Source organism: Erigeron canadensis, chromosome 7 (assembly GCF_010389155.1).
Source record: "Erigeron canadensis isolate Cc75 chromosome 7, C_canadensis_v1, whole genome shotgun sequence".
NCBI lineage: Eukaryota > Viridiplantae > Streptophyta > Magnoliopsida > Asterales > Asteraceae > Erigeron > Erigeron canadensis.
Window position 1 is genome coordinate 12,381,273 of NC_057767.1, and position 144,179 is coordinate 12,525,451.

At 34.6% G+C, this 144,179-nt stretch overlaps 9 protein-coding genes across 14 annotated transcripts in view; 7 read left to right on the forward strand and 2 right to left on the reverse strand.

Moving 5' to 3' along the window:
• Positions 1–7,678: 7,678 nt before the first annotated feature.
• LOC122607908 lies at positions 7,679–9,731 on the forward strand. The gene is made up of 2 exons (XM_043780981.1): positions 7,679–7,800; positions 8,868–9,731. The coding sequence occupies exon 2, from the start codon at positions 8,913–8,915 to the stop codon at positions 9,651–9,653; it is 741 nt and encodes a 246-aa protein (XP_043636916.1). The 5' UTR covers positions 7,679–7,800; positions 8,868–8,912; the 3' UTR covers positions 9,654–9,731.
• Positions 9,732–12,696: 2,965 nt separating this feature from the next.
• LOC122608972 lies at positions 12,697–13,506 on the forward strand. Its single transcript, XM_043782038.1, has one exon. The coding sequence runs from the start codon at positions 12,697–12,699 to the stop codon at positions 13,504–13,506; it is 810 nt and encodes a 269-aa protein (XP_043637973.1).
• A 548-nt stretch (positions 13,507–14,054) lies between these two features.
• Positions 14,055–22,870, reverse strand: LOC122606826. Of its 2 annotated transcripts, none has more exons than XM_043779697.1 (8): positions 22,630–22,842; positions 20,629–21,639; positions 18,381–20,036; positions 16,500–17,399; positions 15,329–15,433; positions 15,143–15,232; positions 14,931–15,041; positions 14,055–14,605 (listed from the first exon to the last, which is right to left on the reverse strand). In XM_043779697.1, exons 1-8 carry the CDS (start codon positions 22,681–22,683, stop codon positions 14,126–14,128), a joined length of 4,407 nt encoding a protein of 1,468 aa, XP_043635632.1. In that variant the 5' UTR covers positions 22,684–22,842; the 3' UTR covers positions 14,055–14,125. The 2 variants fall into 2 exon arrangements, with proteins under 2 accessions (XP_043635632.1, XP_043635633.1); XM_043779698.1 differs by having other exon boundaries at positions 14,485–14,576; positions 22,630–22,870.
• A 7,658-nt stretch (positions 22,871–30,528) lies between these two features.
• LOC122606856 (heparanase-like protein 1) lies at positions 30,529–38,995 on the forward strand. Of its 2 annotated transcripts, none has more exons than XM_043779736.1 (10): positions 30,529–30,758; positions 31,493–31,713; positions 31,805–31,841; positions 31,924–32,107; positions 32,436–32,584; positions 32,679–32,912; positions 33,397–33,586; positions 33,667–33,792; positions 33,880–33,982; positions 38,428–38,995. In XM_043779736.1, the coding sequence occupies exons 2-10, from the start codon at positions 31,504–31,506 to the stop codon at positions 38,809–38,811; spliced, it is 1,617 nt and encodes a 538-aa protein (XP_043635671.1). In that variant the 5' UTR covers positions 30,529–30,758; positions 31,493–31,503; the 3' UTR covers positions 38,812–38,995. The 2 variants fall into 2 exon arrangements, with proteins under 2 accessions (XP_043635671.1, XP_043635670.1); XM_043779735.1 differs by having other exon boundaries at positions 31,496–31,713.
• Positions 38,996–57,833: 18,838 nt separating this feature from the next.
• On the forward strand, positions 57,834–58,892 carry LOC122608974 (wall-associated receptor kinase-like 1). Its single transcript, XM_043782039.1, has one exon. It carries the CDS (start codon positions 57,834–57,836, stop codon positions 58,890–58,892), a length of 1,059 nt encoding a protein of 352 aa, XP_043637974.1.
• Positions 58,893–72,806: 13,914 nt separating this feature from the next.
• Positions 72,807–73,865, forward strand: LOC122608975 (wall-associated receptor kinase-like 5). The gene has a single exon (XM_043782040.1). It carries the CDS (start codon positions 72,807–72,809, stop codon positions 73,863–73,865), a length of 1,059 nt encoding a protein of 352 aa, XP_043637975.1.
• Positions 73,866–110,001: 36,136 nt separating this feature from the next.
• Positions 110,002–116,731, forward strand: LOC122608976 (wall-associated receptor kinase 1-like). Its single transcript, XM_043782042.1, has 2 exons — positions 110,002–110,437; positions 115,608–116,731. The coding sequence occupies exons 1-2, from the start codon at positions 110,002–110,004 to the stop codon at positions 116,729–116,731; spliced, it is 1,560 nt and encodes a 519-aa protein (XP_043637977.1).
• Positions 116,732–125,081: 8,350 nt separating this feature from the next.
• LOC122608329 (taxadiene 5-alpha hydroxylase-like) lies at positions 125,082–127,169 on the forward strand. Its single transcript, XM_043781425.1, has 4 exons — positions 125,082–125,586; positions 125,660–126,107; positions 126,414–126,601; positions 126,710–127,169. The coding sequence occupies exons 1-4, from the start codon at positions 125,083–125,085 to the stop codon at positions 127,007–127,009; spliced, it is 1,440 nt and encodes a 479-aa protein (XP_043637360.1). The 5' UTR covers position 125,082; the 3' UTR covers positions 127,010–127,169.
• A 4,158-nt stretch (positions 127,170–131,327) lies between these two features.
• LOC122606550 (lupeol synthase-like) overlaps positions 131,328–144,179 on the reverse strand; it is an 18,967-nt gene continuing 6,115 nt past the window's right edge. For 2 of the 4 annotated variants that reach the window (XM_043779396.1, XM_043779397.1), the window contains 17 exons: positions 135,526–135,711; positions 135,342–135,431; positions 135,048–135,248; positions 134,870–134,954; positions 134,505–134,671; positions 134,230–134,418; positions 134,039–134,152; positions 133,825–133,944; positions 133,576–133,698; positions 133,353–133,451; positions 133,185–133,241; positions 133,052–133,098; positions 132,819–132,962; positions 131,988–132,165; positions 131,827–131,907; positions 131,576–131,659; positions 131,328–131,460 (listed from right to left, as the gene is read on the reverse strand). In XM_043779396.1, coding sequence (XP_043635331.1) covers positions 131,350–131,460; positions 131,576–131,659; positions 131,827–131,907; positions 131,988–132,165; positions 132,819–132,962; positions 133,052–133,098; positions 133,185–133,241; positions 133,353–133,451; positions 133,576–133,698; positions 133,825–133,944; positions 134,039–134,152; positions 134,230–134,418; positions 134,505–134,671; positions 134,870–134,954; positions 135,048–135,248; positions 135,342–135,431; positions 135,526–135,711 — 2,076 coding nt within the window. In that variant the 3' untranslated portion in view covers positions 131,328–131,349. The remainder of the gene's footprint in view (positions 131,461–131,575; positions 131,660–131,826; positions 131,908–131,987; positions 132,166–132,818; positions 132,963–133,051; positions 133,099–133,184; positions 133,242–133,352; positions 133,452–133,575; positions 133,699–133,824; positions 133,945–134,038; positions 134,153–134,229; positions 134,419–134,504; positions 134,672–134,869; positions 134,955–135,047; positions 135,249–135,341; positions 135,432–135,525; positions 135,712–144,179) is intronic. The other 2 variants (XM_043779398.1, XM_043779399.1) reach the window with 2 other exon arrangements.

A 144,179-nucleotide genomic window follows, 5' to 3' on the forward strand; every position in this document is an offset into this window, starting at 1 on the left:
GATTAATCATTTTTCTTATTTAATTAGTATCCATAATATCTATACTTCTATGAAAATTTGTGTTTCTGATGGGCTCAACTCTCAAGAATGAATGACGTTTGGCTGAGTTTAAAGGGGGTGATAGTAGTTGCCTAGTTGGTCTATGGTTCTTTTGCATTTAGGAAGGACTTGGATCTATGGGCTGAAACCCAAATGGAAAAAGTAGTGATTTTGGGCTCAAATTTGGGCCTCTATGTTTGGGAAACCAAATTAGATAATATTTGGGTTGTAGACTTGTAGTTGATGCTCGTGTTAGGATGTGTCATAAACAAATTAGTCATTTTATAATTTTTTTATTTTTTTTTCTAATTAACACAAATTATGAGAAAGTATTCAAATGATTAAGAGTTTATATAAACAACTACATACCATAAACGTTTCTCTCTCTTTCTCTCTTTTATTTTGGGTAAAATAGCCGAAATGTTTCTCAGATCCCATATATATATGAGACCAAAGTACCGCGGTCTTGAGTTCTTTCAGATCGAGCTCAAATACGAATTTCTTTTCATGATTAAACCATGCCAACGAATTTTGTTTATATGACTTGAAGACCGCAAATTTCTAGATTAAATGTTATTGCTATTGTTATTATGTTAGAAAAAACAACAGTAAAAAAGAAACAATTAAAAAGACGAACACCAAAGGGATGAGAAGTTGAGGTAAAAATGCATATAAATGTAAGTCACCGGAAAAATGGAGGTTTAAAAAACATATAAATATAAGTCATCGAGTGGGAATATATGAATCTCCCATTTCTATTTTGGGTACAGATTGAATTGTGTCAGTATAACCTTTTGAAAGGTGCCGATAAAGTACTATATCACATTAAGAGTTAACCGATGAGGTTTGATCTTTGAGATTGTGCCTATCAAGATTCGAACTTGATATCTCTTATAAAGATGATTAGGTAATGAGTTTTTAATTTTATTTTTACCATTTTTTCGTTTTGCATGACATTCTTTACACAAGATCATGCTAATCAATTTTATATTGCTTTAATTTTAACTGATTAATTAGTTGTGTCATATTGGTGCACTAATATTATTTGACCATTTTATTATAATTTTGTTGAAAATTAGCTTACTCAAGGTTGCAGAAGTCGTTAATCGTTTCTAGGTCGATCGACAAGCGAGTTGAGAGTACTCGGTTGTATGCGGTGAGTACTCGGGGGTCAAAGTAACCAAGTCGGAGAGTACTCGGAGTAATCAGTCGACTCGGCACCCTAGCTTGTAGCGAGAACTCGGAGAATTACTCGAATCTACTTGGTGAATTTTACAACAGTGAGCTTACTTATATTAAAATGTAACAAAAGATTATATGTATAGTAGTGAACAAAATCATTTTATAGTTAGCTTAAGTAGGTTAAATGGCAATGTAATTAAACTGATTGAGAGTTTTGAGTTTATATAACAATAACTATCAGCTTAGTTTTTAGGTCACGAGCATGGTTAGGGGTGTTCATGGGCTCAACCAGGCCCGACCCGTAACCCGAAAAATACAAAATATGTGGACCGAGGACCGGCCACATGGGGGCTCAGGTTTTTGCTAGCCAACCAGTTACCTGAAGAACAACAATATATTTCATGCTTTTTTAGATTTTTCTTTAATGGTTTTTGTAATCATGGTTTAACTATAAGACAATATCTCATAATGGTTCATATTTTTTGGCTGTGCTTTAACTATCAACAACAACATTAACAAATTATGTGGCAATTCCTAATTACATAATCAACGTGATTTTAAATAAATAAAAAAAAGTTTGTTAGGTGGAATTGGAAAGCAAATCAAATATTGAAATACATATATAATACTTCTTTCGTCCCACTAAAAGTGTCATCTTTTGAATTTTTAAAGTCTAACTTTTGCAACTTTGACTTTAAATAATTTTCTTTGTGAAAGTTATATGATTTGATTATGTTTTAGAAGTGTTTCTAATGATATAATTTTCATCAAGTTCTATATAACACAAAAATATATATTTAAGATCAAAGTTTAAAACCAAAGACTTTGAATTTTCAAAGTAGTTCAAAGTATTATACTTTTAATATGACGGAGTGAGTATATAAAAATACTAGTAAAAATAATTTTATAATATAAAATATATATTTACGTGTGTCTACATGAGTCCTGTAACAATTTAACGTCAATGTTGGCCACCTTGTTGGGTTCTCGGGTTTTTTCCTAGGTTAGCCCGGCCCGGCCTCTAACCCGAGATTTCATAAAATATAGTCCCGTGGACCGGACCATATACTTAACCGGTTGGGTCGGGCTTGATGTTTTTCACGCTGGTTAAAAGGGTTTGACCGATTGGCCTGTATTTTGATCATTCTTATGCGTGGTACCCGCACAATGCGGCGGCGATGGTGGGGAAGGCAGTCTAGTGGTGTCGGTGATGGTACTATTGATGGTGGTGGCAGTGTCAAGTAGTGTAAGTTGATATAATTGTGATAGTGAAATTTTTTAAAAGATGAGAGCTTAAAGTGTTAATTATTAAAATAAAGATTTAAAGTGTAAATTAATTCATTAAGGGCAAATTAGTATTTTATAAAATCTCTTTCCATAATGGGTGTTTATTAAGGGTAATTTAGTAATTTCGTATATAACTATTGTGTAATTGTTTCTAAAAATGGATGGTGTGATAATTTTTTGAAAGGAGTACGAGCATGATACCCGCGGAATGCGGCAGCGATGGTGAGGAAGGCGGTTTAATAGTGTCGGTGATGGTAATATTGTAGGTTGATGTAATTGTGATAATGGAAATTTTTAAAAGATAAGATCTTAAGTTATTAATTATTAAAATAAATGTTTAGAGCGTAATTTTATTTATTAAGGGCAAGTTTGGTATTTTATAAAAACTATTTCCATAGTAAGTGTATATTAAGGGTAATTTAGTAATTCCGTATGAAACTTTTGTGTAACTATTTCTAAAAATGAAGGGTGTTATAATTTTTGTAAAGGAGTATAGATAGATATACAGGGGTTGGGTATTGTAAAATAAGTATTAAAGTAAAACAAATAAGGCAAAATCTTGACCTTTAGATCATGGTTAAATTGATGCATGAAGATTCACGAAGCAATTGATGCACGATGATTTTCATGATGCATGGTGATTTTCAGTGAAAGAAAACTTATTATTTTATTTGTTTTATTTTAATACTTGTTTTATTTTACTTAAAACTTAGATATAGATATAGATAAAAACATGCATGAGATTTATACATCCGTCTTTTTCTTTAGAAATAAAATAGATGTTCTAGTGTGCTTGTTAGACATATTATAGTTACGATGATTTTCATTATGCACGGTGATTTTCAGTGAAAAAAAACTTATTGCTTTATTTATTTTACTTTAATACTTGTTTTATTTTACCTAAAACTTAGATATAGATATAGATAAAATTTACCTAAAACTTAGATATAGCTATTGATAAAAACATGCATGAGATTTATACGTCCGTCTTTTTCTTTAGAAATAAAATAGATGTTCTAGTGTGCATATTAGACATCTTAATCTTAATCTTAATATATACTATAAGACAGTTGAACTAATGACTAATTAACCAATCACATCGTTCAATTTCATCAAATTGACTTTTGATGATGTCATAATTTAGATAAACTACAAATTAAAAATCCTAATAATCATTATCCAAATATATTATTATATTAATATTTATATTAATTTGTAGAAAAAGTCTCATTAATTTACACTTTTTGTTTTTTCATCAATAATTTACACTTTTTAGCTCTGAATACTTCATTTATATTTAATATCACATTGTCAAGTTCGGGATCACAAATATGTTTATATTTTAATTCTTAATTAGTTTTCCTAATAATATCACATTGTGAGTACATCTGTTTCAAAATATATTATAATGGAGAAATTATTATATATAGCATGTGTCTTTTGGAGTGACCACGACAAACAATTCCATCATGTCTAGGCTAATAATGACAGTGATGACCTATGATTATTGTACTACAACTTGCAAAATATAATACTTAAAACCATGTTTTTTTAAAATTGTAAGCTTTTATGACTTAAATGTATGAAGATATAATATTGTTAATATCGTAAATCCCGTGTCCAGTGTTGGACACGGGTCTAAAATCTAGTATTATAGTAAAATAAAGTGTGGTATTATGATTTATGAGTATTGGTTAATGGTTCTACAATCTCCCTACTGAGACGGAGCCGAGAATTTTTTTACGAGAGGGCAATTTTCAAAGTTGTTTGTCATACTTAGAGTCGTATCCGAGAATGTAAAAAAAATGGGTCCTAGCTCGAGAATAGAAAACAGATCCTTAAAAGAATTTGTTCTCCACACCAGGTGTAACACGCATAATAAAAAAAAATACCGGTTCTTTCTAATAAATAAAGACCACAAGTGTCGAACAAGTTCTTATTTAATGACAACGTATTCAATCATGATGCAAGAAACCCCACAAATATAAATTTTAGGAAATATTTAGCTTGTATATATACCTTTCCTACATAACTATTATGATTATCATAATTAGTTGTTTGTAATATATATATATATATATCATAATTTGAAACAAAATAATGTTTTCACAAACAGCTACACTATTAACGTATTACACATTTACATACCCAAACAGAAAAAGCTTTTTCTTAAACCTTTCTTCATTTTTTCTATTAAAATCGAAACAACTCAAGTTTTTTATTCTCCCAATGAAGAAATCTATCTCAATATTAATGATTCGATGACCAATTACTTCTAAAGAATATACTTATAATAACGTAGGTAACATTTGTATTTATTTCCTACTTATCTTTTATTACTTTTTGTTGAGTCTTGGATTCGCTGACCAGACTTGCTCGCTGACGTGTGTCATCAGCGAGTGTTCAGCGAGTCCAGTGACTCTTTAGCGGGTTGGATGCTGCCAAAATTGTTGGTCAAGGCGGGAAGCTTTCAAACCAGATGAAGACAAGAGTCATATGGTGGTGCTTTCAACTGTAAAATACCTTATATGGCAAAGATACAAGTTGGGACCAAAACAAGGGTTTTCTCTCTCATACCTGTTTTGGTAAAGAAGACAAGGGCTCTTGCATGGAAGTACAAGGAACCAATGGGACGTCGACAACCACCATCTATCACCATCAAAGGAAGGCTGTGTTGCCCTAATTCCTCCTCTATATAAAGCAACACAGCCGCACTGTATCAAGTGTGTTTTGTCACCATAAAAAGTGTGTGTCACTTATCTTGTAATTGTTTAAGTTAGTAGTGTGTCTAGACTTAGCAATTACTTAGTTCATTTGTATTCTTGTAAGTCAAGTTTGTAATATCGACCATGTATTCATCGTTTAATTAATGATACATATGATTATACTTGCATAGATTTATTACATTTGAACTTGTCATTGTTCTTGTTGATTATCTTCTTATCTACTTTCTTGTCTAGCTTAATTGTAACATAAGTTGTGCATTCGTGGACTGTTACTTTTAGAAAAAAATTACAATATACCATTTAAGTTGTAAAAAATTAAATTATACTAAAATTGGAGTGGAGGTAGCTGACCCCGCTACCCCATGCTACCTCCGTCCTTGCGGATCTGTACACGACTACGAGTTGGTTATAGATCACCATCCTGATTTTGCTAATTTTTAGAGTCAGTGATGTAGTGTCTAAGTTAACGAAACCACTCTGCTACAAGGATAAAGGGGATGCGAGTATGCGATTATCTTCGACCAACCTATTTGGACACATAATATTATTTAATATGTTTCCATTCTGTACTATTCATTCCTAATAGAGGTGGGGAAAAAAAGTAGAAAAGGGTTTTTGGAAAAACGATTTCTTAATCGGTTTGACCAAAACCGGTTGGGATTTTAGAAAACCCGGTGGTTTGGATCAGGTTTGGGAACTATTTTCGCATCAGGTAGAGACCGGGTATTAAAAAAAATAAAAAACCGAAAAAACATGGTAAAAACCCGTCCACCTTGACAAAAAAACCTATTGGAAACCAATTCGGCTATGGTCAAACTCGATTTGGTCTCGTTGACCAATAACCTGTTCGAGTCGGATTCAGTTTTGACAAAACCTAGCTTTATAGCATGACTAATTTCCAAGTTCAACACATATCTAGAATATTAATAAAAATTTACTCAATGGAAAAACCTTAAATAAAACTAATGATATATAAATGAATTCTACAAACGGAGTTTTTATAACACATTTAGGTGGTGTTTGTTTGGGACTTTATAAATTCAGTCATGACTTAATCAAAGATATTCGATCCATTAAGTCATTAAAAGTGTGTTTTTTGACTTAATAAACAAAAATACAACTGTATTGACTAAATCCATAAAGACGTTATTTATCCATTCAGTCACTTGTCAATTCAGTCACTTAATAATTAAAAAAACTAACATATTCTTAGTTGGTTATATTTGGCAATGTGTTTTTTTGAAGTTTCTAGCGACTTCTAGTTTAAAAAAAAAAGCACATTAAAATTAAAAAAAAAAAAAAAAACCAGTTTGGTATTAAGAACTTAAAGTGTTTAGTTTTAAAAAAATAATTAAAAGAGTAAATTACACTTTTCATCCCTGAAGTTGGCACGTTTTTCACTTTTCGTCCCTTAAGTGAAAAAATTACAATTTTGACCTTAAAGTTGGCAGATTTTTCCAATCATCGTCCCTCGCCAAACGTCGTTAAGTTTCAGCCGTTAAGCCGGACACGTGCAACACACGTGAGGGACTGAAACTGCAAAAAATGACAAGTTTAGGGATGAAAACTGAAATTTACTTTTCTGTTGTCATCATCTATCTTCTTCTCCGGCTGACTTTCGTCGGAAAATTCGCCGGAAAACTTAATATACCGATATCTCACTCGTTTCTTCGAATTAGACCACGAAACCACCACCAAACTTTTCAAAGTTAATTTCCGCACGAATATTAACCAAAAGATTTCAGATTCAACACTTGCCGAAAAACTCAAAATACCCATAACATGAATTTTGAGCAATATTTCTGTACGATTTAACTTATTCCAAGAATGCAATATTTCTGTTTTCGCAAATAAGTCCATGTTGGTGTGCCTCATTTATTATTCCATAAGCTCTGTACCAAAAAGAAAAGTACAAAGTGGGGAGAGACCTTCATGTGGGTTCGGGTTTTGTCAATGAGGCAAAGACATAAGATTGAAAAATTAGAAATATATATAAAGAGGAAGCAAAGAGGAACGAAAGGACCAGGAGGCTTGACAAGCCCCTGCAACTCAAATATTTCAGATCAAAAATTCCGATCATTGTCACCTGATTCTTAGTTTATGTAATAGAAGTTCAAAGCAATTTACAGTTCGTCATTTGGTTGATTATAGCTCTTGTTCTATATTTTGTATAGAAATTTTAAATCCGTTGTTCGTGAAATTCTTACGTGGAAATCTCATTATAGTGTTTAACACTGGAAAAATGTTCAAAAGTCAAATATACTTATAACCATTCAAATTTCAAAGAGGTCTAAGGATTGGGCTTTTAAACGGACTAAGACCAAACAAATTGCAAGCCCAGGACATAGATAGACTGTTATTGACTAATTGCTGGGTGGCTTGCTGCTAGCGTATATAGACTTTGGTCATTGTCGGTCTCCATTGTTTTCTAGTTTCATACTTGTTTTGTATCGAAACCTTTTTCAACATTTAAAAAGTAAAAAAGAAAAAGAACATATTTGTACTAGTCCGGTATCTGCTTCTGGCGGTCTAATCAATGTTAATCTAATTACTGTCTAATCATTAGGTATAATTCTATTTTCATCATCTCTTAATTATTTATTTGTTCTTTATTGTATATATATGTTTCATTTTAAGGCTCATCTGATATAAATTGATGTGGGTTCTGTTTCTGTTGTGTATAATTATATTCTCTGATTGGTGTTTTATTGGTTTTATTTAACCTAGGGGATTATATTTTTGTACATAGAATTCGAAATTGGGGTTTCAAGTTATTTTCACCCTTACATATGAAGATTTTATTGGTTATGTTCATATATAGCTATTAGCACACTACATGAAGAAAATTATTCCACAGTTAATAAATAGAAGTGTATTCAGCTACTTATTGTCATTAGATGTGCATGAAGCGTTTAGTGTTTATGCCGAAACCATATAAGTTGACACGTCATCAGATATTGTCGATGTGTTGTGTATCCGGTTTAAAATTTGTTACATTAGAAGGTAATAGTATTCAGATACGTACAATAGCAAAACGTGGATAGTTGGACATAGTTTTATCTAATTTTGCCACATGGTTTCCAAGGTGGTGTTTGGAAAATGAGTATTTGATCATAAGTGTTTTTCAATTCAGGAACTACTTATGACTATTTGTAGGTCAAATAACATTTTGGATAATTAGTTTACAATTGGTTATGACAGAACTATTTACGGGTCATTTCATTTGTAATTCTTTGAATAATATTAAAACGACTAGCGGTATGAAGCTACCAGTTTGGGGTTTAAGTCTTATGTGTGTTTGTCCAAGTATTTGCTATATACAAAGAAAAATCTTCGCATAGAATTTGAAAAAATTTCCTTTTTTGACACATTTGTTTAGATGGGTCTTTAACCATCAATTACATAATTGAGGAACGGGGGGTACGTTGGATACCCCTTAGCCTATCGGTAATTTTAGTTATCTTTTTATCACAACTGCAAAATAGCAGTAAATAGTAATAATAATAGTATATAGTATAGTAAAATATAGTAAAAGCCTCATAAAGTTGATCTTTTGAAGCAAATCCGAGCACTTAGTTTTGTTAGTTCTAATAGTTATATGTCCTGCAATGCTAACTCCATTTATTTATATAGCTTATCAGCCAGTGAATAAAGCAGATACCGGAATTTGAAGCATACATGTGGGGTTTTGCATCAAAACCGATTGCTGGTACTTCTGGTCTAAACAATGACTCTGAAACAACTAATCAAGTTTCTTCAGAAAGCTCTGATGATGATATGACCTTAAATGACTGCAGAAGAGAAGAAGGTTTGGAGTGCCCAATTTGCTTTGAATCTTTCAATATTGTTGAAAATGTGCCCTATGTATTATGGTGTGGTCACACACTCTGTAAAAACTGTGTTCTTGGCCTACCTTGGGCTGTTTACAAACTTCCAAATCTTCCAATCCAACTTCCTTTTTTCATTTCCTGCCCATGGTGCAATCTGTTATCGTGTCGTCTAGTTTATAAAGGAGAACTTAAGTTTCCCCACAAGAATTATTTTCTTCTTTGGATGGTTGAAAATTTAAACGGTGATAGATTCAAATCGTGTTCCTCTTCTTGTGACCATCTAGCCATTGATGAAGTTAGCCAATGTGTGGGTCAAAGTCAAAGTACTAATGGTTCTTGTGCTCCACATTTCAATGCAGAAAGACTACAATCATCTCTATGTAAGTCGTTATTTTTTTTAGTGAATTTGATGACTAAGTTCCCCTTGGTCTTTCTGTTTCTTTTTATTGTTGTATATGCTATACCAGCTAGTATCGCAATCTTGGTTGTGTACATCCTCATCACAATTCTGTTTGCTATCCCGTCTTTTCTTATTCTATATTTTTCATACCCTGGTCTTGATTGGATTGTAAATCAAATTGTCACATAGTGTTGCAATTGCATTACAGTTGCATACAAGGATGATGTTGTAAACTTTAGTGAATCTTTTGTAAATATAGAATATAATTTGAAGATGTTTATTGGTTATGTAATCATTAGTTTTATGTGCAGCTACTCTTGTTTATCCTTTTGGCTGAGTTTGTAATCTTGAAATGTGGATATAGCTATTTGTGAAAGTAGAGGTGTTAAAGTGGGTGGGTCAAATGGGTTGGATAACAGATCAAAACATTTTATATATGTATCAATGTATGTATAAGATCACAAAAAGTATGAATTCATAACAATAATTAATAGACTTATTTGAAAAGGTAACTGCCATATAGCGGTTATTGATTGATTCGGCTCGTCATGAAATAGGTAAATCATATAATTCTTTTATATATTCGAGGCATTCTAAGTATAGGAAAAAGTTAAGTTAAATGTTTGGTGACTTGGTGTTACTGTCGAAAGTGTCAAAAGGTGGACACTTAAGGGGAGGGTTAAGGGAATGTCCCTCCTCCACTCTTTGCATGACAAGTGTCGACTATTAATGATAAGAGGCATTCCCCTCAATCCTTTAAAGTGGAAGAATGCTTCAAGGCATTCCTTTTTTGAAAGAATAAATATGTATATTATATATATATAGTTGGTTTTAAAAATAATAAATAAAAAATTTTTTGTTTTGCTTGTTCACGAGGCAGTCAACAAGGCTTACCCCACAAAAATGAAGAGATGCGCAGGCTAAATGACAAAAACGAACGGATGAAGCCTAGCGTTTGAAATGCAAAGGGGCACCAATATTAAGAAGGTGGAATGCCCCTCGGGACTGAGATTGGGCGTTCCGGGGGAGTTTCCGGGCATTTCGCATGAAAAAAGAGGGTGTGAATAGGCTACTCCGTTTAGTCTTAGTGGTTCTTGTGAGTTTCTTGTCAAAAGTGCCAGGAACAAAATTCTGCCCCCGATGAACATTTCAATCGGGTCCCTATGAAGTTTGGGTTGCATCTAGATAGACTCCCAAGTCCCAACCCTTGAAACTCGTTAGATTCAATTACAAACAACTTTATGCCCTATATGTGGCAATCTTGATGAGACAGTGGAGCATATTTTTGTGTCTTGTGAGTTTATCTCGGTTTGGATTCTTTAGCTTAATGATACAGGATACTATCTTTTTTCATATTTGGGGTAGCAGATTTAATCGAGATGCATAAGTGTATAAAGGATTCAAGGAAGGAGAAAAAGCTCATCGACTTCAAAATTCAAACAACTATATGGTGTACCTGGAAAATAAGAAATGATTGGGTGTTCAACCAGGTGCCGGTCTCTAAGCTTCGGGTACTTGAGGAAATCAAAATACTTGGCTATTTGTGGCTTAGAAACCGAACACGTGTCATTCGCATTGGAACAATGGCTGAGTTTTAATATTTTGTAACTGGAGTTGTGATGGTGTGTTTTGTACTTTCGCATGTATGTTTGTTGTAACTTTTTGTTAATAAATTTTCATTAGCCGTTAAGATAAAATAAAATTTGGTGTTACTTAAAATAGGAAGACAAAATATGTGTGTTATAATTGTTGGACTGCCATAGGGAAACAAGAATGACCATTTCCAACCTATTTCCTTAAGAAGAAACCTTTTTTTCTACCGAGTGTTTGGTTTGATCTACATTCTTGGCCATCTTCATCATCGCCAATTCTTCAAGGTTTTAAATAGAAGGTATGTCTTTATTTCTTACATCTTGATTCTTTCCAATAATGTTGAATTGAGTCTCTATGATTCATTAAAACGTTTTTTGGTTTAAACACGCCGTAGCTCTAACAAACAGCCTTGCCCTGAGAACCGAACTTTCTTGAATTTGCGAACCAATGTGTTGACCATATGTTCTTATTTGTTTCTGGAATTATTGCATAAAACACGAATAAAATGCCAAATTTATAAATGAAACATTAAGAATATAAACTATCTTTTAAGCAAAAATCAATTACATGAATCTACGTAGGCTAATTCCTCATTTTGGGTAATAATGCAACTTTTTCTTGTTCAATATACATAGCATAGCATTTAAAATCTCTAAATTAATTAGAAGCCCCTATGATAGCGTATGATCGAGGGTTGCTTGCAAGAGGTGGCGATCGGCAAAGAAGAATGGATGGAATGAAGAAAAAAGAGAGGAAATTGGTTCAAGAATCAAATTGGGGTTCTTATACTTACATTTCCAAGCCATATTCTTTTCAATCAGTTTGTGTGGAGCCACACTAAGCAGAAAGACAGCTTGCGAACGTACTTCCCAGGGGAGATACTTATTGCGTTAGCTACAACGCTGCCACGATTACAAAGGCTTAAAATAATCCAAGTTTGTACATAACCGGATAGAGCCTAAGGATTAACTGAAATTAACATCCTAAGCCCAATAAACTACATATCAATAAGGTTGTCATAATGCATATCAAAATAAAATTAAAAAATATGTCGTTATTACACCCATATGACCCAAAAATGTTCTTTTATACAGTGTTCATGTAGGATTTGCTTTGTATTGGCATGGAAAAACATGTGTCCATGACCACGAGGCACTCAAGAAGACACTCAACAGGAAACTTCTACCTTGAAGTCACTGGCTATGAAGACGTTCTGAGTCGATATCTCAGCGGTCCATTTCCCTCCTGCCACGATAACTGTAAACAATCTGGGTCTGAACACCTACCTGAACCAAAATCTGCAAGTCCTATTAGAAGATCCAGTAAAACTTCTGTGCGAGGAATCAAAAAATACTCGACGCCCATTCCAAAATCACCAACAAAACATACTACTATCACCAACACTTTACTTCCTAGACGACAAGACAAACCACAACAGAATGAATCCAAGAGTAAGTCAAAGCCTGAACAAACCGATCCATTTTACATCCCTCCTTCAAGAGTAACAAGAAGATTCAGTGACATAGGTATAACTGCCCATGGTTTAGGAGATGATACACCTGAAGGTGGTTTGTCCAGAAGCAGTAAGAAGAATGACAAGAAAATAGAATCAAGAAAAGATTTGAGACCAGTCAAGAGCATGGTGAAAACACCTGGAAATGACGCATTTTCTAAGAAGATTCAAACTCTAAACACCCATAATGGTTCAACTAAGCCCAGGTTAGACCATGGGTCGAAAAAGTCAATGCTTGTGAATCCAGTAAGTGCAGTCATTCAAGAAAAAACAGATAAAAGTCGCAGAGTGATAGACAATGTTCGAAGTTTAAAAACAGGTAATGTTTCAACAAAGACCGGAGTTCACCATGGTTCTACAAAGTCAGAGCCTACGAGTCCCAAAGGTCAAGTTGTTCAAGAAAAACATAAAAAAAGTAATACTGTGTTCAAAAATGGTCAAAGTAAAGAGCAGATGTTTCCCAAGTCAAAGAAAGACGAAACTCATGGAAGTACAAGTCAAAACAATGGTAGAGTAGCAGCTTCAGAATCCAAGGAAACAGAAAACCTAAAACGGTTAGGGAAGTTAGCAAAAGAAAATGATGATGTTTCGCCTAAAAAGCTCAAATTTAAGCAAGGAAAGATTATCGACCCGCAAGATGAGAGTAATGGTTCAAGAAAACTAGAGTTTGAGGAAGGAAAACGATTAGATGAAAACCCAGTTTGTCAAGAAGATGGTATAAGTTTAAGGAGATTGTCTTCAGATGGTGAGTTATATACCGCAGAAGATAACTCGGTAACTGTTTCTCTAAAACCATGTGATTTGGAAGCAAAGAAACGTCATATTCGTGCAAATAATGTTATTAAAGAGACTGCTAGCAAGCTTATACAAACTAGGAAAAGCAAAGTCAAAGCTCTTGTTGGTGCTTTTGAAATGATCTCAGGAAACAATTTATGAAGCATGTTTGGAATGAAATAACATTGGAACGTTAGTTTGTAGAAAGGTACACTGTCATCCTGCTATCTCTTAATTCATGGAGATTTGACGAGATGCCGTTGACCCACGGTTTAACTTTAGGGAAGAACAGAGATTCTTAAATGCTATTGATTGTTTACAAACTAACATTAAAGCATAATCTTTGGTAGAATTTTGTTTATCTTAATTCCTTGGAGCTGATCCATTTGTTCAACTGTAGTAGAGCCTTGGAATTTTATGATTATAATCAAACTAATTATCTAGGTTAGAAAGAGAAATGTTCACATATACTTGCAGATATATTAGTTTGGACAGTAAGAGTTTCAAGACTGACTCGATGTGGTAGAACCCACACAAAGTTTACCACGATTAGAAAGAGAAGTTTCATATTCAACATGATCCCCGACACTACTGAAACTGCTTTTAGGCCAATTAGGGTGCTCCTGTTTGCCACCCTGTCGCAATATAATTTGTCGTTTGATATAGATAGCATAAACAACGGGCTCGTATACTAAACCAAAAATGAGAAGGAGATCAAAAGCTTATGTTGCCTCTATTATTTAACTTGGGAAATTGTGTTTACAAGAAAATTCATTTACACTTAAACTGGTGTTTCTGATGAGAAGAACGACTCTGCTCTGTCAATAAAACTTGCAGGAAATCTTGAATAGAGCATCATATTGGAGCAACTTTCTGAATTCGCTTCACTACCCCTCGTTGATTTGCTTCCATCTTTCTGATTCCGAATCTTTACACTTCTATTGCTGTTCCCAAGTGCACCACTTTTTACTGACTGAACACGTGTGATTCTCCTATTTGATCGTTGAGAGGAGTCACCGTGAAGTTTTTTTGAATCGGTGCCTGACTGAGTTGGGTCGGTAGACTCATCTATTGGGGCAGGTTGGGATTTTGGCAAGCCATTTTTGCATGATTTAAGCAAAGAAAGGAGCATCTCTATGCTAAGTTCTTGCTGGACCACTCCTTTATTCTGCTCACTCCCGAAGCAGGCTGCTACTAGCGTTCCAGCCAAGACTGGCATTAACTCGGGGTCACTGAAGAAAACAAATGGCAAATCGCATACCTGTGAAACCCTATATTAGAGGTGGCAGAGTGGGCAGGTTGGGTAGAATGTCAATTTTAGGGGGGTGTTTGGGTTGACCAGAAACACCTTTGTCCATCTTGTTAAATTATTAATCTAGTAAATAAGCAGCAAGTCAACGATAATGAAAAAAAACACCTAATATCTGATATTTAGAAATACACTGAGCTACATTGGAAGCTAATTTTTCAGTTTTACCCCATTGACCCATTAGAGATGGACTTAACCTCATTTGGCACATTCATATCACCTGTAAGGCTGTAATTGCCTACGGAAAATCGAAAGGTTAAATGATATGTAAAGTAACCTTGTGAAGAATTGTGGGACTCTTTCCCCATCTAAGAACAGCTTGATTTTCAGGATGGAACATAGCAAAATACCCGAGAAGCAACAAAGATTCAAGCAGAAGCAGACCAGTCTGAGACATGTAAAGCGATAGGTAGGCAGTTAAATCTAGATAGAATTTATTCACCACAATTAAAGGAATATATATTTATAATTAGAAGAATGTAAAGCCACCTGATCAGTAGCTGTTCCCCACTTGCTGGTACAATGAGTAAGAAGATAACTCATCAGATGAAAAAATTCCATTCTTAGGTCTGGCCTTGCCTGCTCGGGTCAAAGAAACACATAATCAGTTTCATAGTGAGACGTGGACGAGTTGCTAAAACTTAAGACAACTAGTAGAAATGGAAGTGTGCTTACTAGCATCATTTGGATGAAGTTAATATCCATCAAAGCTAAATTGTTCAAAACCTTCAGCACCCCAGTTGCTACTTCCTCAAAATTACTCGGAAGAACATACGAAGCCTGGTAGTAAAAAGAAGAATATCATTATAATAACCAGTTACATGATAAAACTGAATTTACCATCTGATTTTATTTAGCAATGAGACAGTTTATAAATTATAATCCTACAATGAAAAGCATATGATAGATTTAAAAAAAAAAAGAAAAGAAAAGAACGGTCAACAGATAAGTTTTCTACTCGGCAATGACTATAGGGACGTATTGTCTTGCATAATAAAAAGATAGGATTCAAAAGAGTGATAAGGTATTTTAAATTTGTGCATATCCTATATACATAGTTAACAACTGTTAATGGTACTAGAAGCAATACAGATTCTATGAACTATATATGGAAATAAATTCAACGTAGTCTATAACGCTTATCACATTTATACATGAACGAGACCAACAAGTATCATAACCATTAGTTGATGACATATTTACAATGACAAAATAGGAAATCACATTTATTAAACACTACAATGTACAAAAGTATGTTAGATACAATAGGATGTAGCCAATTGGACCCATTTACTATTGAATCAGCCAATTTGAGTGATATAAAAGCTTGGACTAGTTAAACAGGAATAATACAACGATAATAGCGTACAAGAAAATAGGTCAATTGGGTCAAAAGCTCCACAAAAAGTGTACCTAATGCATAAACCCTCCTATATAATTTTCTTATAGAACTTTGATTATTATTGAACTATAATAGTCTTGGATCATAATGCCACAAATTTATATAAAATGAAAAAATCTGACAAAAAGAGTGTTTCTGGTTAACCTTTTATTAACTTCACATTTGACTAGTACAAAGAATTATAAAATTATAATAGCATACAAGAAAATAGGTCAAATGGGTCAAAGATTCAGAAAGTGTCACCGTCCTGAATAATATTATTATAGTAATTTAGATTATTGTTGAACTATAATAGCCTTGGATCATAATGGCATACAAATTATGTAAAAGTGATTTTTTTTTGAAAAAAATGTTTCTGTTCATCCTTAAGCTACACATTTTGGCTTGTACAAAAAACTACCCATTGTAACCCATTACTCAACTTGCCGTTGGTAGGATTTTTACCTGTTCTGAGGACAATCTGTTGTTAGCCTGCAATAACACAGCCGTCAACAAAGAAGGGAGACAGACCAGCCCCGTTTCAGATATAGCCGAGAGAAGATATGCTACAGGCTGTTTATTTTTCAATGTATTTCCATTCTTCTGTTCTCCACCACTATCTACCATGTTATTTTCATCTTTCTTACACATGTCATCCAATGGTCGATCCTCAGGAACATCTTGCAACCATCTGGAAGATGATTCATCATTTTCACTTAAATTGAATAAAGAACCTCCCAGATCTACATCCTCCGTAGAGGATTGATCTATTGGCATCCTTTTAAGTGGATAAGATTCCCAGTCAATCGAAGATTTAGACCTATTTCTGGAAGTCAAAATTACCAATAAATTGATACTTAGAAGAATTGACGAAGGAAATGGGGAGCCTTCTACTTGCGGCCTATCATATAGCGCAAAAAGATCTCTCAGTCGATGAATAACTTGATATGCAATCACAAGCTCTATCAAACCATCCTGCATTTGATGCTGGCGTTCATCAGAGCTTGAATGACCAATAATGGCTGCCACAGTCCATAAAGATCCATCCAAGACTTCCGATATTGTTTCAGAATTCTCAATTAGCGTTTTACTGGCACCAACATTTGAAGATGATGCTGTAATTTTAATAAAGTTTTCAAGGGCTGCTGCCAACATGGGTATCATTGGTGGAAGAAGATTTTCAGCTAGAAAGTAACTTCTATTCGCGGGTAAAGACAGAATTACCCTTAGAAGTCTTAAGAAGTATATGGTTACTTGAGAAGCTTCGGGTTTGGATGTGTGCGAAGCTGGCAGGGCCGAAGCAATAAAATCAAGAAGACCAGCTTGGCGAGAAGCATGCAGTTCAGGGTCCTTTCCATCCAAAAACTATTACACAGAGACAGCATAATGTTAATAGAATTTTAGCAAACATATAACTAGTTTCCCTATGTTCCACAATCTAGTTGCATACTTTGCTACCAACGGACAAAATATAGTATTGAAACTTAGTATGATTACTTTGAATTTTCAAAAGAAGTTAAGAACCGCAATTGAACAAAGAGTGGCAAATTCAAAACATTTGCTATCAAAAGGGTTGGCAGAAAACTCAAAAATCACCTAAAGTGTTTTTATCAAAGCATAAACCCTGTTATACAGTTGCTTTAAGTTATAAATTTTATGATCAAAGTGTTTTGGGTCAACCCAATCCGTTAGACATGTACCAAAAGAATTACCCACCTTTAACCAATTATGCATTCTGAGTATTTTGGAAAGGAAGATCTCTACAATTTCATAATGAAATTACCAACAGAATTACCCACCTATAAATTAACTTATGGTGAATTATAAGTATGAGAATAGACACAAATGTGAAGTTTGCAACAAAGGACTTGAAATTTCACTTCTTTCTTTGGGATGGAAAATATATTAAAATATAGGATAACACTCCGGTAAGAACAGGTTGAAAATAAGAACGGTGAGAACACTTAAAAACATCATTTTGATGCATTAAAAATCCATAAAACTAACATAGTTCATAACTAATTATCATTATTTAAGTGTTTTACAACACATTGATCCATCAAAATCGAAAAAATCACGTTTTTTGTTGGATGCATCATTTTGATGAATATGCATCCAAGGATGGATGCACAAAACAAAAAACATGATTTTCTCGATTTTGAGAGACCAATGTGTTGTTAAACACTTGATTAATGATAATCAGTTATGCATTATGTTAGTTTTATGGACTTTTAATGCATCAAAATGTAGTTTTTAAGTGTTCTCACCATGTTCTTATTTTAAGACTGTTCTTATTTGATTGTCCCCATATATATATATATATATATAGTGAAACAATTCAGATACCTTAATTATATCACCAGTCACTAGGCCAATACTCGCCGCCCCTTCTTTTCGTGCCTGCCTATGTCTTTGAATCTCCTGTAGCCACCTCCCAATTCTCGCTCTTGCAGTTCCTACAGCCGCTCGATATCCGGTAATTGCACTTTCGGGACCCAGAAAAGGTTCACTTAGTTCATACTTGAAAGCCATTAGCCTTTGCCTAATTTTCTTAATCCTCCTTTTAGCAGAATGCTGTAATGCCAGGTTTCTAGCAGGAATCACAGCACCTTCAGCAATACCACCACTAACTTGCTGATCATCTTCACCACCAATGGATGAAGCTGATTTACTCGCGCCATCTTTATTCAAAGATCGTCTTAATAAAGGCGAAGATTGATCCCTGAAGTCCATTGAAGCTCTTTCCCTAATTTGTTCCAAATAGAACTTTCTTCTTTGTTCACTTTCTCTGAGCCGCTCGGCTAATTTTTGAGCCAATAGCTCAGCTTCTTCTTGTTGGGCTTTGGCTAAAAACTTCCGTCTCCTCATTTGGTCCATAGCTTTTGCTTCACGGGCTGCGCTCGATGCCTTTCTTTCCTCTTCTCTTCTTAACAAAGCTTCTTCCTTTTTTCTCTGTGTTTCTGCAAGCCGCTGCATTTTTTCAGCTTCAACAAGTTTCTTTCTTTCCAACACTGCTTCTTCCCGAGCCATATCCTCTTTTTGTTTCGATTTCAAATCTTTCAATTTCTCGGCTTTTCTCAATTCTGAATCCTGATATTTTTGTAACAGCATAAGTTTTTTGTTTTCTTCATTTAATGAAGTAATGAAGCGGACTTCATTAACTTTAGTACTTTCATCACCGGCTCGTCTTGCAACTTGAGCTAAATAAGCTTCATGGCGAGTTTCACTACGTTGGTGGCGAGCGTGCATTCCTTCACGCAGCCTCGTGCTACGTACTGCTTGCCATTCGTTCACACGATTAAGTTTTTTGGTGCTTTTTTGAAGCTTTTGTTGTCTTTCATTTTCTAGCTCACTTCTTATTCTCATGGCACGTGCATGCTTTTCTTCTGCCTCCTTTTTTAAATCAAGTGATGTCTTTTTCTTCTTTTCAGGTGACATTAACTTATCGTGGAGAATACGAGCCCGTTCCGTACTTTTCCTACTCATGCCGGGTGAATGTGAGAAACGTGAAGATGGAGAATATGGTGATGCTAATACATCTACCCAGTTACGTTTTTGCTTCCATGCATCCATTGACTTAGAAGATGCATCTTTAAGATTGTTTGTTTTTTCTTTGTCTCTTTCTGATATATAAGTTGGTCTTCTTAGTTGATCCACGGATTTAAAATTATCTTTCTTCAAACCTGCTTTCTCCATTTCCTTGTTCTTTCCAAGCTCAGGATTCTTCTTTCCCCTACTTGAGTTTTGTCTAGGAAGAACCATAACTCCACTACGTTTTCCTGAATCCATTGCTGGTTCTCTAGAACCACTTGCCCTGTCAGTTCTAGAGAGATGCTTATTTAATATGCTGCCACTTCTAGAGCGGTCATAAGAATCACTAAATCCAGTTTTCCAAGAATTGTTATTATTCATGTCTGCTCGTTCTTGTTGAATTTTCTTAAATGCCTCGAGAGATGAAGACAGTATTTCAGCCCTGTGCGGTGACGTCGTCATACGACGCACCTGCAATCACAAAATCAAGAAAAGAGCAATGTAACACGTAGCTTATAATAGTAAGGAATTGTTTTGATAGGCTTCTTGAAACCGATAATGTAATAATGGAAAGATAAACATCCTATAATCAGTTATTATAAAAAATACTGTAGAAGTAGTGCTTAAATTAAAAGCACTTCGGCAGTTGGTGTCGATTGAATCTCTTATTGCAAATCTGAGTATTCAAGTAGCTAAAATGTAAAATGGTCAAAACTGACGTTTTAATACTATGTTGACAACTTATATTTAACCAACTACAGAAATATTTGTCTTATAAATTAATTATTGATGAAGTGAAATAAAAATGATAATGATAATAGCTAAATGAACTTTTTTCCCTAGCAGAAGTTTGACCAAAAAAACATGTGAATAACTAATATTTAGACAGGGAAAAAGAAGGGTAAACAATGTAGTTCATTCCCGAAAAATATGCAATTTTGTTGTTGCAGAGACAATTCTAATCCGACCCCTAATAAGTTAGATAAACATAATCATTGCATCCCAGGATTCAAACTCATTATCAGAATATCAACTTCATAAAGCAATGTAAAAGCATTCTAACCTCCCATGAGAGTGCATGTGGCCTGCGTTGCTCAGACTTCATGGTCATTGTTGGATTATCACTTAACTTTTTTACTTTTTCAAACTCTTCGACTCTACACTTCAATTCTTTAAAATCAGATGCTGCTTCTTCAAGAACAAGAACGGCCTCTTTCATCTGATCTTTATCACATTCAAGTTCACATAAAAGATACAGTTCATCAACAGCCCGATTAAGGTTCTCAAATAGAAAACACCAAAGCCGTTGCCTAAACCGCTCTTTACTCTCACCTTCTTCAGTTTGACCTGAATCAGTCGCATCCATAATCGGAACTCCCGGTACGTCATTGAGTTCTGGAGTGAGCTGAACTCCTGCTATCGGTTTTTCATTTGACATGATCTCAGAATCATGTAAAAGACTTGAATCCTGACTCGTGACATTTTCTGAGCCACTTGCTTCAGGATTTTTGGTTCTTAAGTCGTTACCCGGGACTTGAAAAATAATATCACTTTGACTAACCACTTCCTCGTTTACAAATTTGACCCTAATGTCTTCTGATGAGACCTCCTTCACCTCTTCATATTCTTCTGATCTAAAATTTTCTTCAATGGTTGGTTCAACTTCCTTTTCTTTTGGTTCAACAGAACTAATTTCAGTAATGTCGTTTCCAATATCCCCAAATTTTATGCCAATAACAGCATCGTCATCATCCAAATTACCAAATTTTATCTTTGGTAACGCAGCAAGATTATCAACTTGTAGAGGTTCATGGTCATTGACATGGCTAACTACACACTTATCAAGGTAGTTCACATCTTTCTTCTCTTCGGTAGGAAGATTATCAATATTGTTTGAATTAGTAGAATCAAGTGTACTGGAATCTTTAGTTATTGAAATTGGTTCGTTATGGTTAACAACTGAAGTTTCATTATGTACTTGTCGATCCTCGTGGACCACAACATTAGAATTCTGTTTCTTAGATAACCCTCCCACCCATCCTTGGAAAGAAAACTTTGAATTGCTTCGATGCTTCTGCAATATTTATCAGATAAGATAAATAAAATCCTGACAATAACTCAAAACAAAAATACAAGACCATATATAATTACGTGTATGCTTGAGTTCTCTTACTAAAATATAGGCAATGGAATACATATAAACTTTTCTCCTTTCTACCGTAAAGCCTCAACGCCTCATAAATGAAACGGAATTGGTAAAGTCGAAGTGCAACATTTATACTACAGATAGCGATATTCCCTAGTCGTAATCATAAGGAATTTGGTTTGTAGGCAATGGCTTCTGTTGATGTCTAGCTGTTTTAATATGTTTTCATTGCCTTGCGAGGTATATTTCGGCCAAAAATTGATGGTTTTAACTTTCCATAAGTACGTAAGTTTTAATGATTTATAAAATTTGCCAAGGTATCTCCCTGTCGCCCATAAGTGAAGCCTTTACTAAGAAAGTATAAAGGAAATCATAGTATAAACTTTTTGGGGGAATGACATTATAGTATTATACTATATCTACTATATTAGTTTCGCTATGAACGCTAACATACTTTTTCTAAAAGCATATACCTTAAGATACTAGGATACCACAAAAAGGCATTTCATTACAGTAATTCTAATCGGATCAAACAAATTTTCAAGCAAATATAGCAATCATTAGAAAATGAAAATGAGCTAAAATCTAAGATAACTAAGGCACGGTCGACTCCAGCATATGGACTAATTCACCAATTAATAAACAACCTTGGTAAAAGCATGAATCACTTGAAAAAGCCCAAAACCTCATGTTATAATCACATTAGCATGAACATAATTACCAATACAACTCACATTATTGAATTTAATTATAATCACTATAATAAAGTTAAAATGAAGATGAAGACACACATAGCTATAAAACTAATCATAAATCAAAAAGATCACTAAATTCCAATAATTATATACAATATAATCAAACTTCAAAATTCTAACAGGAATAGACAAACCAAAAAGCACTTGTACAAAAATTAAACACCTTTTTCACTTGCAGCCATCCAGAACCCTGATCATCTGCACTATTTTCCTCCATAATCAAACTCAAATTACTTCCTCAACTTTCATTCTCTCACTATTTATTCACTATTTACATCTAAAAATTGTAATAAATATGAGTCTATTAACAACAGTAAAAAAATAACACTTTTTCAACACTTATAAATCAAAAAGATTAACACTTTATATGAAATTAAAAATATCCACCACAAATTAAACAAAAACCCAGATGGGAATTTAATTTATTTACAAAGTTTTAATTCAATCCCTTGTATTTACAGCCAAAAAGAAGTGTTAATTATAATTTATATTATTTTGTAACATTTGACACACAAAAAAAATAATGGGGTTTCTTAAAAATACAAAAAGATTAAAACTTTAATTAGGTGGGAGTGTAATAATTATTTTTCTACTGGCATTAATTTTGGTGAGAATTAGGGGAGGCTTTTGGCATAAAAATGGTGGTTTGTTAGAAAAAGAAAGAGAGGCAAAGGGAGAGGAGAAAGAGGAATTGTTTGTATGGTTTTTGACTGATTAACCCTCATTCTTTGTTGGGATGACAGTTGTGATGTTGTTTGGTGTAAGGGGTATTTTTGGTCGGAGATTATTAAGTGGCAAGTCACTATTTTGCATTATGAATTTGCGAAAATAATAAAATAATTTCTAGCAATAGGTTTATAATAAAGGTAAAAAGTTATATTTATTACAAGTACAATTTTAACTAGATTAATATATAGATTTAGTCATTTAGACTTTGTATACACGGAAGGTGATTTAGGCTATTACTGATTATGATTTACTTGTAATGATAATAACATCAATAATGATAATAATCAATAATAAATTTTATAAATCAATAATTTATAAATGAGAAAAGTGAAAATGAGGTTGTTCAACACCTAAGCTTAGGTGTGAAACCACTCACATATTAATTTTAAACGAGTATAGTACCCGCGCAATACTGCGGCGAGCCGGCGATGACGGTATGGTGACGACGAACGGTGACGATGGTGGCGACATCAATTGGTGTAAGTAAAAATATTTTATTTAAAGGGGTTAGTAGAGATATTTTATAATATAATGGACTAATGATGTAATTTAATATATATTAAGGGTTGATGGTGATTAATTCATTAAGGGTAAATTGATAATTTCGCATGTCCCAAAAATGTAAACTTTTTAACATGTGTATATAATTTTTATATAATATCATAGATAGTATAGATAATTTTTTTGTTTAATAAATAAATGTTTGAGCATCATGAATTTTATCGATTAAAAAAGTTTATGTGAGTTACACCTAAGTTTGGGTACCTAACAACCTTATATTACCATCCTTTTATAAATATACAAGTCAATAATATATGAATATTATATAAGTGTATATCATGTCTTCATATGAAAGAAATACATTTTTAGAAACATATTTAAATTATCCACTAGTATTCTTACCCCGTGCGTTGCACCGGGGCCGCAAATGAATTATTTATAAGTTTTGACCCATCATGTTTGGTAGTGTATAGTTAAAACTTGGTGTTGATCAATACTATATCAATACTATATCAAATACTATATCATATCGTATTTTATACATTTTGTGAAGGATGGTAATTCGCAAATTTATTACATAAAGATAAGTTAGGTATGTGTTTCTAAAGAAATAGAATCTTGTATGACGTTTAATTTCTATATTACATATAGCATATATTTTTTTCAAGTAAATAGTCGATATAGTGTCTTAGTACTAAAACATTAACAATACTGTGAATTAGTACTAATAAGTGATCATTTCCATGTATATTAGTATTGTAAAAACTAATCCTTATGTATTACTACCCATATACGTTGCGAGTTCAATAGATTATCAAATAGACTATTCAAAATTTACAATATGAAACGTTAGTTTAATTATATAGTTCTTTAACATCTCTTATTTGATTGGGTAAAAATGGGTTTGAGCTCCAAGATAACTTAAACACACATTTGAGATATATAACATCTGTATTTTCTTATATTAATTATCATAAATCATAAAATTTTAGTACACTGTGATGAAGTAAAATGACAACATCGGTTCTGTCCAAACTTCTAATATGACGGGTGGCAATTTGAAACTACACACATTTAGATTCAGTGTGTCTGGGCGCTCAAATAATTGATCTACATTCAAAAGAGAGTTTCCCAATTTCTTTCTCATCTCAAAAACAAACATAATGATCAAGTGGGTCTTCCATTGTAGTGCGTATTGCGTAGTACATATTCTCATCTCACTATCATTTTAATTTTTCTTACATAAATTTCCCAATAATTTTCTGAATATTCTCAGATAAAAGCATGTAAGTTCAAAATTATCATTATTAGTTATTACCTACAGATTTACGGTAACACTCCAAAATCTAGTGTAAAGTAAAAAGTATTGTATGAATTTTTAACCAACAAGTGGTATTAGAGCACAGTTTAAGAGATTACCACTTTAACTATGCACTAATAATTCTTTTGTAAAACTATAGGCAACAAATTCTGCAAAGAAATCTAATATAATTCTACAAGGCAACTAATTTTTCTAGAATCTAATACGGTTCTACATATTTGTCTTTAGCACAATGAGTATCTAGTTCAATATCATAACTAAAGGCAATTCATACATAGACCATACTTTACTATCAAAGGAAGCATTATATTTCTAACATAAAAGAGCATAAGCAGTTCTATAATGATCTTATAGCTAGCTTATAATTCGGTTTAAGTTTAAGTAACCAACTACTGGTAGACTTAAATCTCTTAAACCGTGCTCTGATACCACTTGTTGGTTAAAAATTCATACAATACTTTTTATTTTACACTAGATTTTGGGGTGTTACATTTACATATAGATTTAAGTCAACGATTTGAAAGAGTGACGATGTTAAGAGGCGGATAAAGTTGTTCGTTGGGTTCTTGGTGATCAATGGTCGTTATTACTGGCGGTGGTGACCAACGGTGCTTACTGGCTACTGATGGTGGTTTAAGATTTAGTGGTTTATGTATATTGTGTGTATTTGTTTATGCGGTAAACGTTGTACATGATGCTTACAAAGTTGTATACATGTTGAGATAATGGTGGTGAACGACGGTGTTTACGATGGTGGTTACCGATGATGATGGTTGAGGATTAATAGTCTACGTATATGTAAATTCTGAATATGGTCAATCAATATTGGTGATGGTTCATGTATTACCCGTATATGATTGTGTTGAAAAAGGTGTACACTATGCTTAAAAAGTTGTAAAGAGGTGAAGTTGTACATTGTGCTTAAAAGGTAGTAAAAATCAAGTTCGTTTTTAGTATATAGGTAAATGTATATAGGGTGTGTAAAATGACATTTGAGTAATTATGCATGATTATGGATGTTAAACTATATGTATGATTTTGCATATATCAAGTATTTAAGGAAAAGTTAACGTAACCACCTCAACCTATCCATATCTTTAGATATATACTCATATATAACATGATTTATCGACACATGTTAGATCATTAGCTAAAGTCTTGAGACTCATGGTGTGTCTCGTCTTTATTTATTATGCATTGGACTTTAGTTGATTGTTAAATTGGAGAAACTTCTTAGAACCTCTTAGATGAACTTAGTTCAATATTTTCTAAGACTAAGCGTAATAGCCCATTCCTTTTTGTCTTTTTCATGCGGAACGCCGTTGTTCGGTCCTAGGGGGTGTTCTACCAACTTATTTCGCGTGCCCCTTCCAATTCATAACGCGTCTCTTGTCTATGGAATTTTGTGGTTGTACTGCATAGAATACATAGTAAATTATTTTTTTCCCCAATCCATATTAAAACCACTATCGGCCACCGCGTCTCTCAATGATTGGATGCCACATGTCTTCGTTTGATAGATGGGGGGTTTGTTTCATTATGAAATACAAATATATACCACCTATGGGTTTATTTGTGTATCCAGACAACGAAAAGGTATCGCCACATTTAACCGCCATTTTTTAAGCATCCGCAGCATTGCGCGGGTATAATGCTAGTTTGTATATACGTATATGTTTTTTAGTTTCAAATTTGTTAGTTGATATCATCACGCGGAAGACACATAAAGGAGTTACTTTTTCTAATATGGATATCACAACATCATCTTAAAATGACAAATTTTGATTACTAGTGTCTTCATAATAATAAAAGATGGAACATGGTTTTTAGTAAAACCATAACGACGTGAAAAAAAAATCTTAAAAATAAAAACTTGCTTTTTTATATAAATAAAATTTGTTAACAAAAAAATCCTTCAAATATATTAGCACAAAGGTGCAGTGGCACATTGACAAGTTTTGGTAAAATCAACTTCCAATAAGAACGCACCACGTGAACGGTTGGGGTTTTGGTCAAAACTTGTCAAAATGTCAATGACCGAAAAAATAATCGGTTGCCGGATTTTGTAAAAGTGATCGTTTTTTATAAAAAAAAATCAGAAGTTGGGGGTGAGGACTGAGGAATTCGGAAGTCGAAGACACCATGGCTGCTAACCCGAAAATTTACCCCGCCATGATACGCCCCTGATTATCCGAGTTTCATTTTTACAAACATTTTGTATCATCATCGCCCATTTAACGTAACACCGACAACCTAATTGTCCAACGATCTCATCACTGACATGATACTACTTTTTCAGCCACATTATTGATTTAATGGAACAAAAAACGGCAACACTACCCCAACAAAAAAATTCCGGCAACACTGCCAATTAACACTACCAAGCTAATCATAAACATACAATTAACGGCAATATTAAAAATATATACACATAACCATAAATAAGCATAAAAGCACTCGTAGTTAACCGGAAAACACAAAAAAGGGCTCGCCGAAAAACTGAAGCAACAGTAACCAGAAACCCCAAAAAGGGGTCAACGGAATAACGAAACAACAGTAACCAGAAACCCCAAAAGGGGGTCGCCAAAATAACGAAGCAACAACAATAACCAGAACCAGAGACGGCTTTACCTTGAGGGCAATGTAATTTTTTAGAGTTATATTTGAACTATAAATAAATAGAAAATACATACAAATGAATACAAAAAAATGTGACGGTAGTTGTCATAAGTTTCTTCTTTGGATGTACGTTCGTATGTTGTAAGCATTAGTATTGAGATAATTTTCTATAGATAGAGTAAAAATCTTGAGTTGTTTTGTTTTTTTATTAGAGTTGAAAAAGAGAGGTTCAACAAGAGTGGATTCTCCAAGTTAGAGGTGACTTGAGGGGTAAAGTTGAAGGGTTAATGAAGAAAGTATTTATATTGCTTGGGTATATATATTATACATTAATATAGTATAGTATAGTTGTATGTGAAAATATTATTTTCTTTTCAAATTACTATGAGTATATTATAGTAATCACAATAGTCATGTAATAAAAAATATATGTCCAGGCTAAATTGTATATCATTACTCCAAAATTACAAAGACCAATGTTCATGTAAAAGATAGATATTTACATAGCCGAGCTAAACCTGGTCTTCTCAACTGATCATTGAGAATCTGAGTAACCCCGACGTTAACAAAATTCTTTTAGGAGTCCATTTTTTCATTCTTGGGCTAGAGCCCATTTTTTAAAAACTTTTTTCCCTAGAGATTGCTTTAATAAATATAATAAACGACTCTTAAATTTGCCCCCTTACAAAAAATATTCTAGCTCCGTCCCTGACCAGAACCCCCAACAAAGGAGCCACCGGAAAAATAACAACATTAAACAGAAGAAAGATGCTAGAATGACTAACACTTTTACAAAATATTTTATACTAACTTACATGGCACATGATGTGGCATTCCATGTTATACAACTAACATTAATTAGATAACCATAGTTAAATCATTTCCTTTTGGTTTTACTTTTTTTGAACGACATCTCAGCCCCTAACTCTTTCTGTCTTTCTCTTTTTCTTCTTACCATATATGACAAGAGTTAATGATCAATTATCCCTCACATAATCAAGGATTATAAAAACCAATTATATGAGTATTAGTTACTGGTATTGCTCACCCGAACAAAACAAGATAGAAAGCATATATGTATAATCAAAAAATTCTGCACCCAATAACTTTTTCCCCATCAAAACTTTCTTTCAACAAACATATCCATACAATTTCAATATTACCATCACCGTCTCAATTTAAAACGAATGAGATGAGAAGTACGCATGACTAATTAGTATAAGAAAATCGTGATGGAATGTCAATCAACAAATCCCAACAAAATGAAGAAAATAGATTCATTAAAATTAGATTATAAGCATCAATGAAAATCTAAGAAAAAAAAAAAACTTAAATCGGACAAAAGTTATCTAATTCAAAAAAGTTATGTTATGAGATGTAAATATTTGGGTTTTTGCCTTTTTGGTGAGCGAAAAAAATTTTTAAACTAAAAGAAGAGAAAAGATTGATAGATTGATGTATCTCCGATCGTTATTACAAATAAGAATTTAACTGGATTAATTTAAGGGATTTGCTAACTAGTGCCCCTAGTGCACTAGTTAAGAAGCATTTAATGAACCTGTTATTTCCTTATTAATCAAAAATTGTATTTAATGTGTATTAATTCAACTTAGCAATTTCTTTTTTTAAGTCAATAATTAATACATATTTTCATATTTTAAGAAAGTTGGACTTCATTAAATGCTTCTTAACTAGTGCACTACGGGCACTAGTTAGCAAATTCCCTGTGTTTATTTAAAGGAATTATGAAAGGGGTTAGACCTACGAATGGCTCAGTGGAGTTATGACTGTAGTTAAGAAGAAACAGTGGAATGTTAAAAAAAAATTAAAATAAAATAAAGGATGAGGTTGAATAGGAATAACCGAATAATCAAAATTCTGAAAAACAAGTTTGTTGTGAAGAGATAATGAATTAACTAGGATATACAGGAAGGGGTGCTCCTAAGTGTGTGTAGGGGTTGTGTTTGTTCGCGAGAATGGATTCCTGGTCAAGTGGGGGGTATGGACACACTTGCGCGAATTCGAGTAATAGCTACAATTCAGTGTGATCTTTCATTCACATTTTTTTTCCACCAATAACGTTTTATAAAACTTTTTGACTCCCGAATGTGGAGTATCCTACTTGTTACTTGACCAACCATCACGAGAAGCAAATACAACGGGTACGCTATATATTAGTTGTATCACATGGAGAGTCCACTTATTGTGCCATGTCAGTTAGTATATAATTTTTTTGTAAAATATTAGTCATACTAGCATTTTCCTAAACAGAAACCCCCCAAAAAGGGGTCGTCGAAAAAGTGAACAACCATGGTCGGCGATGAAAAGAAACCCCAAAAGGGATTTTAGATCTTGCTGGAATAAGGGTGTAGTACGTTAGGAGAATTGGCAAGTCATTTTCGGCATCGATTCCGGCAATACAAGCCAAGAAAACGATAACATTAACCTCAAAATCGAAACCCCCAATTAAAAAAATTAGGTTTCTTTTGGAATGTCAATATTGGCATTACAACACAATTAAATAAATGGTTATATATTACGCTCCCAACGTTCACAAGGATTGGCTAAACATATATCCGATATTATATAGCCGATGCAAGTTGCCGATACTTACCAATGAATAAGGTGCAACGAAGTGAAGGAGCCGATACTTGCCGATAAAAAAAAAACCCAATATGCACCCTTATTTTATCCTTTTACACCTAGAAACCAATGATGATGATGGAATAGTAGATTAGTAGCTTTATAATCACACCCACTAGGTACATTTTATATATATAAATACTAATTAAACCAAAACATTCTTTCTAGAATATAAATAAACAAACCTATACCACATATCACACTTACTTGATGACAAATTATCATAAGTTTAAACTTTGCCAGTTTGTGTTCTACTACTATAACTCACACACATTTAAGATTTATTACCAAACTGTGAATACATGTGAATTGAACTGACAAACAGCTCATTATATCCCCACTACCCCCACCAAATTCACATAAAAGAAAGTAGCTCAACAGTTTTAGATAAGATTCAAATCTATGACTAATGAGATCAAACCAACATAATATATCTGAATTTTTAAGGTGTGGAATTTTGGAGTTTTAATCTACTTAAGGTTAGTTCTTTAAATGGCTTTTTTATATTTTGTAGCTTTTGATATATATGTTCTTTGATCTTATTTAGTTTAAGCTAAGAATAATGCTTTGTGTACGGAAATTTTGTTTAGTTTAAGTAAAGAATAATGCTTTTGCTTTTTTAGCTTTTGCTTTTTTAGCTTTTGCTTGTAGTTTACTAGTAAAATTTGGAACCCAGTATGGAAAGTTTAAAGACAAAAAAAAAGAGATGATAAATATTTGAAAAACAGTTGAACAAATAGAGATCCCTGTTCAGGTTACTTGGGAAAGTTGAGATTTTGGCTTTGGTGTAGGCGGCTTAACCGCATTTATACTAGTGGCTGTTTCTGCACTCTTCCCTGGTCATTTCGAAGATAATCGTACTGTTTTAGCTTTCACTGGACAGAGCCTGACCCCTGTTTAGGCTACTCGGAGAAAGTTGAGGTTTGAGTCTGATGTATGTGGCTTAATGGGTATTTCTGTGGCCGTTTTTGGACACTCTCGCCAGTCCAAGCCTATAAGGTTTTTACCCTGGGAGGTTTCAAACCCGGTCTATTTCTGCTTGAAAAACACATATATGCTCGGTAGTGTGGTTTGCTACAACAACTTTGAACCCATAATGGAAATTGAGAGAGTAAAGTCCTACTAGACATATGAGTATTTTAGAATTTTAAAAACTTGAAGAATAAAGTCAATAAACAAGGGTTTAATTAGTTTTACACTATATATTTAAAAGCAGGTTGTAAAATGGAGTGTTGGGTATCACTTTTGGTATTTGTGGCATCGATTTCTGTAATTTTGGCACAACAAGTTCAGCACTCGGACCTTATTATCAATGGGACTTTACTGATGTCTCATACGGATCCGAATTACATTTGTGCGACTATCGATTGGTGGCCTGATGACAAATGCAACTATGGCCATTGCCCATGGGGGTCTGCATCAGCTTTAAATCTGGTAAACACGACAACTTTTTTAAACGAGAAAGATTTTATATATTTATTGAAAAAAGTTATAGACTTTTTATTGTATGAAATCGTTATTTCAGGATTTGTCAAATCCAATTCTTGTCAAAGCGGTTCAAGGTTTGTTATCTTGTGTTGAAATTGGAATATTTTTAATTAAATTTTAAGGTTTTGCTCATTTATTTTATTAATGCGTAAACAGCTTTTGAGCATCTAAGAATACGGGTGGGAGGTTCGTTGCAAGACCAAGTGGTGTATAATGTCGGGAGTTATTCTGGTCTTTGTCATCCTTTTACTAAAATGAAGGGCGGACTGTTTGGTTTCTCTAAGGGTTGTCTTCGTATGGATAGGTGGGATGAATTGAATCGATTTTTTGCTGAAACAGGGTGAGTTTTTCCCTTAGGCTTCTTATTTTATTGAACATACTTATAATCTCTTGACTTCTTAGATGGAATGGCAATTTCATCTCATTTACTTGAATGGATCTATCTGGGATGTGTTGTACTAAACTTCTTCAAAGGGCTGAAAGTCTCCCAAAATCTATTGTCAATGCATACAGCCTCTTTTTAATAAAGAATTCTGATTACATTGTAACCCAAGCATTCCTGTTCTGACCAGTACTTAAAATGAACTGGTTTTGACATGTTACCACATCAGTTCATCTTGCTGTCTCCGGTTCTTGCACGTTTTGAAAAATGAAAATTTCTGTTGTAGAACACTTGTCACCTTTGGCTTGAATGCACTCCGTGGAAGACACCAGTTTAAGAAAGGAGTCTGGGAAGGAACCTGGAATTCTACCAATGCACGTGATTTTATTAAGTATACTGTTTCCAAAGGGTATCAGATACATTCATGGGAATTTGGTAAGTTGGTTTATATGGAATTCATCTAGATTTTTCGTACAATGATGTGTACTTACATATTTATTTTCCGTACGTATGATCTTGACTTATGCAGGTAACGAGTTGAGTGGAAGGGGCATTGGTGCTATGGTCCATGCCGAGCCATATGCAAGTGATCTAATTGAACTCAGAGGTATAATTGATAATCTTTACCGGAAATTCCAGCCAAAACCCTTGCTTGTAGCACCGGGTGGGTTCTTTGACAAGGAGTGGTTTACAAAGCTTCTCAAGGTTTCGGGATCCAGAATTATTGATGTTATGACACTCCATCTGTATAATCTTGGATCAGGTTCGAGCTTTTTAGTTTGATGATACTTATACAAATACATTAAATTCATTCTTATCCAAACAGTGAGGTTTGATTCGTTTAATACATTGGAGGCAAGATGGGTGGGCGGTCGGAATTAGAGGTTGAAAAGGGTAATTTAGTATATGTCCAAACTGGGTGTGTTGTGCTGACCCGTCAACATTTGTTTTCTCATTCTTTCTGAGTTTTGTAAATTCTTATTGTATTAGATAAGATTTTTTAAAAACATTTATATTCTCATTTATTCATTTGACCTGTTGGAATATCCAAAACAACTTATTTTTAGTTGAATGGTTCAAGATTGTCATCTAGTTTACTATACTTTTCCTCATTCCTTCTTTGCTCATGTTATAAGACCTTCAATATAGAAGTTTTGATTAACAAATGAAATTGATATACTCGCTCCATAAATCAAGTAAGGATCAGATCTTGTTGCAAAGATCATGACTGAGTTTTCTTAATTCAGGCATTGATCCGAATCTAGTGAAAAATATTTTAGATCCTCATTTCTTGAGTAGGGCATCCAACACTTTTAATGGTCTCCAACAAACCATTCGAACAAATGGCCCGTGGGCATCCACTTGGATTGGAGAATCTGGTGGAGCATATAACAGTGGCGGTCTTCATGTTTCAGACACCTTTGTGAATAGCTTCTGGTAATCCTTTTTTTGCTTTCCAAAGGTAAGGGAAGATATTGTTGTTCCACTGATATTTTTTATTCATGGAATTTCTATAGGTACTTGGATCAGCTTGCTATGGCAGCTAAGTACCACACTCAAGTATATTGCCGTCAAAGTTTAATCGGTGGAAATTATGGTCTTCTGAACAAAACGACTTCTTTGCCAAACCCCGATTATTATAGGTGATTAAGTTCAAGTTCTGTAATAATACATGTTCCATATATAACTTTGTCATAAATAACTAACATGTTCTTTTGAACTTCATCCAGTGCACTTCTATGGCACCGGCTTATGGGAACAGGTGTTCTATCTGTAGAAAGAAGATACGTTGGGCCACATTTGCGAACCTATGCCCATTGTTCGAAAGGGAAAGTAAGCTTCCATACTGTTCTCAAATCTGAATTTTCATTTAACTTTTACTTAATTTGTACAAGATTCTATTGAGATTTTAGTGGATGCTTTGGCATATGTATGATATAACTAGCAGAACCATCTCCAAGGTGGCCTAGTGGTAGGAGGCTTGAAAATCCCATTAGAGACCACGATTCAAAACCTCTTTGGGTAAACATCTTGGAATGGCGCCAAGGTATTAGTAAAACAAAAACAAGCATACTTGCTAGGCTGTATACATCAGTTTCTGTTTGACTCTTTCGCGTAGCCAAAACATGGATGTTGTCTACGTGTTTGCCTGTTTGGTCTCTCCACTTATTATGAACTAGGAGTGTCATCACTAAAATGATAATTGAAATAGCTAAACGATAATTTTCTATCTTAGGCAAGATTATATAGTAGAGAAACGAAGGAAATCTTACAAATATAGGCAACAGAAAGTACTTTTGCACGATAGAAAAACAAGGAATGTAATTGCTAAAAGGCCAGTTTAGCTGTTATGGGAAAGTCACGTGGTTTAAGAGCTAAGGTTGTGTAAAGAGAAAATGGAAAGTGATTGCCAAAGGGAAACCTTTTTATATTTGCAAAGGGCAAATAGCTTAATAGTTTTTTTAAAAGGTGTGAATTACTCGCGAATGTTGAGAGGTCTAGCATACGTTGTCTTAAGCGGGTCCGCACTAAAGAGCCCAATAGATCCCAATTTAAAACCCTCTTTTAGAAATCCCTATCATCTAGAGATTTGGAAGGAAAAACACCCAAGGCCACCATAGGTGGAAATTAGATATGTGTGGCCACCCCTAAATATGCTTTGGGTAGGACTTGAACCTGAGACCTCGTGTTGAGAAAACATGCCTTCTTGCCACTAGACCATTTGGTGGTGGTTACACAGCTTAATAGTTGATAAAGGAGACTACACATGTTAAAAGGCAATGTTCTACGCTTTTTTACCTGTGAATGGGAAAAGGCAATGTTCTAAAAGGATAACTATCTTGTGTATGAAGATCACACAGTCTAGCTGTGTAAGACTATATAAAGAGCATATATAGACCATTGATAGATAAGTTTATTATTAAGGATGAGGTTTTTCTCATGCAAGTTATCCGGGTAAGGCTAGTCTTTTTGTCTCAGATGTATGGGCTTAAACGGGGTATCCTTTGACTGTTTTCGAACCTTTACCTGACCACCTTCAAGATTTTAAAGAGGACCACGAGGATAGCCACTAGGCCACCTTGGAGCTGGTTTCCTTTTTAACGGGTAAATAGAAAAGGTTCTTCCTATTCAGGTTACTTAGGGAAGGTGGGTCTCTTTAACTCAGATGTACTTTGCCCAGGTATGTAATCGACACAAAGAATATGATGTATAAAGAATCACTCTTTATTGATATATAACAAACATATAATCACTGTACGTTTATGTTACAGAATTGGATAACGAAACTAAAACGAAGCTATCCTATTTATACTAGTTATACTTGGCGGTTAATCTCTAATCAGTGAAATTCTTCATCAACCATCGCGTCTCTTTGGATAGTCGTCTCTGTTTGTTGTGTGAGACCCAAAAACTGTCAGCCCCTTTTATCAACAGGGGTGTCGTTTCCTTTTATGTCATTTACACTTTGTATCCCCGAAGTCTTAAACGAATCATAATTTCCAACATTCTCCGCCCTAATCGTCAGATATCCATCTGTCTTTGGCATCACGTCTTTCTCTTGCTTGACCCAAATCTTCTCGACTTTTAGTAGGATCTTTGTCTTCAATAAATCTTAGATGACGTCACACCATCTTTTGTTCCTCATGAACTTTTCTTCACGCGAATTTGCTTCACACAAGCTTGCTTCCCATGAGTCTGCTTCACACAAACTTGCTTTGTAGTTTCTTCGCACTTGGCATCACACCTTATGTAGTTTGATCAATCACTAATCTTGTTCTTCACGAACTATCGTTCACGGTAAACTTGGTTATTTCACATAACCTTTAATTCTTTCACAGAACTTGATCCATCACGGATTGAAACCGCATCATACGTATTTCCTTATAATTCAATCACTGAACTATCTATACCCTTCACAGGTTATCTCCCGCATCACACGGTTTTTGCTTTGACTTGATCCAATCAATGAACCTTGTCAATCCACCCTTCACAGGTTACTTCTCCGCTTCACACGGCCTTGTCTTGATCCATTCTCTGAATCCTTGGTTGTACCCCTCACAGGTTACTAGTCCGCATCACACTGCTTTGTCTTGATCGCGTCACATGATCTTGTATTCTTGGTTAATATCACACGAACCTCTTGATTGTTTGGGTTCACACCAATCTTCTTTTCCCTTTGAATACACCTTTGCGGTTTGATCATGTCACATGATCATTCGGTCATTCCCATAACGTCTCACACGTTTAAGTCCTATCCGCGGTTGTTTCTCACAACACGTCCTTTAACTTTGTATCTGTAACGCGTCATTTCGTATTACACGAATTTCTGAAAAATCACAATTGTCGTTGTAGACCCCTTTTTTTCTTGATCTTCTCGATTATTGTTTTCTTCACAAAAATTAGTATGCACCAAAAGTTTTCCCTCTTGCACATACCAACAAATTTGGTGTTCCCTTTTGTTTAATCAATTTCTCACAAATTGATCGTTTTTTTTTTCTTTTTCGTATTCACAACACCACCAAAACAATAATATATTATTGCTTTGTCTTCTCCATGAACAATCTCCGTTCATGCGTTATGTTCTTTCTGATTTCTTCCCAATCGAATGAAACACAGCAGTAGCAGCCTCTCGATCTTTGTTTTATCGTTGCTTGATTATCACAATTAATCAATCAACAATAATATTTGTTCCTGGTCTTCCTCTTTAAAAAAGAAAAACCGCTGCCCCTGTTCTTGATTTCACCACAACATCAACAGCAAATCGTCCCAGTTTTTTATTGTTCTATGAAATCGAATCACTCGATCTTCTTCTGTTTCAAATTTATGGTCAGTGTTTTTCACAAACAACCAACCCTCTTGAACGATTTCCTTCCCAGAACTTTGACTCTGTTTTCGGTTCTTCTCGAACGGAAAAATCCCAATCACTCACTGATCCTTTTCGGTCCAATCTGCAACAATTCTTCGAGTCGAATTAAACCCTCGCTCTGATACCAATGTTGCCCAGGTATGTAATCGACACGAAGAATATGATGTATAAAAAATCACTCTTTATTGATATATAACAAACATGCAATCACTATACGTTTATGTTACAGAATTGGATAACGAAACTAAAACAAAACTATCCTATTTATACTAGTTATTCTTGGCGGTTAATCTCTAACCAGTGTAATTCTTCATCAACCATCGCATCTCTTTGGATAGTCGTCTCTGTTTGTTGTGTGAGGCTCAAAAACTGTCGGCCCCTTTTATCAACCGAGGCGTCGTTTCCTTTTATGTCATTTACACTTTGTATCCCCCAAGTCTTAAACGAATTATAATTTCCAACAACCGCCTCCAAGATTGTAGTTACCAGGATTTGAATGTGAGACCTCTTGTAAAGAGGTCCAGAATGATCTAGGCCACGTTTGAGGTGGTTCCAAGTATATTGTATTCCATAGATGGTGCAACCTTTTGATGACTAACATATGTATTTTAAGACTATCTAAATGGCCGATGTACTTTCTTTATAATGACAAACTAAGAAAACCACTAAAACACCCATTGATGATAGATGATTTATGGTTTAGAAAACAAAATGTTTCCACTTTATCTTAAAAGTTGTCTAAGGAAGTACGGCGGGTCTGAGTAAGAACAAAATGATCTAAGTAGGGCATCACTCTGTTTTATGGCTGGCAGGGAACTCATTTATTCTGGATTAGTAACTGCATGCCAAAGTTACACAATTTTAAGGATATAGTCATGTTGGCCAATCTGGTTGAAATAGAACCATGGAAGTCTTTATCTCTGGAATTGGCACAAATAAGCTATGAATTAATTAGTTGGTGGTCTTTCTTTTCTTCCCTTTTCCTTCAAAACCCAAAAGGGTATGGGCTAATAGAGTAATAGATAAGTTTAGCAAGAAAACTCACCCTCGTCTTTTGTCTTTAACATATATGGCGGCAGCCACTAATTTTCACTTAGCACCCTTGAACTTTGTCTTCTCTGCTTCTTTTGTTCATATTTTAGCTACAACCTTTTTCCTTTAATCTATCATTTGCATACACTTCAACCCGCATATTCTAGTAAATGTCTAATGAGCAACAACAATGTCTAAAGTTAAGCTTGATCATGATAGTTCAACACTGCATACAGGGAAGGCAGGTGCAAACACACTCTGATTATAGCATCAAGTAATAATGTTTAAGCTTAATAGTAAAATATTGTATGTATTGGTTTCTCAAGCTGCTGCTACTGGCTATATGATTATTCATTACTCGCATCATATTTTCCTGCAGAATGGCATAACATTGCTTCTGATTAACCTAAGCAACCAAACAGAATTCCAACTCAGCATTCACAACATCTTGGACATGAAGTTGCATACATCAAAAGACAAAAAAGTATCTTTCATTCATCGGTTAAAGTCAGCATTTTCATGGATCGGGTCAAAGTCAACCCACGAAGAACTGACACGAGAAGAGTATCACTTGACACCACAAGGTGGTGATATAAGAAGTAGAACGATGCTTTTGAATGGAGTTCCATTACAGCTCACACGAAATGGTGACATCCCACATTTAAATCCCGCTGTTGTGGATGTGCATTATCCCATCTCTGTTCCTCCTTTGACCATAAAGTTCGTCCAGTATCCAAACTTTGATGCCCCAGGTTGTAAATGAGTTATTACGGTTGGGAATATATGTATTTTCCTGTATATGTATAACCTCATGTTCAAGTGTAAAACTTTGTAAATGTGAAAGAGCATTGCAAAGCTGATAGTTTCACTTAATGCAGTTCGTTTGAAATGTGAACCAAGTGCCTTGGATTTGGTTATAGAAATAGATACTTGAACATTTCTGGCTACGAAAGTTTCATAATGAAAATTGATGTTGCCATACAATACTTGCATCAGCCATTGCTGCTTTGTTGAGAGTCAAAGTTGCTGTATAAAAAATGGGAAAGTGTTGTATTAATGGAAACTGATAATATCTTACAATATAATGAGGATTCAACAGACTCTCACAATGGCAACAGTAAATAACTTCGGATCTAAACACATCTGTATACATAAGATTGTCTTTGGCTAGTTCAATGTGTCATGACTCATGAACTCCCACTTAATTGTAGTATACTAGTATGTGGTTAAACATATTCTCGTATACACATAAGAGAGGTAGAGAACGTATTCATCGTGTGCAGTTGTGTCAATCAGGTAGTCGACGCTTCATGAATGTCTAACCCAATAATCCTTTGTCTCGTACGAGCATGGTACCCGCGCAATGCGGCGGCGAGCCGGCGATGAAGGTGGTGTGATGGCGCCGACGGATGTTGACGGTGGTGGCGGTATCAATTGGTGTAGGTAAAGGTATTTGATTTAAAGGGTGTTAGTAGAGATATTTTATAATATAATGGACTAATAATGTAATTTAATACTATAGGTTGATGGTGATTTAATATAGGGATAACTGCAGAAAATAGAAATCACCTTTTGACCAATTCACCAAAATAGCAGTGACCTTTAAAAGTTTTACTTTTTAGAAATGAACTTTCATTTATTCCCGAAAATAGTAACATTTGACACACATACATGATGACATGAACATTTTTTGATTACGTGTCATTTTTTAATGACGTGACATACTATATAACTACAGAAAATATAAAGGACCTTTCGACCAATTTACGAAAATAGCGGTAACCTTTAAAAGTTTCACTTTCTAGCAATAAACTCTCATTTATTATTGGATTACTTCAACACCGATGACGGCGGTGTTGGATGTGGAGGTGGTTTCTTCTCGATTTTTTCAACTAATTTAGAAAACGACGGCGATTTGTTCGAGTTCAAGCTAATCTCTGGACCTCCGTTATCTAGATCTATGTCATCTGTCGACGAACTATTCTTAAACGGTCCAGATCCGGCCTATGAAACTCTCGTCTCACCTTGAACTTCCTCAGAATCTCCCTTCGACTAAAACGACGACGTTTTGACATCTACTTTATTTTTTTTTCTCGAGATAGATGAATGAAGAAGAGCTAAATCTATGTCTCCTTTAAGATCTTCATACACAGCTTTTCAACTTTTTAATGTTTGAAATAGAAAGAGACTCAACAGAAATCAATAAAATTAAGCTGAAATTAGTTCCAGAAGAAAATGACGAGAAAAAAAAAACCTTTTCAGAACCGAAACTGAAACGGAGTCATGTCATTTTTTGAGGGAAATGATATGGCTGATAAAGATTACATAATAAATAAATAAAAAATAATGTCATGTCATTAAAAAATGCCACGTAATTAAAAAATGTCTACGTCATTATGTACACGTGTCAAATGTTACTATTTTCGTGAATAAATGAAAGTTCATTTCTAAAAAGTAAAACTTTTAAAGGTCACTACTATTTTCGTGAATTGACTGAAATGTGCTTTTTATTTTCTGCAGTTATCCCTTTAATATATTAAGGGTATTTTGGTCAATTAACATGTTTCATTTTTGTAAACTTAAGGTATGAATCAGTATATATAAAGTTGCAATGAACCATAATCCTACGTGATATCGCTTTCTGAATACATGGAATAAAAATCTCTCATCATTAAAATGTATCCCCAATCAGATAAAGACTATTAGCCGAGTTGTGCCGAGTTGGATTTGCTGCCTAGTTTACTATATATTTTCTTCACTCTCATTTGTTCTCGTTATGACACATTGACACCCACGATATATAAATATGTTAATTGTATAGTAAAAAAAACAGAGCAATCGGAATAGATATTAGACTAACTCCCTAATATTATTGATCAAGAAAACTAACGCAAAAACTTGAATCTCTCGTACATTCCCTACCCATCTAATCCACGGTATATATAGCCTTCATAATACGCTTTGACTATAACTAGGAATTACATAAATATGGTAACTAACATATCCTAATCTCAATACGATACTACCAAACGATTAGCCTTGGCCACCAAGTTTACAACTAGCCATCCAAGATTGTTTCCTAGTCAGCCCACCTTCACGTGGGTGACCCAAACATTCCAACATTCACCCCCGAATGTTTGGACGCTTTAAGTCTTCAACTCCAAGCTTGCTGATCATTTCTTTAAACTTCATTCTTCCAAGATCCACCCCGTTCACGTGTTCAACATTTATGTCTTCTCGGTCCACACATTCTCGTATATAATGAAACCTGGATTTTATGTGTTTGCTTCTGCCATGAAACACCGGGTTTTTTACGAGAGCAATAGCCGAAGTGTTATCTATTTGAAGTGTCACGGGTTTAGTCTTACACCCCATCAGTTCTTCGAATAACTCCTTTAACCATACAGCTTGGCAAGAAGCTGAACTAGCTGCCATGTACTCAGCTTCACAAGATGACAACGTTACGGTGCTTTGTTTTTGTGAGCACTGTAAGGTGCCCTATTGTTGCGTGGATCGTAATAAGACGTGATTCGTTATGTCAAGAGTGCGGAATCCTCTTGAGATAACTATATTGCTATTGCCTTTCGTTGATTAATGAGCAATTAACCAACCCAAGGAGATGCACAAGGCTTGTGGTTCGTGTAAGAGATCACACGAAGGAACAATTAACCTTAGCTCGTAAATTCGTAAATAATTAACGAAGATTCAAAAACCATTAACCTAATTCCGTAGATTAGGTCTTGTATTTATACTAGTTAAGTATTGGATCGTGTGGGCTTAGGCCTTAATTACGTATTAGGCCCGAAACATTTAACAACTGATCTGCCTCGTGCTGACGTCAGCACGAGGTTCATCCTACATGCTGATGACGTCAGCACGAGGGACGATCCTTTGTTCTTTGTTTGACTTTGTTTGACTCATACATAACATCCAATCACCGTTTAAGTGTTCTACGACACTTATAAACCTTGATTCTATGTTCTTGTACCTGTAAAACAATATATAACACACAAACACAATACAAAACATAAACAGATATAATATAGAAGTCCAAACGTAATCATTAAATATCAACACAAGTTCTTATTTAAATGATTACAAACAAGTTCCTAAAAACGTAAACAATAATCAAATCTATGTTGCGATTGTCACACCGAATCTGCATCTACAAGCACCACGTAATCAGAGACTCTCCAAGATAAAACACATGCCCAGTGGTACTCCTTCCATCGTCTTGATCGATGTTATGGCTACTATCACTATAGCCAATTAACACGTTCTCACCTTTAGTATAAACAATTCCATATCCGATGGTGCCATTCAGATATCGCAAAATTTGCTTGACTAACGTGGCATGAGATTTCTTTGGATTTTGCATATATCTACTTGCAACAACCACTCAAAACGCCAAATCGGGTCGTGTGTGCAATAGATACCGTAGACAACCAAGGATCTTTCGATACTTTGTTGCCTCAAAGTCTTCACCATCTTCATCTTTTGAAACTTTGACATTTTGATCCATTGGTGTTTGAGATGAGTTGCAATTTATCAGCCCAACTTCTTGCAATATTTTCCTTGAGTATGATTCTTGCTTAATTTGAATTTTGCCTTCACCTTGTAGTACTTCAATTCCTAAATAATAGGAAAGTAAACCCAAATCTTACATTTCAAATCGTTTAGCCATATCGCGTTTAAAAACTTGAATCAGTTTCATGCTAGAGCCCGTAACTATCAAATCATCAACATATACTCCAACCAAAAGAATATGATCGTTCTCTTGTTTTCGGTATACCGCATGATCTTGTGAACATCTTACAAATTTCAGTTTGGTCAGAATTTCATTCAACTTTGCATTCCATGCACGGGGTGCTTGTCGTAGCCCATATAAAGCTTTTACTAACTTGTAAACTTTATGTTCTTCACCCTTTCTTTCGAAACCTTCTGGTTGAAACACAAAGACATCTTCTTTTAACTCTCCATACAAGAATGCTGACTTTACATCAAGGTGATGCACAACCCATCCTTGATTCGCAGCTAAAGCAAGTAAGAGCCTTACGATTTCGAGCCTTGTTACTGGAGCGAATACCTCGTCGAAATCTACACAAGGTTGTTGAACATAGCCTTTCACGACAAGTCTTGCTTTGTATTTATTCAGAGATCCATCAGCATTTTTCTTGATCTTGAACACCCACTTCAATCCGATCACTTTCACATCTTTGGGTGGCTCGACTAACATCCATGTACGGTTTTTATTTATTGACTCAAGCTCAAGTTTCATAGCTTCCATCCACTCTGGTTTTCCTTTTGCATCATCAAATCCGTATGGTTCATCATCTGCTAGCATTAAATATTCATCATCAGTAAGACTTATATTTAATACATAGTCGTTGTGCCATACGGGAGCATTGTGAGCCCGATCTGATCGTCTAAGTTGTGGTTCCAGATTGGTTGGTTGGGCTTCATTAGGCTCCATAGTTTGGGTTGGGCTAGCTGGTTCATCATTGTCTGATCCTTCAATCTGGGACTCATCTTCACTGATTTGATTAGTAGCTTCCCTTTCTATGTCATTTCCCACCCTCGTATCTGGGCCATCACCAACCATGATCCAAAACGTCCCTGAACCAGAGTCTTTTCCTTGCTCTATGCTTCTTTTCTATTGCCATCCTTGTTTTTCATCAAAAATACATCACCATCACGACATATTTTGATTTGTCGAGTTGTTGGGTTAAAAAGCCTATACCCAGCGGTACCCGCCTCACTTCCAATGTAAACCAGGCGTTCAGAACGATCGTCTAATTTCTGAGGTGCTTTCCAACAATCTTTACATAAGCCTGGCATCCAAATACTTTCAAATACTGTAGATTTGGCTTCTCGCCTTTCAATGCCTCATACGGTGTGGTTGTAATTGCTCGAGTTGGGATTTTATTGATGATTGAAGTCGCATGCCTTATTGCCTCATCCCACATGTAGTTTGGAACATCACGAGCTTTTAATAGACTTCTTGTCATATTCAGCAAAGTGCGGTTTCTTCTTTCTACTACACCGTTTTGTTGAGGATTATATGGTGTAGTTAGATGTCGTAATACACCTTCCGTTTCGCAGTATTGTTTGAACTCGATCGAAGTATATTCTCCCCCTCGATCAGTTCAAAACGTTTTGATCTTCGTTTCTAACTCAGCTTCAACTTTAATTCTGTATTTCTTGAATGTATTCATTGCTTCACCTTTTTCTTTCAAAAAATACGTCCACATATAGCGTGAGTAATCATCAATGAAAACAAAAACATACCTACTTCCAACAAGTGTTGGAGGGGAGATAGGGCCACATAGATCACCATGAATAAGTTCAAGTGGTCTTCTAGCCTTGAACTTTGCTTCTTTGACAAATGGTTTTCTTGCTTGCTTACCAATCAAACACGAGTCACATATTTGATTGTCGTCACTTATCTTTGGCAGTCCATAAACGAGTTCCTTTTGTTGCATTTGTTTCATTGTAGCAAAGTTAACATGCCCAAGTCTCGCATGCCATAACCAACTCTCATAATCAATCATTGCTTGCAAACATCTTGGTGTGCCAGTTTTAAGCTTTATCATATAGAGGCGGTTCTTGGATCTTGTTACTTGCATTAACTTTTTCCCTTTGCTATCTCGAATCGTGAGAAACTCGTCTTTCATGCAAATGTCACAACTAAGTTCCGTAACTTGCCCAAGACTTATTATGTTGCTACGGAGACTTGGTATGTAGTAAATATCAGGAAGCAATCGACTCTCCCTCGTCTTCCCTACAAACAGAATAGAACCTTTCCCGCAGATATCCACCTTGGACCCGTCTCCAAATTTTACTTTACCCCGTATGCGTGTATTTAACTCAGCAAAGAAAGAGACAATACCTGTCATATGGTTGCTTGCTCCATTGTCTAAACACCATGTATCCTTTTCTTTGCTCTCATACTTGCTCGACACAATTCTTTCTTCTTTAAGATTGACGGATTCAATGGTTTTTGCCATGAAAAGTGCTGGGTCGTCATCATTAGGTTCATCATTATTACGTCCATCCTTTTTTCGCTCTGGACATCTTGACACAAAGTGCCCAAATTTATCACAGCGGTAACATTGGATTTTGGAGTAGTCACGGGTTTTTCCCTTTAGTTTATCATTATTATTTTCTTTATTTTGGGCTCGGCTTGACTGTCCTGGTCCACGACCTCCCTCTCTACCACGGTTTGACCCCTTACCCCGTCCTCTATTAGCGCTGTTAGAGTTAGATCTTGAAGAACTGCTTGACGCAGAAGTAAACATTAGGTGTTCTTGTTCGCCACCATGAGTTTCCTCCCCTTTTATTCTTTCTTCATATGCTTTCATCCTTCCCACAACCTCATCGAGCTTCGTTGTTTTTAAGTCAAGCATTTGTTCAATCGAGGCAACCATAAGGATGAAACGTCTTGGTAACCCATTAATGAATTTTGTTACAAGTCGAGATTCCTCAAAGGGACTTCCAAGTGCGGCTGCAGTTGTAGCCATACCAGATAACTTGCTTGCGAATTCGCCTATTGTACTAGCCATACCACACTCTCTCAACACCAACGTTTTGTGCTTTGATTCCATCCCACATCGCCTTTGCTGTTTCAAGATTACCAACTTGCAAAGCTAACTCCTCGGGAATAGATTGTAGCGGCAATGCTAGTTCCGACTCCGGTTTCTATACAATCCCACACGCCATGAGCTTTAAACACGGCTTTAATTCTTATGGCCCAGATTGTATAGTTTGTTGATGTGAGCATCGGACACTGTAAAGTTGTTGTACTCGGTGCCTTACTATCATCCGCTCCTGTCATCTTTAGTTTTTGAGATCGAGTTTATAATGAATACTTCTCTAGCCCTTATACACAGCTAGTGAATTATTATAATGAAGAATTTAACTAAATTCACAAATCCTGAATGGATTTCTATGAGCCACGTGAATTAAATTCCACCGTCCCACAATCGAATTCAGGAAAGCAACTCTAATTTAAATAGGCAGCTAATTAATTCACCAAGTGTTTCACACCGACCAATCTTGATGCTAGATAATTAATTCTATCACCAAATATTAAAATCGACCGACTTCTTGAAGCTTGCTACGAATTAGATGCGAATTTAAAAGCTGCTACGAATTGGATGTGTTTTGATTTAACCAGGATCTGATACCAATTATAGTAAAAACAACAGAGCAATCCGAATAGATATTAGGCTAACTCCCTAATATTATTGATCAAGAAAACTAACGCAAAAGCTTGAATCTCTCGTACATTCCCTAACCATCTAATCCACGGTATATATAGCCTTCATAATACGCTTTGACTATAACTAGGAATTACATAAATATGGTAACTAACGTATCCTAATCTCAATACGATACTACCAAACGATTAGCCTTGGCCACCAAGTTTACAACTTGCCATCCAAGATTGTTTCCTAGTCAGCCCACCTTCACGTGGGTGACCCAAACATTCCAACAAATTGATATGTTGATATTGATATAAATCCTAAGTTTTAGACGGTTCATGATCGAGTATTTTCCATTCAGGATCCAAATTTAGTTAGAAGTATTTTAGATCGCCGTTTATTGAACAGCATCGATCAATTAGACTAAGAGGAGTGGGAAGAAAAGGAGAGAGGGGCTACTTGCGCCATGTGTCATGTGGTGTAAGAAGAGTTGCCCTTTAAAAAAGGTGGAAATGGGTGGATTTTAAAGAGTGAGGCGACTTGTGCCATATGGCATGTGGGGTTGGGGAGTTTTGTATGAAAAAAGGTAAAAATGGGTGGATTTAGGAGAAGTCGGCGAGGGGGGGGGTGGTGTTCAGGGCAACTTTGGCTGACTTTGGAGCACAAAGGGGTGAGCTGTGGAAGTCGGGCAAGGGGGGTGGTGTGGGGGCGACTCTTGGTGACAAAGGGCGAGAGTCGGGCAAAGTCACCTCCACTCCTCTTAGTCTTATAATGATCTCCAACAAACTATTTAAACGATTGAGTTACCGGACGGGAATATTTTTAAATTAGAGAATTTGGATGTGTTGAGTTGTAATAGTACATAAAAATATAAAATGGAAGGAGTTTTCCATTTGTATATAGCAAATGAAAAATTTTAAATCACGTTTAAATCAATTTTTTTTTTCATTTTCTTTATTATCAAACTTGTTTTAATATACATGGTTAAGTATGGGATTTAAGATGGGGGTGGGGAAAACTGGGGAGGGCGGCGCCTAGAGGGAAAGTTAATATAATTTGAAATTTTTAAAATTTAAAACACGAAAAATGAAAATTGAAAAACAATTAAAAAAAAAATATATATTTTCCAACTTTTCATTGAAAAGTGAAAAACAGTGTTTTCAGTTTTATAAGAAAATGTATTTAAAAAATTATGATTTGATCACGTTTTCTGTTTTCCTTGTTTTTTTTTTTTATAACAAAACTAGAAAACAAGAGGTGTTTTCCTCAACTAAGCGCCCCCTAGTATTCTTTCATAGAAGCTTTTTTCCTGTGTGGCATGCCAAAATTTTTTGTTTTTGAAAAGTAAATTTTATTCACAACATCGTCAACTCACAAAATTATGGAGTGGCCAACATATACAAGTAACTAGTTACAATTGTACATTAAAAGATAACCAATCGTTCCAACGGGAGAAAGGGGGTCACCTTGAGGTACGCCTTTTTCGCAGTTAAACTCGGCTGCAGGGCTTCCATTGATGAGAATGGATGAACGGGTTGAGCATAAGATATCTTTAATCCATCTTAGCCATCCATCACGAAACATCATTTGTTGTATTATCGAGATGAGGAAGTCCCAATTTATGGTGTCATAAGCTTTCTCGAAATCCACCTTAAAATAGAAAGCGTCACGTTTTATCTTGATATATGAAATAATTTTTATTTCTTATTAGTGGAATAAAAATAAAAAAATAAAAAGTTAATAAGTAGCACTCAGTACCGTCTTTCAAACCTGATGGCGTAAACAAATATATAAATCAAATTAGGCTAACGTTAAATGAAGCTTAAGGACTTCACTTAACGTATATAAAAAAATTGTACGTGTTTATATTAAAAATTCACCTTTTGATGTTTATGATAAGTGTATAATTATTTAATACACCTTAATGAAAACCTTGGGAGTTTCGTTTAGCATTCACAAATTTATGGGTATTTATATTGTAAAAAATTGACAATTACTAGCATGGTGCCCGCACACCGCGCACCATGCTAGTTAATTATTTCATATATCAAGATAAGTATCTAATAAATTTATTTCATATATCAAGATAGGACACACATGTGGGGCCTAAAAGTTATATAGATGCGAAATATTTTGTTTGAAAAATTAAAAAATAAGCTTAAAAATACTAGGAGAGAAACAAACAACCACCCAATAAAAAGTTGTGGAAATGATAATGACAAAACTTATTACATTTTAAAAATTAGTATTTCTTTCGTTCCAATATAAATGTTTAAATTTGACTTGCTAAATCTATTTTTCCTAACTTTGACCGTAAGTATGTTTATTTTTATAATATAATACCTAATGAAAGTTATATTAATAAAAAAGAAATCTATAGCTCTGATTTGCAAAATCGAGTCTTAAATTTATAAAACTAGTTTCACCTAAAAACTGACTACTACGCACTTACGGGCAGTGGACCCGATCGTTTGTAGTATAGTTAAGAGGTAAGACCGTGTTCGTTCGCGGGGATTGGTTTGAATCAATTGTTTAGTAAAGTAGTTTGGAAATCCGGGTGTTACTCAAGTCTCCTTTTTGACAGAAAATAAAATTTGTTTTGAACAAGAACATAAAATGAAGAGAACTTCAGACAATATAATTAAAAGCCATCCACCTTGACTTCCCTCGACTTCAAATGTGATTGCATTTTATTAAGACCAAATTCACAAGAACTGACAAGATAATCGTGACTAGTTAAATACTCATGTGGTACCACCAACCATGAACACATCACCAAATTACCTAGATTACTAGATAAATTACCCAAACCGATACCACCAGTTCCAAGACAACTTTTTCCAATAAACTAGTTTGACTGACTATCAAATTACCAATTGAACCTATGTAAAAATAACGTGGTACCACCAACCGTTACAAATTACGTTGATAAAATTAATTCTTTCATTAAAATAATATTCACTATCATACCATGAACTAGTGACAATTGCTTATAGACAAACAATTCTTTTCGAATCATATATCAACTCAACTAGTACCACTAACGAAGAATTAATACATAACCAATATTATAATAATTATTTAAAAGAATTAAATCACCAAGATCTCAAAACAATGGTAAATAAAGATCAATCCTTTGAATTAAAATATTGCAATCACATCATCTGTCTCGCTTCATCAAGGTAGATGATAAACAGTTTAGCCACTCATGATCAATCCACAATAATAATTAAAATAGAAGAGAAACATGATGTACCAATCGTTTGAAGAAAATAAATTGCAAACAGTAAGTAGATATGATCTAGATGGGTGCCCGTGAATCTTCAACGAATCCGCCTAAGAAATTATCTTGATTGGAGATTGAAGAACCCTTGTAGAACAGCTCCCAGAAAGATTTTTGATAGCTGCAAATTCATCCCTAGGGTTTATATTTATACTCCTCTCTAAATCTGATGCAAAACCGACCTAGGGGTCTTTTTCCTGTGCACCCACTACGGCGCAGTGGGACTGTGTCTTCCCTCACTGCGGTGCAGTGAGGTGTTGTTGACTTTGACTTTGGCTGACTGCGGCGCAGTGGCTTGCGTGACCACCACTGCGGCGCAGTATGAATCCACGTCTTGATTCCTTCTTTCCTTGACTGCGGCGCAGTCCTTCTCTTGCCATCCCCACTGCGGCGTAGTGGGGGCAAACTCCACTAATTTCCGTGGGATTTGGCTGCGGCGTAGTGGGCTAGTGCATCCCCACTACGACGCAGTCAACACTTGTACAAAGCAACCTTCTTTCGATCTCGTATACTTGCCACGCTCTGCCGTTTCTTCCACTCGAATCAACCTCCGACATCATAGATCACCTCTGGGCCAACAAGTCTTCTGAAAATGCAACAAATGAACACGTAACCTGCTTAGAGCCTGTAAACACTAACAAACACCATAAACGCGCCAAATGCATACAAAAACAACTTAAAACATATAGTAAAATAGCCAATAACGATGTGGGTAATAGGTATAAATTAGTCACATCAAATCCCCCCACACTTGAGCATTGCTTGTCTCAAGCAAATCTGAACTTTAAGTAAAGCATTCCTTGACAATCAAACTATCAAACTAGTGACAAGTATCAAAAAGAAGCAACACCAAGCATGTTAAATGACAAAAAGTGGGTGAAGCAGTTTTAATCTTAAATGAAAACTCGAAATGTTTGACAATACCTGAACAATTCGCAAGCCACAATAATCAACTAAGCATAAATGAGAACAAACGATCCTATCAATATAATTCTAATCCAACAAACTTACTTTCGGGTTGAATATAATACAAAGTTACAATTTTTGAAGTCATATACTTTAAACATTATTGTTTATAAACATTAACATAATACAAAGTTCAAACTTAATTATTCAGGAAAAAAAACCTTAAACCAATTTAAAATTTAATAAAAGGTATATAAAAAATAAAATATTAAAATTTGACCAAATTTGATTTTTGACCCAGTCTTGACCGAGTCGACCGAGTTTGACCAAAATTAACCTGATTTGTAAATGTTGAGAGATGGATCCGACTCGTGGAGGAGCTGATCCCGAGTATGAGTTTTACAATACTAATAATCACATAATTATTAGTTTTTTGACACTTTAATTGTGTATTAAATAAACAAAACATAAATAAAACTAATGCCATTACATAAAAAAAAAAACCTAACTCGATTAAAGATTTTAAAAAGTAACATAGATAAAAATAAATCCATCAACATAAACCATACTTAAACAAATCACGATCATCGTCACTAACATAGGCATGATGTCGGGCGCCACGTATTCTAGCTCATGTTCTCGCATTGATGGTCAACCAAATCTAACATGTTACATTAACATGTGTGTTTTTTTGCTTCTGGCAGAAAACTTTATCTTCGTCTTATAAAATCATATTCTTTAAAAGAAAAGACTTAACTTGACCAAAATTTTCTTTTCTTTGTTTGAATATGCGCCACATTTTTTGCTCGGTGCGCGAACATAAGCTTTTATGCTCTCGAGCATGAGTTGCATGACCATTAGGCAAGAAATATGTGCCACATATTTGAGATGGGAGCCACATATTTCACCCAATATACGATCAGAAGGTTACAAAGACGTCAGCTATGTGCCACATGTTACATATATGCGACGCTTATCAACACCTGACAGCAAATGACTCATTTTGTGAAAGGACCAAGCTCGACTCAACCATTTTATAAGGTTATATATATATATATATATATATATATATAACACTCCGGTAAGATCAGTCTTAAAATAAGAATGGTGAGAACACTTAAAAAGTATCATTTTGATGCATTAAAAGTCTATAAAACTGATATAGTGCATAACTAATTATCATTATTTAAGTGTTTAACAACATATTGATCCGTCAAAATTGAAAAAATCACGTTTTTGTTGGATGCATCATCTTGATGAATATGCATCCAAGATGGATGCACAAAACAAAAAATGTGATTTTTTCGATTTTGACGGATCAATGTGTTGTTAAACACTTAAATAATAATAATAATTAGTTAAGCACTATGCTAGTTTTATGGACTTTTAATGCATCAAAATGATGTTTTTTAAGTGTTCTCACTGTTCTTATTTTAAAAGTGTTCTCACCGGAGTGTTACCATATATATATATATATATATATATATCAAAGAATTTGCTCAATTAGAAAATTCGGACAAATACATTTACTAAAACTCGTTATAAAAGACAACGCATAAAAATTATAAATTCCGGCATGACTTTTTTGTAAAATCTACACCAAAAACCTGTTACGGATAATAAGTTTTCAAAATACATTTAATCATAATTACTACATTACTATTACAAAATGACTCATTATAAATAACCGAAAACTCATTGAATCTAACACTTGACGTAACAACAACTTTACCAAAATGACATATCAAGAGCCAAGATCAAGAGGGCGACTATGGGTTCTATCAAATAAACCATTTTACCAGAAAACTTAATTGTAGTGATATAGGTATATTCATACACATGTTTTAATCAACGTCTAACAACATGTAATTTTTAATCAATACAATTATATATTATATTGTCGATTACTTCCTTACATTCTATCTTCACAATTCTGTCCATATTATAAATATACTCTTACACACAACTTAACATCATTTTACTATACACCATTTTAAACCACACATATTAGTAATGAAAATAATACTTTTTAAATACAACTACAATGCCGAAACAAATATAATTTATTTCGCACGTGCAACACACAAGTCTTAAGACCTCGTATTCACGAAAATATTAACCGGTTCACGTCACGATTGTCACACAACATTATTAATTACCTGGATAAATTTGATTACCCTATTTGTTTGGAAAGCGGAGTATCGAATTATAACTCCATCTCACCATATATATGTACGTAGGTGACTGCCGCTTACTCTAATTTTAGGTTGTTTAAGGCCTCTCCTTATAACCCTCCACTTCTTTCTCTATTCATCTTGCCACATCAGTGTTTTTCTCTTCTCCAACATCCTAAGAACACCCCTCCTTATAAACCCTATTATTCAACTATTCTTCTAATACTTATTATTTAATTTCTAATTTTTTTAATACAATACAAAACTAAATTAAATAAAAACAAATTATTTAACTTAAAACTTTTAAAACTATTTAAATTGTTTTGTAAATAGTTAAAACTTCAAGGGTTGAAACAAAACTTAATATCAAATCATTATATAAATAAAAAACAAATCATACTCCTTCTTCCCTTGATATCTTTCACTCAAACACACGTATATACATCTCTATATGGGGGAGTGATATATCTACATCACATATTAGCCATCTACAACAACGGTATATATTTTATAAAACAGTGTGCAACTATACAATGCATATATAGATATACTGTTGTGAATGGCTAAAAAGAGTTGTAAGTATATCATTTCCCCTCTATATATGTATATATCTTTCACAGACACCAACTTGTTTCTTCAAATTAACGGACCAAAAAAAAGAAAACTTTATTTTATAATTAACAATGGAAACAAGCGTCCCCCCCCCCCCCCCAACCCCCCCAACCCCCACCCACACACACAAACCGACGTTGCATCCAAAAAAGGGATAAACCGCCCGACGCCGGCCTTAGACTTCGTGCAACTAATAATGTCTGATGCCTCACTAGCGTCCGACGTTGTTATAAGGAGGGGCCTTAGTAAGTTCCCTTCTATAGCAATATAAAATTCATGAATGTACATGTTGAGGCTCGAATCCTCGAACTTACATATAGTGGGTAATTTAAAAACCCCACGACTCACTCGGTTGATCTGGGATCATTGTCAAGTTGATTACGTTATCTGATTTGTATTAATGAATTGAAGGTTAGTTATTTCTTTGTATTCTTGTTGTCCTACTAAATATGTTTTGCTATATATTTTCAAAGTTTTTTTTTTCCCCTTTTAATCAAAATTGACTTTAAATATCCTTTTATGTATTATATAATACTTGATGGAATTTATACAAGTTAAAAATACATGTAAAACTCAATCAATTCACATATCTTTTATAATGTATTATATATATAACGCAAACAAAATTATTAAAAATTAAAATTGATAAGGAAAGATTTTAAAAATACAAAACAAGACATATTTAATGAGACAGATGGAGCATTATTAACTGCTTCGCAACGATCTTGACAAGTTTGTTTCATTATTATCAGTAAATAATATAACATTTGTCTATAGTATCTGACGACATAAATAACCAACAATAATTATTAATTTATTTTTATTTTTTACAGAAACAAAAACTATAAAAGATTTTTCTTTTCTTATTTTTATTTTCATTGTCAAAGCTTGGTGGCAGAAAAAAGTTTAGTTGGTTGTAATTTCTTTCATTATCTATAGTACTATATATAAAAATTATGCATATCTTGTTGAAAAGTTAGAAAAAGAAGAGATACAAAATGACTATTATATCCATAATAAAATAATCTACACTATTTGTCCTTTATCTTCTAAAATATTTCAACTACTCCTTTAAATCAATTACTTATACATCAATTACATTTACATCAATCTAGAACACCCGTCACCGCCACCAACATCAATAGTCGTTATCACCACATGTCCCCAACCACCAGACCGCCGTAACAACCACCGACGCATTGTGCGGGTACCGTGCTAGTTATTGTAATGTGTATTTTTTTTTTTTACCTTGATAAAATAATATGATTATTAATAATGATATGTGTAAGTTTGTAATTGGGTAGTCAATTGAAAGACATTTCTTAGCGAGGATGTACACATATTCAACATAAACAATTAATATTGTACTTGATGCTTATGAATTTATACTTTAGTGTCATTGAAAAAAAGAATTTTTCTATTGTAGTTGTACATTACCTATACTCAAATCACCGATTTTTATATTATGTTCTTGAATTTTTCTAAGAGTAAAAAGGAAAAGATTCCAAATGATCCGATAACAATTTGTGTTTTCGAGTTTTTTCTTTTAAGAATGAAAAGAAGCTGGTGAAATGATAAGAAGTTAACTGATAAACTAGTTGATTTTGTTCTCTAAATCTGCTTCCCATTTTTGGGATTGTTTGAAAAGATTTAATATCTTCCCATCTCCATCTCATTACTTTTTTTTTTCTTTTGGTAATGAACTTAAGTACTTAAGTACGTAACATTAAGCTTTGTTGTATTATAATGAGTTGTCTATAATTCTTTTATTTAGATATTGACGAGTGTAAAGATCCAGCGAACTATCCATGTTACGGAGTTTGTACAAATACTCTTGGGAATTACACTTGCAAATGCAAAAAAGGATATTTTGGGGATGCGACAGTTCCAAATGGATGTAGAAAGAAACCATTCCACCAAACTCTCTTATTTAAACTAGGTAAATCCTATTTTTATTAATTCTTTTTTGATAATAAACTTAGGGCCATGACATACGGTATTAAGATTTCTGCTAACCCCCACGTCCGCATTCACTGATTCACGTGGTTAACTCTTGCTATCAAATTAATTGCATATTTACATGGCATGTGTAAATTTAAATTTTTTAATTGATTACTTTGTTATTGAAAGAAAGAACTACTATTCTTACAATCATTACGAGTATCATAGTCGTATTTGACACTTGGGAGTACAAGGAACAAGGAATTTAAGGTTAATTTTATAGCTAACTAAAATATAAATGTATTTTCCATTTGTCATTTACGAGATGGACACTACAAAACGGGTGGCGGTAGTGACAGTGGCAATAACGGTGTAGTTATCAATATAAAGTAATTGATATAAAAGTGGTAATGTAGTTATCTTAGGGGTTAAGAGATGTATATTATAAATAATTTCATTAAGAATATTATAGGTTTTAGGTGGAAATATTTATAGTAATGAATAAATGAGCGTGATAATTTGAATTGATAGAGTGAAAATTATTTTAGGGATATCTTGGGTAGATAAAATGTGTGAGTTGAGAATATGTTGAAAGTTAATGGTATTTTAGGTATTTTAAAGATACAAAGTTGAAAATAAAGGAGGGCTAGTTTGTTTTATAAAGGACTAGAGGGATACCCGCGCGTTACAGCGGTACCTCCGGAAGAAAAAGGCAGTTAAATGTGGGGGTATCATTAACAAAAAACAATGGGCCGGCTGTATTGAATAGTAATACATGTGATGCGGCTAATAATTTTAATCGAATCTAGAAAATAAAATGAGATCTTGTCTTCTACATCAAGTAACCCTTATCAAACCAGCGTTATAAAAATTAAAATAAAATTGAAAAAAAAACTACTTTCAATCTACATGACTATACATAGTGAACAACTGCAAACATCAACATACCACAATATCCATTACCTAAACGCACAAACATTTCTATTGTAGATGCATAACATTTTTCTAAGAGTATTTTAGGAAGTTCAGGAATATAGTGTTTGAGAAAGTGTACATTCTAAGGGTAAAATAGGAAATTTAAAGGTAGAGTGTTTAATTTGGGGAGAGAGTAGTTTGTTTATATAGGGAGTATAAATATAGAAGTATAGATAAACCATCCTATATTTTTTTTTATTCAATTAAAGTAATAAAAGATGTTTTTGTGTCCTTATTTAGAAATGATACTTTTTAAATTTGAATATTTTTGTATAGTTTTTATTATCATATGTAAAGTGAAGATTTTCAGGTATAAACTAAACGTACATTGAAAATTACCGTTCTTGAAACTTTAATTTTTACTAGAAAAAGAAAACTTATAATGCCTCTATAGAAAGTTAGAAACAATTGATCATCATCTACTAATAGGTATAGTCACTAGGTGGTCACATGTAGAGATCGTAAAAATACATGTACTCAATGGAGAATCCAATACCTAAACCTGATTTGACTGAAGAATTTTTAAGTTGACCGAAGATAGAGATGAGTATGAGGATGCAATTATATTCCCCAATGAGAATGGGGACAGAGATGAGAAATCATAAATCTCTGATCCCCACATTCGAACCCAAAAAAAATTATATATATTTATTAGTATCACTTTAAGTTTTCTCTATTTATTATTAGAGTTACTTTAAGGTTGGAACTTTTTATCCACCGCTGCCTCCGTCACTACATCGCCGCATTGCTGGACATATGGCTAGTTCTACATTATAAGATTTGTTTCCAATTAAAGTACCTATAATACACTTATGAAATTAGGTTACTATGTACATTACTCGGACTTTAAAATAAGTACACTACCACCTTTTACATCAGTTAATTTAACAGTAATAACCACATTGCTACTGTCACCACCGTGCTCATCACCGTCGTCGCCACCATCACTTGCCGCAACCAGCATCACCAATCAATCATCATCACCGCCACCACCGCTGCCGCCACTACACTGTCGTATCACGCAGACTTTTAACTATTCCTCATAAAATACATCTAGACAACATTATTTCTTGATTGATACGATCTCATTAACTTTTTATTCTCAATTTATATGATGTTTAAACATAATTTAAAAACCAAATACTCCTATTTGGTTGATCTAAGGCCACAACATTATTTTCGCACTAGGCTAGCGCGGGAATGTACGAATGTATCACTTTCATTGCTTTTTAGAACCATCTAAATCTAAATAAACTATATATATACATAAGAGTTAGTTATTTTAAAATAAATATTAAAGCAAAATAAACAGGTTGGTTATTGTAAAATAAATATTAAAGTAAAAACAAATAGAAGATGATCTTAACTATTAGATCATGATAAAATTGATCCACAAAGATTAACGAAAAACAAGTATATATATTTATGCATGATAATTTTCATGATGCATAGTAATTTTTATTTTAATACTTGTTTTATTTTAACTAGAACATAAAGTGATTATCGTCTGCTGATCCATATGTGTAGGTATTGGTCTCGCGTCACCCACAATAGTAATTGGATTATTGTTGTTGTGCTTCGTCGAGCATAAAAGAAAGCTAGAAAAACTAAAACAAAAGTATTATGAGCAAAATGGGGCACACTATTAAAAGACAAACTAAAAACAAAAGGTGGTGTCAGCCTCAATTCTATGAACATTTTCCGTGTTGAAGAGTTAAAGGAAGCAACCGATAATTTTGCGGAAAGTAAAGTAATTGGGAAGGGAGGCAACGGTACTGTGTACAAGGGAACTCTAAAAGATAACCGTTTTGTCGCAATCAAGAAATCCCAGAAAGTAGATGAAGGACAACGGGAGGAATTTATAAATGAAATGGTGATTCTCACGCAGATTAATCACACAAACGTGGTGCAACTAATAGGATTTTGTTTGGAAACTGAAGTCCCATTGCTAGCTTATGAATATGTCTCAAACAATACCCTTCATTACCACATCCATAATAGAAAAAATGGTACAAGGAGATTGCCTTGGGATACTTGTCTAAGGATAGCGCATGAATCTGCTGGGGCACTCGCTTATCTTCACACAGATGCTAGAATGTCCATCATACATAGAGATGTTAAGTCTACTAACATCTTGTTGGATGAAAAGTTCACCGCAAAAATTGCAGATTTTGGTGCTTCAAGGCTCGTTCCATTAGGTCATGATGAAGTCGTTACCCTGGTTCAAGGAACGTTCGGATACTTAGACCCCGAATATTTTCATACAGGCCAATTAACGGATAGAAGTGATGTCTATAGCTTTGGTGTGGTTCTTGCAGAACTCTTAACAGGGCAACAACCTCTCAATATGGAGAGATGTCCAAAGGAACGAAATCTCGCAACATACTTCTTGAACGTAGTGAAGGAAAATAACTTTCTGGATATCCTTGAACAAGGTGTAGTAAAGGAGGCACCCTATGAGCAACTTAAAGCAATAAGCGATCTTGTATGTAGGTGCCTTAACCAAGTGGGTGGGAATAGACCTAGCATGAAAGAAGTAACTATGGAGCTTGACACTATGAGAAAGTCGGGGAAGCATACTAATTGGGTTAATGAAGACAATTACGAAGATAACAACGCTCTTACGATTAAAATGGAACCAATCAACTTTTATACTATTCCGCTAATGCATATGAGTGATACTTCCGGGGACACTTCTATCAGTAGTGAAATTGAAGACATGATGCTTTCATCACGAAGTGCTCGTTAAACATATAGAATCGTGTACAATTGTTAATATTTTAAAGGGTGTAGTGTGTCATATTTGTATTTTACAATAATGAGTATAAATACTCATTGTTTTGTATTATAAATTATGGATTGAAGTGAGACTATTTGTATCAACAAGGGTGCCTTGTAGGCTTGTAATAATAATAACCCAAGTGATAACGGTGTTCGAGGAAGATTTTATATTTTGTATAAAGTTAAACACTCAACGAAGACAATTATAACATTTATAAGCATAACCAGGAGGAGAAAAAGACATGCACTTAGAAAAAAGAATTAGTTCCCTAGTATTTCCCTAGTATTGTCGAGAATATTACACAACAAACTACACATACAGAGGCACTTCACATCATTAATTAAGTAACTTAAAGCTGAAAATTGTACATAAATAAGTACACATATATAGTGTTGGTGGATTACCTAATTAGTTTATTAAATAGCAGAAACTAACAACGCAGTCAATTTACCAAAACACAAATTCATGAAAACATATAAGACAATAACTACAATTGAAAAGACAAAATACAGATTACCTAAACCAATGGAAAGAGCAACAGCAGAGCAACTGGAAATTTGGAAACCTAAAATATATACTTTATACCTAAAAATAGGAGTAACAGGAATATAAAAGAAACTGGTTGTCACTTTAATAATTGATTACCTAAACCACTAATCCAAATTATATGAATGCCAACGAGAGTTTTATAGAAATCCCATTAAAGAAATCTAGAACTTAAAAAAAAAAGAAGGAAAAACATGGAGGCCAGATTCGAACCAACGTCAACAAACAAGTGGGACAATGAACAAACCAACTCGTCTACTAATACTTGTACTAAGAATTTGGCAGTGTAAATATATATCTTAATCCTAATCAATCACTGTTCACATCCCATTACCTTAATAAAGGATTTAATAATGAATATAAGGTGGCGTTGATTTGTAAAATGTTTTTGAAAAAAAATGTATTATATCATTTACTAGTCAATGACGCAAATACCTTTTATGTTACTGAAGTAGGTCATTACCATGTTAGGTAGGGAAAGTAGGTCCTTACCATGTTAGGTAGGGAATGCATCAACATTTCTGTAATGTACATCTGTCAAAAAATAAAAAAAAAAAAAATCTATTTCCTATTATACTAAAGTAGATGACCTAGAAAAAAGATAGTCATTTTTTTAGTCACTTTCTTTAACTTCAAATTCCTTCATCTTCTATTACTTGAAACCACTACGTCATCATCATATTTTTTTCAACAACTTCACCTTATTATTTTTATTTATTACTAATTATTATTATAAGTAATATTATCTTTATTATTAATCATATTATAATTACACATAAAATGGAGTGGAATTTATATTATGAAGGAATTCAAAAAAATTTTATTTTTATTTTTAGAACAACAAGGGCTGGACAACGAATATCCCGACCGGTTACCGTGGACTTAAGATCCGTTTCCCTCCCCCTGTCCGCCCCAACCGGTAAATGATCCACGAAGGTCCAGGAAATCTAAAAGCCTGTAAATCTCATGCCCGAGAGTATCGATCTTAAGACCTCACCGACAAACATCCGGATATCCAACCATTGAGGTAATCAGTGGAGGACGAATTCTTATTTTTACAGCCAAACATAAAATGGAATGAAACTTACATTCCAATTACATCAAATTTCTTCAAATATGCCAACCAAACGTGTCCTAAGTATATAACTAGTCATTCCTTCGTAATAAAAACTTGAGAATAAATATCAATTCCCATCTCATACTTATTGTGCAACCGTCAAAACACATTTTACTAACTAGCAAAATCTCCACTAATGCACCATAATCAAGCTCACATTCTTATAAATTCGATGCTACGTTTGGTATCATAGCCTAGGCGAAAGGAATTAGGCTAAATATCTTTTATTTTGTATCAGTTTCCATTTCTTTCATCTATCTAGTACCTCTTCAAATCTGGTAATATCTTTTCCAATTTTCAGTTGTGATTTCGTGTTTATAATGTCTAATTAAAACCACACACTGCTTATATGTGATTTATTTGTTGAATTTAGTTATCAAATAAGACGGTTTGTTGAGTATTACTGACATTTCAACTGCGAGTTTTGTTATTAATTAACTTGTGTTTTTATAATTTGAGCTAAATCAAGGTGGATGTTGAATGGTGTGTGAATTGATGTTTGGCTGAATTTTGCTTGTAGAAAAGAATGCATACAAATTGTTTGTGAGAATGCCTCAATGAAATTTTAGCTGTGATGCGGTTTTTGCTCGATTGATAAATGCGCCCACTTAAATCTTAAATTACCCCGGTCGTACCATTTCTGTTATACTAAACACATAAGGGTACACAGGTACATTGCCCGTAAGTAGGGGTGTTATCGAGCCGAGCTTGAGCTCGAGCTTAGAATGCCTTGAGCTCGACTCGAACAATATTTGCTCGGCTCGAGCTCGACTCCTTGTACCTACGATATGGCTCGAGCTCGGCTCGAAAAGCTCGAAAAAGGCTCGATTTTGGCTTGTGTCTATAAACATGACTCGAGCTTGCCTCGAACTCGGCTTGAAAAGCTCGAAAATATATATCACTTATAACAACATTTATACAAATAACCCTTGTAGAATTAGAAATTTACTATTTAAGAATTAGATATTTAAATAGGGGTTGAGTATTGTAAAACAAGTATTAAAGTAAAACAAATAAGATAAGATCTTGACCCTTAGATCATGGTTATATTGATGCACGAAAATTGTCATTGGATTATTGTCGTTGTGCTTCATTGAACATAAAAGAGAGCTGGAGAAACTAAAACAAAAGTGTAACAACCGTCGTAGAAATGTAGTAAATGAAGTCCACAAATTTTATCAAAGTTCTTGCCATGCTTTAAACTTAAGATATATGCTCACATGAAGGCCAATTTAATCTTAAATCTTGAATTATAAGACGAGTTTATGATTTATTATGATAAAACATTAGAATTCGAGTCGTAAACGATCGTATTTAAGAAAGTTCTAGTCCAAAAATGTTCACAAATAGTCCCTACATTTATTAGGTTCATCTAATATTGGAAAACTATAAATAGAATATCCTAGTGAGAGAAACTCATCCCCCCCTTCTTCTTCATCCCACCTCTCTCTCTCTAAAAACACCTTGTAGCCACCATTTTCACACACAAAATCCATCTTTTGATTTTGGATTGTTAAACCAAAATTTCTTGTACTTTTAGCTTCCTTGTGATAATCAAAACATATTTCTAGTATCAAATTTCAGGTAACAACAACAAATTTTGAGTTTTTGATCAAAATAAAAGTATACTTTTTCAAGTTTATGTTCTTGATGATTTGGTCCATTTTTGATATGAAAACCGTGTTAAAAGCTAATGGGTTTGTGTCTAAATGTGTTTAGTAACCTTTTTATGAACAAATTTGGGTCATAACATGCTTAAATCTACAAAACCCATTTTTGAAAATAAGGGAAAACTTGTTCATAATGTGCCACGTCTTAATCATGCTATAGATGGTCTTGAAATCGTTAAAAGTGTTAATGGTTAGTGTTATTATGTATATATGTACGAGTTTGATGTTCTAACAAGTCCCGGAATCGATCTAGATCTTCATGTGTTGTTTAAGTGTTGGTTTTAGCCGTCCTGGAGACTAGGACGATCTCCTAGGACGATCTTATTTAGATCGTCCTGGCAGCCTTCTCAATTCTTGATTCTTGCACGTTGGTTCTTGTGTGATGTTGTGTTGTGTGGTACGTTTAATGGGTAACCGATCCTTTGGATTGGTTTAGCTCAAACACTTGATCGTGAAACGATCTTGTGACTTGTTCTTGTCCTTGGAAATGGGACGATCTTAATGCTTGTTCCTCTAAAACGATCTAAATGCTTGTTCCTTTAAAACGATCTTAAGTTCATTAGTTCCTGAAACGATCTTGGCACTTGAATACTAAAACGATCTTAAACTATGATAAGTGAAACGATCTTAAGCTAGCAACCTAAAACGATCTTGAGTATGGTGTACCTAAGACGATCTTGAGGAAAAGATAGGACGATCTTAAGGCTTGACATCTAAGACGATCTTAACTTGAGAACAAGACGATCTTGCATCAAACCCTAGACAAACTCATTCTAAGACTCTTTTTACATATTATACTTAAACCTAAAAACAAACTAATCGTATATCTAATCACCAAATGATTAGTTAACTTCATTTATCAAATGATTAATCACATACAAGGTTATGATCTAACATATTTAAGCTAGTTTTCAAAACGACCTAGAACAGCGAATATTGTGTAAACCCTAATTGAATACTAAGACATGTGCTACCTTGATTTAATAATGTACGAGTTCTATGAATAACTAGATCGAGTTCATAAGGCTAAAGTTCATCATTTAAAGGCACATACAACTCAATAATACGATAAGTACTTATGTGTGAGTTCAAAGACGTACATTTCGAGTCTAGTTCATGTTGTAAAACACTTTTGAGTCAAAACGTTCAAAGATCTTTAAGGGACCAAATCATCAGTTCATCAAGGACAACTCAGCGAATGATTAAATCACAAGAACTAATACATGTATTCATCTATGCTCAATAACTTGTGATTAGGTTGACGTCAAGACATACTTGGATTCAGTAGATATATCTTACTTATATCTGTGCTCATACTCTGTGCTTGTTAACTACGCTTGTAGCAGATCACGTTGAGTCTTCGTAGCCCCTTTTTCCATACTTATATTTTGGGGTGAAAGGAATACTATCTATGCTTTTATATATGCCGTAACTGCTTTTACTACTCCATGGCTATTTGACTACTTGTTGCATATTAGCCGGTCCTGTTGAGGATTGTGTGTGCTCGATTGATACTATTAGCCGGTCCTATTGAGGATTGTGTGTGCTCGATTGATACTATTAGCCGCTCCTGTTGAGGATTGTGTGTGCTCGTTTACTTATGTGCAAGTTTATTTTTTAGCCATTACGTACTACTTTACAATTGAATTCTATTGACGGCATAAAACGTTTTCAAACAACTTGTTTATAGTCAAACCTACGAACTCACCAACCTTTGTGTTGACACGTTTAAGTATTCCTTTCAGGTGTTCAAGCGAATCGTGGCTAGGTCAGGTAGCATGGGACTAATAGCAGACTACAGGCTAGGTTTTGGTGAATGCATGCTATCGTTTATGCTTGATGGCAATATGCCCTACTGTGTTCCCCTGTGAGGGAAACTTATCGTACTTTTGAATTCTTGCTTGATCTTGTGTGAGATGACTTCTATTTAGCTACTTAAATTATGTAATCGACTATTGTGAATTAGGTGGTTTTGCCGAGAATATAACTGAGGAACCGCACGTAGCATGCATGATAGGATTTATGTGTGCATTCAATTTCTATGGATTTTATCTATATCTGCGATATTCATGCTATTGTACTCATTCATGCGCAGACCTTAGAACCATGCTACCTTGCCACGTGCACTCATGCTATTGGTATTCGAAATATGAGATGTGTTAAATTAAAGTAATTATAGTAAGCGAAATGACGTGTTGTTAGCAAGGAAGTATGGCGATATATCATCAAAGAAAAGCCTGATCAACTTTTCGCGTGTGGTATATTTTCTATGGACTTGATAGCAACATGGATCGTGCCTAAGATGGTTAGAGGGTGGTAGCAACTCTAGCATGTTTAATAGGTGTTGGTTGGGTGGAGGGTTAGCCGCTGGTACACCCTGTATACATACCTTTGCCAATACCTAGGGAACATGTCAGTACCGTGAGCCGACCTTGCATTAGATGTACTAGAGGTGTGGAGGGTTAGCCGCTGGTACACCCTGTATACATACACCGCTAGTGCAACGGATGTAGGTGTTAGATCCGGACCGCACTTTGGCTGTCGAAAAGTAATCGGAATTAAAAATTTTCATTTAAGTTGAAATGGTTGTAGTATTCATCTTGCGAACTATCTTTCATAAATTGAATATTCTATTGTGATGTTACTCTATACTGCATGATTGATATGGATGATAATGTTCACCTTCAGACATAATGCTTAATTTCTTGAATTACATGCAATATTGAAAGTATAAATGTATAGGATTCTAGAAAACTAACACGAGTGTGTTGAGAGTGCGTAATTGACGTCACGAACGACTATTCCTTCATTTTAACGCCGAACCCGTCTTTTCCTAATATAGGAAAATGGTGCGCACAAGAGCAAACCCGAATGTTGGAGTACAAGATAATGGTGTTGGTCGTGGTAACCCTGGAGGTGGTCGTGGCAATCCAAGAGGGGGTCGAGGAGGTCAGCAAGGAAGAGGCCGTGGTAGGGGTCGTGGTGGCCGTGGGGATGGTTTGGGTCGTGGTAGGGGATGTTGAGAACCCCGATTTAGCCACTATCATTGCTGAGCAGTTGGCAGCTTCAATGCCTACTATCATCGAACAAGTGACTGCTGCAATGGGTGCTGTCCCGAATCAGAACCAAAGAGTACTTGAAGCTGAAGCTGAACCAGTAAGAGTTGCACCGCAACAAGTGAACTAAGAACCAGAGAATTATGATCCCGAAGTGGAGTTTGTTGGGGATGGTGTTTATGTGGGCCCTGGACCCAGAAGGTTTCCCAGAAATGATGAGTATGCAGTAGAAAGGAGAGGTTGTAGTTATACTGAGTTCAAGAAGTGTGGTCCACCAGATTATAATGGAAGAGGAGGAGCTGGTGTGTTTATGAAGTGGTTAGAGAAGTTGGAAGCAGTCATGGACACAAGTGAATGTCCATCCCATCAGAAAGTAAGATTTACTGGAGTTTCCTTCACCGATGATGCACTGTCATGGTGGAACACCTTGCTTGGAGCCCGTGGAAGAACTGCCACTTTCGAAACACCATGGGATCAGTTTAAAGAGATGATGAAAAACCGCTTTTGTCCACTGAATGAGATGCAGAAGCTTGAGCAGGAGTTTTGGCACCACACCATGGTGGGATCCGGTCATGCAGAGTATACTAGCAAGTTTCAAGAGTTGGCTAGATTGGTACCTCACTTGGTGACTTCTGAGTCAAAGTTGATTAAGAGATATATCTATGGTCTTATTCCCCAGATTTGCAATACTATGACTGGCATTCCCCCTTACTTGATTGAAGAAGCTATTCGAAGAGCTAGTGCTATGACTGATGACTTGGTTAGGGGTGGAACATTGTCTAAGTCTGCAAAAAAGAAGAGAGACTTTGGTGAAGCTAGTAAGAGGAGAGATTTCAGAACTGATAAGAGAGTCAGAGTTGGGAAAGTGTTTGCAGCAGTTGAGCCAGGACAGAAGGCATATGTTGGCCCATTTCCTCAGTGTGCTACTTGTACTTATCATCATCCAACAGCAGTGCCATGCCGATTTTGTCAGAATTGTCAGAAGTTTGGGCACTTGGCTAAAGATTGTAGAGCAGCCAGAGTTCCCACAGCACCACTGAATGTCGCTCCAAGAAACTTCAGAACTCCTCCAGCTAATCAGAGAGCTTGTTATGAGTGTGGCAGCACTGAGCACTACCGCAATGCTTGCCCAAGAGTTGTTAGACGACCCGCCCCAGCCGCAGTTAATCAGAATCCATTATAGATCACAACACCAAATCCTCCAAGAGCTAACCAAGCCCAGCAGGCCAGGGGCCGAGTCTTTGCGTTGAACGCTGTGGAAGCTGCTAACGATCCTAACGTCATCACGGGTACATTTCTCTTAAACAATCATCTAGCTACTGTGTTATTCGATTCGGGTGCCGACTACAGTTTTATCTCCACTAACTTCGTGTGCACTATTAACGTGAGACCCATTCGTACCCATGCATGCTATGAAATAGAGGTAGCTAGTGGTGGGATCTCTAAACTTGACCAAATTGTGCCTAAATGTGTGTTAACCCTTGATACTCATTCATACTATATAGATCTAATCCCATTTGAAATAGGTAGTTTCGATGTAATAGTGGGGATGGATTGGTTATCCCTGGTAGATGCAACCATCGTATGTCGTGCGAAACTCCTTAGAATACCCTTAAGTGGGGGAGACGTACTAGAAATCCAAGGTGAACGACCTGAATCTCACAAACAAATCCTAATAAGTGCGATAACCGAAGTAATCAAACTAACCGATATCCCAATAGTTCGTGAATTTCTCGATGTTTTTCCTGATGATGTTCAGGGATTGCCTCCGTCTCGACAAGTAGAATTCCGAATTGATCTCGTACCCAATGCAACTCCTGTGGCAAAGGCACCTTACCGTTTAGCTCCTTCTGAGATGCAAGAACTCGCGGCACAGTTACGAGAGTTACAAGACAAAGGTTTCATTCGACCAAGTTCATCACCTTGGGGTGCACCGGTACTATTTGTAAAGAAGAAGGACGGATCTTTTCGCATGTGCATTGATTATCGTAAGCTCAACAAGTTAACTGTTAAGAATCGATATCCTTTACCGCGCATCGATGATTTGTTTGATCAGTTGCAAGGCGCAAAGTATTTCTCAAAAATCGATCTTCATTCAGGCTACCATCAGTTAAGGGTTCGTGAAGAAGATGTGCTAAAGACAGCATTTAGCACGAGGTATGGACACTTTGAGTTCTTGGAGATGCCATTTGGTTTAACGAATGCGCCTGCCGTCTTCATGGACTTGATGAACCGCGTATGTGAACCCTACTTAGATCAGTCCATCATTGTGTTCATTGACGATATTCTCATCTACTCAAGGACTAAGAAAGAGCATGAAGTTCACCTGAGAGAAGCTTTAGAACTTCTGAGAGCCGAAAGGTTGTACGGAAAATTCTCGAAATGTGAATTTTGGTTAGAAGAGGTGAAGTTTTTGGGTCACGTAGTTGACAAGGATGGGATAAAGGTTGACCCCAGCAAAATAGAAGCAGTAGAGAAGTGGAGAAGGCCAGAGACACCGACGAAGATCAGACAGTTCCTCGGATTAGCAGGATACTATCGGCGATTTATTGAGAACTTCTCAAAGATCGCACAACCTCTTACGTTGTTGACGCACAAAGATAGAAGTTTCGATTGGGGAGAGAAACAAGAAGAGGCTTTCAGAATTTTGAAGGAGAAGTTATGTAATGCACCGGTCCTAAGTCTCCCAGAAGGAAACGATGATTTTATAGTTTATTGTGATGCATCGGGTCAAGGCTTAGGATGTGTGCTGATGCAGCGAGGCAAGTCATTGCATATGCCTCTCATCAACTGAAGATTCACGAAAAGAATTACACGACACACGATTTGGAGTTGGGAGCTATCGTTTTTGCACTCAAATGTTGGAGATACTATCTATACGGGACAAAGAGTGTAATATACGCGGATCATAAGAGCGTTCAGCATATGTTCACTCAGAAAGACCTTAATATGCGCCAGAGACGATGGTTAGAGTTGTTTAGCGATTACAATTGTGAGATTCGATATCATCCCGGGAAGGCAAACGTAGTAGCAGATGCTTTGAGTAGGAAGGAGAGAGTTAGACTAAGACGAATTAGGGCCATGAGTATTACCATGCATAATAGTCTGAAGGATAGGGTGATTGGGGCACAAGTAGAAGCAAACAAGAAGGAAAATGTTGACAGAGAAGGATTGGGAGGTATGATAGAACAGTTTACTCAAAGAGATGATGGAGGACTATACTTTTGTGATCGGTTGTGGATATCACTGTATGGAGGACTAAGGAAACTGATAATGGATGAACCGCACAAAGCAGGATACTCTATACACCCGGGGATAGATAAAATGTATCTAGACTTGCGAGATTTATTCTGGTGGCCAGGAATGAAGAACGATGTGGCGGTTTACGTGAGCAAGTGTCTCACATGTTTAAAGGTTAAGGCAGAACATAAGAAGCCAGGAGGACTACTAACACAACCAGAGCTTCCTAGTTGGAAGTGGGAAAAGATCACTATGGATTTTGTCACGAAGTTACCAAGAACGAGTAGTGGTAAAGATGCTATATGGGTGGTGGTAGATCAACTGACCAAGTCAGCGCATTTCATACCTATACGTGAAGATTACTCTATGGAGTAGTATGCGCGTCTGTATCTTAAAGAGATTGTAGCTAAACACGGCGTCCCTGTATCAATCATTAGTGATAGGGATAGTCGATTTACCTCAGGATTTTGGAGATCATTACAACGAGCCTTGGGAACGCGAATCAACATGAGCACAGCCTACCATCCGCAGTCAGACGGACAGAGTGAGAGAACGATTCAGACACCAGAAGACATGCTAAGAGCCTGTGTCATAGACTTTGGAGGAAGTTGGGACACTCATCTCCCATTAGTCGAATTCTCGTATAACAACAGTTATCACGCAAGTATTGGGTGTCCGCCTTATGAGGTTTTGTATGGAAGAAAATGTCAATCTCCGCTTGCATGGCACGAAGTGGGAGACATGCAACTAATAGGTCCCGAGATCATCCTCGAAACCACCAAAAGAGTTGCTCAAATCAAGGAGAACCTCCTGAAAGCAAACAGACAAAAGAAATATGCAGACAACCGAAGGAAACCTTTAGAGTTTCAAGTTGGTGATCGGGTGATGCTCAAAGTTTCGCCTTGGAAGGGCGTAGTCAGATTCATTAAGAGGGGAAAACTAGCTCCAAGATACGTTGGACCGTTTGAGATCGTAGAGCGCATTGGTGCAGTAGCTTACCGATTGAAACTTCCCCAAGAACTAAGTAACGTACACGATGTCTTTCACGTATCGAACCTTAAGAAGTGTCTAGCCGATGAAACTACATATGTTCCTTTAAACGAGATACGAGTAGATAGTAACCTAAGCTTCAAGGAAGAACAGATGAAGTTAAAAAGCTCAAGAGACATAAGTATACCATTGTGAAGGTTCGTTGGAACTCCCGTAGAGGCCCAGAATTCACTTGGGAACGAGAAGATCAGATGAAGCTTAAGTATCCGCACCTATTCACTTAACTTATTATCACCATCTAATAAGTAAGCTTAGGAACTTAGTTTCTAACTTGATGCTTGCTATGCAATATGATACTTGAAACTCAATGTGAAGCATGCTACTTGTTACTTCTAGTGTAGTTACATACTTAGAACTAAACGTGCAACTTGATGCTTGTAAAATTGGTGGGCAATCGAAACATGAATCATGACGTGTAACTCGAATTTCGGGACGCAATTCCTTTAAGTGGGAGAGAATGTAACAACCGTCGTAGAAATGTAGTAAATGAAGTCCACAAATTTTATCTAAGTTCTTGCCATGCTTTAGACTTAAGATATATGCTCACATGAAGGCCAATTCAATCTTAAATCTTGAATTATAAGACAAGTTTATGATTTATTATGATAAAACATTAGAATTCGAGTCGTAAACGATCGTATTTAAGAAAGTTCTAGTCCAAAAATGTTCACAAATAGTCCCTACATTTATTAGGTTCATCTAATATTGGAAAACTATAAATAGAATATCCTAGTGAGAGCAACTCATCCCCCTTCTTCTTCATCCCACCTCTCTCTCTCTAAAAACACCTTGCAGCCACCATTTTCACACACAAAATTCATCTTTTGATTATGGATTGTTAAACCAAAATTTCTTGTACTTTTAGCTTCCTTGTGATAATCAAAACATATTTCTAGCATGAAATTTCAGGTAACAACAACAAATTTTGAGTTTTTGATCAAAATAAAAGTGTACTTTTTCAAGTTTATGTTCTTGATGATTTGGTCCATTTTTGATATGAAAAACGTGTTAAAAGCTAATGGGTTTGTGTCTAAATGTGTTTAGTAACCTTTTTATGAACAAATTTGGGTCATAACATGCTTAAATCTACAAAACCCATTTTTGAAAATAAGGGAAAACTTGTTTATAATGTGCCACGTCTTAATCATGCTATAGATGGTCTTGAAATCGTTAAAAGTGTTAATGGTTAGTGTTATTATGTATATATGTACGAGTTTGATGTTCTAACAAGTCCCGGAATCGATCTAAATCTTCATGTGTTGTTTAAGTGTTGGTTTCAGCCATCCTGGAGACTAGGACGATCTCCTAGGACGATCTTATTTAGATCGTCCTGGTAGCCTTCTCAATTCTTGGTTCTTGCTCGTTGGTTCTTGTGTGATGTTGTGCTGTGTGGTACGTTTAATGGGTAACCGATCCTTTGGATTGGTTTAGCTCAAACACTTGATCGTGAAACGATCTTGTGACTTGTTCTTGTCCTTGGAAATGGGACGATCTTAATGCTTGTTCCTCTAAAACGATCTAAATGCTTGTTCCTTTAAAACGATCTTAAGTTCATTAGTTCCTAAAACGATCTTGGCACTTGAATACTAAAACGATCTTAAACCATGATAAGTGAAACGATCTTAAGCTAGCAACCTAAAACGATCTTGAGTATGGTGTACCTAAGACGATCTTGAGGAGAAGATAGGACGATCTTAAGGCTTGACATCTAGGATGATCTTAACTTGAGAACAAGACGATCTTGCATCAAACCCTAGACAAACTCATTCTAAGACTCCTTTTACAGATTATACTTAAACCTAAAAACAAACTAATCATATATCTAATCACCAAATGATTAGTTAACTTCATTTATCAAATGATTAATCACATACAAGGTTATGATCTAACATATTTAAGCTAGTTTTCAAAACGACCTAGAACAGCGAATATTGTGTAAACCCTAATTGAATACTAAGACATGTGCTACCTTGATTTCATAATGTACGAGTTCTATGAATAACTAGATCGAGTTCATAAGGCTAAAGTTCATCATTTAAAGGCACATACAACTCAATAATACGATAAGTACTTATGTGTGAGTTCAAAGACGTACATTTCGAGTCTAGTTCATGTAAAACACTTTTGAGTCAAAACGTTCAAAGATCTTTAAGGGACCAAATCATCAGTTCATCAAGGACAACTCAGCGAATGATTAAATCACAAGAACTAATACATTTATTCATCTATGCTCAATAACTTGTGATTAGGTTGACGTCAAGACATACTTGGATTCAGTAGATATATCTTACTTATCTCTGTGCTCATACTCTGTGCTTGTTAACTACGCTTGTAGCAGATCACGGTGAGTCTTCGTAGCCCCTTTTTCCATACTTATATTTTGGGGTGAAAGGAATACTATCTATGCTTTTATATATGCCGTAACTGCTTTTACTACTCCATGGCTATTTGACTACTTGTTGCATATTAGCCGGTCCTGTTGAGGATTGTGTGTGCTCGATTGATACTATTAGCCGGTCCTGTTGAGGATTGTGTGTGCTCGATTGATACTATTAGCCGATCCTGTTGAGGATTGTGTGTGCTCGATTTATACTATTAGTCGGTCCTGTTGAGGATTGTGTGTGCTCGATTGATAGTATTAGTCGGTCCTGTTGAGGATTGTGTGTGCTCGTTTACTTATGTGCAAGTTGATTTTTTAGCCATTACGTACTACTTTACAATTGAATTCTATTGACGGCATAAAACGTTTTCATACAACTTGTTTATACTCAAACCTACGAACTCACCAATCTTTGTGTTGACACGTTTAAGTATTCCTTTCAGGTGTTCAAGCGAATCGTGGTTAGGTCAGGTAGCATGGGACTAATAGCAGACTACAGGCTAGGTTTTGGTGAATGCATGCTATCGTTTATGCTTGATGGCAATATGCCCTACTGTGTTCCCCTGTGAGGGAAACTTATCGTACTTTTGAATTCTTGCTTGATCTTGTGTGAGATGACTTCTATTTAGCTACTTAAATTATGTAATCGACTATTTATGCTTAATTTATGCACACATTTAGTATTCCTACGTAACATTCATGTGTGCGTGTGCTTTATCTTAAATCCCGAGTTTTCCGTCGTAGTCGGGGTGTTACAAAAAGTATTATGAGCAAAATGGGGGAGACAAACTAAAAACAAAAGGTGGTGTCAGCCTCAATTCTATGAACGTTTTTCGTGTTGAAGAGTTAAAGGAAGCAACCGATAATTTTGCGGAAAGTAAAGTAATTGGGAAGGGAGGCAACGGTACTGTGTACAAGGGAACTCTAAAAGATAACCGTTTTGTCGCAATCAAGAAATCCCAGAAAGTAGATGAAGGACAACGGGAGGAATTTATAAATGAAATGGTGATTCTCACGCAGATTAATCACACAAACGTGGTGCAACTAATAGGATTTTGTTTGGAAACTGAAGTCCCATTGCTAGCTTATGAATATGTCTCAAACAATACCCTTCATTACCACATCCATAATAGAAAAAATGGTACAAGGAGATTGCCTTGGGATACTTGTCTAAGGATAGCACATGAATCTGCTGGTGTACTTGCTTATCTACACACAGATGCTAGAATGCCCGTCATACATAGAGATGTTAAGTCTACTAACATCTTGTTGGATGAAAAATTCACTGCAAAAATTGCAGATTTTGGTGCTTCAAGGCTAGTTCCCTTAGGTCTAGATGAAGTCGTTACTCTGGTTCAAGGAACGTTTGGGTACTTAGATCCTGAATACTTTCAAACAAGCGAATTAACAGATAAAAGCGATGTCTATAGCTTTGGTGTGGTCCTTGCAGAACTCTTAACAGGACAACACCCCCTCAATAATAAAAGATGTCTTAAGGAACGAAATCTAGCAACATATTTTTTGAATATAGTAAAGGAAAATAACTTTCTTGATATTTTTGAACAGGGTATAGTGAAGGAGGCAACTCTTGATCAACTTAAAGCAATAACCATGTTGGTATGTAGGTGTCTTAACCAAGTGGGTGTGGAAAGACCAGGCATGAGAGAAGTGACTATGGAGCTTGACACATTGATAAAGTTGGGCTTGGGGAAGCATTGCGTCGTTACTGAAGACAAATACAGTGAAAAAAGTGGTAACACAGCAATAATGGATCCAAGCGATTTTTATACTATTCCGTTAAAGAGTAGTGATTCTTTCGAATATAGTTCTATCACTAGTGAAATTCAAGAAATGATGCTTTCATCACGAAGTGCCCGTTAAACATAAAAGGACGTGTTCGACCTGTTGGATGTTATACTTTTAGTGATCAAAGCGAGTTTTTCAATATTTGCATGTAAGTAAGGGTGTAATGTATCATATATCATTATCTTATAATAATAATTAATGAACGGATTGTTTAAAGTGAGTTTATTTGTATTAATAGGGGTGTATTAATTATATATGTCGTATTTCCATATTGTAATAATGAGTACAAATACTCATTCTTATGAAAGTCTATTGTAATAAGGTAAACTAGGAAATTCAACGTCCCGCGATCGCGGGACCTCAATTATCGTGCTCATACATTTTCATTATGCTAGTATAATTGTGTTGAAACAAACGCCTAACTAAACCTCCTATGTATGAAAGGTTCGCTCAAACATTTACGATATTAAATATATATTTCTTTAAGAGTAATATCGTATTAAGTTTTGTCACTCTACTATTTATAAGAACTAAGAATTTGAAAATTTTAATAACTAAATAAATGTAACACTTAATGTCGTATACTACGGGTTTTGGTTCCAATACATCGACGGTGTATGAGGAAGATTGAGGTGTAGAGAGTCATACCTTTACCAACATAAAAAAACTATTTTCAAAATCTATCTAAAAATTTAATAATGATTGTATATTAAACTCATATGAAAATTTAATAATTATTGTACAATAAGCTTCTAAGCATAATTGTTTTACTTTAATAGAGTATATATATTTAATAATTATTGTACATTAAGCTTCTAAACATGAAAATCACTATTCACATACAATTGCTTTAATAAAGTAATAAAGTATATAATGTCATTTCTCATCACAGAAGTGGCAAAATCATCTGTTGTTAATTCACCATAATCAAGCTTAAATAGCGATTAGATGCGATTCTACATTAGATACGTGTCGTAGCTTAGGGAAATGGATTATTAAGGCTATATTATCTTGCATTATTTGAGTGGATATTAATATAATTTCATTTACATAGGTGACGAGTGATTTTATTTGTAATTTTACCCCATATGTTTTTCACGTACGTATTTGATAGAGAAATGAACCGCTAATGTGAACTTTTAGTACAGATAAAAAAAATCTAAAACAAAATTTTATAAGTTGAAAACTACAAATTGTAATAATTATAAATTAAATATCTAGTAAGCGTAAACAATATAAACTATTGATAGAAGAAAAAAGTGTAAGTTAATAAGATTTTCTACAAATATTAATATTAATATAATCTATTAATATATTATGCATATATATGATTTTATTATGCATATATAATTTTTTGTTATAATGCTATTTATCATTTATAAAAAAAGTTATTAATGTATATGAATTAAGTTAAAGTTAGGGGCATAGTTTTTTTTCTCGGCTGAGGTGTTAAAATTTCCAGGGCCGCCACTGCCAACTATATATGCTCAAAAAGTTATAGTGTGCATGAATTAAGTTCGACCTTTATCTTATGTACGAACTTAGTAAATATGTTTATATCATGCAAAAAGTATGGCCGACCAATAAAAAAACTTGCACGTGTTACTGTGTTAGCTGATATGGAATGTCACGTTGCTGATATGAGTTGCCACATATGCATTTTGCATGATATAAACATTTTTTACAACTTCGTGCATAAAATAAATGTCGGACATTAATTCGTGCACACTATAACTTTTTGGGCATAGTTTATTACATTTCGGCGCACTGCACCCTTAAAGTAATAATAGGTTTTAACTCATAAACTAAGTATCTTTCACATTACAAATTCTTTTTATGGATGATAACAAGGTAATTATTAAGGCGTGAAGTATAAGACCGGTGCTTATAGCACTGTGTGGCTGCGTCTGTTGTGCGTCTGACGTCCGGTGGTGACTTCTCTTTTTGAATGAAACTTCTTGTGGTGGTGGTAGGTCCCTATGCGAAATACCCGTTAATATTTAAAAAAATTAACATTTTTTTCTATTTTTTTTTCAAAACCAACGGCTAGTTGGTTTAATTTTTTCATATTTTTTTCCTATTTTTTTCATATTCCTATATAATCACTTCTACACTATCATTTCAAATCACACTATCAAATATACATACTTCACTCATTTTCTTTCAATCACAAAACAATGTCTAATTCATCAGCATCATCCTTCTCTAGCTTTCTGATTACGAATCAACCAAATACGAATCAATCAACCGGGCTGTTTCACAGATGAATGCAGTTTTCAATCCCGAGGCAATCAGCGCTTGTCTTAACGTTACCTTTGACGAAGAAGAAAACCAGAGCCAAGCAGCTTCAAGTTCTTCAGCACCCAAGTTCACTAGAAGGGTGATCAATCGAGATCACCTTGGTGCTGCAAAACTTTTATAAGATCATTACTTTGCGCCTAACTGCACTTACCCACCAGACATGTTTCGTAGAAGGTTTAGAATGCGAAAAGAAATGTTTATCAGCATAGAGCGAGATATACACTCCTTTAACGGCGTTCAACCGCTACCGAAGCACTTTCGGTTCTTCCACAAAGGGGCGATGGATGCTTCTAGTCGTCCTGGTTTTAACATTTTCCAGAAATGCTCTTCTGCAATACGCCAGTTAGCGTATAGCTATAAGGCTGATGCTTTGGACGAGTACTTGCAAATAGCGCAAGATACGGGGTACCAGTGTTTAGACGCTTTTTGTAACTGTGTGATACACCTGTATCAACACGAGTACTTGAGAATGCCAACAGAAACTGATATCGAGCGGTTAATTGCTAAACAAGCGTAGGTTCATGGTTTCTCGACCACCCCTTATTTTAGGACCACATCATAATCATCATCACCGACCACCACCACCACCACCATGATCATCTCCGACCAAAAAACATTGTCCTTCGACTTCGGCAACTTAGTCAACACTTGGCGGCACGTTATAAGCACGTTTACCTATAATGAACACATGCTTAATTATGATAACTTGAAACAGATTGTTTCGTGCCGGATTACTTGCTTCTGATATCTTGCTAGCTTAATCATGTTGCTAGCACTCTGGTGAGTTTCGTAATCCCCTCTTCACATGATTTCATGGGGCTGAAAGGATACAAATCGTTTTTATAGTAAAACATATATACTTTGGTACTATATGATATAACTTTGTGCAACCTATTTTGGATACGTTTATGATTACATATTTTGGATACGCTTATGACTACATATTTTGGAAACGCTTATGATTACATATTTTGGAAATGCTTATTATTACATATTTTGGTTACATAATCGGTTCCACTCTTTGGCATACATTTGATTTCATATTCGCTTACACTATTGATACTTTGATGTTATCTCGTTTATAGCTTGTTCTGCATGACACTCTGTGTGTACTACTACTGTCTGTGTGTGCTTTAAGTGGTAGATAGTGCCTTGTGCCTATCCCTGTGTGTTCTACCAATGTCTGTGTGTGCTTCAGCCAGGTCTTTGACCGTAAGCGGCTTCATATTGGGATTTACATAAGCTAGGTCATCTTGATGACCGTAAGGGAACGTATTGGTATTCATTCAAGCCAGATCATGTTGATGACCGTAAGGGCACGTATTGGTATTCATTCAAGCCAGGTCATGTTGATGACCATAGGGCACGTATTGGTATTCATACTAGCCAGGTCATTTCTATGACTGTAAGGGCACGCTTATACACATTCATACATTGTTATTCTCCTATTCATACTTAACGGCACAAACTAATTCAAACAAAAGGTTTCAAGTAAACAAACATAGTTACAAACTTATGAACTCACTAACCTTTGTGTTGACGCTTTTTAGTATCCTTTCAGGTGTGCAAGTTGAGAATCTTAGAAGTGGCTAAGGAGGATAGCATGGTGGCCTTTAGCAGACTCAGACTAGGATTTGGAGCTGCATATCTTACGTGATTATTTTTGAGGTTTTATGTCTTGACAATGGCATTATGCCTAAGTGTTCTTTCCCTTACGCGGAAGTTTATCTATGTTTTATTTGAATCTTGACTCTATGTTGGATGTTTATGTTTGGATTTATGAAATGTGAGTTAGTTTGAGCATTCATTTAGTCATACTCTACGTAACATCCATGACGCGTGTACTATGCGTCGCATCCCGAGTTTTCCGCCTTTGTCAGGGTGTGACAAATTAGATATTGTCTTTGGCTGTTCAATGTGTCATGAGCTCCCACTAGATTGTAATACGCGGTTAAACATATACTTGTATATTCATAAGAGAGGTAGAGAACGTATTCAACATGCGCGGTTGTGTCAATCACGAAGTCTACACTTAATGAACGTCTAGCCACATATTCCTTTGTCTCGTATGTTCATTTGCGACGTAGGTACACAAATGGGTCAATATATGTAAGTTTCCATGAACCAGAATCCTACATGATATCGCTTTCTGAATACATGGAAATTGATGGTGTACCCATCCTGCGACACGAAGATACTATCTCACGAATGGGAAACAGAATATCCTGCAGGACGAAAGGACGTCAGAAACCACGGAACGCGATAAAGGAAATAACCAATTATCCATAAATAAAGGGATTCGATTCCCTCCTCAAGAGCAGATAATTAAGGAAATGGTTGAAGCCGATCGAAGACCTAGGAAACCCTAGAGGAAGTCTACTTTTGGCGCTAAACGTTTCCTGCTCAAAATATCTCCTATAAATAGGAGTCTCTAAGACCTTCAAAGGCATCGCATAAATCATACACATTCACGCATACACATACCGTTGAGTTGGCGTAAAGAGGCAAGAACCCTACCTTTGGGGAATCGCCAACGAAACGACTTAAACACACTAATCATCCCATTTTCATCCTAGCCCCGGTTCGGTGTACAAACATTTGGCGCCATCCGTGGGACCGGGATTCAGATCCCTTAAAACTTTCAATTCTGTTTTTTACGACGAACCAACATTTAGGAAGAAATGGCCGATAACACAACCCTTGAACAAGATACTCAAAACATTGGAAACCCCCTGCCGGAAATACACCGCCCGGGCCTGATTCAACAACTGAAGCGTCGCGACATGGAGACCAGCAGGCCGGATGGCAGAACCCCGATCGGTCAGTGCAGCCAGGGGAGATCAAGGGGAATTCTCGGCGGGATCCCTTCAAAGGAGCCCACCGCTATTTAATCCAGATTATATTATCCGGAATTATGATCATATCCAAAGGACTGTGAGGTAAGGCTGTAAACAGTTCGGTTCGGTTCGGTTAGCTAGAAATTTTGAACCGTTTTTCGGGTTTCGGTTCGGTTCGGTTAGTTAGAATTTTTGAACCGTTAAGTTCGGTTACCTGAAAAAGTCGGTTAATTTCGGTTTTATTTTCGGTTAACCATTTATTAAAGTTATGCTAATATAAAGTTTAAGTTTTAATTACAATAGTCAATTTACATTGCATTAATTAATTTTTTTATATATATAATAGTTATTTAACTACATTAATATTTTGTTTTATAAATAAATATACATTTTATCTAATTGTGAATTACTTTTTTCTAACGTTTTATTTATACAACGCAAGTTTCTATCTAAGAGTATCATAATTTACTACTTAAAATGTCTTTTATATGATATTACTAATGTTTTTGATAAATATCTTAAATAAAGTTAACAACTTTTCTTAAAAAGAGTATATATATAAGAAAATTACTTATAATATTCAAAATTAATTATAGATTGTGAAATAAAGTTAGTAAAATTGTTAATATTTTAGACAACAAATACAAAAATTTAGCTAAAGAGATATGTAAATGATGTATTTATGGAATACATATATGTGTAAACATACATATATATGATTATATGTAGGTATATATCAAAATTCGGTTCGGTTCGGTTAACCGCGGGTAATGAATATTGAAAACCGTAACCGAACCGTTACACTTCGGTTTTTTCCGGTTTCGGTTTTTTCGGTTTCGGATCACGCGGTTCGGACCAGTTTTTCGGTTCATTTCTTACACCCCTACTGTGAGGCACCTAAGGAGGGTTGGGGCCCTAGTTAGCACCAGCAGGGTACTGGATTTTGACGAAGCAATGGAAAAGGAGTACGATCTTGTGACGCCCGTGAGGGGGCTTAGCAGACTCCCTCAAGATGGAAATCGAAACCCTTACGGCTTCGGGATCGGCAGCGAAGGCCTCCGGATCCGAACCCCTTCAGATCGGAGGTCGATCCAAATCAATGAACTCCCCAGGGGAGGAAGGCCCCTATCCCCGAGGTAGCCCACGTCCCCGAGGGATTCTCAGGGACGAACAGATTCCTGAGGGATTCGGATTAATGACTCAAGGAGTGACACCAATCATGAACCCGAGAGATTCCCAAACAACAGAGGCCTTCTGTACGAAACGGATACCCGCAGGTACGACGATCAGTCGCGAAGGTCCCATCCTTCGGACGAGTACGCCCGAGGAAACTATGTCCCAATGGCCATGGAAGATTCACGCAACACGGAGAGGCGCCCTGCTGGCCACGGACCCCATTACCTCATTCACAACCCACTGGAGTTACAAACAGTGGGATGCAACATCGAAGACTCTCCGTTTTTGGCATGGATACAAAGCTACCCTCTCCCGAAGGATTTAAAGTATCCTTCTCATTTGGGAACCTACGACGGAAAGACCGACCCCGACGACTTCTTGGAAGCATTCGAAGGGGTATCAAAAGTCAAAGTCTGGAACGTACCAATCGCGTGCCGAGCCTTCAAACACTTTCTCAAAGGAGATGCCAGGGAATGGTTGAAGAGCGTAGCGAAGGGATCCATCACCAGCTTCGACGATCTCAAAGAGAAATTCCGAGCACGCTTCAGCCAACAAAAGAAACACAAGAAACTCCACGTGGCGGCTCATGGAATAAAACATGGCGATACTGAGGGAAGCAGGACATTTTTGGAAAGATTTAATCACAAAACTGAAGACATAATGGATTTGCCTGAGTCCCAGAGGATTTCCACACTGTTACATGGCCTCCGAAGCCCAGGGCTGGTCGAGTTCTTGTACAGAGATCTCCCGAAGACCTATGAAGCAGTTCAAAAAAGAGCCTATGTATACTTGGACGCGAGAGACACCACTTCAAAAGGAAATGCCAATCCTCCACAAGATAAGGAATCTCCTGCGGGACGCAAAGGAAAATGGGGAAACGAAAAAGATTACAGGAGTTCTCGATACAACCCCTATTATAAGGAAGAAAAAGGGCAAGTCTAAATTAATCTCCCGGAAATGTACAAAAGCCCGAGGGAAATATTGCTTACCGAGTCCGTCGCGAAGGCCTTTCCGAGCCCACCCAGATTGAGCAGAAGAAACAGGAGGGAACCAGAGAAGTATTGTGAGTTTCACAGAGACAATGGACACGATACTAACAACTGCTGGCAACTCCGGAGGGCCATCGAAGAAGCAATCAACGAAGAAAAGCTGTCACACCTGGTCAAGACCGTACGACAACAACAAAAGAAAGAAGAAGTCACGGAGGAAAAGAAAAAAGGACCTGAGAAAACCATTTACACAATAATCAAAAAGAAAATAGGGAAAAAACGTCCATTCCCAAAGACATATAGGGGAAACACAACACACATCACATTCCCCTCTATCTGCAACACCCGAGCCTTCCGTGGCCCACTTACCATTTCAGCGATGGTCGAAATCTCGAAGGTAAAAGGAATATGTGTCGACACGGGAAGCGAATGTGATGTCCTTTATGAAAAAGCTTTTTGGAAACTACACCTTGTGTCGCGCATGAACTTCACAAGAACCGACACTATGGTCCAAGGATACTCGGGGGAACCGATAAGCCCATCGGGAAACTGACAGCAAAGGTAACCATTGGAGAAGGACGATGGGAACGCACGGAGAAAATATCGTTTCTAGTGGTACAAGGAAACTCCCCCTTCGAAGCAATACTAGGACGACCAGGGATTCAGAAGTTCGAAATGATCCCCTCCGTGATACACGGAATGATTAAGTATCAGTCAAATGGAGGAATTGGAACCCTGAAGACAAAGGAAAAAAGAATGACCGAAGAAGGACAGGACGGACCACACTATTTATCATGGAGCAAAGGACCTTACTTGGGGCGACTAAACATGTAACAACCATTTATGGAATTTATTACGCATCGTTCAGTTTTTTTTCATTTTCTTTTGTTTCGAAAAAGAAAGGCCTAGAGGTTGCGGTATGTCCTCTTTTATTCAATAAAGGCTTAACTCTTTATTCAAAAATAAAATTTTTGTGCAAAAAAGAGCACCATAAATGGGGACGCCCATATCATTTTAACATTCCGGAAAAATTTTTCAAAGAGGACAAGAATTAATGAGAATTCAGGCTAGTCCCAATATCTACACCACTACCGGATATATATCCATAAAAAGCATGCTAAAAAGTCGTAGATATTCCTAACCAAAAGAGAAGCTATAAAGCCAAAAATGGCTTTTAAGCACTCACCTGCGAAAAACAGGAAGAAAGATAATAACAAAAGCTGCACATTAACAGCTAAAAATATTCACATAATCAGTTTGGAATTTCCTTCCAAACCTGCAAAATATCCACCTGCATCATATAGCAGGACATCCACAAGCACAAAAGAAAAACAAATTGTCTAAACAGCATTACAAGCTGCGAAAAGTAGTAAACATGTTCAAATGGCACAAACGCCAATCCAAGGCACACAGGCCTGCAAATACTTCATTATGGGTCAGCTTCAGGTTCTGGAACGATAGTGTCAGGAACAATTTTCATCAAGTCATCCACAGCAGCGGCAGGGTCAGCAACAACCTTCGCCAGGCAAGGAAAGACAGCATCCTTCCACTTCTGGTCCACAAGGTCCACCTGGTGAGCAGCATCGGTCACATAGTTAGCCCTGCACCTAACATCAAACTTCCCCTCCGTTGCAAACTCATCCAGCACAGTGGCCCTCTCCTCAGCTCTCTCTACAGATGTCAACTCACCTAATAGCTGCCCGACTTCATCAGAATACAATAATGATCTGCAAACATGTGGGATGACCTCTGTTACGAACCTAGCTTTCTCCTCCTTCAACATATCCAACTCATCACGAAGGGCCCTGCAAGTACTCTGTTCCACAACCAATTCCCGATTGACCTTCTCAACAACTTCACTACGAACAAGGTTTTCAGCTTTCAGATCATTCATCTTTTGCTTCAAGTCCTACACAATGTCAGAAGACTCCACAGAAGTGACAAACCGAGCCTCCTTCCCCTTCAGATCATCAATGGTAGCCAACAAAGACTGCACCTCAAGACTTTTCGACCTGAAATCTATAGACATCCTTGTAAATCGTTTGGCAGCAACAGAATCCAAATACGAGTGCAACTGACGATCCTTCTTAAAAACCCTCAAAAAAGTCTCATTATCCATAGAATCAATCTTTCTCACTTCTTCAGCATTCATATCTTCACCTTCCATCCAACCAAATATACCCTCAGAATCTGCAAAGGAAGAAAGAGAAACATATGCAAAAAATATATGAGACAAAAGAGAATGACAAAATAAAAAATTTACCTGTTTTTGCATCAACAGGATTTCAAAATTCAGCAGCCTTCACATCCTCTCCAACCTTCCTCCTCTTCTTTATACGACCAGCAACAATATTGGGCACAAAAGTTTCACCCTTCTTCTTCTTCCTATCTGTAGCAGACACTTCAACAACCTCAAGATCCAGGACGTTGGCACTAGAACCAGCAGGATTCACAGAGCTAGAAATTTCTGGGACATTATTCTGGACACCAGTGGAATCAGCATTTTGGGATGGATTATCAGCAACATTACTCCTTTGCCCACCAGAAGGTACCACAGTCACCTCCTTTACCCCCTTTTTCACGAATTTTCTGAAAGTCATCTCTGCAAAACAAACAAGACAAAATAAAATACAAATAAACTACGTCTCTTTAGCAAATAAAAGACAAAGAGCCTTACCATCAATATCTACACCACCAGGCAGAAAACCAATCACTTTTGCTTTATATAAAACAACATCAGGATATGCAACAACCCTTATAGGGTTAGCACGGATATACCGGCAAAAATCATCAACAACAAACTCAGGAACGGGGTTCTCATACTTTTCATGAATATGCAGCAAATCCTTATCAACAACAGAGTCAAACCCAGGGGGAAAAAGAGAAGATTCCATAAAAATAAAATCACTCTTCCAATCGCGAATATCTAAACCTCCCCTCAAAAAACAACCATACTTATTACGATTTCCAACAGTAACCCAGTCACCAGATGGACAAGTCTGCACAAAATGCCTAAAAAGATCTAGTGATGGTTCCCCACCATAAGCCCTACACATAACCTCAAAAGCTATTATCCTCGACAAACCTAACGGAGTGACAGTCGAGATATGCACTTCAAAATAATCCAACACTTCCAAAAGAAAAGATGAAAAAGGATACCTAACATTCCCCTCAGACATCGACTTAATATAAAAACCAACAAAACCCTCTGGTGGGGTCAGCACAGTCTCACCATCAGACGGAATCCTAAAAGCCCCTATCCTACCAGGGAAAAACTTATCTACAAATTTCTCTAGCCTCGACCGTATAACGGTCAATTCAGTAATCTCAATACCAACTTTTGCCATGAAGAAAAACAAGAATACAAACAAAAAGATGAAGAAAAAGACGTACCGAAACAAGAGAAATCGGAAGTTATTACGCCGGAAACCCTAGGAGAGAGAGGAAAATATTTTTGGACGGTTGAAATAATGAGGAAAAAAGAGGAAAATCGAATTTATATGATTAAAAAAAAATGTGAGGTGTCCTCATCTAAGCTTAAATGAAGAACAACCCCATGTTCACTTCCGCCATATGTGTGTGTGTCTATATATATATATATATTATAATTTGCTCCGTAATAGTTAGAATCTTATACAAGTGTGGGTAGATAAAGGGAAATATGTTTAGAGAAACAAAGTTATATTGGTGGAAGAGAAGGTAGATAGAATGACAAGGGGAGAAAGATAGTGAGAAATATATTTTTTTTATTTTACGGAAGAATGAAATCAAGAATGAAGAAGTGAGAATGATTTTCGCTCTCCCATTCTCAATGGGTAGGAATGGAAAAAAAATTGTTTTTGTTTTGATGATGTTCTATATGTTAATTTTAACTATTAATTAAAATTTTGTATTTCTTTTATATTCATTTTTCCTGTTTGTATAATCATTTATTTTTTTTCTCAAACAATTTTTTTCCTTCTCCTTATATTTATTCTCTATTACTTTTTTATTTCTTATGATTCATTTCTACCAAAACCCACATAGTTAATTAGTAGGATATAAATGTAACTTTACATGTGTGTCGTAGTGTCGTACCTTGACACATGTCTTGATACGATTTTATACATTTATTGGTTGTTTTTATTTCTTTTTTCCTCTTTTTTTAAGAGTAGAATAAATAGATATATATAAATAAAGTCACAAGCAAGGGGCTGGATACAACAATAGTACAATTATAAATCTAGAATTTGAATTAAGCTACTTATTCTAGATTCATCCAAGGTCTTTAACTGCAAGCAGTGGCGGATCCAGACATTGATCGGGTAGGGGGCCTAATATATATATATATATATATATTGTAACGCCAAAATTTATTAAACCATTAAACAATGATTAAGTATAAGTATCTAAAGTAGATTACATAAGTACATAAAGGGAAAAGAGTCATAATTATGAAAATTTCAAGCTTTCTAAGACTTGACAATAAATTTTTGTCAATTCATTTTATACTTTCAACTTTTCCGACCAATTCTTTTAACCATATTTACTGACGCTAATGACTTTTCAACAGTCACAAATTTTTTTATAATATTTAAACTAAACAATTTTAATAAAAACATAACAAAACAACAAACTATAATTGATCAAATTGTTAAAATACGAAACACATAAAACTAAAAAACAAATTATGCATTTGACGTACTCCGTAACCATATATATAAGGGTAGATTTTGAATTATACATGAAAGTTTAAGGTCTAAATTATAAATTATAAGATTTATTATACTCGTAAAATAAACACTAAGAAACAAAATAGATATACGTGGACATGTCTTCGTCTTCCTATCTGCACATATATATGTACCTGCAAATATATCAAATCTTGAAGATAAAAGATATATATGTTTTGCTTCATCTTTAAACAAGGTTTTGAAGCTTCAACATAGACAAGAACTTGATAACTTTTGGTCTTCAAATATTAGATTTGCTTGTAAGATTAGAAATTATTATGTTTTGAGTTGGGGCTAATTTATATATAAAAAAAATTTTTTACTTGAACTTTTTGTTTGAGGGTGGTCCTTTCCCCACCCTGATTACATGAAAAGGGTGAAATACTTACGCCACGAAAGCAATACGAAACAACTTTCACTTACGAAGGCCAAACCACCCGTTTTTACTCCATGATACTTTTGATGTAATCTCATTCTAGACCCGGGAATGAAAAAATAGGTACTAATAGAGGAGAGATATATTAATATATGAAAAAAAAAAAAAAAACTTGAAAAAATATTTTTATTGGTTGTCTTCATTTCTTATCATTGAAGGTATGCGGTAATAAAAACTTGACCAAATATATATGTAAGTTAATTTATAGGTATCTATTTTGTAAAACCACGTACCCTTTAAATTTGACCGTAATATTATACTTTTCCTGGTTCATACCATGGTCGTTCATACCATTCTGAAATATAATTACGGTGTCTAAATAGTATTATGGTTATGAGTTCTTGTTTAAATTTACTTTCATACTAGCATTGTACCCGCGCGATGCTGCGACAGTTTGATGGTGACGACGATTGGTGGTGATGACAGTGGTCGTGGTGGTGACGAAATGCTATTGGTGGTGGGTGTAAGTAATTGATTTAATGGAGTAATTAATTGATGTAAAGGGGTAGTAGATATATTTTAAAAGATAATTGATAATATAAATTAATTTATTAAGGGTTAAATAATAATTTTGCATCTAACACTTTTATGAGAGAGAAAGTGATAGTCAATATATAATTTAGTGCATAAAATTATGTATTTTTTTTTTGCCCTTTATATAGTCTATCAAAAATGAGGGGTCGGAGGCTTGGGATAAGTAACGCAAGTTACTTACGCAACTAAATTTAAGATCAATTACATTTTCATTATTATAGTAAGTACTCATTTTTTTATTTTTTTTTATTTTTTGGAACGGCTCTAGTACGTACTCCTAGATTTTAATAAACACTAAATGTTACTTTCTTGATGGTAAATGTCCCATAAAAATGCGTTTCACTTGAAAAATACCTTACAACTAACGCTATTATTTATTGTTTATGTATCTACCAGGCTACTTCATTTGGGCAAATGTCATATTAAAGAATTACAAGTGGAGAAAGATTCGATTAAGTTTATGATGGTGTACCCATCCCGTAATATCACCCTGCGACCCAAGGGATCGTCCGTAACAATCGGATCGTCCGTAACAATGGCATCAAGAAGAGTCAAAACCATAAGATCAGTTTCTTGTAAATAAAAGATTTGTTCCTATTAATAAGCACGGCTAAAATGGGGGAGGTTGAAAGAAGACCATGAAATAGGGAAAAACCCTAGACGACTTCTCTAAGCAAAGTCCCTATATAAGGGGCAGGAAAAGATATTGATAAACACAAGATAGTCATTACGACATTACTCAATCATTTTACACAACATAAGTCGTCCATCGTTCATTCATTCATATACCCCGTTCGATTGGCGTAAAGAGGCTGAAACCCTACCTTCGAGGAATCGCCAACGAACAACCACAAAACATTTATCACCCCACACTTAATCTAATCACGGACCAATGTACAAACAGTTTAAGATTTAATTTGATGACTTTTTATATTAACTATACATTTTGTGATAGGTATATTGACAGTGACAAATGTGCCAATGGCAAAATGTTACGATTAATAAAACGAGTTGGGATGCCCCTGCTTCGCTAGCCGTGGGTCAACACTCATAAGCAATTACATATAATTTGCAAGATTCAATAGTAAGTCTACTAAATTACAGATCTACGGTGATATAATGGATTTTCTTACAACCTTTGATGAAATATATAGTTTGAAGTTTAGAATTTTGTTAACGAGGAACCTTATGGTTATCAGTAAAACTATTTTGTTGCATTAAATATATATATAATATATTACTTTTTATGCATGTAATAGTCTAATAGAGCCGTTAATATAACAATTTTTATAACTCTCATTAGCAATGGTTTTTAAAGCCTAATAAAGCATCAACTTTAACACACATGCATATCTGTTTTGCCTACATGACCCCTAGGCATTGCATCATACATTTCCCAGCCAATGCTATCAATACAAAAATTGCATATCAGAAATCATTTGGTAGGTTTTTCTTTTTTTTTTCCCCTTTTAACGGGAGAAATATCAATTAACAAAGCGTCTAGCAAGATATTAGAAGTCATAAACCGAGTATACAAATTCTAGAATACAAGAAATAACACACATCTTTACTCACCGTGAAAAACTTTAACTACTAAGATTGCAAAAGGGTTAAAAAAACTTGTACCAACTACAGTGACCAAAAACACAAGAAAAAACCCATCAGCGAAAGCCGAGCCACTGGTTTTCACTTCGTGATGTTTCGTTACGATCTCATACAAGTTTCCCGGAAGAATACAATACGAGAGCATCTACAAAAAAGGAAAAAGGAAAACATGCAATACATGAAGCCAAGAAAAACAAATGCTCCCTAGTTCGTATAAAGCATGCAGCCCAACTACACTATAGATCGGTTGTTCATTCCATTCTTCCCATTTCACACAACCCTTTTTGTCCGAACTTTGATCCAATTAACCAAAAGAAGTGGCAACACAATAGCATTGAAGATCGATATCTATGTTATTCTCATGAATATTATTGTGAACCATACTATTATTTCTAGCTTTCTATGAGTACCACCACCAATTAAAGAGGATCGCCTCGATTCTTTGTTTAACTTTAATCATATCGGCTATTAAGCTTGTCACACCAGTTAAGAATATCATCAGGCATTGCATTCGGAATATCCAATTGCATCCAATTGCTAGTACATATAGTAATGAAGTAGCTAACAAAAGTAATAAATACTAAGTAGATATCTTACACAAAAAAAACTGTTTGCAAAATTATGATCAAGTCTGGCAACATATATCAAAACTTATTAAACAAAAAGTGTCTACCAAACATTGCCAACTAAAATTCATTACCCAACCCGTTTATTATGATATATTAATGTTTTATAGGATGTTTATAGTTTGGTCGATGGAAATTTTAAAACATGAAAAGGATAAACAACAAAGAAATCATATTGGTTGCTAAATATTTTTTTTTATTTCTACCCCATTGTGAAATTGAATACTATATTTTGACGACTTTTTGGGAGTCTCCATTTAGACGATGAAATGTGCCATCAAAGTCTAGCTGGATTATAACAAAGTGTCATCACATAACACGATGGCTTGCCATGTGACACGGGAAGATGTCATGAGTAGCCTAAGCAAATTTAGTGGGAGACATTCTCCACTCATTGACTTTTTGAATTTTGAATTTTTCTTTAAAAGCAAATTAATCTAATAATACATTTTTCATAAAACAATACAAAAATAAAATAAAAACATTATATTACTAAATTAATAAAAAAGTTTTACATTAACAAGAAACATAAAAAACGCAACACTATAACACTAATAAAAAACTACATGTCTTCATATTTGTTGCCAATATCTTGTTTCCCATTTTGTATTATTGATCTATCGGATTAGCCAATGTGTCCCCATTTGTTGTTTCTTGTGTCGCGTATGTTTCTTGTGGCGTGTTCTAATTAGTTAAACCCAAATTTGGTTCCGTCGCCATTTGTTGGTTACCGTTCATTTGTTAAAGCAATTAGATTACATCCGGGTTGTTTAGCAAATTAAGATTGCTAAAATCAGGTTGATTTGTAGTGTTTGGGCGTGGACGGTATCCAGAGGTGTAGTAAGGTTTGTTAAAATTGTTGTTAGAAAACAAGAAGAAAAAAAATGTGTAGAAATTTATTAGAAAGTATGAGGTAAAATGTGAAAAATGATGTTTAAATAGAATATGAAATTCGGAAAAAGAAAAAAGAATTTCTTTTAAGAAATATTCTAGCCGTTTTCAGTGACATTTTGTTTTATTTAAAATTGTACAAGTCAAACGGAAAGCACCCGGCCCATATGGAACGTTTAACCATGAGCCGGTCAAAAGCCGCTGAGGTGGGGATAGTGTGACCATAGATTAGTGGCCGGGCTAATTGCCCTACTTCCTTTAGCCTGATCTTCCTTTTCTTGTGAATGTTTGTTACTCGTTTGGTTTTTTTTTAATGTTCTTACATGTACGTAAATGTAAAGATTTTATACACATTTTCAACCATTGATAGCTTGATAAATTTTGTCACAATTCTCATAAGTGTGTAGAATTGTTGTACTTTTATTGTAGTGTACACTGTACAGTCATGTGAAAGTATAGAAATACAATACATATTTATAGAATTAAAGGTTTATTGTCAAACTAAAAAATTCCGTTAGATTAAAAAATACTTAAACAAAGAAAATTGAACAACTAACTAAGTTTGTTTTTTAGTCTTCATGGTCAACGAATGCATTTTCTTCCCTAACAAACTACGAGTAATTAACATAATATTGGTTGTTAGCTTTTATATATACATCACTACCAATCTGACTATTAAATTAAAATCAAGATTGAATAATAGTTTTTTATTTTGACCCCTTGTTTTTAATACAAAGTCAAAATGCCTATAACTTTTAATACAAAAGTTAAAATGCCTACCAAACATTGGCAACTAAAATCCATTTAATACAAAAGTTAATGAAGTAGCTAACAAAAGTATACAATGTAACACCCCGCTAAAGCGGAATATACGGAATGCACAAATAAGTACAATCGCACACAGTACAAATTCCAACACAGCCATTTGATAATCAAAGGACAGAAGTACGATAGTTATTACAGAACATAAAAAGTACTCAAAATTAGTCAATGAACAAAGACAGAACAATTGTCTTTAAGAACCGGTACTTGAACTGTACAACGAAGGAAAGATCTTCACAACTCCTAATCTTGGATGCCCGAACAATCGCCAAAAGATGAGCTTAAGGGAGGAAGACTCCTATGCTACAAGATCTACTTAACCTAGCCTGAAAAGCATGTAAGTTCAAAAGGTCAACTACAAAAGTAGTTGGTGAGATTCACATAATGTACTTTTAGTCTACATATACGTATATATGTATAATGAGAACAAGAACATGAGTTTTGTACGTTGAACCAATGTACTCTGTAATAATAATAACTAGATCAAGATCTGCACGTTGAACATAAGTACTTGATAATAATCAGAACTAGGTCAAGAACTGGACTTTGAACATAAGTACTTTATAATAGCATGAACTGAACAAGAACATATAGTGAACTTTAGGTATAAGTTGTCACTGCTAAACCGATTGGCCAGAACTGAACTTAATATAACAGTGTACTCATATAATAGTAAGATCTATGTCAGAACAGATGACATGTATAAGAACAAGTAATATGCATTCTCCTGAACTGTGAAGAATGAGGATGGGCCTACCCTAAACAGCGCTGTCCATAATTACCTACGGTTTATTCCCTGAACTATGGGACATGAATTGATAGCAGTGAATAAGTACTTAACAAGAACTAATAATATGAATTGGTATCTTCATTCCCTGAACTGTGGGACATGAATTAATGTAGATGAACAAGAACTGAACAGGTATATGTACGAACTAGAACACAATAAAGATCAAGTACAGAGATATAGATGTATTTAAGATCTTGCCCATTCAAAACTCAAATACTCTTTTAAACAGCTTAATAATCATATCATAAGTAGTTCAAGATCAAGCTCATAATATAGTATGTAAAATAGTTCAAGAACATATGTACTAGTACAAAAATAGTTTTCATGCTTTTCGGTCCCTGATAAAGAACTTTGAACAAAATGTACGAAAGGGGGAGTAAGTGAACTCACAGTGATCTGGTACAAGCACAGAGAACTAGCACAGAGAAAAGTACAGAGAACAAGTACAGAGATAGTTTGTTATCTCTAACACAATCCAAGCACGTCTTGATGGATGCCTAAGTACATATTGATCATAAAGAAGTACGTATATTAGTTCATGTGATTATTCAATTACAAAAATGTCCTTGATGAACTGATGATTTGGTCCTTTGAAGATCTTTGAACTTTTTGACTCAAAAGAGTTTTAAATGAACTTTAAGTACATGAACTGGACTCGAACTGAACGTCTTTGAACTCACACATAAGTACGTCTAGGGTTTTGGAGGTCAAGATCATTTCAGCATCCCTTCAAGATTGTCCCATTGCTAGCCAAGATCGTCCCAAGGTCAGTCAAGATCGTCTCACATACCCAAGTTCAAAATCGTTTCATTTAACAAGCATAAGGTCGTCTTAGGTTCTCAAGGTATCAAGGTCGTTTTAGGATCTAGGAGCACAAGATCGTTTTAAGTGTCTACTGGCCAAGATCGTTTCAGGGACCTAGGTCAGGATCGTTTTAAGTTCCAAGGAGCAAGAACAACGCATATGATCAATTTGATCGAACAATTGTCTGAGCAAAACCAATCTAAAGGATCGGTTACCCATTAAACGTACCAACAACACCACAACACCACACGAGATCGAACAACCATGAACTATGAACCAAGAGGGGTACCTAGGGCGATCTTGGGCTCAAGATCGTCCCTCCCAAGATCGTTTCACTGCCCCTACGAGCTGAAACAAGCACATGAACATCACACGAAGATCTAGATCGAATCTGGGACAAGTTAGAACATGAAACTTGTACATATATACACATAAACACTAACCATTAACACTTTTAACGATTTCAAGATCATCTATAACATGAAATAGGTGTGGCACATCAAGAACAAGTTTCCTTTCATTTTTAAAAATGGGTTTTGAAGATTAAAACATGTTATGACCTAAATTTGTTCACATATACGTTATTAAACACATTTAGACACAAATCCATTAACCATTAACACGATTTCATAACAAAATTGGACCAAATCATCAAGAACATAAAGTTGAAAAAGTTCACTTTTAATTTGATCAAAAACTCATAATTTGTTATTGTTACCTGAGATTTGATTCCGGAAATATGTTTTGATTATCACAAGGATGCTAAAAATACAAACGATTTTGGTTTAACAACATAAAATCAAAAGATGAATTTAGTGTGTGTTTTAGGTGGCTGCACTATGTGTTTCTAGAGTGAGAAAGAAGAAAGAAGAAGAAGATGGAGTATGTGTTTCTCTCTCTAGGGTTCTCTTTCATTTCTTTATATACATTTCCCATAATAAATGAACTCCATAAATGCAAGGACCATTTGCGAACATTTTGAACTAGAACTTTTATGAACATGAACGTTTATGAACCGAACTTTATTATTTCATTGCACATAATCATGAACTCGTCATATAAATCAAGATTTTAGATCAAATTGACCTTCATATAAGCACGTAATGGAGGTCTAAAGTACGTCAAGAACTTAATCAATTGAACTGTCTGGCCGTTCTAATGGCAAATGTACGTTTTTAAGAACTTAATTAGAACATTTCTAAGACGGTTGTTACATACAATAAGTAGATACTTTACACAAAAAAATTGTTTGGAAAATTTTGATCAAATTTGACAGACTGACAAGACAACACATATATCAAAACTTATCTATACTCCCTAATAAAACAAACTCTCCTATTAATTATTTCTGTCTTTAAAATATCTCATTTATCTTTAGACATTTTTTCTATCCTATCTCTCTCTCAAACTCTACTAATTACTCCTACTAGTAAAACTTATCATCCTTGTTAACCTATTATAAAAGCATAACGGCACGTTTAATAAGCAAGACATATTGCTAAATAATCATTTTATATATAAAAATTTATACTAATGTCAGTGATCATAGCAATCCTACTTCGCAAGTCAATGTAATTAGCAAGACATATAACACAAATAATAAAATAATAATAATAAAAAAAAACATAGAAACAACTTAAATATCAACAACATCATCAATTAAATTCAAAATGAAGTCTCATGTCAAGTGTAAATCCCATAAATCCATGCATGAATGTATAATTCCGGATTAACCCAAAACATCCCAAAGAAACATATAGCCGATGTAATGATAGTACTTAAATTTTTTTACTAAAAAGCGAAATTATATGATGGACTTTTGAATGATGCCATGTTCCGTAAGTTAGAGAAAATCGTTATACTACCTACAACTACATTAAGTGTAACTAAAGGAGTTGTTATACATTAATACTATTACCAAATAATGTATTACGGTTGATTAGTCGAGTCTTCCATAATAGTACAACAATACAACTCCTAGTATTGAGGTCTTGAATTAAGATTCATTGAACACTTATAAACCCTATGATGACCACTATTAAGGGTTGGTGAGGAAGGAATGTGACGCAATAGGGTGTAGTTGGTGATATTATGGATATAGTGGGGTATTAAATTTGAAGGGAATGGTTAAGGGAGAAAAGAAAAGGCGAAGATGGTAAGAAAATGAAGCTGGCTTGAGAGTAAAAAAGTGTGAATGGAAATGGTGAACGGTTAATAGTGGTGTAAGAAAAGATTGAACTGGTAAAAGTACAAAATATATCAATCCTAGCTATGTATATAAAAAAAACTCGAAAACAAACACAGAAAAGAAAGAAAGAATAAACTATCTCGGTTGTAACAAAATGAAAAATATTCGTTTGAAACTTTGTCGTTTTTCTAAAGCTATATACTTCGTCGATAATTTGTTTTTGCCTTATAAAATTTTACAACTCGTTTGCACAAATTGGATTTTACAGAGTGAAAAGTTATGCTCATCAATTCGAATATGTGAACAAAAATCTTACATCTCTTGTATTTGAAATAGACATTTAAGGTATCTAGTCCATGGTCTAGCTCGTTTATAGTAAACGCCAAAATTATTGAAATAGTTTTAAAGTTTTGTTCTCAAACGGTTAATTCTACCGGGTATAACTCATCCACCTACTATTTATATCAATTAATGTGCTTCTTAGTTTATGTAGATAATACTACAAGTTTAAAATCTAACGGTAACAAAACCATTAACTAAATTGTATGTGTTGTGGACCTTTACCTAATTGTAACACAAACTCGAACAAATATTCAACTTTTTCTTAGAAGTCAGTTGTTTAACAACTTTTTACTAAATGTCTATAGTTATTGTGTATTAAAAATAATCTTAAGACAAGAAGGTTTGATGTATTCCAATCCTTTTAGAAGATTCTTTCCACGAATTATTATTTATTTATTTATTTATTTTGTCATATTTAGTCATCCTTTTGATGGATTCGAGGTTATCAAAACATATTAAACTCACCTTGCGTAGACCTTACACAAACAGTGAGAGATACAAAAACTACCATAAGCTGTTTCTACTTAGTAATTAAGATTGAAAAATCTATAGATTACTAGAAGAGTAAAGGGGTTTACTACTACTGGAAGGGTCATTTTGGGGAAATTTCTTACAATTAGTAAAAAGAGCAAGTTAGCATAAGTTTGTGAGTCCATTTGAATTTATTATTAAACCAATCGTTCAAGTAGACTATAATTGAATGAGTTAAACAGTGTCTATGATAGATTTCATGTGTCGATTTCTAGGAAATGCCTTGTTAACGAAACTTTGCATTTATCCTTGGGTAAAGGTATGAGATTCAAATATCATAAGTTACATTTGCATAGACAAACTGTTTAGGTTAGAAATCAAAAGATATAGAAACCAAAATATTATTAAAAAAAAAAATAAGTTGTTAATCTCCAATGGAACCTCCAACGAGCACTAAACGTACCTTATGAGCATGGGATCGAAATATATATATATATATATATAATTGTGGATAAGTATAGTGTATGCATGGTTACGGTAGGTATCTGGTAGGTTATAAGGGTGTTGGTTAATTGCAGTATACTTTATATGACTACTATCAATACAATGGAGGTGGTACTGAACTGGATCGCGAAATAGCTTTAGATGAAAAACAAACATCCATACTTATTCAGTAGCATATTTCAACAATAATTCCAACTAAATTTCGAGACGAAATTTTCTCAAGTAGGGGAGACTGTGACATCCGTCACCAAAATCGATAGTTTATAATAGTCTCTAACTTGAATTCCAAATTTCTTGACTAGTCAATGTGTCTAGATAGTATAACAAGCATAGAAATTTTGTGATCATTCCAATATGTGACTTTTATTACTTGGATTTTGATAGTAGGATTTGGTCAATTGATCGTCCTAAACATAGATGACTATAACTACTCTCGTATTCTTTAGGCGCGTAGTTATTAGTCATATATATTTCTAGACATTGATAAATCGTTATAAACTACTTAGTATTGTGATAAAGTCTATGAACATCCGAGTGAATTACAATAACTATATGTTTAATAATGATAATACTAAATTATCAATATGAAAAATTATCTAAGACTAACAAGATCATCATATAATAAAAATACTATATATAAAATATGGAGGATAACCTCCTGGTTAGTTCGGCCAACAAGGATAATAATAATACTAATTATACTAGATAATTTATCAAAGTAAGCAAGTAAGTCATTAAGCAATACCAACTTTTTAGCATTGCAATTTATGGTGGCAAGGAATTTTAATTCCATTAGAATTCTTATGATGCATTATGTCTAATTATAAACTGTAACACCTCGCTAAAGCGGAATATACGGGATGCACAGATCAACACAAGCACGCACAGTACAAGTTCAAACACAGCCAATAACATTAAAGGATAAGAAGTATCATAAGTTATTACAGAATATGGGATACACCCAGAATAGTCAATATCAAGAAAGACAGAACAATTGTCTTTACAGAACCAAGTCTTGAACTGAATTGAGCAAAAGGAAGTCTTCACAGCTCCTAATCTTGGACGTACGAACGATCACCAAGGGGATGAGCTTAGAGAAGGAAGACTCCTATGCTAAAGGATCTACTAGCCTAGCTTGAAAAACATGTAAGTTCAAAAGGGTCAACTATGAAAGTAGTTGGTGAGATTCACATAAAGTATTTAATAGTTATATATAAAAATGGTATGTATATTAAGAACAAGTCATATGGTCGGTACGTTTATCAAGAGAACTTTGTAATAGTAAGAACAGTTTAAGAACAAATAAAGCGCTCTGTGTATAAGTATATAATCACTGCTAACCCGTTTGGCCAAAGATGAACAATAATGTGCCAGCAAGCTCACATAATCAAGTAAGCTAAATATAATCTAGATCAGAACAAGTACAGATACTATGCATCCTCCAGAACTGTAGAGAATGAGGGTGGCCTACCCTAACAACGTTGTCCATAATTACCTACGGTTCATTCCCTGAACTGTGGGATATGAATTGATAGCAGTAGAGATAGAACTCATACATAGATCAGAAAGTACAGATCAGAGAATAAGTTATAACAATATGAATATATTCAGGTCCTGCCCATTTAAGACCTGAATACACTTTTAGAAGATAATTCGGAATCATTTCATAAGTATTTTCATGCAATCATAAACTAGCACGTAGAACAGTTCAAGAACATATATATTATATATATATAAGTAAAAAGTTTTCATGCTTTTCAGTCCCCGATAAAAGAGCTTGAACAAAAGTACGAAAAAGGGATAGGTGAACTCACAGTGATCTGGTACAGCACAGTTATTGAGCACAGAGAACAAGCACAGAGATAGATGGGTTATATCTATCAGAATCCAAGCACACCTTGATAGAAGCCTAAGTACACGTTGTTGACCATATAATATGTACACATATTAGTCTTGGTGATTAATTAATCACAAAAATGTTCTTGATGATCCGATGATTTGGTCCTTAATGAATTTAGAACATTTTGAAACAAAATGAACTTTTAAGTACTCGAACTGGACTCCACTGGTACATCTTTGAACACACACAACCTGATTATATCATTAATTAGTTGTACACCCTTTATTAGTGAACTTAATTAGGGTTTTGTATAATGAACATTGTCTTGGACCATTTTAGGAACTAACTCTGAAGTCTATGAGCAGTCTTGATTGTTCTTAATCAAAGAATATTGCAAGCAAGGGTCTATCCATGAGTTATGTACAAGGCTAGGTCGATTATCTGATTAAATAAAAGAATAGGTGGGTTTCGGTAATTTAGATCGTCTTGGCTCTTAAGCAGCTTAGGTCGTCTTGAAGATACTCAGGTAATTGTCTTAATATCCAATTCAAACAGGTGACTTCCATATTCGAGTAAGAATACATTGTTTCCTAGAATAAGCAAGGAGATCGTTTTATATTTCCAAACAGATAGTTTCATAATTCTGGCTGAAGAACCGTTTAATAAACTTCTATTTAGGTCGTTTTGGTACCCATCAAAAAGGGATCATTCTAGTCTTGCCATATTTAGATCGTTCTGTCATTAGATCGTTTAGTACTAAGCAAGTTTAAATAAGATCGTTTCATGATCTCAGAAATTGGATCGTTTCAGGGATTTATGAATTTAGATTGTTTTAGACTAGGAATCAGTTAAGATCGTTTCAAAGTCCGTAGCAAGAGATCGTCCTTGTTTTTGGTCATAAAAGATCGTTCTGATAGTTTCTATGCCCAATTGTTTTAGAGTTGCAATACAAATTGTTCAAAGGTATATTGTTCCAAACCAGAAGTAGTTTTGTAAGGGATCGTTGCATGTACCAGATTAGATCGTTTCATGGGCTCAAGTGAGTTAGATCGTCCTAAACTTCAAAAAGAGATTGTTCCAACTTTTAAAAGGGAAAAGATCATTTTATAGTTATAAGCAGAAAGAGATCGTTTTGGCTTGGACTGACTTTAGATCGTTCTAGGGTGAATCCCAATTGGATCGTTTCACCATTCAGATCGTTCTAGCATTCAACTTAACCCCATAATCAAGACTAAAGTCGATTCAACATGAGATTGAGCGAAACCGATCATATGATCAGTTACCGAGAATGTGAATCAACATCAAGCCAACACAACCATGAACAACATCGAGTAACAACAGTATAGCAGCTTAAGAACATGTTGCAGCAACTCTATAACATCCCATGAGCCAAACAGCCAAGAAATTAAATCCATTGAGGTCTAGGTCGATCTTGGAACGAGTTAGGACGTAATATTAGTACATATTAACATATTAACACTATTTTCTTATCACACTTTCAAATTTCAGGATCAAATTAACACGTGAACACTTTGAACTTCAAGGACAAGTTATGTTCATATTTGAAAATGGGTTTTGCAAATTAAATCATGTTATGACTCAAATTTGTTCATCAAGATGATGTTAAACACATTTAGACACAAACCCATTGCTTATAAACATGATTTTTAAACAAAAATCGGACCAAATTATCAAGAACAAGAACATGAAAAATTACACATTTAATTTGATCAAATTCTCAAAAGATGTTGTTATTACCTGCGATTTGATTCTAGAAACATGTTTTGATCGTCACAAGGAACCCGAAAGTACAAACGATTTCACTCAAACAACCCAAAATCAAGATGGTGATTTTTGTGTGTGTTTATATGTCTGACTATGTGTTTCTAGAGAGAGAGAGAGATGATGGAGGTGATGAATGAATAGTGCTTTCTCACTCTATCATTTTCTATATATACCTTATCATAATAAATGTATTGGAATAAATGCAAGGACTTTTTATGAATATTGGACTAGGGCTTTTAAGAGCATGAACGTTTACGAGCCCGAACTTTAATATTTTATCGAATTAATTCATAATCCGTCACATAAATCAATATTTTAGGTCAAATCGACCTTCAAATACTCACAGAATATAAGTCTATAACACGTCAAGAACTTAAATAAATTGAACTGTTGAGCCGTTCAGATGGCAAAAGTACGATTTAAAGAACTTAGTTAGAACATTTTTAAGGCGGTTGTTACATTCTCCCCCACTAGGAGGATTTCGCCCTCGAAATTAAGAGTCTTGCCGTTCGAAAAGATGAGGGTACTTCTTCTTGATGAAGTCCTCGCGTTCCCAAGTGTCCTTATACCCATGTTTAGCACTCCATCGTACCCGTACTAGCGGTACTCTACTTTGTCTAGTTCGTTTAGTATCTCTGCCAACGATCTCGATGGGTTCTTCAGTGAACTCAAGCCCTTCGTCGATATGAACATCCTTAACAGGAATGACAGTCGGGTCGTCAACCAAGCACTTCTTCAGATTGGACACGTGAAAAGTGTCATGAGCATTACCAAGTTCTATAGGTAGTTCTAGTTTGTATGCAACTGGTCCAACTCGTTTGATAATCTTATAAGGTCCAATGTACCGAGGCGCCAATTTGCCTTTCTTGCCGAAACGAGCAGTACCTTTCCACGGGGAGACTTTTAACAGAACTTTATCGTCCACTTGGAATTCTAAAGGTTTACGGTGTTTGTCAGCGTACGACTTCTGTCTGTCTTGAGCAGCTTTAAGCTTCTCTTTGATAATAGCGATCTTGTCAGTAGTGTACTGCACAACTGGAAGTTCCAACCAACTTCTTTCGCCGGCATCAAGCCAACAAAGTGGTGATCTGCACTTACGCCCATATAAAGCCTCGAACGGTGCACACTGAATGCTCGCATGATAGCTGTTGTTGTATAAGAACTCGATTAACAGTAAATGTTTGTCCCAACTTCCCCTGAATTCTAATGCACAAGCACGGAGCATGTCTTCCAAAGTTTGAATAGTACGCTCGCTCTGTCCATCAGTCTGTGGGTGATAGGCGGTACTCAAGTTCAGTCTGGTACCTAATGCTTCTTGAAGTGACTGCCAAAAGTCAGAAGTGAAACGAGGATCTCGGTCTGTCACGATTGACAAAGGGACACCGTACTTGGTCACAATGTCTTCTATATAGATTTCTGCAAGTCTTTCCAACGGATAGTCATCACGAATTGGAAGGAAACGAGCTGATTTCATCAGTCTGTCTACTATCACCCAGATAGAGTTATGGTTGTTCTTTGTGCGAGGTAACTTCATAATGAAATCCATAGTGATATCTTCCCACTTCCACACCGGGACTTCTAGTTGTTTCAACAACCCCGAAGGTTTCTAATGTTCAATCTTAACTCTAGAACATGTCAGGCACCGGCTGATGTACTCGTAGATCTCTCTTTTCATCCCAGGCCACCAATAGTCTAGTTTCAGGTCCTTGTACATCTTGTCAGAACCGGGATGGATTGAGTACCTTGAACTATGAGCTTCCTGCATAATGATTGATGTGTGAAATCGAGTTTAATAATTTATAACAAGATCTACCGTTTACTGTCTACCACACACTTACGGGCAGTGTACCCGTTCGTATGTAATATAGTTAATGGGTAAGACCAGGATCGAACACAAGGACTAAATGTTGTACTTAGGTTGTAAAAATGTAAATCAAGAGAAAGTTTGGTTTGTGACCGAGTTGTCACTTTGCGTTTCAGAAAGCTAATTAATCGACAAGTAAAATAAATTAAATACTCAACCGGTGTCAATCGAGAGTATGCGAAAATAGTTTGAGTTGTAACAAATAATTAAAAAGCCATCTATGTCGAATCCGCTACACAAGAAGTTTAGGTTGCATATGGTTTAAGCTCAAAATTCAATATTGTTGGTGACAATAATCGTGACAAGACTAAAACACACCCGGCGTGCACTCCGGTTGTAAAATCGACTCAATCACCTAATCAATTTAATTCCTTGCAACAAGTGGTACCACCAACCTTATTACGCTTCCTTGAACTAACTAGATTGTTTGACTACTTAAATAACAATTTTATCTTTGTGAAAGAAACGTGGTACCACCAACCGTTAAATTCACTTAACAAAGTAATTTCTATTAAACTTATATTCTTTACTATCATACCATGACCTAGCAAAAATTGTTCCTAGACAAACAACTAAAATAATACTTGCATTCAACTAGTACCACTATTGAAAAACACAAATATCACCAAGAACACAAATCTAAGTGGAAGAAATCACTTCATTAAGATCTTGACAAAATGTTAAGTAAAACCAACTTGAGTTCAAAATACTATGCAACCATAACTAATTGTTTCACTTCATCTTCATAGATATATAAGGATTTAGCTACTCATAATGTTAAAAGCTACAGATTGAAGTAGAAAGGGAGACATGATGTACCCAATATAGAGAACAAATACAAACCGAAGTTACAATCGAGCTACAATGAGTAACAATAGCTAAAATTAATCTTCAAGTCTTCAAAATGATGTTGGAGTAGTGAAAAACTCTTTTAAAACCTTTGAAAATCGGCTGGAGTATAAGTATGTGAGCTAAAGTGTCCCAGACTAGGGTTTGGGTGGAGTGGTGGATGGTATTTGTACCCAAGGAGAGAGAAAATGGTGATGTCAGTCAGAACTCCCGCCGCTAGGGTCTTGGGTCGCTCCGCTAGCTCCTTCAGGCCAAAGTTCTGACTTCGAAAGTGCCCAACTCGCGCCGCTAGTCTTGACACTCGCGCCGCTACTGGGTTGAAAACCCTGTCTCGCGTCGCTAGATACCCTCCTCGCGTCGCTATCTCCTACAGGTTAAAGTTCTGTCTTAATTTTTCTCAGGTCGCGTCGCTAGGGACCCTCCTCGCGCCGCGAGGTCTTGCAGAATTTTGCCGTTTCAGCTTCGTTCTTCTTCGGTTAGTGCATATGGACCATTTCTGAGCTGTTTTCTACCATATGGGGCAATATACCTGCTGTAGGCCTGAAACAACTAGCAAATACCATAACGTACCACAAAACAAGTATAAATGGCTATAAAACTAGTACAAAACGTCTAATTCGGTGTGGGGAAACATGTACAATTTGAGGCTTATCAATGATCTCTCTAACACCATTAGCTGCAGGGATCCAAACTCGGTTCTTGAACTTCCTGACTCCTTCATCATCGACTTCGAGTTTTTGAGCGATTGGGCCTAACCTTTATGCCTTTAGGTTTTCTTCTGACCCTAATCCGATCTCTTGACCCGCGATCACGCGTTGTCTCAAGTCTATACGATCAGCTTCTTTGATTGATAGGATCTTGTTTCGTTCTTTTCTGCTTAGCGCGTCGGCTACTACATTCGCCTTTCCAGGATGATACTTGATGTCACAATCGTAATCACTCAGTAACTCTACCCAACGTCTTTGCCTCATGTTCAGCTCTTTCTGATTGTACACATGTTGTAAGCTCTTATGATCGGTGAAGATAGTACATTTTGTCCCGTATAAGTAGTGCCTCCAAATCTTTAGGGCAAAAACGACCGCTCCTAGTTCTAGATCGTGAGTGGTATAATTCTTTTCATGTACTTTGAGTTGTCTGGATGCATAGGCGATCACTTTGCCTCTTTACAGCAGTACACAGCCTAGTCCTTGGTGTGAAGCGTCACAGTACACGACAAAGTCTTCAGTGCCTTCTGGTAAGGTTAGAACAGGTGCTTCACACAATTTGTCCTTTAAGGTTTGAAACACAATTTCTCCTTTCGGAGCCTCCCACTTTTTGATTGCTTCAATCTTGCCCGGGTCTACATGAATGCCTTGTTCGTTCACAACATGGCCGAGGAATTGTACTTGGCGAAGCCAGAACTCGCACTTAGAGAACTTAGCGTACAACTGTTCGTCGCGAAGGAGTTGAAGAAAAGATCGGAGATGTTGTTCATGATCATTCTTGTTCCAGGAGTACACAAGTATGTCGTCTATGAACACTATAACGAACTTGTCTAAGAACGGACGACAGAGTCCATAAAGATCGTTGGAGCATTAGTTAGACCGAATGGCAAAACGAGAAATTCGTAATGACCATAGCGAGTACGAAAAGCTGTCTTTGGGACGTCACCATCTTGAACACGAATCTGGTGATATCCCGAACGTAGATCGATCTTAGAAAAGTACGAAGCACCTTGCAATTGATCGAACAGATCGTCTATGCGAGATAGGGGATACCGGTTCTTAACGGTTAGTTTGTTCAGTTCACGGTAGTCTATGCACATCCCCATGGAACCGTCTTTCTTTTTGACAAATAGAATAGGTGCTCCCCAAGGGGATGAACTAGGACGAATGAAGCCTTTGCTCAAGAGTTCTTGCAATTGATTGGACAGTTGTTGCATTTCGGGAGGAGCCAAACGATACGGTGCTTTAGCGACAGGTGCTGCACCGGGAACCAGATCGATATTGAACTCGACTTGTCTAACAGGTGGAATACCTGGTAAGTCGTCAGAAGAGACATCAGGAAAGTCCCGAACAATGGGGATATCTTGAACTTTCTTCTCTTTAGCACTTTTATCGATGACATGAGCTAAGTACACTAGATGATCTTTCTTGTCCAAGTACTTACGAAATTTCATGGCCGTGACGATTTTAAGTTCGTTCGTAGATTTGTCGCCTTGTACAATTAAGATCTCGCCGTTCGGTAGCGGTATATGAACTGACTTCTCGTGGCAACGAATAGTCACGTGGTGTTTGGATAGCCAATCCATTCCGACGATAATGTCGAAGCTACTAATCTCGACAGGGATTAGATCGATAGTAAAGTTCTTGTCTACTAAGGTCATAGGGCAATCTAGATCAATTTCGTTGGTACCGTACTTTTGGCCATTAGCATACTCTACCACATACTTCTCTTCTAGTTTACCAGTTATCATTTTAGTCCTAGCTTTAAATTCTAGCGCAACAAAGCTACGCTCAGCACTGGAGTCAAATAGTACAGAAGCATAATGATCGTTCAGAAGAAAAGTACCTGTCACAACCCGAGGGTTCTGACGAGCTTCCTCAGCTTCCACTGCAAAAACACGGCGTTCACTGGGCCTTGTGGGTTTTGCTGATGCTGATTGTTCTGCTGGTTCTGGTTTCTAGGCCCGCGTGGATAAGCAGCACGCTGAACTTGGGCGTTCTGGTTCTGGTTCCTTTGAACTAGAGCAGCAGGTAGTAGTGGAAGTCGAGTGTTCTTGGCAGGTGGATTTCTGTTGACTGGCGGTGGGTTGTTCCTGGGCGAATTTGTTGAAATAGCACTACAGTACTTGGCCATGTGCCCAAATCCCTGGCACTTGAAGCAGACAAGACAATCACCAGTGTGATGAAGATTACAGCGGGTGCACTTTGGGTAAGCTCCAGAATATCTAGTAGGTTCAGGCACTACGGTCACCGCATAGTTCTTCAAGGTCTTCCCCTTCTTACTTGGGGGCTCAACTTTCCTTTCCACCACTTCCTCAACCTTCCTTTTCCCTTTCTCAGCATTCTCAGTCAACCCTCTTGATCTGATAATATCCTTAGTCAAAGTCTTAGCCAGTACAGTGGCTCTTGACATAGTCTTAGGGCCTTTGCTAGTAAGAGCACGGCGAATTTCCGGAATCAAACCCCAAATGAAACGGTCGATCTTCTTCTCTTCAGTCGAGGCCAAGTGTGGTACAAGCCTGGAAAGCTCATTAAACCTCAGAATATACTTCTCAACCTCCACACCCTTCATCTTCAAGTCCCAAAACTCTTGTTCCAACTCTTGTAATGCATCTTTGGTACAGAACTCGGCTCTCATCATCTTCTGGAGTTCCTCCTAGGTGTGAGCATAGGCAGACTTTCTGCCATCAGTAGTGACAATGCCAGTCCACCATGACCTAGCAGCTCCATCAAATTGGCTAGTCGCCTGTTCTACCATCTTATCTTCAGCAGTCTCAGTATGGTATAGGGCCTCCTCCATGTTCTCAAACCACATCAACAACTCTGCAGCTCCCTTCTCCCCTGTGTAGACTGTGGGTTTGCACTGAGTGAAGGTCTTAAATGAACACCCTCTGCCTTGGCTAACTCTGCCTTCAGCAGTAGCCCGAGTGTTGATCTGACTAGCTCCATCCGAGTCACTGTTCACTTCATGATTCTCTTCAAGTTCTCCTTGGGTTCTCTTGTTCTGAGTCGCTCGAGTAGTCTTAGTACCTTCAGTTAATGGAATTTCCAGCATCTGAGCAACTTGTGTAGCGATATTTGGTACCATCTCATTCATGCGGTCAGTGATGAGATTCGCTACATCTTCTAGAGTGAAATTGACAGTAGCATTAGGCTCAGGTTCAGCGGGTTCAACCACAGGTGCAACTCTAGGCTTTCTTCCCCGTTTAGCAGACATCCTTCCTTATAACTCCTGATAAGACGAAAATATGAACTCGATTACGTTTCGAACAACTCGATTCGTGTCAAAATATGAACTTTAAGGTTGTCAAAAGAATTTTATAACTAAACTGCGCAAAGCTGAGTTTTCTGAACAGATTTTGGTCGACTTCAAATAGTCATATCTTGGTCGATTTTATGAACTGGAAGATTATTTTTCTCCAGGAACGTTTTTGAGATGTTAAGATTGTACAGTAAAAAAATTGGATTTTTTTGAAGCTTCGAAGGCCCTTAACTTTTATAAAACTTTTCTGTGCGCAAACAGTGATTTTTCTGACTAGTCTGTAATCATTGAATTTTTAAAAATAATTAACGTGCCAAATAAATTATGTAAAATCTCATGTAAATATATGACACTCTAAGGTAACAGTAGTTAAGATTTGGAAGCTTGAATCGTTCGTTTCATCCTAATAAAAAATAGATAAAGTTACCAAAAATTTCAGTGAATATGAACTTGTAGAATTTAATCTTAAATCATTAAAACAAATACCATATATTAAGTTATGTGACTTGTAGCTTAATAATATATGACAAATCAGTTGTGAATACTTTGAAAGTAGCCATATATGTATTACATCAAATACGGGTTACAATGGACGGCTCTTGACCATGTCCATAATTGTAACTTGTTCATATTTATATGTTGTGTAGATTCTAGCGACTTTGTTGGATTTGCATAACTGCTTGCTTGTTGTGGTGAGTTTTGTGGCCCCTTTTTATATTATTTCTTTGGGGGAAAATGATGCTCAAAACATTTTTATTTCTTTACTAGCTGTGCCAAAACTAGTTTGTTTTATTGGACATATACGTGTACTTATGAAATGTGTATGTTAGCTTGCTTGTTTGATTTCATGATGCAATAGATGTCTGTTGATATTTATTGAAGACAATTTACCGCAATAGATGTCTGTTAATATCTATTGAAGACAATTTACCGCAATAGATATTTGTTGATATCTATTGAAGACAATTTACCGCAATAGATGTTTGTTGATATCTATTGAAGACAATTTACCGCAATAGATGTTTGTTGATATCTATTGAAGACAAACTATGGCAATGAATAACAATGATAATTATGATGGCATTGATCAGTATTTAGTATGCTACTACATGTTTATATTTACACTATTGTCCAAACTTCATATATCATGCACAGCAAACTCATTTGTATTTCTTTAAACCTACGAACTCACCAACGTTATGTTGACACTTTCCAGCATTCATTTTCAGGTAATAACAGTGCTTAAGAAGATTGAGTTTATGGACTTTAGGAAGACCAATAAAGAGATCCTTCATGGAATTCTAGATTGCATGTGAAACATTGAACACTATTTGCAATTGTTACTTCTTTGCTATTTGAGGCGTGTTGCCTAGACTTTCCGTATGTGGAAATTACATTTATTTGAATTTCATTTAGTATGACTCTATTATAAAGTCCATGTGCTATTGCTATATCTTTTCGTCATATCCTACAATTCCGCCTAAGGTGGGGTGTGACAATATACATTTTTCTAACTATTAATAGCTTGATGAATTTGGTCACAATTCTCATAAGTGTAAGGAAATAGTGTACGTTTATAGTAGTGTACAGTCATGTGAAATTATAGAAACATGCGTACGTAAATGTATAGATTTAATTTATACACATTTTCAACTATTAATAGCTTGATGAATTTGGTCACAATTCTCATAAGTGTAAGGAAATAGTGTACTTTTATAGTAGTGTACAGAAGTCATGTGAAAGTATAGAAATCCATATCATAACTTTATAGGTTTATTGTCAAACTGAAAAAGATTCAGTTAGCTTCAAAAATACTTAAACAAAGAAAATTGAACAACTAAGTTTGTTTTTTAATCTTCATGGTCAACGAATGTATTTTCTTCCTTAACAAACTACTTAATTAACATATATTGGTTGTTCGCTTTTATATATACATCACTATAATTAGAGATAGATCATCAAAAGTACTCACTCAAACACAAGCATGAAAATTCTGTTTCTAAAGTTTGGCCTACTTCTATTACTTCCTTTTACAGCCTCTCAAATAGATACCAATTCTACTAATTTCATCCCTGAAACATACAACCTCATTAATCCTATCGGCAACTTACCTACAGCAATGCCAGGCTGTAATACCAGTTGTGGTGACTTGATTGTGCCTTACCCTTTTGGCATCGGTCTTGTTAGCATTGTTATATTAATTTTTGAAATGAAACTTTATTAGATATATTAAACGGTTTAAAGAGTTCATCCGAAGAAATAAAAAATGCTAAAAATAGAAAGTTCTTGATTTATTCTATCTCGATTAAATTCTTTTAAAATTAATGTTAATTTTACTAGTAAAGTTAGATATGTTGATCTGCCTATTAAATTAAAATCAAGATTCAAAAATAATTTTTTAATTTTGACCTTTACTTTTCTTTTAATACAAAGTTAAAATGCCTATAACTTTTAATACAGAAGTTAAAATGCCTATAATAATGAAGTTGCTAACAAAAGTATACAATAAATAGATATTTTTTATAAAAAAAAATTGTTTGAAAAATTATGATCAAATTTGACAGACTGCCAACACATATATCGAAACTTAAACAATAATTGTCTACCAAACATTGGGATTAAAATCCATTACCCAACCCGCTTATTATGATAATATAAATGTTTTATAGGATGTTCATAGATTATTGGTCAATGGTAATTTTAAAAAATGTAAGTATAAACAACGAAGAAATCATATTGGTTGCTATACATTTATTATTTCTACTCCATTGTGAAATTGAATACTATATTTTGACGACTTTTAGGGAATCTTAATTATTTAGACGATTTAATGTGCCATCAAAGTTTAGCTGGATTATAACAAAGTGTCATCACACGATACGATATATTTAAAGTCTATGATGCAATCATATATCATCATCACATAATACGATATATTTAAACTCTATGATGCAATCATATATCGTTCTCACTCCTCATTAATCGTTTAATATTTTTATATTAATCCAAATTAATTTACATTTTTTGGTTTTTCATCACCAATTTACACTTTAACTCCTATCTAAAATAATTAATTTACACTTTTTGTTGTACTTTTATAGTAGTGTACACTTTTTGTTGTACTTTTATAATAGTTGTACTTTTTGTTGTACTTCTACAAGTGGTTTATTGTCAAACTAAAAAAGATTCCGTTAGATTTAAAAATACTTGAACAACTAAGTTCGTTTTCAGTTTTCATGGTCAACGAATGTATTTTATTCCTTAACAAACTAATTAACATAATATTGGTTGTTCTCTTTATATATACATCACTATAGTTAGAGATTGATCATCAAAAGTACTCACTCAAACACAAGCATGAAAATTCTATTTCTAAAGTTTGGCCTACTTCTATTACTTCCCTTTACAGCCTCTCAAATAGATACCAATTCTACTAATTCCATCCCTGAAACATACAACCTTATTAACCCTATCGGCAACTTACCTATAGCAAAGCCGGGCTGCAATACCAGTTGCGGTGACTTGATCGTGCCCTACCCTTTTGGCATCGGTCTTGGCTCAAATTGTTCTATAGGCATAGGGTTTGACATCCATTGCAATACTTCTTTCAAACCACATAGAGGCTTTTTGAAAAATAATGATGAATATGTTTTGATAAAGAAAAATATATCTGACTCTACACTCCGAATTTCTAATAGGGTGGCTAGCAGATGCTATTATCCAAATGGCACAGATTTAAACGACACCAGGATAACATATGATTTTGCTGAACAACCCTACACCTTTTCACCAATAAATAGGTTCACAGTGCTTGGTTGCAACGATTATGCTTGGCTGGCAGCAGGAATAACGTCGTCAAAGATAGTGTATACTGGTTGCATGGCGTATTGTTCTGATTTTGAATCAAAGAATACTGTAAGGGATGCTTGTTCGGGGGATGGATGCTGTCAATCAGCCATACCCCGAGACATTAAATACTATCGTACTCGGGCCGTATGGAATGCAAATGACGGGGACCCTTCGGGACTTATACGTGATTGTACATACGCATTTGTCGGTGAGCAGGACACGTTCAGATATAATCGTTCAATGAATTATTCATCTGATCCTACCTTCATTAAAAGGGTTGAAGATAATATCCCCGTTGTGCTGGATTGGGCTATTAGTAATCTGAGTTGCGCTGAAGCCAGCGCAACAACGGGTTACGCTTGCCAATCAAATAGCATATGTGTTGACGCCTTTAGCGGTGGGTATCGCTGCCAATGTAAAGAAGGCGGCTACGAAGGAAACCCTTATCTATCTCCTGGCTGCCGAGGTAGGCACTATCTTCTTTAAATGTTTGAACATTGATCTGTTAAATTTGATAAAATCTGAATTTTTGTTTTTCATCCATATTGTATGCATATTTATCAAGATGTATACATAACATAAAAATAATATGACTTTTTTAATTTTAAGTGTTTAATGTGTTGTTAAACACTTAAATATTAATAGTTAGTTATAAAGTATGTTGGTTTTATAAACTTATAATATATCAAAATGGAATTCTTGAATGTTGTCATATGTTTCATTTATCTTAAGGTATTATTACTATATATTTTCATAACCCCATTATTTTGCAAGAAACATGGAAATTATAAATTATGTATCGCATCATATTAGCAACTCCATTTAGGTAGGTTGACCATCAGTATCTTTTAAATCCACTATATAAGTCTCGAAGCTGAATTTTTCTCAAAGTCCCAGGTTCGAATCTTTGGTTTTCCATTTCAATATATTTTTCCATGAGAAGGGAGGTTGGAGGTCCAACAAATCGCTAGTTAAAATTGGTTGCAGCATATCTTAATTGAAACTAACTTTAATAAAATGTATTGCATCATATGTTTTTAACGTTCTTTATCATGTAAAATGTTATAAAACTTCCTATTGTATAAGAATTTTTAATATATATATATAAAAGTTTGTTCATGGTGAACATATATATGAACAAATTGATGTTATTTTGAAAGTTTTGGATTCTTTTATTCTACAACGAACATGAACTTTTTCACCATGAATATCATTGTGCATCAGTAATATAATTGTGCTTCGTGAATCTTTATGCATCAATTTTAACATAATTTAAATGTCAAGATTTTATCTTATTTTATTTTAATAATTGTTTATAATAAGTAGCCCTTCACCACCGTCGCATTGCGCGGGTACCCATATCGTATATTATAACTCGGTTTGGAGATACCAAATTGATTAACATAATAATTTATATATATCAGTATTTATTGCATAAACAAAACATAAAAAAACATGCCCTTATATTACATAAAACATAATCTTTCATGTTTCAAAAAACAATTAAAAAATAGGAATTTAAAATTATCATTTAATTGATTATGTATCTTTCAAAATATTATTAACTTTATTATGACATCATAAGCAGAATGAAAAAAATTTGAAAAGAAAATTTAGACATGCCACATCATGCATTTTTCTAAAAATACTGGTTCAATATAACAATTCTTCATGTTTAATTAGTTATTTACTAAAAGTATTAATTACTCAAATGGATTATTTACCAAATCGAAGATGATTTTTTGCTTATATAAATATTAACGAGTTTTCAATAATTTCTTTTTTACTAGATATTGATGAGTGTAAAGATCCGGCGAAATATCCATGCTATGGGGTTTGTATTAATACTCCCGGGAACTACACATGCAAATGTAAAGAAGGATATTCCGGTGATGCTAAAGTTCCAAATGGATGTAAAAAGAAACCATTCTACCAAAGTCTCTCGTTCTCTTTAGGTAATCCTGATATTCTTATTAGACACATTTTTAATAATACAGTATGAAGATTATTTCTGCTAAACATCCAAATCTGCATTGACATAATCAACTGTTGTTAGCAAATAATCAACTGTTGTTAGCAAATTTACATGCCATGTTAGCTGGTGATAGCTGGACGGAACTACTATTATCAATATCATCAATTACCAATATTAGTTAACATTATTATAGTCGTATTCGACATTTTGGAAAACTCATAAGGATTTATGGTTTATTTTCCAACTAGTAATAGATAAGTAAACATATGTAACTAATACATGTTAAATTTGTTGTTAAAAAAAAACATGTTAAACTATTAATTTATATTCCGTATATTGTAAGTTGAAGAATTAATATTGAATCGGGTAGGCCGGACTTGAAGCACTGATATACATGAAGTTAGATTAGTGGTTGTTAAGATTATGTGTCTATCATGCATTCAAATATATCTGCATTAGCCGGAATTGAAGTGCTGAGATACACAGTTAGTCAACTGACTGTTTCGTTTGCACTTTTATACTATGACAAATTTTGTTATTTGAGATTAAACATGTATAGTGACCATCTTACCATAAAACAAAAATAATATCCACAAAATGTGGGTAACATTTTTCATTCAGTTATCCACAAAATGTGGGTAAACGATTTGAGCTTGTACATTTATGTTTTGTTAAAATAATTTAGTTATCCATAAATGTGTATAATTATTCTTTAATATATAATTGAGATATCTTATTATATATTTCGTACTTTTCTTAGCTTATTCTTTATTAACTTAAAAATCATTAAAAATTATTAAAAAGTTATGTAAATCCATGTAGCCCGTTAAGTAATCTAGAATGTGTATATATATATACATTTCATTATATTGTATTATATTATATTATAATACCCACTTATTTTATCGGATTCAACCAATCCAATTGTTTCATCGAGTCCTATTTTTAAAACGTTTATTTAAAATATAGTAAGATACTACGATTTAAAACTAATGATTATAATGAGTACTTATTATGTTATACGATAAAAATGTCAAACAAATTAATAATTTAATAACAACATATTACTTCAAAGAAAAGATTTGTTATAAAAATACAAAATGGAAAAAATATAATGATGTAAATGCAAGAAATTTTAGTTTTCACAATTATACCATTAAATAAATTAACTATAATAATAATAGCTTTAGGAGTGGGCACACAAATAAAATCTCGGCTTTCAACTAATTTATTGTGAACTCTATACATTTCTAATATAAGTGATATTTTTTTTTTAAATAATAATAATAATAATAATAATAATAATAATAATAATAATAATGGATTTGAAAATTCTCCATGATCCAAGACATTGAGGCAGGTGTTTTTACTCATATTTTTCAAAGGATTAGTTTTTCTAAAACTAGAGGTGCGGGAGTCCAAATAGTATCAAAACTCCCTACTAATTTCTTGTAACTTTTATGAAAGTTTAATAAAAGAGTTGTTTGTAGAGAAAAGGTAATAAGAATGATAATAATAATGAAAATTTAATAAAGGTGCAATTATAATGAAAATAAAATAAAATAATGATAATAATAATAATAATAATAGTTTTTCACAACCTTAATTATTATGTTATATTATATTATAATACCCCTTAGGGATGAGCGAAAAAATCGAAAAACCAAAACTGAACCGGTCCTTTACTACCGATGTGGATTCGGTATCGGTATCGATCTTGATTTTGGGATGAAATCGGTTTCGGTACTTATCGGTTTGGTATGGGAAAACCGAAAATTAATACCGAAATTTTTGTATCATTGTTATCATAGATTTCATGGTCTGTAATCATCCCCACCATTTGAATTTCAAGCCCACTCTTGTATGTTAATCTTGTATATCTATTTATCTATCTCTGTATCAGTATATATATACATATACATAAGGAAATAAAAGAAATGCCAATAAAATACAATATACGAGTAACTATATAAACCAAAAAGTGAAATAACATGCTATAATTGAAGATGGGGTAGCATTTCAAGAGTTTTGTTGCTTCAAGTTTCATCAATTTAAATTATGTTTGCTACAGCAAGCAGCAGAATGTTTGTTGCAGCATATCTACATACCACACTAATGTTGTCCTTTATTAACTAAATTTTTCAATAAAATTACTAACACAATAACGTGGCCATGCTCACAAAACAACAGGGAACAACAAAACAAGAAGTAAAACCATGAAAACCTTATCCTCTTTCATTCTGGTAAAACGCATATAAATAAGGACAAGTCAAAATTCGGTACCAAATCGGGATAAAACCGAAATATTGGTATCGGGGCCGGTAACATTCTGGTACCGTACCAATATAATTGGTACGATATTCGTTTCTCACTTTCAAATGATTTTGGTTTCGGCATTTGTCGGTTTCGGTACGGTTCGGTACCAGACCATCCCCAAATTACCCCTTATTTTATCGGATTCAACCAATCCAATCGTTTCATCGAGTCCCATTTTTATAACGTTTATTTAAAATATAGTCAGATACTACAATTCAAAACTAAATGATTATAAACCGTACTTATTATGTTATATGATAAAAATGTCAAACAAATTAATAATTTAATAACAACATTTTTTTAAAAAAGGAAACTTTTTTTAAAAATACAAAAAGTTAGTATGGAAAAAAATATAATTATGTAAAATGCAAGAATTTTTAGATTTCTTCACAATATACCATTAAATAACATCAAATAATAATAATAATAATAATAATAATAACTTTTCACAACCTTAATTATTATATGTAAAGCATAGTTTTTCAGAACCTGACATCCAAAATTTTACCTCCTTCAAAACTTTAATTTTTAAAAATACAAGTTATGTATATTAACTCAATGAAAATCACAAAACATCTTTCACGTTTTGATGGCCTAAAAGACAAACAAGCTACTAGTAGGTAAAGCATTAAATTAGAGGATTAGTTTAGGGTTAAATGTATTCATGTTTTAATCATCTATGGACTATAATTTTAAATTAATTTCAAACAATAAAGGTAATATGGTTAATTTCTAATGTTAAATATTCGTTAAGTGCTAACATAACATGCCGCATTGTCAAAGAAGTTGTTACTCTAGACAATTTACACAACAACATTGTTATTTCCAAAATCCGGGTATCATTTATTGGAGAAATAAAATATAGATCGGTGACGGGTAAAAAAAATGATGGAAGAAAAATTGATGATCGATGCTGGGTGTAAAAATGAGGTTTGCATTGTTATGTATATAAAACGGTATGTATATAAGCCATGTTTGACACTTAATGAATATTTAACATTAGAAATTTCAAGAAAATAGATTATCTTTTTAAATATTTAACCAATTAATTTATCAACATAAATCACATCTAAACAAACATTATTTCTTTAGTAACGGGTAACCTCAAAACTTTTTAAACTGAATTTATATAATGTTTTAGGTTTAAACAAAATGTACTAAAAAAGATATTATGTTCTTCACATAATTTCTTTCACATTATGTTCGAGGAATGTACAAATACTTAGCTTTCATCTAGCTTCAAGAACTTTTGATGTTATGTTCTTCGATCAACCATTTTAATTGCTTTCTAACAACATCTAAAATATATATCAAGTGATTATCAATTGTTCATCATTGTGTGTAGGTATGGGACTTGCGTTACCCACAATAGTGATTGTACTTTTGATATTGTGCTTCATCGCTCTGAAAAGAAGACTAAAAGAAAAGTATTATCAGGAAAATGGGGGCGCAATATTAAAAGATATACTAAAATCGAAGGGTGGTGTTAGTGTGAACAATTTTCGTGTTGAAGAGCTAAAAGAAGCGACTAATAACTTTTCCAAAGTTATTGGCAAAGGAGGCCACGGTACGGTTTACATGGGAACTCTAAAAGAGACGGGTCAACCCGTAGCTATCAAGGAATCCAAAATAGTAGATGAGAAAGAACGGGAGGATTTTTTAAATGAAATGGTGATTCTCACACAGATTAATCACACAAACGTGGTGCAACTAATAGGATTTTGTTTGGAAACTAAGGTGCCGTTGCTAGTTTATGAATTTATCCCAAATGAAAATCTTTATCACCACATTCATAATACAAACACAGAGAGATTATCTTTGGATGCTCGTTTGAAAATAGCATATGAATCCGCTGGTGCACTTGCCTATCTTCACACAGATGCTAGATTGCCCATCATACATAGAGATGTTAAGTCCGCAAACATCTTGTTGGATGAAAGTTTCACCGCAAAAGTTGCAGATTTTGGTGCTTCAAGGCTAGTTCCCTTAGGTCATGCTGGGATCAATAATAAACTTATTGAAGGAACGCTAGGATACTTAGATCCTGAATATTTTCGTACCGCCATATTTACAGATAAAAGTGATGTTTACAGCTTCGGTGTAGTTCTTGCAGAACTCTTAACAGGGCAACAACCCATCAATTTAAAAAGACGTCCCGGGGAGCAAAATCTAGCAATAAATTTTTTGAAGGCAGTAAAGAATGACAACTTTGTTGGTATTCTTGAAGAAGGTATGGTAACGGAGGCGACTCTTGAGCAACTTAAAACAATATGCGACTTGGTATGCAAGTGTCTTAATCCAGTGAGTGAGGACAGACCTAGCATGAAAGAAGTGATGATGGAGCTTGACAATTTGAGAAAGTGGGTGAAACAGACTAATGGGTTCAGTGGTCAAAACTACATTGAAACGAGCAGTGATAAGGTTGAAATAATGGAACCAACTTTTCATTCCATAATCTTATCAAAATAGTGACACATGATGGGTTCATACCGATCATGACAAGGAAAAGTGTTAGAAACATAAATAAGATATGGTACTATGGCCATAGTTAATTAGTATACTAAATTATCCTCGGTTTGCTGTTGTGTGTATCCAACTCTATTTTATGTATTAAATTCTTATTTTATCATGATTGTTGTAACAAGCTTATATGTTATTGTATGCATTAAACTGTAACCAAAGTGCTATTATTAGTATCCAACTTTGATTGTTTCCAACTTCGCTTTGTTTTTGCTTAAATCAATACTTGTGAATATTGCTATATATGTTGTAAATCTGGATTTTGGATCAACCACAATAATAAACAATATAGATAAAGAAGATGATGTGGGAGACACATAGAGAGAAAAAAGAAGAAAGCATTGTATTAGAATAAAGATATGAGTTACAGGGATTAGGTTAAGGCCCTCATATATATATATATATATATATATTAGGTATAAAGGTATATTGGTAAATATACATGGATATAAATTTGTATATATAACACCTCCTCTCAAATATATATTGCTACATATTATACACCAGTTGTTCTATTGCCTCGTTAAAACATTACTAAGAAAACCCAGTAAGATAAAACTTAGTCAAGGGAAAAGAGTGCAACGTATATAATGTTCCCCCTGAATTCAGTAAAGGTCTTTGAATCTTCGAAGCCCGATCTTGTGTGATAACTGCTTGTAGCTACTGACTTTGTTAATAGCCAGTCAGGTTCTCACATGACTTGATATGTTGTATATTTGTCGACCCTCATTTGATGTAGCTAGCTAGAGTTTGTTCTTTCTCCTTTGATGTAGCTTTCTCTAATATGATTCGTGCAACCAGCAACGTTGCCTTCATAATAGTCTTCGAGGTCTTTTTGATTGATTCAACTTCGCATGTATCGAATATGTGATTTATCATCACACTTATCGAATATGTGTTTTATTAGATTACTTGGGACTTGTTATTTTGATAGAGTAGACCTAAGTCTTGTGTCCCATAATAATATAAAAGCTTTATATTGATCACATGCACCACTTTAATGTTTCAACTCATGCCCAAAACAGTCATACTATTGTCTGTTAAGAAGACAGGTTCAAACTGGATCAAAGTATGAGTCTGTGCACATCCAAGGCATGTTATATAATTGTTGTCATTTTTTACATTCCCGTATAAATATGTAGTAATGACATCAAGTAGTTTCATATGAGTCTTTCGAATATTGTAACGCCGATTAAAATTCTATTTATTGTTGCATATATTACGGGAGAATATGTATTCCTTTGTTAATGACCGCCAAATGCATGCTACCTAGTTTCTTCAACGTCAAATGGACCATATATATTGCAAATAAATGATGATCTGTTCAATGAGCTTCCTCTTAGATTTAACTTTAAATTTTAATCCGTCAAGCCACGCAGCGCCATATCCAATCACTACAAAAAAAATGTTGATTAGTGACGACTTTATTTAGTGATGACTAAAATTTGGTTACTAATAGCCTTGTTTAGTTACCATTAAGAAAAAGGGGTCACTAAATTTGGCTACTAAACAAAAAATAGTGGCCTAAAAATAACATTTTTTGGTCTCTAAACAAAATTAGTGACAGACCTTTAGTGACGAAACATGACAAAAAGTGACCACTCCAAATTTGGTCACTAATTTTCGTCAATACCCGGTGGGGGGAAACCTCTACTAATCCGCCCAAAGACACGACGATTAATAGGGGTAAACCTCAGGCTTGAACCTAGGTATACAAGTCCTCATAGTGGTACTTAATTTTAATGTCCTCCCCAAGGTTTGAACACAAGATCTCATGCAAAGAGGATGATCTTTCGACCATTGAGCTAAAGTTTAAGGAAACGATGATGGGCTAAAATTTTAATGATTTAATCGTAAAAGATGAAAATAGTTGATATGTTTAATCCAAGGTAAGAGAATATATTACTCTTAAACTTTCGTGGTTTTCTTTAACGCATTAATCCTCCAGTCCTTTTGGAATAATGACCAAGCTAAGATTGAATCCTTGTCATGGATTAGTTTAAGATTATTTGATGTAATTTAGGTCTTTTCCAATAGGCTCATCGACAGGTCATCGATGACCTCGTCAATGAGGACCTTATTGGTAGCACCCTCTTCGATGGCTCTTCGATAGCCTTTTCTCCCCACACTTCGATAGATCGATGACATGTTGACGAGAGAGAGAGGTCAGTGTTATGTCTGAGATTTTCACCTCGAAGATCTTCAAGGTGAGTATTAGATCTGGTGGATTGAAACACTCCTAAATTGCTAAATTTGTGTCCTTACCAACAACAAACATAAATATTAATCAATTTATTTATGAAAAAACATATAAACTAATATTAAAAATCAAGCAACACACGAATTTATCAACAAAAATGGTTCTTATGAACCCTATCACGAGATTAAAGGGGGAAATAATGATCAATACTAGTGTAAAAATTAAAGCTTAGAAATACCTGATATGAGAGAGTGTGTTGATTTAGGATAGAAACTTAGATGAAAGGGTGTAGAAGTTTGATTTAGGGTGTGTTCTGGATTTTTAATTTAGGGTAAAAGAGGGAGGGGCGGGACTTATTTGGGAAACAAGCGGGTCACGAAAAAAACAGCGGGCGATTAAAATTTTTGGTTGGATATAATTTTTTTGTGAGGAATAGATAAGTATCACTAGTAAACTTTCATAAAAAAAAAAAAAAAATAGGTAAACTTTAATATCTTTGTCATGAAAAAATAATGAATTTTAGCTACAAAACATTCACGGTTTTTTAAAAAAAAAATGATTAATCCCTCTAATCAAATAACCTAATTATTCTCCTAACTATCATTTTCTTTTTTAAAAGCTGTATTTCAAAATTTTAATTCGTTATATCTTTATTTAAAAACCAAAAATCCATATCTATCGTAAGTCGTAACAGTATAACGATTTCTAATATAAAAGTTATAGTTATATTAAGTATCTAAACTAGATTTTGGACCGATATCTAATACACAGGCTTATGACGTTATCAATATTTGATGTTAATTTACTATTTTAAGTAATAAAAAGATGATCTATATATTAAAAATTTGAGTTTTATATTCAAATATTTTTTTTCAAAAAAATATATAAATCAAGCTTGTTAAATGAAAGGGATCATATATTTATTAGAATAAATCTTAATATATTTATACAAAAAAATTTTTATTTTTAATTAATATGGTAGAATTAATTATTTTAACTAATTATGTTTATAAAAAATGTAAAATAAATATAGATTTAAAAGGACAAAAGTTGCTAAAATGTGGTGTCATATGTTGATCCAATAAAACGTTATTTCAATTTTAATTTATTAGTAAATTATAAGCAAAGTAATACTTGTAGTACTTCACAAAATCATTATAACATGTTCGGATACTCAAACTCGGATATTACACGTTCTTTATTGTTATTTATAAGACATATAGTTTTCATAGCTTTCATAAGTCTATATGTAGTGTTCGCCTCATTATTGGACTTAATGAGCCTAATATGTTTTTCATTAGTTTGTTTGGAATAACAAACAATGTTTAGGGCCCAATAGGGCTAATCGAGTGAAAGTGACATAAATTGAGTTTTGTAGCTTTCATAAGTCCATCTATAGTGTTCGCCTCATCATTGGGCTTAATGAGCCCAATATGTTTTTCAATAGTTCGTTTGGGATAACAAACAATGTTTAGGGCCAATCGAGTGAAAGAGACATGAGTTGACTTTCGTAGCTTTTATAAGCTTCATTTATAGTGTTCATCTCATCATTAGGCTTAATGGGCCTAATATGTTTTTCAATAGTTCGTTTGTGATAACAAACAATGTTTAGGGCCCAATAGGCCCAATCGAGTGAAAGTAACATAAACTAAGTTTCATAGCTTTCATAAGTCCATCTATAGTGTTCGCCTTAACATTGGGCTTAATGAGCCCAATATGTTTTTTAATAGTTCGTTTGGAATAACAAACAATGTTTAGGGCCTTATTGGCCCAATCGAGTAAAATTGACATGAGTTGGCTTTTGTAGCTTTCATAAGCTTTGTTTTTAGTATTCTGTCTCATCGTTGGGCTTAATGGACCCAACATGTTTTTCAATAGGGTTTATTATTTAAAAATACATAATTAAGTATTAATGCATAAATGATTAGAATATTTGGTAATTATTAACATTTATCATTGTCTTTTGAGACCAATAAAAAAAATGTCACAAGAATCATTTTTATTAAGAAAAAGTATCATAGTTTGTATTTCTAAATAACAAACCCTATGATAAACATTGATTGTTATTCGCAATTATTTCAACATCTCAGTATACTGACCTTTTTAAGATCTTTAAGCATACAACCTCACAAACGAAAGTTTGATTAAATAATTAATTTAGGTCTTCAAGGTTAATTATTTTAGGTAAAGTTTTGAAGAAAGCAATTTGGCGCCCACCGTAGACAAGTGGTGGTTTTTTTCAAAAAATTTTAAAATTTGTGATTACATTATCTTACGAAACTTATATATTGCGAAAATGTCGTTTCAATCCAAATCGTCTTCTTCTTTGTTATCATTTTCAATTTATGGGACAGATGACTCTACTCTTCATATCCAATCATCTCAAAAGGAAGATGGTGATTTGGCCAAGATATTGACATCGAGGATGACTACGTTGGATCCCATTGTTGATTCTAACCAAGATCTTGTTTCTATGATTTTTCAATTTAAATAACAAGTACAAATGATGATAGAAATGAAAAGATCAGGGACCAGAAAGTCATTTGAAGCAACAACCACATCTTTGCATCCCGAGATCTTGGATTCTGGTGTCATGGAATCTTCAAGCAAATATCAAAGATTAAGTCCCTTAATTTCAATAACAATCCAAACTTTCTTTCGGTATGACGGTATATAAGTTTATATGATCAACCCACTTATCATCTTGTTTCTATGATTTTTCAATTTAAAGAACAAGTACAAATTTCGTTTTTGTTCCTCTAAAGAATTTTTCTTCATTTTTTAAACTTTTTTAGTAGTAATCTGAGGTCATATTTTTTTCGAACATTCAATCAGATTAAGAAATAAGAGAAAACTCATTGTATCATGGTGAAACCTTACACACAGCTTAGAAAACAAGATGTTGACAATGCACGAACTGTTATAAGTATTTAAATAGAAAAACCTCAAAACTTAACATCCATATGGATCAAATATCAGCAAAATCTCTAACCAGCTAGACTTAGACCGAGTTCATACTCACATATATTTTAACATGCTAGACACCTTATTTATTGGTCATAGCTAAAAGTCAAATACATCCTTCTTTTTAGTCAAATTAGACATATTAGTGGAGTTCATTGCTATAAATGTATGTTAAATATTAGTGGTGTTCGTTTCTATAAATGCGTACGATTTGATTTAGTGTATAAGATTGAGTTGAATCAATGTATGAGTGTTTCGATTCGACTATACTTTATTTGCAACAGTTAAACGTATATTTATTGAACTTTTTCTGCTATCATTTTAATAGGATACTATTATTTTCTCATTATAATTTGCTTTGTGATGGATACAAGACTTTGCTAGATATAACTTACGGTTGGAATATGTTCCTTACTCTATTGGGGATATAGTCGCAAACGTTTATATTTTTACTACTTGGGGTTAGTTCTTGGGGAATATTTGATGAATGGTTAAATATTTATAATTGATTAAATTGAAAAGTGTTTGGTAACAACGTACATTTGCTATCCTAGTAAATAATGATATAAAAACCATTCCACTTTCCTTTTTCTTAATAAAGATTACCACAAATTTCTTTCACCTCGTCACTCTCTTTTCCGTCACCCGCTCGCCAGATTCCAGTGATTTCTTCAGCAGTTCCTTTTTTTTTTTTTTTTTTATTCGATGATGATTTCAAACACAATCACCGCCATTGTCTTCACCGAAGATCTCGACGCTCATGACGATTCCGATAACAATCCTTCCGACGTCGAAGAAGACGTACGACGACGAAGTGATGAATAAGACAATGACCTCATCAAAGTCGAAGACAACATTTCGACCCCCTCCGACGACGTCGCTGCTATCACTATCGGTAGTGTCCAAAAAACAAATGGGGCGAGGGTCAAATGGTTACTCAACTTTTAATATGGTCCGGAAGATGTATTTGGTGTTTTTCTATCCATGTTTAAAATAGAAGAAAGAAAGTGAGAAATAGATTTTTCCGTGTATCATTTTCTCCTATATTTCTCTCTTATACCAAATGAATGAAATTATATGATTACCATTTCTCTTGTTTGAATTCCTTTTACCAAATATGCCTTTAAAAAAAACACAAGAATCATTATGGACTACACATTCTCTTTATGTTTCTCTCTCTTAAATAAGATAGAAAATTCATTTGTATCATTCAAAATGTTTTATTTCACAAACCGTAAATTGCTATATGAAAAAAAAAAGTATGGGTAATCTTAAAATTTCGTCGTCTTTCATTAGAGATGCAACTCGATATACTTTTGACGACTTTTTAATTTTCAATTTTTCCTCTTGTACTTGTATGCTTACACATGTATAGAATCTTTGTTTTAACATGTAAAATTAGTAAATAACCATCTACACATAATAATGAAGGTCAAGGGCGCAACCCATCAATCGATGGCGGGGCCATGGTGGCCAAAGGCGAAGCGTTCCGAATCACAATTTTTGTTTAACCTACACATATGTACATGGGAAAAAAAAAGTTAAATGGGTGGAAAACCTCTGGTTCCATGTACCTAATTTTCATTCATATATACTTCCAAATGAGTTCCAAGCCTTCAAAAAGGCAATTTGGTCGATTTAGGGTTTTTACAAAAGTCAAAATGGGTCAAAAACGGGTTTCGATGATTTTGTGAGTCATGGGTTAAACTTTTGAAGTGGGTTATATTCATTGATGTTATTTCATGACTAATAAAGCATGAAATTCAGTTTTGAAACATTACAAACCGGTTTCAAATGTCTAATTAGGGTTTGGATGTTCTTGGTCAATTTTGACTTTATAGTCAAACCATTCTTACCCATGTTGCTGCCCATTTTCTTCCTCTATGTCTTTAACTCGTTAAATCCATGTCAAAGTCAATTTCTAACTTTCCCCAAATCTCATATCCATCCAACAAACATCATTTTTGATTCTTATGATCAAACAAGTCTCGAATCATGAACGTATGAACAAATATTGATATGAATGCATGTATAACTATAGGTTGTGATCGTGTGACGAATATCTTGCGCTTGTAGCACAGTCTTAACTTATCATAGCCGCTCAAGGTGAGTTTCGTAGCTCCCTACTCAATTGAGATTCGGGCTGAAAAGTGTACAACTTTGTGTGTTGACTTGCTTGAGTGTGCATTTATATGTTTGCTTGATTTAGGACATGGTTCAATTGTGCATACGTTCGATTTTCTTGGTTGATATCATTATTTCTTGTTCTTGATTACCATGAGTATTCTATATACCTTGATGTAGTTCAACATGTGAATACACGTGTGAGGGTCTTGATGGATATGGTTGTTATGGATGCATTGATTGATTTATGGAATTATATGTTGTGTGACGGTTTGTAGATGTACAACTATGTGATTTGTTGTATGGTTTGTATGTGTATGTAGAGTTGTTATAGGTAGTTGTGTATATATGGAGGACGATAATGCCTTTGAAAGGTTGGAGATGTGGTGGGAAGGCTACGGGTGACCCTATATATAAGTATCAAAGGCCTTTCAAAAGTAGTATCGTACGAAGTATATACACATGGTGTTATTGGTAATTGGGTACAATGATGTGCAATCGGGTATAATGAGGTGCAATTGGGTACAATGAGGTGCAAGTGCAATAAACGGGTACTATACGTACTTTGAATCATTTTGAATCATTTTTATGAATTTTCATTTTTCATTGATGAGAGAGAAAATGGGTAAAAATGGGTGAAGCCTCACCGAATGATGGTGAAGCCTTGCACGTAACCTAGATAACGAGATGTTGACTATGGACAATTACAAGTATTCGGAGGAAAAAACCCCACGACTTGCCATCCCTAACGATTAAACTCAAGACCTCAAGTAAAATCTGGAATATCTCTGACGAGTTAGACTAGTCATCATTAACATTACCTTAGTTTATATGTAAAAGCTAATGACAATTAACTTAACCTATCATGATAAAACTCTAAGAACCACAAAAGTGGAAAATGTGTTCAAAAAGTACATGAATGGACGGTGACATTAAATGACCATACCATATATTTGTGTATATATATAGAAAAAGAATACTCGTTACTAACAACTCCATTTGTTTCTTAGCTATGGAATTGGAGTTTTATACTACACTATCGTTCGTCTTGTTATTTTTCCTTACTATTTTCTTTATATTAAAAGAAAAAAACAATAATCCTAGACTCCCGCCGGGTTCTTTAGGATTACCATGGTTGGGAAGCAGCTATAGCTTTCATAAGGCTATCACATCCGATAGGATCCAGGAATGGTTCCAAAAAGGGATTAAAAAATATGGTCCAATATGGAAAACTAATATTTTTGGTTACCAAACAGTTCTTCTACATGGAATAAGTGCAAATAAGTTTGTACTCTCATACGATGCGAACAAACTCAGTGCCGAACAGCCCCCGTCCTTCACCATGATCATGGGTAGGAGGGTTATCAGCGAACTGAAAGGCGATGATCACAAACGAGTCAAAGGGGCCATACTTTCGTTTTTGAAGGCTGATCTTTTAAAGCAATATGTTTCGAAAGTAGATGAAGAGATCCAATACCACTTTAAAACTCACTGGGATGGTAAACAAGAGATCCAGGTATGTAGATGACGTATTTGGCTGGATTTTCATACTAGTATTCTCTTTTATCTTTATTTTGTTGTTGGTGTAGGTGCAATCCTTAATGAAGATGTTAACCTTTGATATAATTTGTGCACTACTATTCGGTATTGAAAGGGGACCCAAAAGAGATAGATTACTACCACCTTTTGAGCAAATGACTAAAGCATTGTTTGCACCTCCGATTAACTTGCCCTTCACTAGCTTGAATCGTGGAATCATGGCAAGGAAGAAACTAGTACCAATGATTCTTGATATTATACACGAGAAAAGGGAGACACTTGGAAAACAAAATCAACAACCTAACTTTCATAACGATCTAATCACTCATATGGTTAGCCTCCGTGGAGACAATAGCTCGTTAGCTTTATCTGATGAGGAGATCACTGACAACATCATCGCGACAATGTTGGCTGGACATGATTCAACATCTAGCCTTCTCTCCATGTTGATTAAGCTTTTGGCTAACAACAAATCTATCTATTCTAAAATACTTAAAGGTCAACTAGCTAGGCCATCTTAATGTATACTGAATTAAGGGATAATGACACTGGAGGGTAATCAAATATGCCAAAGTAGTTATGTATTATCTATTCGGGCATTCAATTAATGTAAGTACCTACGAATTTTTCTCTATCCATGTAAAGTAAGTAATGACCATACAATGAATAAGCAAAATAAAAACATAGGTCTTTACATTAATTGACCCTAATAAAAAAAAATGTCTTTACATTGTGGCATAGTTGATTAGACTCTGCTCTCATTATCCCTTTAAATAAAGCTTTTGCATTATTGAAATTATGTAGAACACGAAGAAATCTCCAAGAGTAAATCATATGGAGAAGTTTTAACATGGGAAGACCTTAAAAAGATGAAGTACACATGGTGTGTAGCATCTGAGATGCTGAGAATGTACCCTCCAGGACCTGTGAGCTTCCGAAGAGTTGTGCAAGATATTGAGTATGAAGGATACATCATCCCTAAAGGATGGCAGGTTTGTTATATTTATACACAAAATGAAGAAAAAGTTGTATATTTTTCACATATGCAACAATATAAATAAAACACTGAACAATAAAACTTTTGTAATAATCTTATTTAGGTTCTGGTTTGTCCGATCAATACGCACATGAACAATGAAACTTTCCACAACCCAACCGTGTTTGACCCAACTCGATTTGAGAAAGACGCGCCATCACCACCACCTTTCAGTCTTGTGCCGTTTGGAGCGGGGCCAAGGATATGTCCAGGCTATGAGCTTGCAAAAATGGAAACTTTGGCCGTGATTCATCACCTTGTAAGAAAGTTTACTTTGGATCTTGTTAATAAAGATGAATCTTTCAAAAGACTCCCAATTCCAGTATTTGATCATGGATTGCTAGCTCGGATTAAACCAATATAGGAAAAGATAAACCGGCATGTAAAGCATGATTTTGGTTGGCGCGCAGAAACATTTCCGAGCCTTACACGTAAATTATAGAATGAAATAAATATGTATCAGTCACTCTATCATGTATTGTTACTATATTTATATAATCAACAAAATAAGCCATACAACAAAACTTGATGTATTCTCAAGGCTTTATCAATTAACATGTATTGGCTTAATTTTAGAAAACGTATTTATATGCATAACACCTATAATGTTTGAAGGTAGCTAAATGAACCTTTAGTTTAATTTCGTATGCGTTTAGTATAACTTTAAATTAGTATTAGTATCATTAATAACTATGGTTGAAAGTTTATAGTAAGAATAAATTTAAATTATGCTCATTATAAGTAATTAGTTGGAAATCCGACAAAAACTTCACGAATATTCATACGCGAAAACACAATTATGTAGGAAATTCCGACGAAAATTTGGATTTCCCACAACACTCTCCCTAAGGTATCCGTGGAGAAATATTTTGAGTTGATAAATAATTCCGTCAGACACCTAAAATTTAGCGACCAATTACCGACAGTTTGTGACTGAGTTCTCACAAAGGCAGTTAACTATGGATTTACGACAGTTTGTTAGTGATACAATTCTGACTCTCTTCTACTTATGTACATACAATGAAAATTTTATGCATACATTGAACATTTATGTTTTTTTTACACACAATACACATGTGTGCCTAATTCTTACATTTTGAGACATGTGTTCAAGAGGACGATGTACATATATTGGATATTTTAGTGTAGTTAAATTAATTTGTCATTTTAGTCATAATAATACATCATATAAGTATGGCGGTGCGGAGTGAACGTTTACATGAATTTATTATGATCTTAAACCCCTACGAGGTCCGGGGGCGGCAGCCCCTGGTAGGATCCAAAGGGCAGAGACCCCTGATAGGGTTGAGCTATGGCAAATACATCTCAGAAAATTAATTTTTTGAACTTGGTGGACTAATTTAACTGCTTATAAGCCAGTTAATGGCCCTAATCCCTATATCCTGAAATCACGAATTCTTATAGAATTGTCTCTGGTTCACACATACGATCTCAAACACAATCATACAAAAAAAAATTTGAATCTCTAACTGTATCTGATTAAATATTTTGGGTTGAACCACCGAATTAATTCTTTTTGAAAGTGTTACACGCCTTCTGAGATTAACATTATATCATGTTTTTGTTCGTTTTGCTATATATCCCTAACAATGTATGTGTACTCTGTGAGGACAATATTGATCTAACTAGCCACCTGTTTTACTTCGCGGTGTGGCTTCACTGATTTGGTATAAAATCATCATGTGGTTCAAGGCGTTTCCATTCTTTGTTTTCACCATTAAGGATCTTGTTGAAATACATAATCATGTGAAGATCGGCAAAAAGCAAAGAAAGGTGCTCAAAGGAATTATTATGGTCGCGTGTTGGTGAATTTGAAAGACAAGAAATGAGAGAAGTTTTCCAATACTAGCGTTAATGTCGAGTCGATATATTAACCAAAATGTTAGATTAACGGCTCTTCTTTGGTATAAGAATCAAAAGAAAGATGTATCTATTAGTTGGTATGATTGGTGTGAATTTGATTTGATGTAAAGATTGTTGTAAGTTGTTTGTTGCCTTGACGATTTAGTTAGGGTATATACCAATAAACTAAAACATAATTGAGATGTTTTTGACACTACACGTGGCGTAATCTTTTATTGACGCGTGTCTTTTTAATTTATTTATTTTATAAAATTAGCTTTTCCAAATTGTATATAGATTCAATTTTTTTTATTAAACTTATAATTAAACTATAACTCTTGCCTTATTAATACAAAAAACATTATAATCTTATTTAATTGATCGTTTTCTTATTAATAATTTGTCGCTTTTTCTTTCTCAATTCTTCAACTATTATTACTTATATTATTAACATGAACACTTCAAAAATTTAAGTTTACGATCTGAAATCACAATGCTATTTGTCGTCATCTACTGTGCTTATAAGTTCCGATTTTTGATGTGATTCTAAATATTTAAGGTAAATCCAAAACTTTAAATACTATATTTTATATTTATCATTACTATTTATTATAATTTAGCTTTAATCATCGTTTTACTTTAGTCACATTTATTTCATACTGACGAATTATGTGTGAGACATATTTGATTTCTTTATGATACAATCTATATAACTACCGTATATCGTACGGATATTAAGACTAGTATAGGAATAAAAGTTACCTTTTCATATAGAAGTTTACTCCATCTTATCTTTTGGTCCACGTATCTTAAATGATTATCATATTTTTATGTGACAACATATCTATACTTCTTTATAAAAATTATTACACCCCTCTTTTTTAGAAATAGTTACACAATACTTACATAAGGAATTACTAAATTACCTTTAATAAACACCCACTATGGAAAGAGTTTTTATAAAATACCAAATTTGCCCATGATTAATTAATTTACACTTTAAACCTTTAATTTAATAATTAACACTTTAAGTCCTTTTCTTCTAAAACTTTCCACTATCACAATTACATCAACCTACACCACTTCACACCGCCACAACCACCTATAATATCATCACCGACACCACTAGAGCACCTTCCCTACCACTACCGCCGCATTGCGGGGGTACCATGCTCGTATAAAAAGTAAAAATACGATTGCTCATGCCTAAACATACATTAAATGCGCTTTTTATACTATTTTTAATGTATAAAATAATTTTTTGATGCCCATTGTTTGCGGTGAGATTTTCAGATCTAAGATCATGGGGTATCAAGATCTTAACTAATGTTCATGGTTAAACTTTGTAATTCAGGATCATAAATATGAAAAATGGGAAAGATCCAAAAACATGCTTAAGATCCTAAAACGTGTTTAAGATCCCAATATAGGTTAAAGTAGTTAACATATGGCCAGGATCCTAAAATATGAGCCAAGATCCGAAATATGTCCAGGATCTTGAGTTCTGAGATTACTAACGGTTATCTGACTTAGCAATATTGGAACGTGTATAGGTGATTTCTTGCCCCCAAAGTCGGAGTTAGTTGCTGGAAAAGGTGTGGAAATGCTCATTTAACGTTCAAGAGCCAAGTCTTCAAATCAAGAGAAGAATCTGTCAGGATCCCTGATTTTTAGGAAAGTTAGCTGTAATTTTTTCCTATAAAAGAGGCAAGTGATCAATAGGCTTATCAATCTGTTCTTCCACAGAAAAATCACACACAAAACACCTTTTTCTCTCTATTTTTCATCTGAAAACACTTAGAATTCGTTCACATCAACATTCAGCACCAAATCCATCACTTAGAACGATCACTTGTGCTCTCGTATTGTAATTATCTTGAAACTCTAATAATAAAACAACAAAGGTATGAGCAATTGCTTCCTCTCGAGCAAGGGCTTCTCCTCGTAAAAATGCTCTGTGTTCATAGTCTTTACCTTTTATTTGTTTTATTTTGCATTTACGAGTTGTTTTTACAAGTTTATTAACACTTTTTGCAAATTATTTTACTTGTGCTTGTATTTAATTGTTTGTGAAAAGTTTATCTTAAACCTAGTGAGTTGTTGACATTAAAACACCTAATTTATTTCCATTTTATGCATAGTTGTTTTCCACAAGTGTTATTGCTATAATATCGTTTATTTAGGTATCATAGTCTAGATCTTAAGTCTTTTTTGGTTTAATCTTTATTGTTCTTATTATATCTTCTCTAAAATGTCTTTTCAAAACCTTTATTAAACATTTCAACATAAAATCCTTTTTTCGTATTATTTTCATTAGCATATGTCTTATTTTATTTTAAGATCATAAGCACCTGACCTCACTTACAAATCTTTGGTCAGATAATTATCTCGAGTCTTTGTATAAAATTATGTTAGGTAATTTTTTTCTAAAACACTCATGCCAAATTTTTATTTAATTTTGTGTGCTAGTATCAGTTTTCACTTAATTTCAAGTTAATGTAAGTCTATCATTGTCGACTTTTGTTTGGTGAATAGGGTTTGGTAGGGGTTGGTTTTTGGTGAAATCTGAATCGAATCGAAAAATTTGTTTATGAAAACTAATATTTATTTTGATTTGGTTTTTGGTAGGTCGGTCAGTTTATTTTGTGTTTTATGCATCAATCACAAACAAATGAACATCTTAATGAGGTTTTCATTAAGTCTAAAAGCTAGATTTTACATAGAGATCCAACATATAATGACACACATATAATATGTGTTATAGCCTCGTCCTTGGTCTATAAGTGATAGTACATACATAATCCATGGATATAGGAAGAAACTCGATCAAAAGTAGTAAAATCAGGTAAATTGAGTGATACGGCGATACTCGCCAAGAGCCCATATCGGAAAAATATTCCGATATGAGGAATAATTGAGAGTACAATTCCTCATAAAAGCTCCTGTGAATTCCTGTAATTCAAAGATATATACTTTGTTAAGCATTAAATGGCATTTAATTAGTAATATGAATTTTGCATAAATTTTGAAATTTTTAGAAAATGAAAAACCATCAATAGACAGAAACCTGTTGAGGGAAGTCTCCTTCTTCCATTTGTGAATTTATGAGAAGCCGTATCCCACGATTTATCGGCATCGGATCAATTTCAGCCTAGCCATAAGCATAGGTTAATGTATCAAACACCTGATGGCCTAAACCAACTGCCAGAAATCTTGGTACTAGACTTGTTGCTAACAAGTTTTTGACTTCAAATTTACATATATATAGCAAAATATGAAACTCTTGTTGGAGAATATATAGGAACAAATTTGACATACCTGTCCAGCTTTGATTAGTGCAAGTAAAGCCCATGATGTTTGTACTAGATTCGACCGATTTCCATCCAAATTTGTATACAACTACAGCAGAAAAGATCGATTAGAACAAGTTATTTTCATGAAAAGCGTACACAATTTCATATAAAATCTTCAAATGGCACCTTGTTTGCGCATGAGAGATAGCTCTCTCCCCAGCCACCATCTGGAAGTTGTTTTGATAGTAGAAATTCACATGCTTTTGGAAGGGCGGGACAGTTATCGTATTTCTTCCCACAAGCTAATAGCGCATCTACTCCGAACCATGTACCATAGGTGTAACAAATTCCCCAGTGACCATACCTACACAGATATTAGGCTTATGAATGATACTTCATTCTTTAGGTACAAAACTAGAACATAAACTGCAAGCAAGATAAATTGTGAGAACTACAACCATATATCATTTATGATTTTATACGTGTATATATATACAAGTTCTGGTTGAAATAAAACAAGTATCAAATTAAAACAAAAAATAAAAAACACATCTTTTTTTATTATCCAAAAATCTTTGTGTATCATGAAAATATATGTGCATTAATGTATACATACTTGTGCTCTATAAATCTACTTTTATCCTGATTTAATGGTCAAAATTCTATACTATTTGTTGTACATTAATACTTATTTTACAATAACCAGCTTTTACCGCTTAGTATATTCACAAAGAAAACATGCAGCCCGGGCTGCCCCTAGGTTGTAAGTAGTTCCGCCAGTGATGCCTACACTAAAAATAGCAGCAATCCATTTTTTATTTTATCCTGAAAGGGAAAGGGCTGGGATATTTGCAAATTTCCAAATCTGAACAGATTGAAGGTAAAATATATTGATATTTCTTATATGGGTGATAGTTTCATCCTAATATTGCTAATAATGGTTGAAGATCAAGACATATATCTATTCAACTATAAGATGATATACTTTTAAAGTACGCTAAATTGAAGAAAACGTACCATGAACCATCAGAATTTTGTGTATCTTCAACGTACTTCACAGCTCTTGAAACACAATGTTCAATCTCTATCGTTCTGTGTCCAGGGTGCAGTCTTTTAAAGAGTTCCAAAGCTTGGATGGCAGAAGAAGTGCATTCCACATACCTAAAAAAACATACAATGTGGAATTCTTCATGTTATATCAACAAAGACATATAGAGAGCAGGACTAGCTGCAATAAGCGAATATCTTACTCTCTCTCGATCAACACATCTTCAAAAAATTCTGTCGGATTGAACTTCTGAAAACACATAATGAACACTCAGTTACATGATAAGAATCTATTTAATATGATTTTTCTTAATTAGTGTTTTAAACTATGTGTACCTCTAACCAAGAATACGCCCTTTGGGGCTCCCAAGCAGGAAAACCGCCATTTTCACTCTGAATTGCCCATCGAATTTCAATGAAAGCACATTAGTGTAATAAACAAATTGAAATACCCAAAATTAAAAGTATTTCCTTTACATATATGTTAAATTGTTAATGACATACTTGTAACGAAAGAATAACATTGACGGCATCATAGAGCCGTTGAATTTCAATTTTTTCGCCAACAAGTTCAGGACTCATTTGAGAATATATAAGCGCGACCTACAAAAAAAAATTGCATACACTAATTAGAAGGTACATATAACAGCAATACAGTTTTTAAAATGGTTAGTAAGTAGAATGTTGAAAGTAATAATAGTAAAAAAAAAAAAAGAGTTAAATAAACCTTCAAGCCTTCTGCAGTACAATCTGAGACTTGCAAACCGTTATCTTGCATTGAAAACGTCCATGATCCTTTAGACGTATGTCTATACATTTTACTATAATCTCCAGGGGGGTTATCGAGAACCTGAATATATTTAAAATGTAACATACAGTTCCTATTAGTTTCATTCTTATGTACACTTGTGTTTGCTTGTATGTTTGTGTGTGTGTAAACACTTAGATGTGTAATGTGTATCAAATGATTAGTCACCTGCGACGCTTTTACAAAGTTGTGTGCTTTTTTAAGCATAGGTCCATACTCTTCAGCTAGATTGTTTGACAAGATAGCTTGAATGGCCAATGTTGCATCCCACGTTTGAGATCCGAAACTCTATTGAAGAAATCCACATTAGTATTTATATATGTCCACCAAAAATAGACTTGTATGACTGCTAAATATATTTTGTTAATTATTTATTAATTACCTGCACTTTCATCCCATCTTCAGCAACCCAAAAGTAATCAGGAATGCGTGCAAGATGGTGTTTATACGCATCCCCATTTGGATCCTCAACCCAAGTGGTGAGCAAGCTTAACACCTACAAAAAATTCCGTTAGAATGTTTAAGGCAACAAGAGTAAAAAAAAAAGTTATATTACGAAAGTTAGCGTAATACCTTCACCACACACCCAATGCACAAATATCTACTGATTTGATCGTTATAGTGAACATGTTCCATTGCAACTTTTAGAGCTTCTTCTCGTAGCGCTGAAAACGGCCAACGTGTTAAAATAGGCTCTGCTATGTGATGAAGTACACCCCATACCATATCTTGGACAAAAGGATGTGGGTAATACAGATCTTCCTGAAATATATAATCCATATATGGTGAGACTTTTCTGACTTTGAAATGAGAAATCACAACATTTAATTTCAAGTTAGATTACAAACCTTTGCACAAGTATTACGTGCTTTATTCCAATCAATTTCATGATAAGGATTCGTATAAAGCTCTTGCCTTAGGGCTTCAACCAATCCGGTTATTCTTCCCACAAATCTTTTAGCGTATAAGTATGACATTGGCATGTAAACTACGCGACCATAACACATCATTTTGCCTGTTTTATATATTGACCATGGTATTAGTTAGACTTTATCGAGTAAATTGATTAAGGTTTTACTAACCACAATCCTCAGGCTATGGTCAAATTGTTAGGACAAATGCATCATTTAATAATGTAATTAATAGGGTTTAGCATTATAAGCATACAACTTTATGTATGTAACCTTTAGGTTGCCAAAGAAATGAAACTAACCCGGATGAATAGGAAAAATGTTTGGCAGGAGCCAAAACTCGGGTGGCATAGGGTTACAACCTCCCCAATCATAAACCCCAAGAACCTACAATCAAGGTTAAATTTCAATAAAAATATAAATTACACATGTTGAAGTTTTCCTTTATAATCAATTTGAAGTAAGCAATATGAAATGCACCGTGAGCCAAAACTTTCCCCACGAAGGAGTACCGACTGCACCACCATGATCTAGGATCCATTTACGACCCTTAACCACTGCCATGTCCTCTGCACAACTATCCGCTTTTTCACTGAGTAATCTCAAGGTAATGTAACTATATACTGATCCAATCATAGTACTGTGACCCTCTAAATGTAATCCCCAACCTCCATCTTCATTCTGTTATTATGAAATTAAAACAAACCCATCAAAAACTATAAATGGTACCAAAATTATTATTATAAACTCTACAAAATGATACAATTACAATACCTGATGATTATAAATGTAGCGTTTGATTTCTAGTTGATGTGCAGAGGTCAGAATATCGTTCATGGATCCTGTCACATACAATGCTATCACCTGTTTATAGTATAGACGAAGTATTACTAAATCACGTAAATATTATATCTTAAGTCTTAACATAAAGCACAATTTGAACATATATGATAATTACCATCGGAGGAAGGAAGAACAAAGGGCCGGCAGATTCAGCGGGCCAGTGGCCATCATGAGCTTGAATTGTGGAGTAGAAACTGATGGCTCTTCTGACTGTAATTGTGACTGCTTCATTTGTTACTTCTTGTGTTTCTTTCAACTTTATTGCCTCTGGAATTTCATCTATATGGTTCTCCTTTCGTAGCTTTAAGTTCACAAACACACATATAAAAGGTGTTCAAATTATGGTAGAAACAAACTTATATCATAAAATCAGCTTTTGTCTATCCAAAAACAAGTAAAACTTATTAGGAATATCATGACATCAAGGCTGATATAGGAAGAGTCAAGACTGACCTTATTTTTATTTCTTTTTATTGTTTTTGGTTAGGTAAATTTTTAAATCTTTTCTCACAACTTTAACATTATCTATAAGCTCTCTCCCTATCTTGACTGCACTCTTCCTCCAAGATACACCCAGAAACCACCTCCCTATCATACCCTCATTCCTACCTCATCCCCAATTTCAAAACTATAAAATTCTAAGCACATACACTTAAATGGGCCCACTAAATCTAGTCCACCCGTTTCTTTATTCTAACGAGCATAGACGTAAAAAGGGGGGTTGCCTATCTATGACGAAGTGCACAACCAAGAAGACCACGATGACGAGCTCCTTAGGCAGCGGCCTAAGAGCCTAACAAGTATATATAAAACTATATTCGTCAAAAACATATATAAAACATGAAATTTTTGTAATAGTTGCTTTTGAATCCTACATCATATTGTTTTGTGATCGTAGATTAGTTACTTCTAGTTTCTATATATTGTTGTGGGTAAATTGTCCAAGGATTAAGTTTTTATACATAGCATTTTATTTCATTGTTTTAGTGTTAAAATTCGGGTGAAATAAAATACACATTCATAGAATTACTTTTCAAGAAGTTTGATGTATATTCTCTTTTTCAAGCTTTAAAATCACGTCGAATTGTGACATATGAAAGAGATATCGTAAGAATATTTTTTATCTAGAATTGTGAACTATATTGATAACAAAATATTTACAGATAATAGACACAGCACCTGGACATCCGCATCCCCAAGCACAAACCAATACATCCTCAAAACTAGACAATGCCGATCAAAGAACCAAAAGGAATTCACTCCTACATATAGGCAACGTAGACCTCCAAAACTATACAGGTGCAGAATATTCAAATGACTACCAGGTAATTATTCTTCCAACTTAATTTCCACTTTCCAGCCATGGTTAACACAGTGTCAGATCTCTTGACTTTTAATGATATTAGCTTATTTCTAACACATTCTTTAATACTTTTGCATAGGACTTCCCCATTCCGTTCCTCCTTCTAAACAGTCTCCGGTTTCTCGCTTGCGAAACAAAGTAGACACTTGCAGCCACAACACTAATTTGTTTATAATCAATCCAAAACTTTTCTTTGTCTTCTTTTTAGCTAGAGCAAGCACCACATCGGCAAACATCCATTGAAGATTATTATTGTTCAGCCATTCGCTCATCTTCTCATGTGTCATAAGCTTCCCCTCAATTGCCAGCAACAAAATAAAAGCGTGGCTAGGAATCAATTGACTGTACCAAATCACATGGCTCATTCCACACTTGGCCAGTTGTTTATTAAGTCCAGCCATGCCTGTTTAGTTAAAAACTCCACTCTTTGATTTGTTCTTGTTATTCACTGGACTTTATCCAACTTGTTATCCTTAAAGGTTAGAACTATTATATTACTAAGCACAGGATATTTCTCTAGCCATTTTTCTGGCCACACCCAACAACCATTGATAACCATATTTGCCACCTTGCTGTCAACATCCAGTCTGGCTTCATATATATCCCTTTTAGTAATGATCTCACACAATGGGCCTTCTGGATACCACGTGTCATACCACATGGAAGCCTGCTACCATCACTAAATTCATGAACAATATTATTTTTTATTTTCTCTCATTCCATCATGATTTTCCAACCCCAACTATCAGACTTACCCACTGTAACATCCCAAATACTCCTCTTTTTTAATTTTACCACATTTACCCATTTGGCCCATAACGGATCTTTATTCTCCATGATCTTCCAGAATGGCCTAATAAATAGAACTTCATTCCATCTTTTTAGATCTTTTATTCCTAGACCACCCTGTTCCTTAGGTCTACAAACAAATTTCCCTACAATTCTAGCTTTTCCTTTTGCAGATTCCCCAGAATTCCACTTTTCAATATCCTTAATAACAGAGTCAAGAATCATATAGACTGATGCCCAGTAGACTTGCATCGATGCTAAAACAAATACAATAAGCTGAATTCTCCCAACATATGATAAAACCTTATTCCTCCAGCATTCTATTCTGTCTTTAACTTTATCAATTAGTACTTTGCAGTCATTAACTCCCAATTGTTTTAATAACAGTGGTACCCCTAGATATCTCACTGGAAGTTTACCACACTTGAAAGGCATAACTTTAAGTAGATCTTGCTTATCTGTTTCAGAAATACTTCCAAAGAAAATTGTACTCTTTGTGAGATTTGGCATTAAACCAGAAACTTTGGTGAATTCATCCAACGACTTTTTTATAACCTCAAGTGATCGAATATTATCTTTACACACTACCAACAGATCATCCGTAAAACACATGTGTGATAATCTTAGTTCGTTACACCCAAAATGATATTTGAACTCAGAGAACTCATCAATGTTCTTGCACATGATTAGGTTGAAAACTTCCATCATCATTGTAAACAAATAACGGGGAATGGGGTTTCCTTGTCTTAAACCTCTACCACCTTTGAAATAACCATGAGTTTCTGCATTAAGGCAGATAGAAAACTTTGTTGAAGCAACACAAGTCATTATCCAACCCACCATCTTATCATGATATCCAAACTTGATTAAAATGTCTTTCAGAATCTTCCAACTAACTATATCCTATGCTTTTTGAATGTCAATTTCCATTGCACATATTTTAGGGACATTCTTCCTATTATGTCCCCGTCGCAATTCTTAAGCAATCGGAATATTATCTTGGATATGTCTACCAGGGATAAATGCACTCTAATTGACAATAACCAGTTTAGTAAGCCCTCCATGAATCCTTTAAGAATTTTGCTTATACACTTGTATATCACATTACAACAAGCAATTAGCCAAAATTCAGAAACCTTGTTGAGAATACTGGCCTTTGGAATGAGAGAAATTATTGTGGCAATAACTTCTCCTAACAATTTGCCATTTATGAAGAACTCTTTAACCGCCAAACTCACCTCCTTTCCCACAACATCCCAAGCTTTTTTGAAAAAACTAGATGTATAACCATCTGGTCCAGAAGCTTTATTGCTATCTATACCAAAAGTTGCTTCTCTTTTCTCTTTATACGTGACTGGCTTGATCATTTCAGAAGCTTCTTCAATACTTAGCACATTCTTAAAAATCCCATCCACATCACAGAATCAGTTTTTCCCAAGAAGCTTTCAAAGTGTTTCACAAACTATCCAGCAACATTTTCTCCTTCACATCTATTCCCTGCCTCTTCACAAATACTTTCCACTCTATTTGCTCCTTCTAGATTTTAGGATTCCATGAAAGTAAGCAGTGTTTCTATCACCCTCTTTCAGCCACTGTACTTTGATCTTTTGACGTAGAAGCTTGATTTTATCATTTGAGGCATCCATATAATCATTCAAAGTCTTAACAGCCTCCATTTTTGGCTCTTCATTATAAGGATCCTTATCAGTTGCTTCTTGTTCTATTTTTATCTTTTCTTTTTAACGTTTGACTTTCTCAAAGACATTGTCATTGCTCTAACTTAACTTCTTCAACGGTTTCTACAATTTCTTCAAATTTTTAATCTACCTATACATGTGACATCCTTGAATCTCATCACCCCATTCTGTCTTCACTATTTCAAGAAATTCTCCTTTATTGGTAATGAAATTAGAGATTCTGAAAGATTTTGCCTTCTTTAGATAACCATTTTTAGTATCATTTTAGGTAGACTGTGATCAGATACAAAATAAGGCATGAACACCCCATGAGCCTTTTGAAAGCTTCTTAGAAACTCTTCATTAATCATAAATTTGTCCGGTTTTTTAAAATAGAACAATGTTTGTTTTTGGGGGCCTTTGCCCATGTGAAATTCAGGCCACTGTTACAAATATCTTCAACTCCTAAATTATTCACAGCATCTTTAAATTCATTCATCTCCATGGAGGCTATAGAAACCACCAGCAGAATGCTCATTTATATCCAAAGTCCCATTTAAATCTCCCAACAGTACCCATGACAGTTTCCCCACAAACTGTTTCTGCTTATCTAACTCTTTCCATAACAATCTTCTTTCATTTCCATTATTACTACCATACACAAAACTGCAATACATCTTAAATTTTCTAGGCATTAATTCTAACAAACAGAAAATGGATTGTTTGGATTTCTCAATCACCCTCAACTTCACATCCCTAGGATTCCACCCATATAAAATTCTGCAGCACAAAGGACTATGTTGAACATTAGATATCCAATCCCAACATCCAAACACTTAATTTCCAACTAAATTCACAGTATTCACTTTTTGATGTGTTTCAATAAAAGCACATACCTGAAGCTTTACTTTCTTAATAAACTTAATAGCCTCATTCTTCTTGAATTTTGTATTCATACCCCTAATATTCCAACTTGCTAGTTGAAATCCATTATACATTCAAAACGCAATACTCAGTTATAAAACTGAGTATCATTTCCTTGAATCTCATCAGCAACTAAGTTTTTAGTTTCTTCATTAATTTCCTTAATAACATCATCTTCCTCCTTTATATACTTATTCCCTTTATTCACAACTTCCAATCTTCATTTAAAATAGGGATTAGTTCCCTCGAATGTAAGAAACTTTCAACGAATGTCTATAGTAGGAAATAACTAAAGCTGTGTGTATTGTATGTAAACAACTTTGAAATAATGTTTATTGTATATAAGAATTTCGTTTCAACCAATTACAATCTGACAAGTGGCACCTGTATATGGTTGCCACGTATGTTTTCTTACATGCAATAAACATTTTTTCAAGTTGCTTACATACAATACACATAACTTTAGTTTTTTCCTACTATAGACATTCGGTCAAAGATAGTTACATTCCAGGAAACTAATCCCTTTAAAATAATATGTCATCTTTGCAATACAATTCTTTGTCTCCTCGATAGATGGTTGCTCTTTCTTCAAAATAAATCCATTCATTGTACCCTTCTCATCATTAGTGAGTTCCTCAGTCTATTCTTCCTTTTCATAATCATATAGTACAACATAATTATTATCATTCTTGGACTTAGTATGTGATGGATTCTTCCTGCTAATTTCTCCATTTTCATGTGTGTGTTTGGTTCCAATATTGCCCTTTTCTATATGCCATTCTTTCATTCTGCGCTCCCTTGAGTCGTTCTACTCTCGTTCAATCTGAGCTTTCTTTGATGAGCATTATATCTTCCCTGGCCACCGTTTTTCCAAATACTCATTTTTCTCGAAATACTCATTTTCCTTCTCTTCTTGAAAATTGGGTTCACTATCCATTGCTTTTTTCACATCTTCCTTACTTTATTCTTTAGCTTTTTCCTTACAAACCATATCAGTATGTCCAAATTCTTTGCAATGGTTACATATAGTTGGTCTCCAAGTGTACTCAACTTTCACAAAATTGGTTTTCTTAGTGTTATTCCGTGTACCAGGTGCATTATGAAATATATGGGCTATCATATTATCCATATAAAAAGGCTTACCCAAGTGTGTTTATTCCTTTCAAACTCCAAGCTTCTAATGGCACATTCACAAGCTTAATCCACATAGGAATCTTACTTGGCTCATTTTTTCCAATACTTACATCAAGGTTTCATTCCTGCACAACCAAGGGCTTTCTTTTAACCATCTATGGACTTTGTTCAATTACATAATTCATCCCCTCCAAATGCTTAAATTTGAAATAGCATATATCATTATTATCTTTTATTATTTCTCCTAGACCATATTTGCCCCCACATTCTTCTCAAGTTATATCTCAATTCATTCAATGACATGTTGCATCCCACAAAAAAACCACAAGCAGTTAGTTGTCAATTCTTACAACCTTCGTGAACTAATTCTTCCTCAAAAATAACCACCTCCTCTCCTTGATCATTCACTCCAGTAGGAACAAAAAATAGATTATATCCAATTCTTTTCCACTATTATTCACAATCTTAGCATATGCAAGTTTTACTTCATCACTATTATTATTCACCCCATGGTCCACTTTTTTCTCATTGTTAACAATATTAGCATACCAGTTTTTATTCACATTCATCTTATTCATCAATTTCGTCGGAAATTTAGTGTTCCGATTAGAGGATCGACGTTTAATTGACTTCCTACAGAAAGCTCCCCAAATTCTAGGGTTTTGAAAACAAAAAACAATTCCTAAAATTAAACTGATAGCATTATGCGGAATTGAAAACTGAAAGGAAATCTGAAAGTTGCTGCTAATGGATGAAGATTAGAAAAAGAAATCAAGCAAATTAATGACGGAATTTGACTGGGCAACTTCGCGCCAAAATCTCCATGGAGAGAGGGTGTATATGTTTCTTGTCAACACTATTATCATAAAAATATTGTTTAACACAATGATGCACATTTTTAACACATTAACTCGCCTTGAGAAGCCTACACAAAATGAATCTAGGATCGTAAGTAATGGAATTAATCCACAATTTTTGAGAGTTCAATTGATAAGCCTGGACAAAATGATAGTTTCTTTTAAAGTAAATGGAAGGATATCGAAATGGAAATAATAATGCAGACATGTTTGGCTTAGGCGTTCGTGTTCCGATTTCTTAACAAGTCCGTGTCTCATCTCCCCTACTTTTTACAAATGCCACATGTGACGCTACATCTCACTCATAGGAGATGCCTCACCCGTTTCAGTCTCATGACAATCCAAAGTGTTACTTATAACAATCCAAAGTTTCTAAAACGTTTATAGATTATTTATGTTTTCTGTCTTTCCATAGCAACTTTTGTCCATGTAACCCAATGAATTGTAAACTGTTTTTCACTTTTTTTCATAGCATTATTGACATTACTTATGGTGTTTTCTCTTTGTATAAATGAGGGTCAAACTTGAAATTTAGATTAGATAAGATGTTTCCTTAAAAACATTTTAAATTTTACAAGGACTGTAGTGGAAAAAAAAAAGATAAAAAACTTAATATTAATAAACAAGTATGTCAAATTTAATTTCTATAAACCTTATAATAATTTGGTACATCTTGCATGCATAATTTTTATATTAACGGATCAATGTGTTATTAAATACTTAAAATAATGATAATAGTTATACACTATGTAAGTTTTATGGATTTTCAATGAATCAAAATGATGATTTTAAGTGTTGTCACCGTCACCTCATTTTAAGGATGTTCTCACTGGAAAACCACCTTATATATATATATGTGTGTGTGTGTGTGTGTGTAGGATAGAGATCAAAAGAGAATGTATTTTACGGAGAGAGGAGAAAGAAGATTCATTTTTTAATGTTTTTTTAGCTTTTTTTTTTTCTATATTTCACTTTTTTTATTATCTCATAATTAACTAATTCCAAATATATATATACATTTTCAAATGGCATAGCCTGTAAGTTATAGGCGAAGCCTCTTAGTCTATCGAATCCATAAAGGCAGAGCCCGTTAGGTATATTACCCCATCACCGATCACTCTTGGCCTCTATGACATGTCACCCTTTATGACCAAACAATCCCACCAACTACCCCTTATTAATATCCTTAATGATGAAACTCACACCGTACTATTATATATATGTGTGTGTAGTTCACTAATTTAGATTATAAATTTTTTTTATGGAATGATTTAATAAAAAAAAAGAAAAAAAATCAAGGGAAAACAAGCTAAAAAAATTAAAAACGAAGTTTTCCTCTCTTCTCTTCTTAAGAACCTTATCTATACACACCAGAGGGGTACCCAGCAATGCGTCGACAGTGATGACGGAGGTTACGGTAACAGTGTGGTTATTAATGTAATAATTGATGTTAAAAGGAGAAGTAGTTATTTTAATGGTTAAAGTTTGTTTGTTGTAAATAATTTCATAAAATTACTATATGTATATTAGGTGATCGAGGATATTTATATTAGTGAAAGTTTGATTAGATCAAGTTTAGAAAATATTTTGAGGGTATATTAGGTAAATCTAGAGTGTGAGTTAAAAAAAAATAATAGTTGAAGATAATCTAGGTATTTTAAAGGCTAAATAGTTGAAAATGGGGGAAAAATTCTTGGTTTATTTATAGTAGATGGATGCCCACGTGATGCGGCGGTGATGATGATAGCGACGAAGGTGTGGCAACGGCGACAGTGGTAGCGGCGATGTGCGGTGATGACCGTGGCGGTGGCGTGGTGGTGAATGTAAATTAATTGATATAAGAGGGGTTAATATGATTCTTTAAAGGTTGGATGATATATGTTAGTAATTTATTTCATTAAAGGTATTATAGATAAATAGGTGAAGGTGCTTAAATTAGTAAATAATGAATGGGGTAATATGGTCATTTTAAAATCATAATGGGGGTAGTTTGCTTAAAAGAGAGTAAAAACATTTAAAATTTCAG

Coding starts and splice junctions, on each gene's coding strand:
- LOC122608976 (XM_043782042.1), top strand. CDS start 110,002: ATGGCGTATTGTTCTGATTTTGAATCAAAGAATACTGTAAGGGATGCT. Junction 110,438..115,607: donor TCTATCTCCTGGCTGCCGAG/GTAGGCACTATC, acceptor CATTGTGTGTAG/GTATGGGACTTGCGTTACCC.
- LOC122608975 (XM_043782040.1), top strand. CDS start 72,807: ATGAACGTTTTTCGTGTTGAAGAGTTAAAGGAAGCAACCGATAATTTT.
- LOC122608974 (XM_043782039.1), top strand. CDS start 57,834: ATGAACATTTTCCGTGTTGAAGAGTTAAAGGAAGCAACCGATAATTTT.
- LOC122608972 (XM_043782038.1), top strand. CDS start 12,697: ATGGTGAAAACACCTGGAAATGACGCATTTTCTAAGAAGATTCAAACT.
- LOC122606826 (XM_043779697.1), bottom strand. CDS start 22,683: ATGGAGGAAAATAGTGCAGATGATCAGGGTTCTGGATGGCTGCAAGTG. Junction 15,233..15,328: donor ACTTCATCCAAATGATGCTA/GTAAGCACACTT, acceptor TGACCCGAGCAG/GCAAGGCCAGACCTAAGAAT. Junction 14,606..14,930: donor GTCCCACAATTCTTCACAAG/GTTACTTTACAT, acceptor AGGGTTTCACAG/GTATGCGATTTGCCATTTGT.
- LOC122606856 (XM_043779736.1), top strand. CDS start 31,504: ATGGAGTGTTGGGTATCACTTTTGGTATTTGTGGCATCGATTTCTGTA. Junction 32,585..32,678: donor GATACATTCATGGGAATTTG/GTAAGTTGGTTT, acceptor TGACTTATGCAG/GTAACGAGTTGAGTGGAAGG. Junction 32,913..33,396: donor TCTGTATAATCTTGGATCAG/GTTCGAGCTTTT, acceptor TTCTTAATTCAG/GCATTGATCCGAATCTAGTG.
- LOC122607908 (XM_043780981.1), top strand. CDS start 8,913: ATGTGGGGTTTTGCATCAAAACCGATTGCTGGTACTTCTGGTCTAAAC.
- LOC122608329 (XM_043781425.1), top strand. CDS start 125,083: ATGGAATTGGAGTTTTATACTACACTATCGTTCGTCTTGTTATTTTTC. Junction 125,587..125,659: donor ATGGTAAACAAGAGATCCAG/GTATGTAGATGA, acceptor TTGTTGGTGTAG/GTGCAATCCTTAATGAAGAT. Junction 126,602..126,709: donor TCATCCCTAAAGGATGGCAG/GTTTGTTATATT, acceptor AATCTTATTTAG/GTTCTGGTTTGTCCGATCAA.